The sequence below is a fragment of the Myripristis murdjan genome, chromosome 22 (assembly GCF_902150065.1).
Source record: "Myripristis murdjan chromosome 22, fMyrMur1.1, whole genome shotgun sequence".
Lineage (NCBI taxonomy): Eukaryota > Metazoa > Chordata > Actinopteri > Holocentriformes > Holocentridae > Myripristis > Myripristis murdjan.
The window spans coordinates 10206934-10351112 of record NC_044001.1 but is presented as its reverse complement, the minus strand read 5'-3'; the positions used below and the strand labels follow the sequence as shown (position 1 = coordinate 10351112).

Here is a 144179-nt window from a genome sequence, read left to right as displayed (position 1 = left end):
AGTATCAACGTTTACTATTCCCTCTCAGTTCAATAATTCCATCAGTTGAGCCCCGTTGCGCACTTTGAAAGAATGGAGATTTCACATCATCATAGGTTTTATATGGGAAAGTTCATTGTGGGGAAAAAAAAAACTGCCCTAAAACTTTCAACCAATCAGATACTTACAGACAAAAAAGAAAATATGCAGCCCCCCACTTTCATAGCCTGTCCAAAAAGCTGGTGCGCACTGCCCCTCTCTTGAGACAGGTGATATGATATGTAATATTAGAAAGTCTGAGTGGCTGGACTGTTTTTGGAGTTGACAAGTTTTAAAGAAATGTGCTGCCATCTACTGGCCGCATTGTATTTCCTCACTGTCTCCTTTACAGTAAATGTACTGAGACCAAATATCTGAGCCAGTGCAGTTTTGGATCAATGTATCTAAGTGCATGTACATCTAAATGCATCTGAGCTGTGTGCAGACACTGAAAAACTGTCTCATCATACCTCTGATACAGCACATGGCAACTTTTTCCAGCAATGGCGGTCCTGCTCCAATGGAATATGAATGGAACCTTTAAATCCCGATTTAAGTAAGTAAGTAAGTAAGTAAGTAAGTAAGTAAGAAAATAAATAAATAAATACATACTATTACTGCATTAAAATGTCAATCCTGTATTCTAGAGAGCTGCATGTCACCCAGGTCAGATTCCTGTGCAGTCATAGCACTTGCAATTTAAAGTGATTAATAGCAGGGCTTGCCAATCTTTTTCACATCAGAGCCTCCTAAATAGATACGCAATAGACCACAGACCCCCGCTGAATAAAACTGTATCCAAAGGAGCCCCTTTAATAGGCTATTTATTGTTAATTATGATTGAGTATATAGCTGCATAGCTGTGAGCTGAAGGTGGAGAGTGAGACACTTAAGATAAAAAACAGCTATACATTCTCTCCTTGTGGTTATGTCTAGTTAATGGGCACCAAATGTGAAATTAAGCTGTTTAACGGTTGTCTTTTGCATCCACTTTTCTATAAGGTTTCCAGATGACCAACAGGGGGTGACACAGCACAGCTTTGACTTGAAGTGCCACAGTTTGCCATTCAACAATTGTAGGGCATATCCTTGCTCTTGTCCTTGCTGGATGGTGTTAAGTAAGCCCCCTATCACTCACATCAGTCCGGTGACGTGGCAGCAGCATAGCAATCAGTCTAAGAGGAAGACAGAGAGAGAATGACACACTTTTGATTCCTCCACAAGGTCACAGACTGTAATGGTGCGTTTGGCCCAGTTCTTCTCACGTTTTGTCCATTGCTCTTATGTGTCCTGCTGCTTGTCTGCTCATGTCTAAGTCCCATGGCAAGACGCTGCCGGTGCATGTGTGTCAGCTCCGGTGTTGAAACAGCAAGACACAAACACATTATAGATCACTAGGGTAAGTGGTGGGCGCCAGCCAGCCATGTAAACAGACACCGTTATGCTCCATGTCCCCCACTGTTACTCTTTATCTCCTTCACATCGCTCTCCCCCTCTCTCTCTCTCTCTCTCTCTCTCTGCAGCATCTCTCACTCTCTCCTTTAATGAGGTTGTCTGTTCTGTTCTGGTTTGTTAGCATAGATAGCAAGATAGATACATACATACAAAGATACATACTGTAGATAGAGCATGAAAGAAGCCGATGATGATGGAGTGAACAAAAGGAGGAGAGCAAACGTGCTCAGAAGTCAAAAGACAACATGAAACTGACTTGTGAGGGATCAAGGAAAGGGAATCAAAAAGACAATCAGATCAGAGAGAAAGAGCGAGAGCCTGTGTGTGTGTGTGCACGACTGAGGATCACATAGAAGAAGTGGAGTGAGAGTGAGCGAGACATATCCCCTATAATTCCCAGAGCAGTTCGTCTGATACAGGACGAGTGAGGTGGCAAGGGAATGGGAATATTATGCTAATGGCGTTAGGATCGCAACGGCACGGCTGACAGAGAGGCATGATGGGATTTCTTCCCTCCTGGGGAGGGAAGGAGGGTTGAGCGAACATCGTGATGATGTGTGTCTGAAAGTGCGGGTGAGTGGATGGGGCAACTGAGCACAGGGGGAACTTTAAATCAGGATGGTGAAGTAGACGAGAGAGGAAGCGTGGCAGAGTAACTCTTCTCCTACCCTTCATGGTGTCAGAGCTGTCAGTCAGCAGGCTGGAGGAGATGAGGAGGAATGGCTCTTTTTTTTGTCTCTGCTACCCCAGAGGTCTGGTCCAGAGGTGAGGAGCACAGCGGTGGAGAATGAGTTATGAGTAGGGAGGTGAGGAGGAGCAATGATAGAGTGATTGGAGGAGGAAGGGCACCTTTTTAGGCCAGCCCACTGTGATGGACTGGCAGCCATATTGGATGAGTCATGCTGGCCTCAGGGAGTGATGGATACTTTGTCAAATAGTTGTCAAGTCACATTCGATGATTAACAGGCGGCAGAAGCAGAGGAGAGGTGGATCAGTTTATACTGTTGCGCATCAGTGACGTGATACTGATGAGTTGTCTGCCAAAATCCTGCACTGTGTATCCATTTTAGAAAAAAATGTATTACCTGGACATTATCACTCAGTATTTCTAAAATACTGATGATGCAGTCTGCAAAAGTGTTATCATTTTTTTTTTCAACCAAGGACTTATTTATGAATCATTTAGTAAGCAAAGATATCACATTTCTTGTTTTAAGGTTGGATATCTTACTCTGAAATAAAATTCCTCAGTTGCACCTCCAGCTGCTATTGACTGATACAGTACACTTTTGGTTCAGTGTTCTGCTTAATGTGAATCAAGAAAATCAGTTCTGGGTGATGGCACTGATCCCTTTTTTTTTTTTTTAAGACAGTGGCAGTCTCAGTTTTATCTAGAGATATTTTCTCATGCATGGACATAACACAAAATAAAACTTAGGTGGGAAAAGGTGGCAACACTAATAATAAGATAAACAAAGAACAAATACAAAAGGAATAGCATACATTCGACAAAAAAAATATTAGTGTTATTATTGATGTTGCTGCTTGTTGCCCGCCACCTGTTTGGTTTTCACATCTTTCATGATTGGATCAGTGTGTGAAATTTTATATCCATTTTAGTTGTTACTATATATATTAAATGAACATGCATTCTATTTAAACTTTAATATCAGTGTTGCAAAAAGCAACTCTGATCAAGTTTAAGTTACACTTTTTTATTATATCCATGAAATATCTGATCACTCAAGAGTCATACCAGATGTAAAAGGTGTCTGGCTTTTAATTTACTATGTGGGCATGTCATTGTGAATTTGTGCCCCCTCAAATATTTTGGTGCACCACGGCCTTGGCTGCATCTCTATGCTCTAAAGAAGATTTTTGTCTTAAAGGTCAAAGTAGAAACTTTTTTTGGTATCGTAATAACTTTTTTGGGAGCATTTTGGTATTAGACTCAGTATTACACTTTATTAGCTCCACCTGTGCAGTCTAATACAATCCACTACAACTGTTGTGCCATAAAGTTTACTTTTATGATGCCTATAATGCCCAGGTTTTCTTTGTGCCTCAGTAACAGAGGTGTTAATTCAATTATATGTTAGGCATTGAGCTCATAGTTAGTGGTGCTGTTGTGCTGGACTGCATTTTATTGAGAAACGTCTCTACTTTTCTGTCCCCCCTCTTATGTATAAATAGTGAGGACAAAAAATTAGAAACACCTCTCAGTGTAATGTAGTTCAGTACAAGACCTCTGCAAACTACAACCTCAGTGTAAACACAGAACTAAAATTACTCCACAATGTCAACAAAACTTAACATTATAAACTTTCTTAAAAGGCAGAATTGCATTAGATTGTATAGGTGGACCCAATAAAGTGGCCACTGAGTGTAAGTCCAGGTTTTGTGAAACCTTTCACTTCCACACTGGAAAACACAGTGGATATACGCTGAAAGAATGGACAGTAATACACAACTTTGATAGGTTTGGATAGATTTTTCTTATGTCTTAACAAAGTAAAAGCCCTTCTGTAGCCACTGTACACTCTATCTCTGCCCGGAGCTCCTCTGTCTCCACACAACAAAGTGTAATGTGTCCCTTGGCAGCAGCCCCAGGTACAAAACAAATTCTTTTCCTAGGAGGTCAAAAGGGAAGCATTGTTGATGGTACAAGCTCTTGGGAGCAGTTTGGTACTATATAAATTTAAGAGCAATATAGAGGCACCAAAGAGTTTTCACTTTCAAAAAAATGTTATAGATGTACAGAAAATTCCAGCACTCTTCTTTAAGCCAAAACAGGGGCTGTAGGTCCTGGCCTCAGTGTGAGTAAAGTCACATTATTTACATTAAAGTGCCAGTTCACAAGATCTGTTGTGGTATAAGTGCTTATTGTTTTGGTGTTTTCACAATATATTTCCCTGAGATCTCGTCCCAATCAGTGGTTGTGCTATTTTTGTATGCCAAATACTCTACCGGGTAGGCGGAGTTGGCAGTCTCTTTGAATGCCGAAACCTCCCGGGTGATGCACTGCTTCCCCACTTGGACAAGGCCGTGAGACCGTAGATATGTCATCGACAAGGAGCAAGTAGCACAAACAGAAAAGCACATAGCTTGCAACAACCAGGAGTAAAGGATGTTGTTATAATAAATAATAAAAAATGATACCAAAGAATGCAATGTCAGATTCAGGTTCAGATTCTTTATTGACCACACAGCCAGGCTGGAAATTGTTTTCAGAGACAGTGTAAACAGAGCATAGTTCCAAGTACATTAGCACAGACAAACTTAATATTGTCATTGTTGTTATATATAACATACAGGCACATTGTATAGCAGCATTGCCTAATGCTGCATAAGCACCAGTCAGTCCCTTACTGACTTTATACTTCAATCTGAAAAGTCAGTCAGTAAAACCCTGGATTTTCTGATGATGTAGTTTGAGTTTCTGCAGGTGGTGTACTTTTTATTTTATTTTCATTTATTTATTTGAATTTTTTTGCCTGCTCTGCCATAGTGACTATCACTCTTCATGCTAACTACTTTCCTCTTCTGTTTATTCAAAACAAATTGCTGTCTGTGCTGCCAGAAATGTGAAACACACCACTTACTGTGAAGCAGAGATTTTTCTTTTTTTCCCCCTGCAAATACCTACCTGGCACCAGATGTTTTGAAGAGCATTCGTGAACTGAATGTATAGACCACACTACAGCATCACTACACAATTATCACTACAGTGTTTCATCAATGAGGGACTGACATTTATTTATATGAAACCTTGAGACATTATTACTTTTTCATGGCTGATAATTCCAGTTTCTTTCAGCGATGAATTCTACTTGCATGCCAGCATTCCATTTTTCACTTTGCAATTTGTGGATATCACATTTTGGAACAAAGCCCCCTCATATAACTCACGTGATCATTGGCCAAAGTGCTGCTTTATGGTGCCGTACAGATCTCTTTTGTTTCAGCTGGTACTGTAGATGACAGAACAGACGGAGCATGCCGCTGCAATGGGAGCTGAGTCGCGACTTGATTTGTGTCCTCTAGTGTGTCTGTGCTGTAGCAGCCATCGCTCACTGCTAACTGTGTTAGCCATTAGTATCAATTAATCACAACAAACGTTGTTGGCCATTACGCCCAATATATCACCAAAGGCACTGCTAACTATACTGTGCAGAATAAAACAATGTTGTGCAATGTCTTCGCTCTGTGGGAGAAGATGAGAGATACATGTGTCATTCCCCATATGGCTAAGTGGGAGAGAATGAGACTTACAGCCAGAGAGAGGGAGAGGAGGAGAGGGGGAGGCAGACAGAAAGAGAGGGTGATATATTTCTCATTTGGGCCCTCCAGAACTAAGGAGCAGAGCCTCTGTCAACACAGTAAATATACTCTTGGTATTTTGTCATAATAGTTCATTAGTGCATGGATGAGATTTACGTAGGTAGCAAGGGTGAGGAGGGGGATTAGGAAGGAAGCATTTTGTTTTCCAAAAAACATGCTTCAAAAACTCTTGGAGATAAACATATTTTAAAACTCTCAAACAGTTGGCACCTAAACGCCGTAAAAAAAAAAAAAAAAAATCCCTCCATAAAGCCTTAACTTCCTCTCTCTTTCTCTTTCCCCTTCTCCCTCCAACGTTTTCAAACTGCTTAAATTAGCCTCCTCATCATCCTGCGCTTTATAATCCTCTTCCCCTCCCCCTTTCTCCTCTGTTGTCACCAGGAATAGAATAATCTATTGCTCTTTACGTGGTGGGCTGTGCATTATCTAATATAGGAGATGAGAATGCGTTGGGCAGAGAGAGAGAGAGAGAGAGAGAGAGAGAGGGAGAGATATAGAGAGAGGGAGACGTGCCATTGACTCGTACATCATCTTGATGAGGCTCTGCAGTACTGGACCGAGCTGGCGCTGGGCCATATGTGGACCATAGGATTACATTACAGCACTGAGGGAGAGAGAGAGACAGGCTGACAAACAGACAGGCGGGAAGACAGTCTCAGTATGTGACACTTACTTCTGTGCCAAGTCTTTAGGAATCAACATGATTTTAAGGAGGCAGCAATTGATGTCTCTAAGTATATGAGTGCTGACACATTAGTATATGAGTGCTGATACACTCTGGGATTGGCTTATAGATGAATTTCATTTTTTTCCCTTTAAATTAGATTAAATATAATGGATAGGGGTCAATGGCCCAAGAAGATCATTACTTCTCCACTGACTCAGGCATTGGCCCATACCTTACAATTCCTCAATTACTAGCTGACAGACAGGCACGCGGAAACAGGGTCACGTAAAAGCCTCAGCCTCCCAATATTAGGCTAAATCTCTTTCCTCTCACCCCACTACCCTTCTCTTCCTCTCCCTCTCCCTCTCCCTCTCTCTCTCTCCAGGGAATGTGTACGAGATTGAGTGCTCCATTGTTTCTGCTAATGCGGTTTAGCTGCCTGTCAAAGAGGCAGGCGGGATCTGCTCCAGTCTTAAACACCAGCTACTGCTGTCAAACCGCTGGCTGACTCTCACCGGTGCTGTGCGCGTGTTTGTGTGTGCATGTTGACGTGTGCATATATTTAACAGCACATTTGTATGCACACGTGCAGCAATTACATAGATGTGGGTGCATCTGTTTTGCAGTGCGTGCCTACAAACATGCCCTCTTAACCCGCCCTCTTATCTCTGTTTTCTCCCAGTGACTTCCTGTATGTCCTTCTACCTCCATTATCCCGCCTCTCTCCTTGAAGAGTTGAACTCATTGGTTTCTCTTTAACTTGTCTTCCCACCATGCTATATGTATGCTAAACCATAGAAATGCATTTAAATGTATTTACCCCCTATCTGCCTTTGCTCCCCGACTGCCAACCCTGCTCCCCCTCCCTTAAATAAACCAATTTAATCATGTAGGCTTCCTTGCCCTCATGCATTTGTGTGTGTGTGTGTGTGTGTGTGTGTGTGTGCTTGTTTGTGTGTGCCTGGAAGTGTGTGTTTATGTGTGTGTGTGCAAGAGATAGAGAGAGAGATCCCTACAGGCATTTGTGTGTGTGTGAGTGTGTGTGTGTGTACCCGCACAGCATCCTCTCCTCCTCTCAGCACTGGGTTCAGTGATGCCCAGCATACTCATCCAAAGTGTGTGTGACCTTGCCAGTCAGCTACTCAGTCAGCTATGGCAGGGCATCTTATACACCTGCCCGCTCCTGCTGTGTGTGTGTCTGTGTGTGTGAGAGAGAGACAGTGTGTGTGTGTACTTATATGAGCGTGCTTGTGTGCATACATTTGTGCGTGTGCATTTTTTTTTTTTTTTGTATGGCCTCTGCTGTGACAGACAAGTGTACAACAAGCAAGGCCCCGTCTTGCCCTTCAGGTTCAGCTGATTAGCATCTGATTGGGCCTTTAATCCTAATGACTTTTTCCACCCCACGCTTTAAGATCAGACTGGCTTTGTCACCCAGTTCCAGCCAATAATACCAGCAGCCAGCAGCCCCAAATATAGCTGTGCAAAAAAAAAAAAAAAAAAAAAAAAAAAAATGAATACTGCTTAATACTGTGATATTATTTTTTGCAATACTGAATCACTGTTCTGACTGTTTTGAGTCTGTTTGAGTCAGCATCACCCAGTTTATCTTATATGTCATATACTTTATGTCTATCCATGGTTACTGGGTGAAGCTGCCGTCTACAATGATCCTAGATCAGTTCTGGTGTTACCTTAACTAAACCTTTTTAGTTTCCTAACTTTAAACTTCTCCTTAACAGTCAACACCATTTTCATGTCAAAACTCATATAAACAGGGCTCAAGTGCAACATCACCCTACACCCTACCCAGCAGTCTGTATTTCAAGCTTTATTTGTACATTTTCAGGTAAATATGTAGAGTACTGTAATGTATTGTGATGCTATTTGTACTGTGACCTACGTATGTTGTGGCCTAATCGTATCTTGATGCAGTATGTGCTGCTCCTTGCCAACACACAGCACTAATCCCAATGTGACAACAAAGAGTCACGTTGTATTGCATGAAGTTACACTATTGTATTTGAAGTTGGAAGCTTGCCAGTTGAAATCACCAGACCAGCTGGAAATATCTGGGCAGGGAAAGTGAATGTGCTCTTCCTTCCCTCAACAACTATCATCAACATGCCCCAAAGCCCCTTTCTGCCCGGTGGTGCCATATGGCAACAATTAATTTCTTTCCATTTTCCTGATAGATTGTCAAACAAAACTTTTTTTTTTTTTTTTTTTTTTTTCTGACTCAGCGGCAAAAGGAGAGTTTTAAGTATCACAATACATAATGTTACATCACATGATGTTCCTCTGCAGTCTGTTTCTTTACTACTTGCACTCTCTTTTCTTTTCTTTTCTTTCCTTTTCTTTCTTTCTTTCTTTCTTTCTTCATCTATTTATTTATGTATTTTTTTTTTTACTTAAGTAATTCTTGTAAAAAGGTAAATATACAGTTTACATGGTGTGAGTTACTATTGTTAGTCAGTATACATATAGACCAAGTATCAGTATACAATGCTACTACTACTACTATGAATCCTACTACTACCATTGCTACTACTACTTTCAAAGTGCTTCACAGAAAAAATAAACTAAAATAAAAAATCAAATAATAATTAATAATAATCAAATAAATTAAAAAAAAAAAAAAGATAAAACAATGTCAGAAGTACACATTATACCTTATATACATGAAACTTAATAATAACTATGACTAAAATAGCAGTCCGAAACAATACAATAAGACACGCAGTAGAGCAGAATTTATGAAGGCCAACAGAACAGCACAGTAACATGATGTAAGAGCAAAGCATTAGGGGAACTATCTGTAAGAGAGCTAGCTTGAAGAAGTGGGTTTTTAGAAGAGACTTAAAAGACGTCACAGATTCTGTCATCCTAGTATCTACAGGAAGTGTATTCCAGAGGCTAGGGGCCCTAACAGACAAGGCACGGCCCCCCCTTTTGTCTTTAGCCTGGCCCTCGGAAGAAATATGACTTCAGACACTGATTTATGTCTATTTCTAGGGACACGTCGGCGCTACACTCATGATGCTGCTTGAGGAAGAGCGCCAAGCTTTTTCAATTTATGTTATAGCTGCATCACCGAGCCACTTTGCTGTGTCGTGTTTACCTGAAATGCTCTTCAGTTTTGAGCACCAATATTAGCAAATTAAACTTTTTGGATCTTCAGCATTAACCTCTTCCCACCCTCTTCATTTCATGTATTTTCACCAATTGTGAACTGTATTTTTTGCCACTGTTTTTCATGTGGATCCATAAAATCAAATCCCTCTATTTCTTTCTGAAAAGTTTTAAATATCACTGTGTTGTGAATAACCATTACAATATTAAAACTTGCAAATTGCACCAAAAAAAGATGCTACAATAGTTATCTGGTTGCAAAATATGATAAGTTTGTTTTCTAAGAAAGATATGAATTCATAGTATTTTCCATAATTGTGCACTGTTGCTATATGGCAACAAATTGCCATGTACCCCCTTCATTTTTCCCCCCATTAGTCCTAATTTGAAATAATTAAAACACTGTTTCCTTTTTTTAGACGCATAAGTAATCATTCATGCAATAGACGGTTACATAAGGCACTTATCCCCTATTTATTCCAATGACATTTTGCAGTAGAAATTCTAACTGTACTGGGTAACACCTAGATGTGAATATATTTAACTCTGTGAAGCACAGTGTTGCAAAAAGAGAGTGATTGCTGAGCAAACCTTCCCTGGATGAATAAAGATTTAGAAAAAAAAATGCAGTTGCCAGCCAGGTCTTATGTGAAATACACCAGGCCCGAGGCAAACAGCAAACAATTCAGCAAGCAGCCTCCGTTCTGTAATTTCAGGATAGGCTTGAGTAATTTTGCTATTGGAAATCCTGGTCTCACATCTCATCAATCATTTCTGTATGAACAACAGCACCTGTGTTGTGGTTATTTTAGCCTCCCCTTTTTTACCCTCAAGAAGTTCTGTAAACTTCCTGGATCCTGTTGGGGGGACACTGGGTTTAATTCATTCCTTTAAAAAAAAAGCAATCTGGCTCTGGGACTTTCGGTGGAAAATCCTAGCTGTGTCTCCATCATCCTAATATTAAAATGCCCGCATCCCCCCTCTGCTCCTCATCCTCTCTGGCTGGCAGGACCAGGATCATTTGTCACACAAACATCATCTCATATGAGAGCAGGTTTGACATCTGTCCACCAGGAAAGACAGATGACACAATCCACTGCACCTTTTCACAATCGTATGCCTGTCTGTCAAACCACCTTGGAGGAGAGGGATGAATAAAGACCCACCGGGTCAAGAGTAGTGGGGATGAAATGGGTATTGGTTCTGTATTCCCCAGTTTATTTTTTTCTTTCTCTTCCTTTGCTGAACTGCCAGGCTCCACTCTCTCTTCATTTTGACATCTGTGTAACGGTACATGCAGACCGAGCATTGCTACTTCACTGTGCGTTGCTTAGTTTTGAAGTTGTTGCTGGTGGACATTTCAGTGGAGGTATTGTGAGGTCAAGCGATGGAGCAAATTCTTAATTTGCTTCATAGTATTTGTATATTTAGACCTATTTTCTACATCTGAAAATGTAGTGTCGAAATTTCTTTAGCAAATTAGCAAGACAAATGGAAACAGCTACACCCAGGGTACATTTCAGCCTTAACCCTATGTCTAACCCTAATCTGGGAGACAACACTGCCTTACAGGCAACATTAGAGGCAAACAAGTACCTTGGGCATATCTACAGGGAGGGAAGACTTCATGTCATGCTGTTTGCATCCAAACCTGGCCATTCAAATGAACTAGATGAGCTGCACACTTCATATTACCCAATATAGGGCGCGACTACACCTGTTTCTTATGAAATAGACTGTTTTCTTAGTGTTCCTTGTGGTCTGGTAAAATACAATTCTGTAGCTTTTAATAAGATTTTTCCAAAACTACAAAGCGTACAAAGTCTTTCACGACTTTGGGATGTCACAACCTCAGTACACTGCAAAAAGGAGAACTGGTGGGCTTGACTTAAAAAGTTTAAACTGCATCAGTCCACCCCATTGAGCTGCAGCTCGCTGAACTCCAGCGGTGAGGAAATGGCAAATTTAGTTTGGTAAAGGTGCCCATTTTGGAAAATGAATTATGACTTTTCTTTTTTTACACACAGCCAGCAGATGGCCTAAATTGATACTTGCCCTGCTATTTGGATGAGAGAGGAAGGCTAGCTAGCAACATGATGCAAACAGGAAAATATTGTGCTATCATACACCTTCCCTTCCAAATGACATTTCTTGACAATAAATTGTATAACAAACATGATTGTGCAGAACTAAGAGCACAGTGACCAGGAGATTTTAAAAATGTTGCCCAAATACAGTGGTTCTTGTGCTGCAAGCTACAAGCTGCAGGCTACAACCTGAGACAGTCATGCTCATTTACATAATAAACTTTCACAGTGTGTACTTGTAGGATAACAGGCCTAGTTTGCATCAACAGCTATCTTGTCATGCCATGCAATTCATTTCTCACTTCTCATAGACAAGAATGAATGTCTGGTCCATTTGTGTGCTGGCTGGGATGCTGTTGTGCTCTCTTTCGTGTCTGCCTAGAGCCCAGCGCTGTTCCAGTTCAACAATGAAACTCTCCACTACTTTTTGAACAAATGCTTGGTTAAATGAGAGGCACAAGCACAGGGACATGACGGGGTCCAGAAGGGGGCATAGTCATGTGCTGCAAGGGGCAACTTGGGCTACATGAGTCCCCATCTGTGCTGGGGCAAGCCACCACTCAGAGACCCTCATCCACTCTGCCCTAGTCCCACCAAGGGATCAGTCACAAAGTTTGTTTACTCTCTATGCCTTCCCCTTTCTTCATCCACACTCATCTCCCTACACTCATACTCACCCTCCATTAAATACAATATGCTGCACAATAATAAGAAGAAGAAGAAAAAGAATTGAAAAAAAAAAAATGGGTGCAACGATAATGTGAACTGTTTGACATGATATCTGATGTATAACTGCCCTAAGTCTTTTAATTTTATGTAGTTCTTTCTTTCTTCATCCCTCCCCCCTGCAGAGTGAGGTAACTGTTGGAGGTGATTTAGTGGCAGAGGAGCCGGTGAGCATGAAAAGGAGCAGGAGCGGGGGGTTGTCTTAAGGGGGGTAATAGATGGACAGGCGGGAACCACAAGGGGACGCGGGAGGGCCGCTGAGCTGACACCGAATCGTCTGAATCAGGGTTTCTCAAGGACTTCTCTAATTCACAGTTTGATCTTGGTCTGTGGGATCTTTCCGGAAGGCGAGATGAATGGAGAGAAGGTGGGGGGGAGTGAAGGAGGGATGAGGAGGAAAGCAGGGAGGGAGCTGAATAAATTGAGGGAACAATCTGGTATTTTAGGGAGGGGAGATGGATTGGTATCTGATACAGTGGAACTACCATGATAAATAGGCCCTGTTATTTTTTGGATCCACAGAAAGCAGCTTGGGTGATGCTCAGTGCTCCTCCATTATAAAAGTGTTTGTAGAGGTGGCTACTGCTGACAATTAATGAGACCAGAGGGACGGTCCAACACGGGAGATTAATGTTGGATAGTCAAGCTAGCACTTCATAAATCAAGTCTCAAAGTGCCTGTTTGAACCGCATAAATTAATGAAGGGCAACGGAATACACCATTTGTCAGTCAAAAACAGCTCAATTGTTACTTGGCACACCTCTGTTATTAAAACACTTGTGTAAGTAGCCCATGGCAACAAGTGGACTATCATCATAGTGATTCAATAGCGTTCACGTCTAAGTGTGCTGTGGCAAATTTATTGATTGTAGAACAACAGAGCGCTAATTGTCTCTTCAATTTGCTGTGCATTTAAGCCTTGAGAGGATCGCGTCCTTATCAGCGCTGAGCCAGGCACCAGGAAACTGGGCTGCAGACACACAAAAGCGCCGCGATGAACGCATATACACATATAAACACACTCACACAAACAGAGGTTGTGTGTATGGCGTACACGCTATCAGCACATGCATGTATCTGCGTGCACACATGCATATATATATATATACACAGGCAGTAGCCACACAAAAAACCACACTGCACGCCACACACCCTGTCCACACAAACACACACACACAAACACAGCCCTACCTGCGAGTGGACCACCCCTGAGGCTGTTTCATGTGTCCAGTCATGTATGCGTGCATTTGAATACCTCAAAGCCTCGTGCCATAGCCCACCACTCCACTCGCTCTGTAGCTCTAAGCCGCGAGAGGCACAAGAAAGGGATTTGTGTGTTCACTGCCGGCTGCTGAAATGACTGCGATGGTTTGGCGAGTTCTGCTCATGTGGGATTTAAGTGGCTGAGAAATTCGAGGACAGTTTTTACTCCTCTGATTCAATCCACTGACTGATCTCTCTTTGGCAAATTTAATACATGAATGTAAGATTTAAAACCTCAGGGGCCAAAAAGCTCTCAACTACTTTCTTTTCAGCATGCTGTAATAAAGAGTGTCATGGTGAGGAAAATATTCTCCACAGCCCTACGGGTGAGATATATATTCATATATCACAAACTGTGCAAACACAGCCCAATCCACTGAGGCTCAAATCACAAATGTTTAACACTGTGTGTTTAGGAAGTGACTGTACAATACATTGTGAAATAGCAGAGTTAATCATTTATGGCTCCAGAATGTGTAGGTTATAAATTTTCACTAAATCTATACAAAGTGTCTGTTCCAGTGGTTTGCGCTTACTTATCCCTAAGCCAGGACAGGCTTATACCGATAAGCAGAGCTGGCCGAGGGTCATCAGCCGCTTATGTGCGTGTGTGTGTGTGCATGCGTGTGTGCATATGTGCTTATGTGCATTCTTGCATCTGACTGCATATTTGTGTGTGTGTGCGCGCATGTATGTGCATCTACGTTCATATTTGTGCTCACATATGCATGACCATTGTGTGTCTGCAGTGCTGATGTGGACATACTGTAGCCTACACATGCAGAGGTGGTCAGAGTGGAGTTAGGGATCTACTTTATCTCAACTTTGCCTCGGTATACTGGATCCTGGGCCACATTCAGGGGTCAGTGCTGTATACTGCACCTGCACTGGCACTGGGATGTTGTTATAGGTTTGGCAAATAACATATTTGGCTGCTCCACTCTGGTAAAATATATTGCTATGTGCTATCCTGCATGCTGATAAATTGTTTTCATGCTGCATTGTGCTGGCTTTACTTCTGCTTACTCCTCTGTATTTTACCCTACATTGCTCTCCTCTGTTGGGCTATGCTCCACTCTGCTGTGTTCCAGTCTATTTTCTCAATGAATGAATGAATGATTCAATCAACTGTCCAATCAACCGATCAGTCATGTTTTATTTAGATAGCACTTTTAATACAGATTGGATTCTGTTCTACCCCTACAGTTCCGAAACTTTTTCATGTCAAGGATGCCCAAATTACATGAACAACATACTAAGTGAGAAGATTTTGTCCAAATGAACAAGTCAGTATGACCAAACTATGATCAAACTAGAATCACTATAAATTACAATGAAAACCATCCCACAAGCCATCCTTGCACATTGCCTAGCTGTTCTAATTTCCATAAAATGCTATAAAACTTATTAAATTAAATTAAATTAAATTAATCTGTTCCTGCACTGGTGACCCCTTGCAACCTTTTCATGGACAATTGGTGGTCCCTGGACCCCGTTGGTCCCACAGTTCTTAAATCTGCAATGCCCCACTCTCTTCCACCTGGCTCTATTTTTCTCCTGTCTGTTTTGCTCAGCCACAATTTTCTGTACTGTAATGTACTTTGATCTGCTGTTTTTTTACTCAACCCCACTTTCCTTTATCTTACTCTGTTCTGCTGCAATCAACTCTGTTTTGCTCAACTGCAGTCTGCTCCATTCTATTCTATTATACTCATACTGTTATGCGCTGTTGTATATTCCATTCGACTATATTCAACTTTGTTATGCCATGTACTGCAGGGCAATACACCTGTAATGAAATCTACTTTACTCCACTGTGCTATAAAATATTGCCTATATAGTGCATTACCCCATTTACTTCTGTGCAAAGTAATTAGAAATACCTGCACCAATCTAATTAACATCCTGCGGACCATAACAGAGGAGAGGAGAGGAGAGGAGAGAGGAGAAGAGAAAAGAGAAGAGAAGAGAAGAAAGGAGAGGTGAAGAGAGGTGAAGAGAGGAGAGGAGAGGGGAGATCTCTACAATGTAATGAGGAGCAGTGAATGCAGAACATGGGAAAGAGAGGCAGTGATGGCTATGAGGAAGTTATATGGCTTTTAGATGATTTGTAGTATCCCATTTATAGTATTTCCAGGATAATCAGATCGTTGTGTAAAAGCTGTTTATGGCTTAGCCGTAAATCACATCCCTTGTATTATCAGGTTATTTAATGTGCAAATTGATCTAAGACCAAACCTGTCGTTATTCTGGGAGAAGTATTATCCGAGGCATTATGAAGTTTAAACTAAGTTCCCTCTTTGCTGATGCTCAGCTGAAACTACATCTTTCCTACTGTACATCATAACCCTAGGCATAAATTGCATGCTGTGAAGCCCCTAGGAACACAAAACACAGCAGGGTGAAGCAGTGTCAACATGGAATTTTATGGAGCGAGGAGGATCATCTGACAGGGGAGTTTAATATTGGAAATGTATATCAAAACGTAATAAACCAGCGCTCAAAATGGCTGCAACCATTTATGAACTGCAGAAATTTATCGAAGTGCAGCAAAATAGTTGAACTACTAATCAGCCAAGCAGCTACTTGATATTCTTTACAGTTGTGGAGATTTTTCCCTTTGATCTCAGATTTTCCATGTCAGGATCATTGATTCCCTTTAACTTTGACTGTGAATCTGATCCCACATGGAAGAGGCCTCTTGAATGATATATGAAGAAATATTCAGTCAGATTGTACACCTCCACACATTTATTTAAACTCCTATTCTTATTCAGGAAACTCTTTCCACATAACAAACAGCTCTTCCAGTGTTGAGCAGGATTCCCAAATTGCATCCACCAGAACAGAATCACGATTCTGATTTGATGCAACTTTTATCGATCAGGATCAATATTTGTCCCGCCTTCCTGACTGAGTGAGTTCACATCGGCGGATCAATAAAACTATGTTTATTATGTGAAACAAACACACCCAGCAGGCCATTATTCTGTCTCTCGGGATGATAGTAAAAATGCATCATAAAAATCTACTAACTGGCCAGATGCCGGGGCATTGATTATGACTTTATTGATATCCGCCGTAGGATGTCAGAGTAATGATATGAAATATATCTGAGAAAATGCTTCCATTCCCCATTAGAAATGTTAACCTTGACTTATGTGTAGACAGCACAGAGAGATGGTAAAGAAGCATACTGAGATGTAAGTACTGTCATTTTGCGGATATTTTATTCAAGTAGAAGCAAAAACTCCTGCTATAAAGATCTACTGAAGTCAAAGTATAAAGGAACTCATTTAAAGCTGGTGCAGGTTTAAAGACTCTGAACTACTTTTTACAAACGAGAAATATTATGTGTGATCTTTTCCATGCAGTTTTTAAAAGGACAAGAGTTCAAAGTTCAAGCTTGATTCGATGAACTGGAACGTTTGGAAATGGGAAAATAAAAGTGCACAAACTCAGTAATGGCAGATTGCTCTTCTCCACTATTTATCGGTTTACAATTGGCCAGTTCAGTGATGCTTGTGGAGAGCCTCCAGCTGGTGCTTTGTAATGGATATAATTTAAAATGTAGTGATGTACAATATTTCAGAATAAAATTAACTGAGTGAAAACTTTCTGTTGTCTTTCAAAAAAAAAAAAAAAAAAAAGGTTTTCGATTGAGTACAAGTCCATAAAACACTACTGAATTACATCAGCTACTGAGAAACATGAGTAAATATGATTAGTAATGTCCTCCACTGAGACTACAACACATTTGATCACAGTAAAGAAATTCATGTCATGTTTTAGCCCTCTTTTGTCTTTTATTGGCCCCTTTTCTCTGTAGTGTATTTCTAGTTCGCTGGACATCATGGTAAAGATACAAGCTAGTTTGAATAAATCAAAAACCAAACTAAAAAGAAGGCATTCAGTTGTGCATGTGTCTGCCAGCACTATTCAAATATCAACATATGCAGTTTCCACATCACACAGTTGACCAAATTAAACTTGTGTTACTTGTTACTTTTCATGCTTCTAATTAAATGTAATGAGTTTTTTTTTTTTTTTTTTTGACAAAAAATTTATCTCTTTCTTGCCCTATAACCAAACTTTCCACAAAATAAAAATTAAAACAGGTTTTTAACTTTTCCTCAGGTTTGTGGAAATTCATTTATAACTTTTACTTAACTTAAAAAACAAACATACAGACAATACTAAAGAAATGGGTGAAAACGTAACCCCTGTCCAACTCCACTGGCTGAGGTAAAAAACTATGCATATATAGACTGAGCATGTTTCTCATTGTCCTTGTAGAAATGCGTCTTGCGTCATTCAAAATTGACAGGCTTATAAGGCTCACAAATCTCTTGTTAGATAAGTAGAAAGACAAAAGCAGTAAGATTGTGGCGTAAATGCTGTCTGGAGACATACCATGGATGGAATGTGTTTTAGAATGTTCTCTCCCATAAAATCAATATTAATTACACACCAATTTACATCTCTTTCAGCCTTCAAATACAAGTTTAAATGCATGCTTGTCCGGCAGTTGGATTTTTTTTTTTTTTAACTCCTCTCTCCCTTGTTCCTATAAATGATTTTCTGTCTTTTAATCTTGTCTACCGTTGAATTTACACCACATTTGCACATGCACTCACACATACACACACATTCATTATGATTTGAGCTCTAATTTATCCGTGCTGGTGTTGTATCTTACCTTTGCTTTATTATGTATCACAGAAGTAATTTGTTGTTAATTGTTGTGTGTACAAGCCTCGCCACAAGACCAAGGCTGTCTTTCCTCTCCTCTCCATGTATTTGTCTTTCATTTCAAGTGTGTAGTCGGTTCATTTTTTAATGCAGCAAATAAACAAATTCTGGAAAATGAAAATCATTTGAACCTAATTATGAATGGTTGCACTTGAAGGTGCACTGTGCAAAATTGCCAGGAGTTGATTTACTTTGTTTTACTTTGATTAACTCGGCTGATGAAAAAAAGGGGGAACAGGCATGTAATTTATCTGAGAGTGGCGCCGATAATGACAACCACGGAGACGAAGCCATCAAATTACATGCTTGTTTCGTGTTTTTTTTTCTTCTTCTTCTTCTTCTTTTTATTGCCAGCTGAGTCTAAAGGGTCCTCAGTTAAACTGACCCTTTCACACAGTGCACCTTTAACACTGCTGTATAATTTATGGTTACCGTGGTGCAACATTGTGCTACGAGCCTGTAGCAATGGTGGTTTTTTACAATGCCATTTCTCCTCTGAGCCCTTGGCGAGTTCATAACCTGTGACCTGAACCATTTATCTGTCCTCCTCCCGCATTATTTGACTTTGCCTACTGACTGATAATCGATGCTCTAAATTGTCTTATACATAAAAAATGATGCTGTACCCCTTGCAGGTGATGCATCACGAACTGAGAGCTTGCCCCAGTCAACCCGCCTGATGTATCGAAGCTTTAATATTCATTCCTCTCAAATTTCTGCTTGGTCCACTCAACGTGCAGGAAGGGAAAAACAAAATATTTTACCTCATCCTTGTCTCGGCCAAGCATTAAGAAGGCAGACTTCTCATTTTTGAGAGGTAAACAAGTTAATGGGGTGACGTGGGACTCGCTCTCTGGGGTGCTGGTTCAATTCAGGTATGTCGTGCTTTCTCATTCCACTGCTTTAATATTTGAATCAAAACATTTCCTTTAGCCAGCGATGGGATTTCTGCTCCCGGCGCTGGTGCCACAGCTGAGGAACATCAATGTTGTTGACGGCTAATCCCGATTGTTTCATCTTTGTTGTCAGCATTATTCAACATATATGTAGCTCTTGATGTGTGTTTTGCCGTTTAGGATTGCCCCTTGAGGATTTCCGGACAGGTTTTGGATTGAATGGAGGCACGGGTCTTCAAAGAGACACCGACAGTTTGGTTTATTCCTCTGACTCAGTGAGTTATCAGTCACCATCAGTTGCCCCTCGAGCACCGAGGGGTGGAGAGGTCTTATTGGATCTGTGTGTGTCTTGGGTGTGTGTGTGCGCCTGTGCTGTTATTGACACCGGCAGAAGGGCAGAAACACCCCGCGGTTAAAATAGAGTGTAGCATGCTCTTCTGATTGATTTTTATTTCTCGACCATACCTCATAGGAAATCATACATTCTCACCCAGCACTTACTCCTGCACACCTGCACTACAAAACCCGCATATTCATTTACAGAGAGCGTCGCAAACACATACACACATTGCACAGCCACACCGAAAGCCAAGGATTAACAGCTTCTGTTTGGCCACAAATTGGATGTGTGTGCCTTTTCGTGTGTAGTGTGTGGCTGTGTGTGTGTTATTAGGCTGTACAGGCAGAGGAAAAGGAGTATGATGAGAGAGCGGGAGACTTTTTTTTTTCCTCTGTGGCAGTGTGCTCAGCAGAGAAGGTTCAAAGCTCTGGGCTTTTTTTTTTTTTTTTTTGGCCGCCTCCCTGCTTTTGCATGTGCACCACCAATGACCTCAATTAGCTTAGCGTCTGATAGACACACACACACACACACACACGCAATGTGCTCAGATCACACACACATACACTGACATGGACGAGTGCACACGCTCACACACACGCAGACACACATAAAAACACATTGAGATATAGCTCAAAGAGAGGGAGGGAGGGAGGGATGATAGTAGTGAGGATGGGATTAGAGGAGAAGACTGTTTTGGCTGTGCTGCTCAAACATGTTTGTGTACTTCTCTATTTCATCATTAGAGATAAACCACGGCTTTCCTGGTCTTGCTGCTTGTTGGCCAGAGAGAAGTAGAGAGGGAGTGTGTGTGTGCGTGTGTGTGTGTGTGTGTGTGTGTGTCACAGACTCATACAACAATGAGAAAAGAAGTAAGAGGAAGAGAGAGGGAGTAGAAGTGGGGTGCAGATCAAAGACCTACCATGGTCAAAAGGAGGAAGAGAGGGAGAGGAGAAAATAAAATAGAAGAAGAAGACAGATACAGAGTGTCACCGAGCTGGAAAGGGAGAACGAAGAAGAGGAAGAGGGAGCAGAAAGTGGTTACGGATCAAAGAAGCCAAAAAGAAAAAGGGGGCAAGAGACAGGAAAATATGACACATGAAGAAAGACAACTAAGAGGGAAGACAACAAGCAAATGAAAAGAGAAGATCAGTAAATGCAAAGAAGAGGACGAGGGAAGGAGAAAAAGAAGATGAGAGGCAAGGCTGAATGAATGAAAAGGAAATAAATGAATAGAATGGAAGAACGAACAAAGACAAAAAGAACAGAGAGAAGATTTTGCCTTGCACAGATGTAGATGGAGGAGGCAGGGATCTGTCAAACGACAGGCGCGCTGAGAAACGCCGCTCTGACCTTCACAGGACAAGCCACCACCACTGACAGGAATTTATACATGCCCTCACTTTGTATTATTGGCTTAGTGCACTGAGTGTGTGTATGTGTGCACACCCATGTGCATGCATGCAAGGATATGGGTGTTCTTTTATGTGCCTGTGTGTGTGTGTGTGTGTGTGTGTGTGTGTGTGTGTGTGAGGGAGTGTGCGTGGGCCGTGTATGGGCACCCGCCAGCCACAGCATGAATGAGGTAAAGATCCAGGGCTTTCCCCTTCATCACACACATCTTTATCCTCATTCCTCTTTCTCTCTCTCTTTTCACACTTTTTTTTCTTCCTCCCTCTCTCTGCAGCCCCATCCCTCTTTCTTCTCCTTGGGAGCTCTATTAGGCCTCACACTATATTATCTTATCCTGGAAAAACAGCCAGACCGCCTGGAGTTCAGACCAATTATTATACACCATATCTCAGGAGGTGCTGCAAATTAAACATGGCTTGGGTCATGCGCATTTAACTTCCAACAACAGCATACAAGCAAAGGTTTGTACTGTAACATCCTGTTACACCACATGTAATAATGCGAGGCATCCATGGCCGGAGGCTGCAAAGACTCCAAGGGAAACTTTCAATTCGTGATACTGTAAGGATGTCAAAAGCTTCATAAATACCTGTGGTGTGGTATGTGCCAAACAGGTGATGCCATGATGCTAATCTAGCCATAATAACTCAACAGTGCTTTGTTAAGAACAATTGGTATCGTCAAATACAAAGAAGAGGTTCATTTGGGAGGTATAAGTCTACTTAAGATAGAGACTTGTGACTGGGAGGTTGAAAATTTTCAATTAGCCGATCTAAAGTCCCGCCCCCCTTTGTTACTGTTGCCAGGTCGGTTTATGTGCGCAGCCACAGAGACGGTGAAATTCAGTGATAGGTTGCTCAATTTGTTTGTTTCCGCAATACATGCTATATGTGTGTTTTTCAGCATCCTCTGATGAGTCTAATCACGCCATGTTTGTGGCAATGCAACCTCTACTTTTTACAGTGAAGATCATCATGTCTCCTCTATACTCCACCATGTCCAAGACAGTTTTCCTGCAGAAATTAACTTTAAATGGCTCTTTCTTACTGTCTTGTTCCCCAAGTTTCAATCAGACATGTATATGTATGTATATCAAAATGTTCAACGTCTTCTGCTGAATCTAAACATGTCACGGTCCAAGCAACTGCACTTCTTCTTTTTGCGGTGAAAATCGTCGATGCCACCCAGGCAATGTCAGGTTAAATTAGCCGTCCTGCTAACCGCTTGGCTGGTAAAGAAGGGCTCCGGTCAAGTTAAGGTCACATTACATTAGCATATCCTCCAACTTTAATGCTGTAAGTCTTGGTTTGGTCATTTTATGAATCCAGCACAATAACTCACTTTCAGCGTGCCAAACACAGGAGTGCTCGTTAATCTTAATTAATGCGTGTCTGTGTGGTGGGACACACACGTAGGCTGTCGAGAGGAGAAATGTGGCTCGGTCCTGTTTTGGTTTTGTTCAGTCTCTGTGTGTCTCTGCTGCAGGGACCGCAGGCACATTTCACATTTTTTAAGGCGGAAGCATAATCACGAGGGATGCACTCGAATCCGAATCCATACTCAGCAAGTAACGAATAATAGCTTTCTGACAAACAAATTACTCTTCTGAACATTTCTCTAAAAGTTTGGCTTTAGATAATACATTGAATATCTTGGTAATCTGTTTTTTTTTTTTTGAGAAGGAAGACACTACCTTGGCTGTCTTCAAGATCCAAACTCTTACTTTGAAACAGCATAAACCCAACTGTCAGAATACAAAAATGCACAGGGGGTGCAGTTACACCAAAAGAATAGACAATAAGAGTCACAGTACACAAATAATACAAAACCATCCTTAAACTTAATAACATAACACAAAGACCGCATGATAAATAATATACATACAAACTAAATAAATAAATAGAGAACATGAGCCAAACAACAACTGAACGCCTGAACTGGGCTAAAAGCATGCTGGGAAACGCCAATGACTGGAGCTCACACAGCTCTATTTATTTTGATTTGCAGAATGGATCTGAATCCAAGTTATTTTGCCCCAAATCAAACACAAATACAACTAGTGGTGACTCCGCACACCTCTTATGAAACACCTAAATACTGAAAACATTGGGCATTGCAGGGTGGGTAATTTACTGTGGTGATCTTGGGAATTGAACAGTGTGGCGGGTCCATGAGATGTGTGAAGTTGGAAAAGTGGGTTTGGCAAATTGTGTTAAACTGTATGTTTTATGGTAATAAAACAACAGCCTCAAGGAACTGGTTGGAGTCACATTACTGCACGAAGGAAAGTTGATATTCTGTCGGCTATTCCCTGTGCCATCCCAACTGTGGTTTGGACACATTGACCAGGAAAGCTGTGAAAAGCAATAACATTTACTAGGCTACGATTGCCTGGTTTGCGTTTGGGATCTGGGACTTCAGATCGGTCAATGCCAAGACCGGCTGGAAGAATGTGGGTGAGTAGCAAGAATACTGAAAACCTCATTAAGCTGTCAGTAAAGAAATAAGAGGTGCACTGTCCACCATCAAATTAATAAAGCATTGGTGCTTTGTTCGCTCTCAAGGTCGTGAAAGGGGAAATTATCATCTTCCTTTTTGTTTAACAAATACCGCTGAGGTGCCCGTGAGCAGGGCAGCTTTGTTAGTGGAGCTGCTCTGTGGCGCGCTGTCGATTGCAGCGGCTGTCAGCCTCTAGGTGTGAATGTGTAAATATAAATGTAGAACAAGATCATGCTAAAAGAGAGCATGGGTACTCACCAAAATAATTTAAACTGACGGATTAAGGAAAGCATCAGGGATTACTTCTTTCAACAAGAACAAGTGGCTCACAGCGGTTCACTCACATAACATTCAAGCCCAAATACAAAGTGGTGTGTGTGATATGTGTATAGCATTTTGCATATCATACTGTGCAGTATTTGATTTTTTTTTTTTTTTTTTTTTTTTTGTCTTAAAGTGCTGTGTTGCAGTGAAGTGGATTCAGTCTTGTTTATTAAGCATATTTGACAAATGTTTGCAGTGAGTTTTGATGTGCATGGGCAGTTACTTTACAGCTCAAGCCATGACATAACTGAAATAAATGCAGCCCCTTGGGACGAATACAGATGCAGTCGCCAGGGAAGGCACACATTTTAGAGGCTTTCTGCACCGCTGCTGTACTTAGGGGAATTACTGTAACCAAAACAAATTGCTGCCTTGTAGCCATCCTGCAGCATTAATGCAGGATAGCTGCATGGAAGGCGGGACTCTTACAATAGCCACCACTGCAGGTTCATTTTCCAGGAATTTAATAAATATCTGCTGTACAGCTCAAAATGTCAGGGAGCTTTAATAAATGTACACCATGGGAGCAAAAAGTCAGTATGCAGACTCTGCTTTTTTTTTTTTTTTTTTTTTTTTTTTTTGCTGTTGAATCCCTCTCCAGTATCTTTTCAAACGTGAGGTGTTGTGCACCTGTCTGAATCCCTGCATATTTGTGTCTGCTGTATGTCAGTATGTGTGTGTGTGTGTGTGTGTGTGTCACTGTTAAGAGGAGAAGAGGGAAGCCGCACAACCATAACTCCAGTGCTATAGTATTTAATTTAATAGAAATCAATGTTTCAGCATATATTACCTGAAGCAATGTACATAAATGAATATATAACAATAAGTGAATGAACAAACAAATAAAATATAAATATTATTATATCAAAGTTGCATTGTGGCTTCCCTCTTTTCTTCCACTGCGTAAGCTAACATCAATATCAAGCTAACAATAACATCACCAATTCAGATGTCTGTCCTTCCTCGTTCCTTCATTGTTAATTCAGTCCAGAAAAACTGGGACTAAAATATTCATCAAACAAGCCTTTTTTTCAAGCAAACAAGAATGAAGAAGACAGACTAGAACAACTTGGAAAAAAAAAAAAAAACGATTCCTAAAAGCAAAACCAAATTTATTGTAATGAAGGCTGACAATGATAATGAAACAAAAACATCAGTCACCGAGTCAAGTTGGTTTTCTCTATTATCTCGGCCTGATTGTATTCATGCACAATAAATAAAAGTTCATGTCCAGAAATTCTGATGCTGCCATTGACTAGATTAGCTTTCCCAGTGATTGTCTTTTGCATGCGACAATGGAATTAATTTCCTCAAATTGCAGCACCAAATGTTGGCACACCTATTGGCATGCTTATTATTGTTAAATGGTGTTTGCAGATTATCATCCTCAATACCAGGAAGCAATAAAGTGTTAGGCTTATACATAAAATGACTGAATCATGAGTAAATTAAAATGACACGGAGTAGACAATCAGAGATGTAGCCGACTTAACAGCAACTAGACTAAATCAAAACGAAATAACTAAAATGTGACAAGAATTGTTAGTCGCACCATGACAAAAGACTAGGACTAGACTAAATCCAAAAGTATGAGTGTGAGGATATACGCAGGTATATTTGTGTGGGGTGATGACAGGACGGCAGGAGGGTGGGGCATATGGTTTAGAGTTTGATTCCACATCTTGATAACAGGACACTCTCCCTGGCAAGCCGGCCACCCGAGAAGCATCTGCATCTCTGACAGCAATATCCCACCTGTTGTGGAAGCCAACATTGCAGGAGGCTTGGAGCGAAGGGGGTAATTATCCCAAACACAGTCTGATAGCTTCTGATGCCGGGCCATGAAGCCAGTTGGAGATTTATGGCCACACCCCAACACGAGATTAGAAAACTAGTGGACAGAACTTTCATCATCCCCTCTGCGGCACGGGAACAGACACAGACACAGTGCATGCCTGCTGCACATACATACAGTAATACCTGTGAAGACACACATGTACAAAAATGTATGCACGCTGCTAAAAATCTCCACACAGACTTGCACACATTCACACAAATACAGACAACACTCAGGCTAGAGGCTGTTTTCTGACATGTGATTAGCAATGGCTCCTGGAAGTTAAACTGCCCTCTGGCCGTGCATACACACGCGCACACACACACACTCCGCACACAGACAGTCGGGTAAGTTAAAGAGGTTTTTCGCCCTGTGGTTGTCCTTGGGCAATATCATCAGAGAGAGAATCAATAGAGCCATCGCTCAGAGTGAATGGAAAGAAGGAGAGACAGAGAGACAGTGAGAAAGAGATAGGAGGAGATGGGGGGGTGGAGAGGTGGAAGGAGGGAGAATAACAGAGAGAAGGTGTGTACGGGGAAGACGGGAGGGTGGTCGGCGTGAGGAGGAGGAAGGGAAAGTGAAAAGACAGAAGAGAGTAAAAGGAGCGAAATAGAGCTTGGGTGTATCATTAAGGGGAGTGAGAGTAGGAGAGTATCAAAGCGGGATGAAAGGAGACATGGGGTAAGGAGCTGGCAGGACCTTTAAAGGTAAGGGAGTACAAAAGGAAGAAAGAAAAGGGGAGACAAAGACATGGAGGAAGGGAGCAAGGTGGAGAGAGAGAAGGAAAAAAAAGGGAACTCATGGAGGGAGTGGGACGGGGGAGGGAGGGAGGGATGAAGGGGGAAGAAGGGAGTGAAGGAAGAAAGACGGGAAAGAAGGAGGGAGAGGAAGACTGTTGGCGGGAGGTAAGGAAGGAAGAAGTAGAATGATGAGAGTAAAGGTGGAGTAGTGAGGAATTAATGGAGGAGGAAACGGTGAGAAGGAAGGAACTGGTGTATTGCAGGAATGGTGCAGGGAAAGTGAGTGAGTGAGTGAGTGAGTGAGTGAGTGAGTGAGGGAGATGGGAGCCGGGGGGGAAGGAGGGAGAGAGGGAGTTGTGGATGTGGATCCAGTGCCACATAATTACATCAGACTCGTCGCGGCCAAGAAGGCAGGCTGGCTGTCGTCAACTTCATTAGCAAGTCCCATGTTGCTATAATGACAAATGGCCTACATGGGAGGGAGGCTGATTAGATCAGGATAGATCATAGAAGACGCAGATTAGCTTATATTAGCCCCATACAGCACCTCTCATTATTACGGCTGGCCTGTGCTCCTGATCTGAGGTGAGTCCTGCTCCTCACCCCCTTCCTCCTCACTCTCCTCCTTTGCACATTGCAAAGTGCTGCAAGCGCTTGGGGAAACCATTGTGGCCTATATTAATGTAATCCCTTGCACCTAGCACTGCCAGCTCAGCACAACACAGCCTCCCCAATGACAATGGGAGTAATGGACACAGCGCTTGCCTATTATCACAGCTCACTGTTAGCCGGGGGAACATTAACCTGTGGAACTCAACATGTACATCTTCCTCATACTCATATTTTTTTTTTTTTTTTTTTTTTTTTTTTTTTTTTTTGTATGGCACAGCATTGAGTAACTACCTCATATTTAATGTATGCCGCTTCCATACCGCTCTTCTTATGGCATCTCTGCTTCTCAGAGAGTATTGGGTACATCTATTTTTCCACCTCTTGAAAATTGCAGTGGAAAAACGGTGGCAAGGTTTTGCTAATCTTTTTACCCTGTAATTTATCAAAAAATGTAATTAACCCACACATCCCAGAGGCATAAAATGAAAACATACACATTCAAATAGCGTTCTCACCCATCATACTGATCAAGGACAGTTTGTTCTGCATTTGTTTACATAACAAATTCTCTCCTGAAGATAGACAAATTCTCTACTAAAGCTGTCCTGAAGCTAAACTTTTAGCTTAATAACTCTGCAAAGAGTATATAGTGATTTTTTTTTTCTTTTAGGGATATGGGCACATTTTCTGGATCAAAGGCTTGAACATGCTGATGAAATTAAGAACATTTTATGGTAAAAAGCTTCTTGAAAAGCATAAAGCAAGAACTCAAATCACCCTATCTTTCTTTGTAAGTGTCTCAGCTTCAGAAATTGCATAAAAACTGGTAACTCCTACAAGGATTAATAGAACAAAATTAAAACAAGTGATCCTAATTTTTAATTGATAAGTCTTATCCTTGGTTGATATAATGATCAATACTTACAGAGTGCATACTATACTGTGTATTTTATGCATTTTGCATTAGGACATTGAAGGTGCTCTGTGTAGCATTTTCATGCATCTGCATCTGCATTTCATTGTCATACTAACAGTGAGACCCTGGTATCATAAACAACAAATGAGACCACTGTGGAAATGTTTTGTTGCATCTTTCTCAAAGTAAAGGTATTGTCAGTGCCCATGTTCATCAAAATTAAGATCACATTTCCCATAAACCCAGCCAGTCCCTGTCTCAAGGAGGATGTTGCCATTCCCTCCTTACTCGCACTACCTTGCATGCATTTTATCACTTTTGCTTTACTGAGGAGGATAAACATTTTGGCAGTGATTTTTATGCTTTTCACTTGTTCCATCATAACTCTGAAAGCTCCTGTTTGCAGTCCTCTTCCAGTTTTATTCTGTAAAGCCGCCCAGCAGATTTTGCATAATATCTGACCCAGAGGCATCATGTCAAATGTGGCATGGAGTTTGTTTTGTTGTAATTATGCTGTGCATGCCTAAAAGTCATGTTCAAGTGTTTTATTGAGGTCGAAGTCCTCAACATAGTACAAGTAAAACCCTGTTTATACCCTAACATTAAGCACATGTAGACATACACAGGATGGCCACTGCATGTATCCTGAGTTTGTTTAGTCTGTACTAGCTACCGCATACTTAAGGCGCACATACGCAAAGTGCAGTACCACCAGAAATCGGCGGGGGCAGTGTACCACTAGCGACGTCCTGGGAGACAGGAATGGCAAACAGTGAAAAATAAGGTTAACGGCAGGGCTCCAAATTTTGAAGAGGTTGCATATATATGATGTGACATCGCCACTTCACCGGAACAAACACGGCAGAACAGCTGGGAGTAAATTGGCAGCGTTTTGAATATAAGTTGGCAGGAATGTAAAGACAAATGGAGGTCCATATGCAATCATTTTGTCAGAGCACATAATATGGAAAAACAGAGTGGGGATGCAGCTGATTATGTTGAGTTGATATGAGTTGTCCTCCAATTCTCCAACACCTGGGGGGGTTAAAAGGATACATTTATCACTGGTCTACCCAATCTGCTTCCGCTAACCTGCTTTCTAGTGCATACTGTGTTTAAACCTCAATTTAGGCATAACGTATGCAGTGAAATATGTGAGCAATGCCACTTAGTGTACGAGCGTATGTTTGTCGAGTCCTTAACATGATGACTACGTTTTTGAAAAATGGACATACACAAAATAAAGACAACAAAGAACACAACAGCAACCTCTATGCCTAGAAAAGCTGATGGTATTTCAGCATCAAACCATCATACCTTCTATATGGCCTAACAATCTTGGAAGTGAACATACTCGGATCCAGGAATGATGAATAATAGGTCAAAAACAAACAAACAAAAAAATAAATAAATAAACAGAGTAATGATAAAGAAATTAGGAGGGTTTAATAAAAAATAAAATAATAAAAAAGAATCACTGTGAAAAACAGCAGTGTGTTCACATTTGACTACAACTTTCTTTCAGTGTTTGTGTGTTTTGGTCAGATGTCCATTTGAAGGGAGAGTCCATCCTGTTCTTAACACATTGTGACAGTCAAGAGGACAGGGGGAAGAGCCTGAAGAAGAGAAGCGCAGCACAAAAGCCCACAGCTGCAGGCTATAGCTTCAAACCACCACCTTTAGAAAGTTTAAATGATTAACAAGCTGAGAGTGTAACCCCTCCTTTATCCTGCTGCTGCCTCCTCTGCTCATTATGCATTATGTCCTTCTATTGGACCTTATCATTTTCTATAATTGCCCCCATTGGCCCGAGTCCTATCTGGCCTATTTTGTCCCATTCTGCTGAGAAATTGAGGCATTCCTCTGGCGACCCTGACCTGTCCCAGGCCTTGTCGTTTGACTGACAGCCCATTAGCGGGCCATTGATTGGTTGAATCTGGGAATGTGTGAGCCAACCTAATTAGGGCCGAGTCCCTCCTCTCTGAATGTCAATTGAGACCCTTGGAGGAAACAAAAGTACAGGCAAATTAGCCCTATCTAATCCCCTGGAAGGAGACTGTTGCTGTTACAAAGCAAGATCAGTATAATGTACAGTACAAACTAGACTTCAAGTGTGTTCACATTTGTTCAGCTCGCTTGCAAGCAAATGCAATTCACACAAACACACATACACACACACACACAAGATCCTGGAGAGGGGTCACAAATATATATGCACATACTAAATTGCTAACATCCAAGAGTGCAAATATGCAGATGCACACTCACTTGAGAATTGATTCCCCTCGTCTTTCACACATGCATGTGCACGTGCACGTGCACACACAAACACACTATTCATTGCCAGAGGTCCTAAATTACACTCTGTCACCTGAACAAACCTTCTGCGTCTCACAGGGAGGTGATAGAGAGGACAAGAGAAACTTCTTTATTAGCAAACACACCCACACCCACCCACACACACACACACACACACACATACACACATGCACAAGAACATACAAGCCAACACACTCAATCTTAATGGGTTGCAGGCACACACACTCACACTTAAAACACTCATTTGTATTCACATAAATGCTTTTCTGTGTTTAAACACACACACATACATGCTAAGACAGATATTTACACACACATGCACACACACACTCACACACACATGCACGCATGCATTCACCCGCTGTAATGGGTGTGTGTAAATGCCATTGTTTCTCAGTGAGTTGGGGAACATTTTGGAGACTATTTGGGGCAATCAATGCAGCTCTTCAGCACCACAGATGGTCCTTGACTGAATCTAACTTCTATTCAGCCATTAGTCATCATCCCTTTTTCTTTTTATTGATGAGAAAGAAGAATGTATTCCTCTGAAAATTTACCTTGACAGTTGGGTTTTTAATGGGTTTGTGAATTCGGTCATTAAAAATGGCATCGATGCGTCATCGCAAGGAGAAATCAAGATTATTTTTTACTGCGGGGGAAATGCTAATGAGACAGTGGTGGTTGTTGTTGTTATTGTTGTGGAGGCACGTTTGGTGCCGATGTGGATGACAGTTTCTCAGACTGGCTGCTAAGGTTAGACTATTTGGAATTGGAACGTTGCCCATTTCAATGAGCTTTTAATTTCTTTGGATATTTTGTTTTATGCCATCTGATCTTTTTTTTTTTTTTTTTTGTGGAAAATAATGTTGTGTCTGGGGGCCAGACCAAATCTTTAACATGGAAATTGCCACTGAATATGAGCACTGCCAACTTTGGTTGTCGTACCATCTAAAAGAATTCCTTTACTTTCAATGGTAAGTTTTAATCCTTCGGCCCAAATGTTTTTTCACAGGTTTTTCCATCCTGAGAATATAAATCTGAGGTAAAAACTGAATTCTTTGGCTTAAAAATGGCCATTGAATATCAGCCTAAAATATAACCTATTAGCAACTTCACACACACAAATATATATATATATAATTCAAAAACCCTTATCGGCTGAGCCCTACTAACCAATTTTACCTGGGCGTTATCTGAGCAGTGGCTGAAAAACAAACAAAAACCAATAAGTCTTGGCTCAGAATGAAGCAAAAGTAAATCCACACACGCTCATACAGTAGGCCTACACATGTACACACACAGAGAGACACCACGCATACTTAGACTCAACACACACACACATGTATTCAAAAACACACGCGGTGCGCTGCTGTTGCTTCCAGATAAGTCTCTCTCCAAAGGCCAGTGTCTTTGTACATCAGGGAGAGCTGGGTGGGGGGGGGTGGAATGAACAGAGTTGAATGAACTCATGTCGTTAATTTGTTTCAACTCTCAATACACAGCGCAGCACACGCCAACCACCGAATCTTCCCTAAACATTCCCGCTTCTCCACACTTCTGTACCTTCTCCTACAGCCATGCCAGTTTTTATTTAGTCACTACTCTGTCTTTCTTTTTTTCTTTCTCTTTCTTTCTTTCTCTCTCACTCTCTTTCTTTCCTCTACAACCGCCCTGTCTCTCTCTCTCTCTCTCTCTTTCTCATTACTTGTTAACAAGCATTGTGCTAAAAGGTGATATTTGTGTCTTTAGCGCTGTGCCAGGAATACTAACTCACTGCTCCTTGGCATTTCAACATCCTCTTTCCTACCTGGATCTGCACTGCCAGATTACTCAGGATTACGCTGTTGGGTTTACGCACGTGCATGCGCGCACGCACACACACACACACACACACGTACACAGACGCACACACCATTGTCTCACAGAAGAGCACTCACCCATTCTCAAATTGGCAGTTGTTGGCTCGCCCCTTAGCTGAACCACTGTGTTCTCCAGCAGTCTTTTAGCAGTGTAATTGCAGAGTCAGTGTGAGAATAAATCATTGATGTGGTTTAATGGCGTGGGCTGTGTGTTTGGGGGGCAAATAACATATTTTCTCTCAAGCTCAAAGAGATAGAGACAAAATATGAAAGGGAAAAAGGTGGTAAGGTGGGGAAAAAAAGATGAGAGGAAAAGAGATGAAGGTGAAGGGAGAGGTTTAGGGAGAAGAGGGCGGACTTGTGTAGATAAACAACAGGGAGGAGAGTGAAGGGAAGAGAGGATGTGTACACATTTGTGATGCAAAGAAAGAGGGCAGGTAGAAGGAGGAAAGGAACAAACGGAGGGCAGGAGGTGATGAGAGAATGGAGGGAGGGAATGCGCTCAGATAAAGAGAGACATGGTCCATGCTAACGGAGATCAAGGGCTACTTTAATTGGGTTTCTGATGCCTGCCTAATCCTATTCTTTATATTAATCCCTGACTATGTACATAATCAAAACAAATACCCCCCCAGGGGAAAAGAGAGGGCAGCTATTACAGATAGGGGATGTATTTGGGGCAGCTCCTATATACAAACATGGGCTTTGGGGACAAAGTAAGGGCATATCCCAGCATGGATAGGGTCCAAAAGAGGCTTGCTATCATGCTGGGAACCCCTAATTAATGTTCATTCATGCACTGTGGTGGAAAAAATTTGTTTACCATGATTCTATTTTGAAATGGGACTTGATTCACATAAAAAAAAAAAAAAAAAAAAGCAACAAGTGGATACAAGCCACTGTGACCAAAAATAAAGTTCCATCTGGGTGTGACTTTTTTTATTTATTTTTTGTTTGTTCCTGCTGCTAAAAAAAAAAAAAAAAGTCTGCCAACTTTCTTTCCCCCCAACGCTTCAATTCTTCAGAGTGTCACTTTCAAGCCTGAGGAAATGCATCTGTATTCAACAGTGCTCATAATTTATGGCACACTTTTCATTCTTTCACTTTCACTATACAACTATGAAGTAGTACATTGGCTCACCTTCTCTATACCTGCAATCCTTACTGTATTGTAAAGCTCCTTTAATGAAAGGCAGTGATTAATCAGAATCACAATCAGAAATAATTTATTGATTCCTGAGGGGAAATTGGGTATGAGATTGGGATCATGCTCTTTGTTTGTGTGCTAGTATGTACTCTGATACCTATAAGCTGTCAAAATGATTCTCTAAAAAGGCAAATTCCTACACATTAAATGCACTTTAAAACTGATTCTAATGCAAATCAAATGCATGCTGTGATATACGAGCATCAACGAAAAGTAGCTTTGGCTCTTCGTCTTCTTTGTACTGATTTACAGTCAAATGAATAAGACTTGGGATAGTGAGATTTTTTTTTTTTTTTTGTCATGTGCATGTGACATCAAATGATATAAGATATTAAGATGTGACATCAAAAGATGATTATCAAAAAGCTGACAGTTTGTCAGAGTTTGATAATCAGCGTTTGATCATTTTGTGATCCGTCTTGAATCATGTTGGAAAAAAAGACACCCCAGTTAAAAAGAGCAGCTTCCTAATGCATCCACACACACACACACACACACACACACGCATGCACACATACAGATATTTATTCATGTTCTGAATTCATGTTCTGCTGCTTTGCAAAATACTGTGTGATGAACTTGACTTGACCCAGTAATCATTCCTTTGCAGTGTATAAACAAAAAGAAATACATTTGGAGGAGCTCAGTCCTGGCTTCAACAGGTACATGAGGGGGTGAGTGTGTGAAAAGCCATACAAGTTTAATGCTGTTGGTTTCTGCAGCAGAACAAAGGCGAGAGTGTTGGTTTTCGACTTATCTCTGTGCAATGCAAGTGAAGCATGAGGAGAAGAAGAAGAAAGGCAAGAAAACACTTTCTGGTAAACTATCTCAGATTTGTCAGAAAACCTCACTGTAACGTAACAGGTCACCCAGCAGGATGTGAAATGACTTTCTGATCCTGTTGCAATGTGTACGTGTGTGAGACAGAGAGGTCATGAGTCCTCTATCCACAGGTGCAGATGAAACGCTTGCTTGTCACATTTCAGAGGCTCCATGCCTCTCCAATATGCCACCCCCTGCACAGAATTTAAGATTAGAGAATGACAGAAAGACAAACAGAGATAAAAAAAAAAAAAAAAAAAATGGGAACAGATAAAGACATCTGAGGTGTTACTGGGTGTCTGGCAAACAAGGAATTATCAGGAAAAAGAAAGTGTGGCCACCCAGAGCCAGAAGACACTGCCAGATCTCTTCTCATGGACACAGAGATTTACGTTCTGGTAAGAAAATGGCAAATTAGATCAAGGGAAATGGAAGAGAGTGTGCTACAGAGTGGATGAGTGACTTGAATGAGCGCTGTCCCATCCATGAAGCCAAATTAGTATGCGCAGTAGATCTCTTTTATAGCATCGGTGCTGTCCGTGGTGCTGAAAAGATGTGGTTACACAATGGATGATGTTCTCAGTCGGACTGCAGGGATAAATCTCAACGGGTAATTGAGATTTCGGCAAGCAATTAGTTCTGTGTTCCTCAGACTGGTCGGATAGTTAACAGTGATAGTCCGTGCTGTAGTAATAAAACAAAAATATGGGTAAAACTATGCCCCCCGGGCAGTGAACCAGCGCCATTATTAACAAAAAGCAAGCGTATTTTCGGATAGGATACCAGCTTTCTCTCCTCAAAACTCTCAATCCTTATAAAACTTTCACCATTTTAATACTACTCATTGATATTACGTAATTATGAATTCATGCCAAAAAGATTTTTGTCAGCCAGAAACATTGTTAAAGTACTCAGCAAGAAAATAAATTACTTTACTTTCCCATAGTGCAGATAAATGAGCGCCTAAATGTTGGACTAGAAAAAGCAAATTAACATTTTCATGGGATGCTTTATCTTAACATTAGATTCGTTGACTTTAATAATAATTAATTTGAATAGAACATCTTAGATGGCTTGTAGTCTCGATTTTGAATGAAAACACTAAGTACAAATTCACTCTGTAACCGGGAGAAACGGAAGGAAATGGTACCCAACGAAATTTCATTAAAATTCAACAAGAGGCAGGCTTCGTGAGAGGTTAGATTATTGGCGGGCAAGGCACATGGACACACACACACACACACACACACACACACACACACACACACACACACACACACACACACACACACTTCACAGCTGGTGTGCCTTCCTCCAGCAGAGACTGACAGAAGCGGGGCGACCGCTCTAAGCTGTGAGCGCTCAGCTGTCCTCTCCTCTCCTCTCGTCTCCTCTCCTCTCCTCTCCACCGCGCGTCTTTTTCTGTTGACACACAAACTTTGAAGAGGTGAGAGTCGAAACGTCAAAACGCCGACAAACTGCCGTCGACAGCCCACATCAAGAAAGACGAGGGGAAAGAAAAGAACCATCAAGTCCGAGATAAACGGGGGAGCCGGGAGAAAGAGGGAGCTATGCCATCTCCTGCCGAGCGGAGCCCAGTCCTCCTCTGTTGTGTGTCGGAGCTGCAGCATGGTGTCTCTCTCTGGACCCTGGACCTACTGCCTCGCCCCCGGGAGACCTCATCTCCTCTTTCTCTCCGCCAGACCGATCCTGCTGCTTCTCCTTCTGGCCGTCCTCTCCTCTTCCCCGGAGCCCTGTTTCCCGCACCCGCAGCCTTGCCACATCCTTGCCCGGATAGGACACACCGTGCGCCTCGGTGCGCTCTTACCGACCCGTCAGCCGGCTCGGATACAAAACGCGCTCAACCGCGCCCTGGCCAGTCTCCGGCACCAGAGCGGAGCGGCAGACTCCTCCACGACGACCTCCCAGACGCCTCCTCTGCTGCCCTACAACCTCACCCTGGAGATGGTGGCGCGGTCGCCCGCTGGAGGCGACCCGGAGTCGCTGTCCCGTAGCGCCTGCCAGGACCTGGTGGTGAGGGGGGTGTCAGCCGTGCTCGCCTTCCCTCGCTCCAGGGAGGAGCTGATCCAGGTGGAGTTCCTGTCCTCCTTCCTGGAGATTCCCTTCATCTCCATCCTGGAGGACACAGAGCCGCTTCGGACCAAGGTATAGTGGGACTGTGTGTGTGTGTGTGTGTGTGTGTGTGTGTGTGTGTGTGTGTGTGTGTGTGTGTGTGTGTGTGTGCGTGCGTGCGTGCGTGTGTGTATGTGTGTGTGTGTGTGTGTGTGTGTGTGTGTGTGTGTGTGTGTGTGTGTGTGTGTGTGTGTGTGTGCGCGAGCGCGTGTGTGTGCGCGCGCTCGACACACAGGCGCCTTTGGTTGCGCACGCTTGAGTCTATATTTGTGCGTGTCTGTGCGCTGTGGTTTTGCACCTGTAGCGGCATCTTGAAACGACAAGGGAAGCAAAATGGATCTAATTTGATGAAAATTCATTGTTTTGTGATACGCTCTGTGGTTTGCTCTTCAAAGAGCATCAATCCATGTCAAACCAATTTTTCAAAAACTATGGACCTGGCACTGCCGGATGAACCTTAGACTAACCCAGTAAGCCATGGCAAGGATTTTATGTCCGGGCTGAGGTTAAGGGCTAAAGGCAATACTGTAGTAATGGTAGTAATGGTAATAGTAACATCAACACTAACAGTAAGAGTTCTGATAATTATAGGAATAGCAATAATATCATGATTACAAGAGTGCAATTAGTAATAAGGGTAGGCTTCCAATAATATGACAAGGCCTGATAGCTGGTGCCAAAAATCCTAAAATTCTGCCACAAAAGCCCTTTTTCCACTGCATAAAAGTCTCTGTAGATCAGGTTGATCTGCTGAGCTTGGCTGGTTAAGCTGCAGGCCCTTCACATGCATGTTTAATAAGTAGCCCCGCAACCCCTCGAACCCTGCAGCAGCAAAGGTAGAGGTTTATAATGCATTTTTTCAAGCTATATGTGTGTGTGTGTGTGTGTGTGTGTGAGAGAGAGAGAGAGTGAGAGAGAGAGAGAACTGTCAGCAAGTGTGTGCATATCTGTGTATGATTTGTTTGTGCCTGAGTGTGTGTGTGTGTGTGTGTGTGTGTGTGTGCATGTATGTTTGAAGACAGTTTTGTCTTGGCACCTTTCAGAATGAATCATTCAAATACTGGAGAAAGTGATAAGTGGATGTAGTGCAGAGGATGTGGCACCCAGCTGGGGGTTATTTGTGTGTACATGCAGATATCACACCTATATGAGTGTGTTTGTGTGTATGTGTGTGTGTGTGTGTGTGTGTGTGTGTGTCCCTGTGCTTTTTTACGGTTAGGCAATGATCTTGCAAGTGTATCTGTCTGTGTGTGTTTGTGTGTGTCTGTGTGCACGTTTGTTAGAAGGCAATAAACAAGTGTGTGTGTGTGTGTGTGTGTGTGTTTGAGAGAGAGCGCGCGCCTGCTCATGTTAGTATTCCCAGCAGCAGTCTAAGCTGTTTGCCAGTCAGTCAATCCCGCTCCAGTCATATCCGCCTCTATCCAACTGAGCAGCCAACTGCATCCTTCTCTCTCTCTCTCTCTCTCTCTCTCTCTCTCTCTCTCTCTCTCTCTCTCTCTCTCTCTCTCTCCCTCTCTCTCTCCCTCTCTCTCTCTCTCTGCACACACTCTGGCACCGAAGCTCAAATAAGATACCACACACGAGCACACACATGGACACTCTTTCAACTTTCACACCGTTTCAACTAAGACACGCATAAGTGGACACACACACACACACATACACACACACACACACACACACACACACACGTAGGCTCAACTCAAAGGGACGGCATGAGGGAGGGAGAAGTCAAAGAAAGAGAGGACAGAGGACAGAGCCATAGTTTAAGTCTGCAATCGTTGTCCCGTCACGTCTCTTTGTCAACAAAGGATTGCTCATGCGATTTCAATAAAGCTTGCATGAATGAGAAGTCACAGCACTTGAGGAATGTGTGGCCAACGCGAGGCGATAAGGAGAGAGACAGCGAGCGAGAGAGAGGGAGAGGAAAAGGAGACAGAAAGAGAAAGAGGAGGGATGTGGGGAGAAGGAGAGACGACGGGGAATTTGGTGGAGCTGTAGGAGGCCTTTCAGCTCTACAGAACTGTGCCAAGCAGTTACTGGGCAAAAAAGAAACAGCCATCCCTCTCTCTCTCTCTCTCTTTCTCTCTCTCTCTCTCTCTCTCTCTCTCTCTCTCTGTTTCTCCCTCTCTCTCAGCTGTGCAATATTTTTCCATTAAAGCAATAATCTGTGACATTTTCATATAAATGAATGCCCATTGTGCTACTCTCTATTGCCGATTAATGTAACACAGAAGTGATTCAACCCATTATACCCAATCCATGAAAGCTGTCGCATTTTTTTTCCCAGTGTTGGGTGGTCTGTCCCACGAAATATCATCTGGCGCAGAGGAAGTGGTGCATTAATTTCTTCTTCTTCTTCTTCTTCTTCTTCTTCTTCTTCTTCTTCTTCTTCTTCTTCTTCTTCCTCTTTTTCGTCTTCTTGTTCTAAGTAGAAGAAGATCTGGGTACTTAGGATGAGCAGCAACACAATGAAAAGAGCGCCACCTACAGAAACTCAAACTTTATTCACAGAAAATCCAAGGAAAAAGACGCCACATACTGAGCACAGTGTTTGACTGACAGTTGATCTCTGTGAAGTTCAGTGAAAGAAAGCTGCAACAATGACTGCTTCGCACCAAAGATGCCATCAAAGTGAAAAAAAAAAAAAAGATTATGCCACTTACATTTAATAGAGAGGGAGCAAGGTGACGGATAAAAAGAGGTGGGTGGAGGAGGAACAGGTTTTTAAACACACACAGGGGCAGTGAGGGTTGGTGTGCATCAGACAAGGAGGCAAATTATTAACCTGTACAAACAAGGAAATTTCCTTTGTTCCCCTGCAGATAGCAAAATACACAACTAGAAGATATCATTTTAATTAAAAATGCTATTTGTGAGCAGGCACGAGGGGAGAGTAGGGGGTCCCGAGGAGGAGGAGGAGGTAGAGGAGCGGAAGGGGGAGGAGGAGAGAGTTGGGGAGGGTGGCTGAAAAACAAAGCAAACGCCTGTGCCAAAAAATTAACAGAATCCGTCACAGATTGATCCAACTGCTGTGTTTTCTTTTTTCTTTTTTCTTTTTTTTTTTTTTTTACTTGGAAGAAGTCACTTTTCCCCTAAGTTTGTGAAATAGGGGAGATTTTCTGCGGGGCACTGGGAATTGAGCCGATGTTTTTCTGGTGAACAGATCCCTCCTCTGGACATCTGAGAGAGGCAGGTAGTTAAACACACACACACACACACACACACACACACACATACTCATACAGAAGGAGAGGGAGAGAGTAGAGATTGGCCATAAAACATGACTTAAGTGTCTTCCAGTGAATAAATAGGCTTCCTGAGGGTCTAAGAGCGCATTGCACAAAAAAACAGGAGAGAGACTTTCAAAAATTAATTAGTATTTGGCAAATTGTTGTATTATTGTTGTTGTTGTGGTTTTTTTTTTTTTTTTACTGTCAGTTAATTTTGGCTGAATTTCATGCTTTCACCCAAAGACAAAAACAAAGAAATGAACTTGGCAATACTCTAATGCACCGCCTAATGACTATACCACCATGATGGCCGCCATATACATGGGAGCGACAGTGTGTGACATTTCTGGGAGGTTGTTTTGGGGAATGATTTTTCCAGTTCTAAAGCATTTCAGGGTTTTGCAAAGCCACTGTGCAATGAAACAGAACCATTCGTCTGGCCGAGCGTGCTGAGCTTACCTTTTTATTTATTTGACAAATGGATTTTCAGCATTATTATTTATCACATAATTTCTTCACTGGCAAAAAAAAAAAAAAATCATGTTTTTGCAATACTGAGAAAAGTTTGGTATTTGCAATCATCGCTTGTAATTCAAAACATCTGAAAAGAACAGACAGAGAAAGAAAGACGCAGATAAGTCCAGGGACACGGACAGAAAAGGGGAGAGGGATTGAGTCTGTCTACATTCTCCTCTCTCTGCTTAGTCAGACAGAGTTGTGGGACTTGGCGATGCGTCTCGGTGGGGAAGTGCTTATTCCTCCCAATCTACTTAAGCTAATTAGAACCACTGCATGACCCCCGACAGTAAATCTCTCCCGTCCATCTAACCCGAGATGGGAGGATAGGAGGAGGAGAGGAGAGAGGAAGAGGGGTGGGCGAAGGAAGATGGGGAAGAGAAAGGAAATGGGATTCTAATTCCCATCAGGGCCATTATGGGCATTTTTGGAGGTGATTTGACCAGTCTTTCATGAAATGAGCGTAAGAAATGAGGCTGAGGATATGTCATGTTCAAGTTGAGGAATATCACGTATTAGCCTTGATGCTTAAAAAAAAAAAAAAAATTAATGAAAACCGATTTTTACAATTGGTATTGAAGTGAGTTAATCATAGCAAGGTAGACATAGTAGGACAAAGTCATTTTGTTGTGCAATTCGCAACAGATTTAATTGAAAATGAACATCTTTGCAGGCTCAGTCCATTTTAAATGCCCCTGGCCTTAATAAAGTGCAGTCTGACCAAACAATTCTAGATTTGCTGATAATATCACAGAAATTATTTTGTGGATCATGATTTCTATTTCGGAAATGTATTAACAGGGGGAGCTGCAGGAAATGGTTTTGCTGATTCCTAAATGTGATTAGGTGAGAGGGGTGGTGTAGTGGGAATTTATTATTTGTCAGTCTTCACAGTGGAAGCTGTGTTCCTGCTGCTCAGCTACCGTCACGTTACCCCCAGCTGCACTCAGTGCAATTGAAATATACCCTGAAATTCAGCCATAAGGCATAATTTATATAGTTCAGAGTCGAATTTTGAATGCCATTCATCATTTTGTCTTTGTAGCTCATTTCCTGCCATTATTCCCACTTTAAATATTCTCTAAAATACACTTGCATTGCATTTTACTCATATATTTCACAGAGTCTAAATCTGACTGAGGAAAGTCGGACTTGTTTCATAACAGGAACTCCTCTAATATGCATGCATATTCTTGGGACACGGGCAAATTTGCTTCTTCTGTTGTCTGGCACCTTCTGTTTTGATGCTTAAACTCATTACTTTCATTTTCTTGTATGGCTGGAAAATCAGAAATTTAGCTTATTTTGCTGCTGTACCGAATGAAAGTTATTCCAAACAAGGCCATTACTTAAATGCCTAAATTAGAGACGTAAATGTGAGAGTAAACGGGTGTCATCTATACTTTTCGTAATGTCTTAAAGCCGAAATATGCACTCACTGCAATCATGTCTCATTCATATATTTCACTGGCCATGACTCTAAATGGCAGTTATTGTTTGGAGGGCACATCTTTCCCCTCTGCAATCTATCCATCCTGCATTCTTTCATTAACTCACTTCGTTTTTTTAACACCATACCTCATTCTGCTTAGTAAAATGAAGATTAGTACATTAAAAAACCCAATTTGCCACTTTGAATGAAATTACATTTTAATCCAGAGACCCTGCTGAATAGGACGCATTGTGGCTCTGAGCTAGCCTTGCTCTCGAAGGACACACTCCTACGTGCACGCATATTCAAACTCACACACACACAAAGGCATGCACACAGACACCTACACGCACACAGCACACACACAAATACCTGCATTCATATATGTGGCTCACACTCTCTCTCTCTTTCTCTCTCTCTCTCTCTCTTTCTCTCTCTTTCCCAAACACACACACACACACACCTCTGGTCTGTGCTCACTGAAGGTTATTAAGCCTAATGAGGCTTTACAAGGCCACGCTTTAGTGTTTTCTTTGAGATGATGGGGGGATTTGTGCTCAGGCCACAGAGGAATAAACGAGTCAAAAGACGGGGACAAAACTTGCGTGGAGCAAGAGCCGTAGGCAAACTGACAGCCCGGGACAAGTGGGTCACTTAATGCAAACAGCTCAAAGCATTTTCTTTACGAGTGTTATGATGACAGTTCACTGTGGTCTTGACTGAGCCAGATTAATTGAGCCGAGCAGAAACAGCAGTGGGTGCATCGCTGAAAAGACTGTGGGCTTGTGCTGCTGCTCCGTGCAGTGCTTGAGTTAGTGTCTGAATGTTTGGCTTGTGTTTGGCCTGTGTTTTCGCCTCTGGTTAAAAAAAAATGTCTGCAGTGACTACTCACATCACTACTGCAATTCTCTGAAGGAGTAAAAAATAAATAAATAAAGCAGACCAGTGATGGATAGAGGTTGGGAGAAGAAGAAGGGCTGCATCTGTCACTCGGAGGAGAGGGAGACAGGGAGCGAAGGAGAGGCAGTTACCACTGAAGGGAGGTAATTGAGGGACAGAGGGAGGGGAGGAGGGGTCAAGGCAGGGAGGGAGGATTCAGAGGTGGTGGGGCAAGAGGGAGGGAGGGAGGGAGGAATGGGAGTAATTGAAGAATGCAGGGACGGATGGCAGGGGGCCTGGGTCGTGTGCTTCCTCTTCCATACAGGAGTTTGATGGAGGCAGTTTTATCTAAACTGTGCCGCTTCATTAGAGGATTAGTGAGTGATAACGCACAGCTATCTGTGATTGAAAAGCACGCACACATACACACACACACACACACACACACACACACACACACACAACCAGTCCACTGCATACATGTACTGTGCACAGGCAGAGCATGTAATGAATGATGTACAGCCGGTTGGTCGTCATTGGAAAATAAACCCAGTCAGAGTGAAACCAATTCCTGATCAGCTTGTCGGGCTGTTTTTTTTTTTTTTTTTTGCGATAATGAGCATTATCCTGCTTATTACCCAGCTACTTACGACAGACAGCACAAAATATTAAATCTGAAATGATTTCATTAGCCATCAAGACTAAAACAAGAAGTCCATATATTCAATTTGCATCTGTTAATGGGACACATTCATTACATTTCAGCGACACTAGGCTACTATGTGGTATAGGCAGTTGTATTTTACCTTATCATAGTGTACTTAAGGGGTTTTGGAACTGTTTCATGTTCTGGACCATGTTCTGAGTTGACCTTCACTTTAAGCTGTGGACCTCCATTTGAAGTGATTTTGCCCCAGGGACCCTGATATAAAAAGACAGTTTGGTATGTGTTCAGCATTAAATTGTTCAGATGTTATAACACCAGTTAAAAAAATGGAAAAATAATAAATAAAAAAAAAATGTAAAAATAACCACTCCTCCATTGTTGTGCATTATAGCTATTACTAGGATATTAAACTAAAGTGAAATTTAAGTGATCGTTTTTTAGCTGAGGACCCACAGGAGGTTCCACACAGACCCTTTTGGGTCCCCAAACCTCATTTTGAAACTTGAAAACCATTGCTCTGCTCTACATTACTATAATGTGTTTTCTCCTAGCTTGATTAACTGTAGTAAATGGACCAGACTTTCTTCGCAGAGTGATACATCAGCCCTGCTTGAAGTGACCATCCATAGCAACAGTCAGCCATTTGTAACGACAGTCATTATTCAGAAATATTGGACTACAGAATGCCTTCATTGACCAATCAGGTTTGGATATTTGGAGTTTATTACAAGGCCACTGCCTTGTAATAAATTTGTAAACTGACTCAGAAACCACCAAGGCACACAGACACATTCAAGCACACACACACTTCCACACCTCCCACATCCTCCTAAACCTAGTTTCGATGTTCCCATATGAATAGAGCTGATGCTGCTGATTGAATAGTAATTATTTGTGTGTGTATGTGTGTGTGTGTCTGTGTGTGCGTGTGTGTGTGTAGCAAGTGCATTATTGTGTTACAGTTGGTAGTAACTGAGGCAGAAAACCAGAAAAGTAGGCCAGGTGGGCCTCAGTGATAAGGATAGGCTGGGAGACAAACGCATTGAGCCCTGAAGATGCCTCCATACTGTAGGTCAGAGGTGAAAGACAGGCAGACAGGTGCCCAGAGAGGTGAGAAAGAAACAGCAAGACAGGTGAGAGAGGGTTAGAGAGACAGGCGCTGATGTAAGATTACACAGATGCTGACAGATGGCTGTGGGTCACAGCTGAGAGAGCGTCAAAGCGACAGGTTAGCCAAACACCCAAGGGTGAAAATGAGAAAGTCTGGGAAATGTCCAGAAGGCGAAAGAGGGAGGGAGGGAGAGAGAGAGAGAGAGAGAGAGAGAGAGAGAGAGAGAGAGAGAGAGAGAGAGAGACAGGCAGAAAGACATGCAGGGACAGAAATAACAGACTGAGAGAATTCAGGTAACAGGCTGAGGAAGAGAAACAGATATAGAGAGAAACAGGCTGAGACAGCAAGTGTGAATGATTAAGACAGGGAGGGAGAGAGAGAGAGAGAAACAGAGATCAGAACAGCAAGAGTGAACGGGTAAGTAAAAGATAGATCGAGAGAGCAGGAGAAAGGGGACAGTGGGTTATAGAGAGAATGTGACAGAAGGAAAAGCAGTCAGAGATGAAGTTATTTGTGGCACAGACAGGGAATAGAGGGATGGTGAACTCCACAGTAACTTCTGTGTTCCTTCTGGGATATTTATGTTGGGAGCTGCCAAGAAAACAGGGATGATTTAGAGCCCATCTGGATGGGCTTCAACACCACCTGCCTACAGAGGAAGAGCTGTCTGTAAGAGGACACACACAGGTAGCTCGTCACACACTCACACTCACTCACACACACACACACTCTCACACACACACACAGACACACAGAGTGAGTTCCGTTCCAAAATGAGATGTCCATAATTTTTTTAAAAAAGATGACACCCACTCACCCATATTGACTGCTGGCATGAAACTTAAGCACATCACGGATTAGTGCTGTATACAGGACTCATCTTAAGACATTTTCTCATAGGCATCAGTTATATTTTTCAAATACTGCTTGAAAAAAAAAAATAAGGTGGCAGTTTTTTTTTTTTCCACAATGGATTTATAGTGCTTTAAAATGAAACCTTTCACACATCACAGAAACACACCTACAACTTGTCATACAAAAAGTCACAGCCCTGTCCACACACTGTTCCTGCTTAGGTTCATCCATTATCTATTTAGGTTGATCAAAGATGACTTCAACTTCTGTGCACTGATGACTACAGAGTCCAATCTGGGAACCACAGATTTTACTGCGTGTGCAGCAGATGTTTGCAGTTTTGGTCGAGGCGGCCACAGATGTGTGTCCTTTCGAGTTGCCTCTGCTGTCTCTTGGCGGACCGCTCGCGCTCCGGCTTCTGCACCCCGTTATGACAGAGCTGCCACCTGGTTTTGAGGTGAGCGCTGCTGTTTTCAGATGGTCCTCAAGCTGTGGCCACACACATCTTTCCCTGCATGGATGGAGATTTGCTGGCGAGTCCATCCATGTGTGGTGGAATTTCTTTTACGTTTACAGCGGCAGAATCAGGACAGAAGTGATATGAAAAGCACAAAAAAAAAAAATGTCAGCAACAGTGAACAATCCTCATTGAAAAACAGTCATAAACAGATGCTGACAGACAGATCAGCGTGGTGGATCAGTGTGGCCAATTCCTTTTCTGTCCTCTTACAGAAGATAAGTCGTGGTGTCGCTGACTGCACAGGATCATGCGGGGCAGTCCCGTCAACATGCCCCGGCCAGTGTCGATGATCTTGCAGTTGATCTTGGCGCGTATTTTAGCACGAGGCACAAGATCCTGCCAGATAATTGAAAGAGAGCACCGCACACACCCTATAAGGAACCCTTCAAGTGCTTTGATGTGACGGCTATAGATGATCCCTGCTCCTGGATTTGCAGCTGTTGAGATTTCTTGGTTGACAGCTACTTTGGTGTGGAGGTGGAGAGCTTTTGTTTGTGAAGACTCTAGGTCTGAGCAGCTGCAGCTTGCTTGATCCAGTTTTTCAGAGAGGATACTGTGCAGCAGGCAAATACAGAAAATGATCAAATGATAAAATTTTGACCAAAAACCTCAACAACAATATTGTCACGATACTGTGCTGAAGAGGTGGTTGTGCTTCAGCAGTAGGACTCACAGTGGCGGGCTACACCCAAAACCGAGCAAGCATATTAAAAAATAAATGTGAAATGAAATGGTACATCCCAAATTTCTAAGTCAAAGAGGACAAAACAGTCTGTTTATTTGTCTCTCTTCAAAACTGAAAAATGCTTTGACAGTGCTTTCATCAGAGCATTTTTGTGATGGTATCGTAGGGATGAGTATTGTTGCTTTCACAAAATATTTACACATAGAGACTTTTGAAAAACAATCATTAGTAATGTGAGTATAATGACCAAGCAGGTAGAGGAAAAGTAAAAGAACGGCTGGAACAGTATAATAACCTCAGAAAACTGCCTCCCCTTTCTGTAATGCAGCCTTTAAAAAAAGGAAAAGACAACATTTATGTCAGGGTCTTGATATTATGGTATCCAAAATCCTATGTCACATCAATATTAAATCAATATATTACCCAGCCCTACTGCGCAGGTATTTGAAAGACAGAACTATTGTCAGCAGGTTGTGTTTGATGGTGAAGATATGCGTTGTGGGCGGAGGTCTGGTTCCCCACCTCTGTTTTTGGAGATTGTTGACACAAAATCCCAGCCTGCTGTAAGCTCTGACTGCTTCACCATGAATGGATTGAAAGTTTCTAACAGCCACAAGAACGCATTCATGTGCATGCTGCAGCGACAGAATCTGCTTGCTCGAGGGCTTCTTGGCAGTTTCCTGGAATCCCTTGATGTTAAAAAAAAAAAAAAAAAAAAAAAAGGTTCTATCCAGCCTGAAGTGCACCGCCACACCACTTCTGTCCTCAAGTTCATTGTGGAGAAACTAGACAGAGAGGAAGAGGGTGTTAAAGAGCACACACCCCTGCCGGCATCAGCACACACCCCTGACGCATTCACTATATAATCTGAATGTTTGAGTAGGACACCTTATAAAGGCTCCTTTCTCACAATCAGGGATGGAGAAAAAAGTGGACTTTGACCCAAACCGCCCTCTACATGTGTGCACCATGCAGACTCTCCAACATAACCACTGTCACACACAAGTATATTCTTTTGTTTTTGAAGATGTTTCTCTAGAAGTCTGTATCATTTGAGGGCAAAAGCTGTGGTACTGTATCGAATTCCTATGGTTTACGGGAAAACCACTCTCCACTGCATTCAGGGCTTAGAGTATACAAAATCTCTATTAATGATTTTAATTAATAAGAGGCAACTACTTCACTGGCTTGCCAACCTCTGTTGCCTGCTGTCTGACTAACAGTGGCTGTTCGCTAAACTAACTTTCTCTCATCTATTGAGATGTCTCACAAACTTCGGCTGCACAAACTTTAAGGCAGCTTGTGGCAGGGGCAGGGCCGCTGTGCCGAGGCGGGTCAGAAACTGAACCTGTGCTGGCCCGGTGCTTTAATCTTGTCCACAGCCTCTTCCGCAGGAAAATTGTGGCAGTAGAGATAGCTTCTCCAAAATTAGCTCTTGCAATGACACTGCTGACTTCTCCAATCCCTCTCTTGTCTCACATGCATCTAAGTGAACAGGGGAGGGGCCGTCTGGGCCGCACTGACTGACAGATAGACCAAAGACCAGCGCAAGGAAGTGTTTGGCAATTATGATTGGGTGTGTGGTCCTACTTTGATTTTAATTACGTGAAGGACATAGACGAGGATCATGCCCCAAACTTCCTGAGTACATCAACATTTGATTTGAGGTCCTCGTTGCTCGTGGCACTTTTTGGGGCATTGCTGTGCCAAGAATACCGTCTTCACTGCGCTGAAGTTGCACTGTGTCTCTGGCAGCATTTGCCGTGTATTAGCCGGTGCAGCATCACCTTGGCCAAGACCTTACCGGCAATAGCCAGAGGAGATATCCCTCTGCTGTTGCCGCAGGTGGAGTTGTCAGCTTTGTTCTTATACACACTGACTTACCTAAATCTTTTCATTGTTCAGGGACAGTCTTCCAATCCCACCGCTCCCTGACACGCTGGTGAAACACTCTGTTCGAGAGATAACTTCCCCCCCGTGAGTGGTGTGAGAGTGACAATGTATCGAAATTCAATATGAAAAAAAAAAATGAAATGTGTTAGTTAGATTAGTTTCTATTGTGGTAATCACAAATGAGACAGCTCATCCATGATAATTTCACAAGCTCTCCTTCGAAAAGCATATTATTTACACACTATAATGACAACACTTTTAGAGTGTTTATGCTCAACAAAGCGAGCAAGCCAATGCCATTGTTAGAGCAAAATAGGTTCAGAAGTAAACATAATTCTGCTCTGTCGTTCTTTGTTGCCATTGAGCTTTTAATTGCAGCGTAGCGCAGTTGTATCTATTTCTGAATCCTGTATCAAGTCATATTGTGAAATGTGCATATCGTTCCATTGCTCGTTGAGTAGCTTTGCAGGATTTTTTTTTTTCAATGCCAGAAGATTTTTTTGAAGAGCGGACAGCCAGCAGGAAGGTTGGTGGATAGCTGAGGTTTTGTATGGATGATTGCTCAGGCAGCTCTAGGACAGTGTGATCTGCTGGGGACTGCTGGTTGAGGAGACCTTCAAAATGGTCAGCCATTCTCCACAGATTCTTTTGATCTTTCAAGAGTGTCAGACCATCGGCTGACACTCCCAAGCCACACACACGCACACAGATACACACACCAGTGCCACATTTCTTGTCACATACACAGCCCCACCACACACGCATGGGCACACATACACACTCAGATTGTATCCGGGAGCATCCATCATACACACAAGCAGTTGTCAGTTGTTGGAAGAGCCCGGTCTCAGTTCTCTCGCTCTCTCTCAGTGTGTATTGACCTCTGTGTTTGAGCTGCCTCCATAAAGCAAAGCAGAGCAGAACGACAGATAAATCCTGAGTGATAGCCCAGGCCGACTGCCGGTGCAGGGAAAACGTCAAGACGATCCGATATTCATATGCACAACATCTTGCACATAAATACTATTTATGTGGTGGAAGCAAACATGGAGTTATGGTACAAGAGATACAGGAAAGAGGGTGAAGATAGCCGGGAAAGAGACGCAGAGAGAGTAATATGCGAAATGGAGAGAATAGTCGCCATTGAATTAGGAAGTGAGACAAAGAGTAAGTAAGGGGGGGAATGAGACCAAAAAGAATAAATGGAGAGACAGACAAAACAAAGAAAGGAGAGCTATAGATCAGACAAGGGTGTTGTGATCAATTTTTATTCTTCCTCATTGCCCTTCACAGCAGAGGACAGGCTGTCCTCCAGCTAGCACTAAAGCACAATCTCTGGCGCACTTATCTCATGCCAAGTCATGCTACGGAGCAGAGCAATATTTCAGTCTAATTCAGGTCAGTAGCATGCATATATCTCGCATCCATCCAGCATTTGTACTGAGGGAGCCGCAGCCCCTTTAAAGCCGCTACTAAAGCTGAATATTGCAACACTTGAAGAGATTTATTCCACAAATTACCATCTAAACTACTATTGCATGTTTTTAAAATATAGTGCGGTACCTTAAGTTCTTCGTTGGCAATATGATAATACTTTTAGAGACTGGGTTGTTTATACTTGAGAAGTGTTGGATAAGAAAATAATGACTCCCACCCCCCTCTCTCGCTCTCTCTCTCTCTAAAATAATGGGTGCCTGGTGCTTGCTATAAAGTAAAGATGCTGTAAAGGAGCAAGCAAGCAGTAAGAAGTGGTACCTCTGAAGTATCAGCTTGTGAATTAGTGGAATAGAATAGAATAGAATAGAATAGAATAGAATAGAACAGAAATATTGGGTTCCAAAGAAAAAACTCAGTTAGGAAAAGTAGAACAGTAGTTGTGCTTACACAGAAAAACTTAAGTGGACAAGTATAGTATAGAGATATTTCTGGTAGAATAGCTAGGTAGCAATGTACTTTTTCCATTTATGGACAGCTGAGTGGACTCGCATACAGATATGTTGGGCGGAGGTGGGCTGTCTTTTTCAGTCATGATGCAAGAGTGAACCAGCATTGAGATTTGTCAGGTGGAAGGGTTTTATAGAAATATCCTTTTTCAGACAGGCCAGTCAGGTAGACGGGTTGGGGAGGGTTGTGTTTTTCAAGCAGCGCAGTGAGGCTGACAAGTGTAGAGATATGTCAAAGTGAAAACCATTAGAATAGGAGAGAGATGTCTCATTTTTTTTTGTCAGGACAGAGGAGTGGACTCTCATTAAAATCAATATTGTAAGACAACGGTTTGTAGGTAGCCATCCACATCTGCATACTGCCTTCATTCATTTGGCCTCTGTTGAAAGTTCTTTTTAAAATGAGATATTTTGTCTACATATCAACAATATCCAGCACCACTATTTCAGCAGATGCTTTAAAATGTTTCGCCTCCTTTTATAATTCTGGGCTTTGAGAAGAAAAAAAAAAAATGAAACAAAACATTTTAAGCCCAACAACAGGCTCAACAGATGCCTCTGAGGCTTGGAGTTGGTAAAATATTTAAATCATTTCAAAGCCGTGTAGCTGGTGCCACGGCTATGTAATGTGTTATAAATTTAAAAACTGGCAATACCTACAGCAGCTCAAATGTTCAATATTCACCCCACAGCTATATTTCTCAAGTTTTCTGGCAATGTTTAAAAAAAAGAAAAAAAGTTCTGGAAACATTTTCCATGATTCATGTGGCATGAAATTTAAACCAGCAATTTTTCATGCTATTAACTAATTAAAATAACAGATTTTATATTCAAATCACAAGGCAATCGCGAGATTTCATCACAATCCAGCCATAGGGGTGTGCGTCATCTATTCTTAACTTGAAAGCAGATATATGTATTTTCTAGTTTTGTAGCAGAGACCCCAAAAGTGATGAGTAATCCTGGTAAAGCAATAAATTTCTTGAACATCCCAGAGCTATTTTTTCATGCCTCCACACCAGCAACAGCCATGGCCAAAGGCATTATGTTTTTGGGTCGTCCATCTGTCCATCCCTCCCATTCCTGTGAACATGATAAATCAGGAATTTCTTCAAACGTCCACTTGGGCTCGATTATGAAATGATTCGATTTTGGTGGTCAAAGGTCAAAGGTCAAGGTCACTGTGATCTCATAAAGCATGTTTTTGGCCATAACTCAAGAATTCATTCGCTAATTATGACAAGTTTCACACAGATGTCCAACAGGATGAAATGATGAAGTGATGACATTTTATAATCCAAAAGGTCAAAAATCAGCCTCATTGTGGCATCATAAAAAACATTTTTCTCTGGCCATTATTCAACTCAGGAACAGAAGGGGAGATTGTGACCATATTTCACAATTTGGTAGGGTCATTAGTGTTGTGAGTGAAGTCCAGTTTTTTATTAGTTTGGACTCCAAGGAACCTGTATGAGTCTTCTGTGAGTCGATGAGGTGATCATCGTTGCTCCATGCGACAAAGCTCTCTATCAGTCGTCTGCACACATCTGTAAAAATACTCAATACAATACAATATAATATAACTTCCATTTCACAAAAAATACACCAAATACCCTTTATTAAATTCCTTCAAAGTCTTCACTACAAATATAAATTGCAACTTCACTAGCTGACGGAGGCATTCAACAGTGAAACGATATTACTAGTTTTCAAAATGACATTGAATTATTATAACCAAATTCACTGGCAGCCGTCTTGGTTCTAGCAAAAGATGTCTGATGCACCAGGATGTGCCAAGTCTATCCACTCCAGTCCTCTGTCTATCCCAGAGATCCATGCTATGGCAGTCTCAATCAGACCATCCTGACTGGAGCGGAGCTGGGCTGCAAGTCGCCTGCCAAGGCTTTCCCAGCAGCGACAATACCCTGCCAATGTTATTAGTGTTGACTGTGTGTGGGTGTATGTGTGTGTGCATGTATTATTTTCTATTTTTGTCAGAGTGTGTTGTTTGCAAGAAACTCAAGGATTGGTGGTGGTGGTGGTGTTCATGCTGTGCTTGTGTGCACACATGCAGTTATTATCATATGTGGGTGCATAACTCATTTCAAAAAGTAATCGCATTACTTTACCAATTAACACAACATGAAAATTAATTAGTCACATTACTAGTTCCATTACTTTACATTTTCACGCTGACCTAAAATGTCTCAGCTCTGGGGTCCTCAGTAAAATGAAATTGTTTCATTTCACCATGATTTAATTCACCAGAATTTGTTATTCTATCTCTCCACTTTAAATCTGTGTGTCTGTGTTGAAATATGACATCTAAACAAATTTATAATTAACACATACCAAGAGATCTTTTCATAACAGGGTCCCTTGGGCAGTTTCACTTCAAATGCAGACTTAATGAATGTCAACTTGGGGAGCCAGAGCTTGAAAAAGTTTGAAAACCCCTCATCTGGCCAGTCGTATTAGCCTGGTTTTATGTAGCCCGAGTGGGTAACGTCGCTTCTACAACATATCCAGCCACAAGCTTTGTAGTACATTTTCATTTACTGGCTCTCAATCAGTGCATCCTGCTCTAAAATGCAGCACATCCATCGTTAGCAGAAGTCAATGTCTCTTTGAGATTCACATTGCTGTGTTGCTTTGCTAAACGCTTTGATAAATTGGGGGAGTTTTTCACAGTGGAAACTGTTTTGTTGCCCACACAAAGTTTACAACAGACAATAAAAAAAATTTTGCCTCCTTGACTGAGATAAATTCAAAGTAAGTGCGATACTTTCAGCAGCTGACGATAAGCGCATCATCCGTATCCGCCATCTTTTGTTTTGCTTTAGAGCTAAGTATATAAGTTATGTAACCTGCTCATATTGAACCAAACAGGGATCAGGAAAAAAATGAAAGGAGAGAGAAGGAAAGGTTGCGGTGGTGTAACAGGTACTGCAGTATAACAGTATACTGATGTTTTACAGGGTATCATAAGTGTAATGTAGTTACTGATTTTGAAATTGTAATTTGTTACACTACGTTTTACACTACTTTTATAATCATATCACTGCTGTGCATGTATGTACATGTGTGCATCACATGCATGAGTGTATATAGGTCAAATAAGGGGTTCAGGGAGGGTTATGAGGAGTGCACAAATGCCTCAGTTGTAATTCTTTACTGGCACTTAATGGATGAGATATTGATCCCTGCACACACACACCTTGTTTTCCTGCTTTACGTAAATCAGTTTGTGATTGAAAGGTCACAGGCCTGGAGCTGTCCACCCCATCGACTGCTGATTTCATCAGCGTCCCGCTCCACCGATGAATGGGTTAACTGTACTTTCAAATCAGCATCAGCTGCTACCCTAATGGTATTTATTAACAGCATCTATTTTCCTAAGGCTAATAATATTGTTGGTTTTCTCTGAATGGCATGCTTGAGATTGGAGCCTCCTAAGTGATTAGTTTGGTGGTTCGCGAAAGATTGTCAGTGGAGAGTGCTGCAGCTCCTGAAGACGAGAGCGTTCAGTCCTCTAGCTATTTAATTATGAAGGCGGCAGACCCCTGGGTCCATGGCTTCATTCTCCTATAACAGTGGCTCACTAACAAAGTCTGTTGAGTGCTTTGATTGATCTGAAGCCATTTGAGGTGACTGTGAAAAGGCAAAGGCAGTGACAGAAGGAGGGAACGAGGGAGGAGAGAGGAGGAAGGGAAGGGTAAGGACAGAGTGAGGGATTTCAGAAGGGAGGGAAGGGAGGAAGAGGGAATGAGAGATGAAGGGGAATGGGGGGGGTGGATAGATGGCCACAGGGATGGGCAGAGAGAGAGAGAGAGAGAGAGAGAGAGAGAGAGAGAAAGAGAGAGCGAGGGCGGGGGCTGGTGTCTTTCCTGGCACAGCACTTTCCCACACACACACTCACAAACACACACAACATCCACAACATCCATCCCGGCACGTACATTGACTCAGAAACACACATATGCCAAACACCCACCGATCCCAGAGGTGCACAGGCACTCGCACTGAGCCAAGTGCACACACACTTAGAAACACACACAGACAATCAACACACAAACACAGTTTGTCAAAGTGTTGTTATGGCTTCCATAGAGCCAGGGGAACAGAGGCTGGATATTTGCATAAGTGGGTATTATACTCTGGGCCAGTGGACAGCAGCGATGGCTAAAGTAGATAAGACAAAGCTTTCTTTCTTTCTTTCAGTTTAGTCTCTCACTCTTTTTCTCAGCTTTCTTTCCATCTCTCCCGCCCGATTGCCACACACAAACACTCACAAGTTATTTCTCACTCGGTTTATTTCGCGTTCTCTCTCTCCCTCTCTCGTGACAGAAACCCACTCTGTCCATTTCTTACCTCTTACCACAAACACAATCACCCACAGAGCACATTCATCCTATATATTTGTTGTGCAACCAGCGTTTTCGCCTCTCCCCAAAACTTCTGCCCTTATCTGCTTTACTTAACTCCCAGTGTGAGAACTTTTTCAATTATCCCCCTCCCCTCCACCTTTGAGGGTTAGGGATGAAGCCACTGTTTTGGCAGGATAAAGAGTCCGCAGAGGAGAGGAGGAGAGGAAAAAGAGAGGGGAAGACAGAGAGGGAATAGTGCAAGAGAGACGGAGGGAGGGAGGGAGGGATGAGAGGTTGAGGGAGAGAATCCGCAGTGACTCCGTTCCAACAAGTCATCTTTCATTTTTATGACTCCAATCAAATGTCCTTGAAGCCCAAATATACTCAGATCATGCACTCTTATCCTGGCTAGAAGTGCAGTAGTACCTTTAAGGACAATACAGGTGCTTCCCCCGCCAACACCCCCCACCCCACCCCCCACAGTCAGCACACATTTTAATGAATGTCACTCTAATGCTGTCTGTTAGCAAACACTGTCCTGTCCCCTTTTCCCCTTTGGCACGGCTACAAAAAAACATACAAGCCTCCTCGCTTTATCTGTCTGTCATTCTCTCTCTCTCTCTCTCTCTCTCTCTCACACACACACACACACACACACATTCCCTCCCACACCCCTCCATTCATTATCCCCTCCCTCTCCCCTCTCTCTCTCTATCTCCCTCTCTCTACCTATCTATCTATCTCTCTCTTGGCAGGGGCCAACTGCAGTTTGTCACACACTGTGCAATATGGTAGGTACAGACGGGAACCATTGGAGGAGTTTTTCTGTTTCTTTTCTTTCTGTGCATGTGTGTGTGGAGGTGATTGCAGGTGTGTGCGCACATGCATGTGACTGTGTGTGTGTGTGTGTGTGTATGTGTGTGTGTGCATGTGTGTGTGTGAGTGTGTGCAGGAAAGTGCTGAGGAGGTAACCTTGCCCAAAGAACTCTCACCTCTGAAAGTCAACTGTCGCCTTTGTGTGTGTTCCAGGACAGTTACAGAGTTATAGGAGTGTGTAATTCCATCTGTCAGAGCCTACCTCACTGGGATGCACCGTGTGTGTGTGTGTGTGTGTGTGTGTGTGTGTGTGTGAGAGAGAGTGTGTGCCCACCCACCAGTGCGCACAGCAGGATTGCCTCCTGTTCCTACAATCTTCCCGATTCCTCGTCCCATTCCCATCCTTCACTTTCCTATTAACGCTTGCCTCCTCCTTTCTGCCTTTCCTTGTCTCCCTCTTGTCCCTCTCTCCTTGTCTCCCTCTCTCCATCCCTCTTCCTCCAACTTTTCTCCTCAGTCTCTCCTCCATTCATCTTTTCCTGTCTAACTCACTCTGCCTCCCTCTCTCCTCCATCTCCATCTCTACATTCAATCATTTGCATTTCTCCTTCTCACCTTCACTCTCTTCATTTCCTTCCCTCCCCCTCTCCCTCTCTCTTTCTCTCTCCACATCCTCCAGCCCTATCTCCTTTATACTTTTTCTTTCTCTCTTTTACACTTTTTTTTTTCCCCCGTCTCATTTCCGACCTTGCTGTTCAGGGCTATAGAGCCCAGAGCTTGTAATACCCTGGCCAGAGTTACTTAGCCATGCTACGACAGGTAGGGAAATGAAATCACCACTTGGCTGTGTGTTTTTCCCCTCTATCTATTCTTTTCCTTTATTGTTTCTCCTTCTCGTTTACGAGACCCGCTGCAGGGCTATTTTTAGTCCACTGTCACCTTCTCACTGGCTTGTAAAACCCCTCTGACAGACATTCATTTGGGCAGAAATTCTCATCATTGCTGGATAGATGAATGATATTCTTATCTGTAGTTATGTTCTGGTGCAACTATTAAAAACCAACATTCCTTGTCTCTCTCTGTCTTTCACTTTGCCTTTTCACTTGGTCTCTCATTCTTATGAATATTTTGGATGAAGACTAAACCCTCTAGATGGTCCTTTATTTCAATCTGGGAGTCATTTTTGGCTCAATGTAACGCCTGGCAGGTAGAGCACATTTAAAACTCTAATGATTCTTTGGGGGTTTGAGGTGATAGATATCATTTCAAGCTGTCTAGCTGTGGAACGAGGCTGATTAATTGACTGATTCAGACTTTATTTTGCCCGACCTTTGAGGGCCTAATCATTTTCAAAACTCTTCCTGAGGAAGCTCATCTCACAAAGTGACATATGATTATCTGGTTCATCAGTAATCATTATTACTCCCATTTTATCAGGTAAACTAATGATTTTCTTGTGATATGTGTTTGGAATGACAGGAAAAGTGTGGTTACACTTGTTGCACAGGTCAGTCTTATTTGCATTAAGTCACTGGTGGAGATGATCATACTTTGCTGAACTGTTTAAGGAAGAGTTTTGAAAGTGATTGAGTGGACTGAGGCTGACAATCAGATCGCTTTGTGTTGCCTCATGCCACATGCTGAATATTGTCCATTAAACACACTGCGCAGACAACAGGTAAAGACCTCTGCACCTGAAAGAGAGGACACAACTCTCCATGCAGGAAGTTAGCAGTAATTGTTTTTGTAATTTGAAGGAGCAAACTGGAGGGTCGCAGAGAGATACTATAGATCCAAACAAGCGGAAGGCCATCTTTCTCAGACCATCCTAAATAGACTGAAATAGTTTCACTATATCTATAACAAAGAAGATACAGCAGCAGTGAAGAGGTGTAACTAATGCCAGGCTCAGACTACAAGAGTCCAGAAATCCCCAAATCGCTGTTCTGCTCATAACAATCTATATTTTATATCTCTTCATCATTGTGCTGCACGCTAACTACACAAATCAGACAAGGTGCACTAATTACATAAATCTGTCTCCTTGGAGGACAGGGCAGAAATCTGAAATTTCTACACACGAAACCTCATGCAAGAAGTTGAGATGCAAGAAGTGACTGCTCTTTTTGCTGCTGATGAAAATAGATGCTAGGAGCGGGGAGCAGCTTGCCACTCTTATCACTTGTCCTCGATTTTCTGCCAAAAAAAACAACGACAAAAAAAGGGGTAAAGCCTTTACTACTTAGAAAAAACATGGATGACTTTTATTCTATTTGTTGTGCTTCTTGGTGATTTTGACAACAAAAGAAGTTCCAAAAGAAAAAATAAAGATTGAATATTGCTATCTGTCTATAGATAGAAAAATTTCTGACCACCTGTCCTGTCAAAAAATGAGCTTGTGTTTTATATTTCAAAAAGGACAAATGCACTAAAATCTCACCGGAAGCACTCAACTGGTTCTAACACACAAGAAAAAAATAAAGGCATTTTAATAAAAAAAAATAATTGAGTGTGATATCTTACGGCTCAAGAACATTGCTTGCATAAAATGTCAAAATTTAGTTTTCAGGCATATTTTGCACCTGCTATTTCAAATTCACAAAGTCCAATCCCCAAACATGTGACATGATTATAAAGCTTAGGTTTACCTCTTGAAGGCCCATCAGGAATTTTAATGATCGTGTGCAGTCTGGAAGACACGGCTCCAAATGAATAATGTCCACTACAGAACGGGCTGGGTTTCAGGGGGATATGGCAGAGAGAATGGCTGGGAAGATGCCGACTGTGAGGATTACCTATTTTGCAGAACTGGAGGTAAATAAAGTCCTTAACCTTTGCATCAGCCTCTCACGCTCTCACTGGGTGTCGCTCAGTGCTGTTCCAGAGGCTTGTTGTACGCCGATCTGAGAGCTCTCAAACTATAAGAGCACTCTAATTTCGTGGCAACAGTTTTCAAACATGTTTGAAAAGTGTCGCAGCTTAAGACGGCTCCCAGACTGGTCTGGAACGCGTCGCTGAACAGCTCAGACAACAGGAGCATCAGTGATGGGCACAAGCAGCAATTTGTCTCCGAAGATTTTTTTTTCCCAATCTCAAAAGTTTGTCTGTGACTGGAAAAACATAGCTAAAGCCAAAATGAACAAGAGGTCATGAACAAGCCAGCTGCTACCAACTGGGGATCTCACGAATGAAGATAATGATTCATACTGTGGACGTAATTCTGTTACTTTACATAAATTAAATTAGCCAAAATGTTACATGCATATTGTGTATCGTGATTAGGAAAAGCAAATGCATCCTTTTCATGCATGACACCGAAGACTGCTTTGAAACTTTTACTAGCTCTGCCTTTTAAATAACCATAAGCCTACATCTTCAAATCACACCCAGAAGACTTTGGAAATGTATTTTTTAAAAAGAGGGTGTACACAATGTCTGAATTAAACAATATGCTGAGGTCAGAGTTCCTCAAACAAATAAGCGTCATGTACTTATATCGTTAGAGGAAAAAAATATGCCCTGCCCAATTAAGCGTCGGCTCTGAGGTGTGCTTGTTTTTCCAGAAATGATGACACAAGCAGCCAGTGAGTGAACTTTCCCTGCTCCTTATCATCCCTGCGGAGAAGCTGCAGCTCACGTTGTCCACCTGAAGGTCTTTTTACTTGCAGATGGAGTTTGTTTTTTTTTTTTGTTTTTTTTCCCTCCACAAGTAGCTCTCTCTGGCTACCTACCTGGTTAGCGCAGTAACAACACAACACAGTCTCCATTTTTTTCTTCTCATGTCCTGATTCACGTAGGATCATCAGTCAATCAGGATGTTTTCTCCAGCCGACAGCTTGTGCCGTGTATTCAAGATGCTGGATCGGCCGCCAGTCGCCGACAAGGGCTAACATGTGCTGACAGCAGCCAACGTTGAGGGACACAACACACACAGAATGCACATTTATATAATACTCCAACCAAAGGAATTTGGGTTATATATATGAATTCCTGGAGTTGGATTCATGTTATTTTTGCTTTCGGGATCAGCACCAGTCATTCGTCACTGGGATGAGTGCTGCTCCTGTTTCTTTATTAGCATGTTGGCATAAGTTTCCTCCCACAGTTCAAACACAAGAGGTTATAGAAGCAGGCTTGTGACAGGAAGGTTGCTGGTTTGAATCCCTAAACTGGCTGGGAAAAGGTTTGTGGAGAAAGTGAATAAGTGAATACTCTTTCCTCCCTCAGTCTCCACTGTCTGTGTGCTTTTTGAGCAAAGTACTCAACCTCCATTGGAGCTACTCAGCAACCAATAGGCCGATGTGGTTGTGCATGTGCATACCTGTGTCAACTTTACCTGGATACATAAAAGTTCATTCATTCATCATTCATCTTCTAAACCGCTTATCCTCACAAGGGTCGCAGGGGGTTGCTGGAGCCTAGCGCTCATTGGGCGGAAGGCAACATAAAAGTTTAAAAACTAAATAAATGAATAAGTAAAATAAATAAAATGGTTCTTTTCAGCACCAAAAATTGTTTATAAGTCATGTTTAAATGTTATGTAAACCAAACTCTGGTACTATGTCAAGGCTTTTCATTTGGAGAACACCGCTTTCATCCATAGCAAGATGCTTTTGGGCTCTGGGGCCCAGGTGAGGAGGCAGATCGGCCCCAACAAGGGCGGAGGGGGGAGGGGGGGGGGGATCTGTCTGATACGAAGCACTGAGGACGTGTGAAGTTCTGATCCATAAATGTCATTGCATCTCTTGGCTCAGTCTCAAAACATCATGCTCTCCGTCTCTCTGAAGAGTTTCATTTTTTTCCCCCTTTCCCCGTCTCACTCTCTCTCTCTGCCCGTCTCTCTCTCTCCATCTTTTGTCTTTCAGATGCTTAATCTGATATTAAACTATCCCCAAAATGCTACACTACCCTTCAGAGCTCTCATTTACCTCTGAGACACACGCATACTTGTCAATGACACTCCCTTCTCTCCCTCTCCCTCTCTCTCTTAAATACTAATACCCACCTGCCAACAACATCGCTCTCTTTCCCTCCTCCTCGCACGCTCGCTCACAGCTGCCGCCGGTGCCACAAAGCACCTTTCCGCTTTGAGCAACCTCCCTACAAATGTCAGCAGGGGTTGAGGCGGGGAGGGCGGAGGGAGGAAGAGGGAGGACGGGCGTCGCAGGGGGAGGATTGGGCAAGAGATGCACACATCACACACGAGCAGGATTTCACTTTTGCGTGAAATCATGTTATCAGACTGGTACAGGGTATGCCAGCCGGGAGAGGGAAGCGGAGGAGGAGGGGCTGAGAGACAGAAGAGAAAAAAAAAAAAAAAAAAAAAAACATCTGCAGACTCTGTAGGCTGTCATGTCCCGGCCTGGAAATTAAACATATCAGGAGGGAAGCAGAGATCTTACATTGATGATTTACTACTACAATATTTTGTAGCGTGTCCCGGCCCTGTTTAAACGGTTCATTTGGATGTGGATGTGGTCCGGCCGGCGGGACTGAGTGTCAATTTCACGGTGACTTTGTCTTGTACACCAACGTAAGCTTCAAAGAAAAGTCTTAGATAGGAAAGAGGAGCGTATAATCGCCGACATAATATGCACTCACACATGCTCATACTTACTACACTCAGTGTTTGGCATAATCTCCTCTACTTCCCCATGTGCATGCCGACTCAAACTTGCGTGCCATCCCGCTGTATGTGCACCATATTAGTATTTGAACAGTTGCATGCAGAAACGCACACGTGCACTGGGGTACACACACACTCACAGTATGTGTACCAAAGACTTAGAGCATGTTTTCAGCAAAATTAGACACACAGTTTCTCACAAACACACCTATCCACACTCACACACAAGCTGCGTGCTATTTATTGTTGTTTTTTTTTTTATTATTATTTTTATTTTGTTTGTGCATAATATTAATTATTCATTGCTACTGACACCCTCCAAATTGCGCCCCATGAGATTAATAAAATATCTGTCACACTCCCTCACCGGCGCAGAGTCTCATGCCCCTGGTATACCTGACGCTGAATGCGCTGCCTGTTTACTATGCAGCGAAACCTCCGAGAAGCCCGGGACCCAAAGTTGAGTTAATTAAACATTAAGCATTAATCAAAATGAGATCGTTAATCTCTACACGATTATCTGTGATATTTCATAAATTATGTGGGGCAGACACACACACACACACACACACACAAAGAAATAAGCGTGGACAATTTGCTCATCCCGACAGTGTAGAACAGTGTGTGTGTGCATGTGTGTGTGCGTGTGTGTGTGTGTGTGTGTGTGTGGGCAGGCAAGCAACCTCTCATTGCTCTTTGATGCCCTTTACATGTTTCAATCAGCATCAATCAACACTTGAGATGCAGCTCTGCATATTAATTGGGACAGAAAACTGCAGGGGGAATAACATGGGTGGGAGAAAGACGGAGAGAGAGAGAAAAAGAGAGAGAAAGAAAGAATGAAAGAAAGAAGAGAGAGAGAGAGAGAGGTCATTTACAGATCAGCGAATATGGCTTTCAATTCAGTTGGAACATAAAAGGGTCAAAGGTCAGTGTAGACCACGGTAATAAGGCTGACCTATCACACACAGTCACATACACACACACACATACACACGCACACACACACAGCTGCTCCTTTTAATTGAAAGATCACACATTCCGGAGGTGTTTGCCAGCTAAGGAAATTAAGTTTGGCTCCTAAAAGTCCCGGTACTTAGGAAGATCTGACGCATGCAATCTTTTTATGAATCTAAATTGGAGGTGACTTTGTAGAGAGTTAAACTCTGAGCTGGCATTTAGAGACAGATTATAGCCCTGTTCTTTTCTTCTCTGCTCTTCAGCTTTGAGGAGCAGGCCTGTGGTTATCGCTGGGCTTTGTCAGGGAAGGGGTCTAAGTCTGCGGCTCAGAGGACAGGGTGGCTCTTATCGCCGGCTGACTTTGTTTCGGGATATGTCTGTTGCCTTTTAGCATGCACGCAAGACCAGGGCACAACACACTCGCCCATATGCAGAGGACCGTGGGCATACGCACACATGCATGCACAAACGGTCACGTTATTTCACATACAACTCACACACTGACACATGTGCATGCACGCATACACACAACATCAGAGAAGTTGTTATCTAATCCTTTTATTTTGCTGGGAAATGACAATAGCGGCCTCGCTGTGAGTGGGCCACCCTTGTGCCTTTGTTGATGATAAGACCAAGTTATTTTCCACAACTGTGATCTGCTCCAATTATATCCTCTGGCTACAGGCACTAATAGCAGATAAGTGATTAGAAACTGGTGCACAGATTGGCCCAATTTGATGCAGTTATTGATACCAGGACCGAGGTAGAGGAAAGCCTGATTAGCGACTCAGTTTGACTCCCTGCAGCCCAAAAAGAAGAGGCCAAATGCCCGGCAATGGCGGGGTGATTAAGACCTCCCATCTCTGTACCGATGTGTTGCCCTGCTGGCTTAGTACCAAATGGAGCCTGGCAAAATGTCTCTTCAGTGTTTCCCCTACTCCCAGCCTGTGTCATCAAAGAGAAAATGCTAAAGCAAGCAGTGTGCCCGCTCCAATTACACTGCAAGAAATCTATAGCTCTCATATTCTTAGTCTTAAAATCTTGTTTTTCTGAAAACATAAAAAGTGCAAAACTCAGCCAGTGGGATGGGATAATCCCACTTATTTCCAGAGCGGTTTCACTTGTTTCATTAATTTTTCTGGGAACAAGTATACATATGTTGAAACAAGGCAGAATAAGACAGATCAGCCCTCCAGCGTCGAGAAAATGACACTTGATTAAAAAAAAAAAATCTGGAGAAGTTGATTAGCATTGGAAACACATGGGATTATCTTATCACACATTTTTTTTCTTGCAAGAAAAACAGGAATTTAACACTGAATATGAAACTGAGTACCATCTTAAGATGTCTATTTTTTCAGTGCACAAAGGAAACCATACTTAAAATATGAATCACCCCTTGAAACCTAGATCACAGTGTACTCCCTGACTTGTGTATTAAATAGCCAAATGTTGAGCAAAGTTTACACTGCAAAAAAAAAAAAAAAAAAAAAAAAAAAAAATCCCTCTTAATAAGTAATTCAGTATCATATTCAATGTTAGAATATTTTCACTGAAGTCAAAATCAGTCAGTAGGTTGAGATAGCCCCACTTGTTTCCAATGCAGTTTCATTTGTTTCAGGAATTCTTCTGGAAATGGGTATAAATGTATTGGAAAAAACACAAAATAAGGCAGGTCTAGCCACTTGTATCAAGAAAATGAAATTTGATTGAAGACAATTCTGGAAACAGCTGATTAGCATTGGACTTTAAGGCTGAATATGGGAGTAAATTACTTGTTACTTGCTGTGAAAATTAAGTAGTCAAACAGACCTGTCATACCATAGTAGCTTTTTCCTCCTAGCAACGTTGTGTTTGTGCGTGTTTGTTTAATTTTGTAAATAGGAAACGATAGCATCCTTTGTCGATGTTATCTGCCAGGTTATGATTATGCCTAAAGGTGAGCGTTTCCTAGAAGTAATTATACCGTTGTTTACAGGGTGAGTCATCAAAACTTCAGGGTGCATTTTCAGAAAAAGAAGATAAAAGCAGGAATTTGGGTTGTGTTGAGTGCAAAGTTCTCAGAGCCTAACTTGTGAATTGTTTTCATTTGCATTTTCCCAGAGTACCTTAAGTACACCACTTAACTGCTGGGGGAAAAAATTGTTTACTTAATGGGTTCTTTAAGTGAGCGGACAGCTCATTAATCTGTTGCACACCGTCATTTAGCTAGTTTCACATTTTATGCATTTAGATGATGCTCTTATTCAAAGTGACTTGGATGGAGGTTCAGTGTTTTTCTCGAGACTGGAAGGATGCATAGATGCTAATGAAGGTGGACAGGTGGCTGCAGATATTGAAATTTTGATGTTTCGGCTACCTGAATACATCTATAACTAGGTGTTGGACAAAATATCTAAATACTGAAACATCAATATATTGTGATACCTTTTCTTGTGATATGTTATCGAAACAGTTGTACCACTTGTACATGTGTATTTAACTTATTTAACCTTCATTTATCCAGGAGTGTCATTAAGAACAAATTCTTGTTTGCAATTGTGGTACATTTGAGTTACTATGTGGTGTGTTTGTTCCCTGCCTTTAGGTTTTTTTATCTGGAACTTTTCAAGTTCAAGTTCAAGTTCAGGTTAATTTAGAGCCCAATATCACTGTTTACAGTCTCAAAGGTCTTTATTTGCCTGCATGCTTATAACAAACAGGAGGACACCCAGTGACTTAATCCTCATAGCAGGCAAACAACCCACACACACACATACACACACACACACACGCACACACAAAACAGTTTAGCCGGGAACATCTTGAAAGGGACCACAGAGAGAGGAGACCCCATTCCTGGCCAGACAGGTGTGCTGTCAGCATCGACCCACTGAGCAAATTACAAATATTACAGTCATAAAGTAAATCCAAGAAAACACAGACAATAGCCGACAAAATGACAACAGAAGCAGCGGGAGGCCTCGACCGAGACAGCAAACACACACAGGACGAAGATCAGCCACAGAGCAGCGACGAGGGGCATGATGATGACAAGGAGGGGCACTTGCACAAGGCATGCATACTCATGCATGTTCTGCTATGTTATATTCATGTTGCAGTCACGGTGCATATTAAAACACTGGAAAACACAAGTGATTCCTGCTTACTGGAAAGTTATTTAGCCTTTTCCAGGGTATTTCTTTCTTCTTAATTTACAGATATCGTCATGTATCATAGCTGATTATCTAACAATATATCGCGTATTTATCTTGATACCATCAATATCGTGGGCAAAATATCATGTTAGTATTGCATCGCCAGTGATTCCCACCCCTATCAGTAACCGCCGGGCCATTTTGTCAGCTTTTGTCGTTACACCTACAGCGATCTTAATGTCTGCTCTCTTACAAATTTGCAAATTAAAAAAAAAGCATTCTGCACCCAGCTGAGACATATTGTACACCTCTTTGTCCCTCAGATCACAGTAAGGTATACGTCAACTGTATTCCCTCTGAAATATCAGGCAACCTGTGAAAATAGGAGGGCTTGCAAGGGAACAGAGAATATTTTTCTCATGAGAGCCACTGTGGTTCTGAAATGTGTGTTTGTGGGATGCAAATCCTGTTGTTTATATTCTACGCGGGTTAGGAAACAATGACAAACGCAGTATGAGGTATGCATCAACACAATGCGGCAGCGTATATGACAATAGCTTAGGAGACAAGGTTTGAATCCCAAGACCAGCTAAGAAAATGTGAGCATGCAAAGTGGATCAACACTTTCCTGTCTCACATAAACTCTCGTTGTGGTGTTCGTGTGTGAGGCACTAACCTAGCCAACCCCCCACCCAGTTGCTTCTATGGAGCTGCGCAGTGGTCAAGGTTAGAGGAGTGTGGTTGCACTGCACAGCTCCACGTAAGCATGTGTGTAAATGTCAAGCCGTATGTTGCTCTAAAGGAAAATGCGTGCTCAGCATGCTCAGCAAATCATCCCTGGATAGAATAAAGGTTTAAAACAGATACTGAAAGGAGAACAATGTGCATACACTGAATATTAAAGCTCCCCCAGCAATTACTGTGCAGCAGTTCAACGGCGAGGGTCTTGGTCAGGCATAGCTATTGAAATGTTGCAAAATAAATGCTGTGGGAGATTTGGTGGGTTCGTCATTACAAATGCATTCTGCTTTGTTTAAACCCACAGCGCTTTGTTTTCAATTCTAGTGGTGATCCCGAGGTTTCCAGAGATGCTATGATAATGCATAAGACATCTACATATTTTTTATTTGATGCAATGCTGCAGCCACAAAAAACAGAGGCATCTCGGGTTTGAACATTTCACTCAGTAAAAGCATGATGCAGCTTCAACAAACTGTTGAACCAGCAGCCATAACCCCTTTGAAGCTATTTAAGGGGAAATATGATTGGGAATCCCAGTTTAATGAGTTGACATTGTTCTCCTCTCCCTGACTTGTGATTGTCTCCTGTGCCTGTATACTACTTAGGTTGGATGTGCACACTGTTTTGCATCATCCACTTCAAAAACAGATGCTACCATGACAGCTGTTCTGGCAAAACTCCTGCATATATCTTTTTTTAAGATCATTTTTTTTTTTTGGCTTTGGCTTTTTTTCTGCTATATTTAACAGCGGCAGTAGGGATAGTGACAGGAAGGACAGGGAAGAAAGAGCAGATGACATGCAGTAAAGGGCCCAGGCCGGTTTTCAAACCCAGGCCGCTGCGGTAAGGCCTTGATACATGGTAGTCTATGCACTCTATGAGCTCTGAGGTGTCAGGGCGCCAGCTCCTGCATACATCCTCAGCTGGATACTGCAGTAGCCAGTGCACACAGGTCCCTTCACAATGTTATGGAGTAAAGCAGCACTGGCGCCGTTTATTTTGTTGGTGAAGCAAGGTCGTGGTGGGCCCGGATGCCCAATTTTTTTTTTTTTGTGGGCCCCCTGCCTGAGATTGAAAGCCCAGAGCCATTTTTAGTCAAGGGGAGCCAGTATTTACTCTTAAAGGGTCCCTTTGTGGTACCCAAGCACCACCGGCTCTCCCTGTTTCAATGTCCCTGTCCCTGGTAGTCTAATACAGGGCTCATGTCTCTCAAATGACTTTCACCAGGTGGGAAAGCGGAGGGAGGGAGGGAGGGAGGGTAGAGGAGCGGCACATCAGCAGCAAAAGGAAATTGTACAAGTGAAGGGTTTCATTCCATGCAAAATGGTACACATCCATTCTGGTAAACAGAGTAATTTTCTAGGTGCTGAGATGACTTATGGCTATAATAACAATAATATAACCGGGAATGTGCCTCGTGCCCATTCCTGGAATCATTTTCAAACAGTAGGTGCTTTTTTTTCCCCCCAAAGTAGTTGATATCCTCTTATGGAATGATTCTTCTATATGTATATATTCTATATGTTCTGCTAATTTCCGCACTGGCTACTACTACTGTAATTTCAGTTTTAGTACATGTTTGATAATATGGTATCACAAGTGGGCTGGGGCCAAAAAAAGGCTCATCTGTGCCCCAAATCTCCTTCCCCCAAATGGCCTCTCAATCGATTGGAACACAGTCACATTAGAGAGTCACTTCTGGTGTGAACAGGGCGCCGTTTGTCATACATATTACCCCAGATTCAGATTAGAGTCTAATAGCTTTTTTGTTCGCTCGCTCCCTCTCTTCCCTTCTCTCTTGCTCCCAAATTCTTCCCTCTTCTCTAATTAGCCCTTTTCTACTTGCTCCAGCTCTCTCAATCTTTCTCCCACTTATGTACATATTCTCTTTCTCACTTTGTCTAACTCTCATGATCCTTCACTCTCTTTCTCCCTCTCTGCTCCCCCCCGCCCTCTCTCATTTTCCCTCTCTCTCTCTCTCTCTTTTTCTTTCCCCCTCTCTCTCTCTCTCTCCTTCCTTTTCCATCTTTCCGTCATCTCCCTCTTATAGAGATGGATGAAGGGGGATATCAGGGACTCTGGGTGGAGAGCTCAGCTGATAGGCTGAATCAAGGCAGGTCATTTACTCACCGCCAGCCTATCCATCCATAACTCCACATACACACACACACACACACACACACACACACACACACACACACACGCAGGCACCTTTGATTTCACACCCACTCTCACACAACCCGCTCTTGCACAAACACACATAGGCTGCCCCAAAATGACTTCCATCTCTGTAGGTGTATTATTTCACTCCAGGGAAGTCTAGTCTGTGTTTCAGTATTCAACACAACCAGAGCAGAGGGATCTTTTCCATTATGAAGTTGTTCAGACACACACCCCGAGCATGCACATGCACATGCACAAACAAACATGAACACACACAAACACACACACACCCCGAGTCTAAGAAATATCACACATACGCAGACGCGCAACCCATGCCCAAAGCTCTAGACACCTCATTACTGGAGTCTTGTGCTTTCAGTATTAGGGTGCTGAAGTTTTTCCTGTTTGCGGCTATGCTCCCCGTGGGGCGACTACTAATGACATCACGCCACTCTGCATCCGTACTTGGGGAATGGTTGGCATCATTCTCCCAGTAACTGAATAATGTTGCCGTCTCATTGGTCCAGCTGCCTGCTGGTCAAATTACAGCCCAGCATGAGGCTATTTTCTACCCTGACAGCCTTTGCTCCAGCCCCGAAAAACCCCAAACAGCTTATTTCACCCCCACCATGATGGTATGATTACCGTAAATGCTTGACACCACCTACAGCAGGTTAGCGAGCGAGGGAGGGAGAGAGATAGTGGGTGGGTGCGGGACGATAAGGGAGAGAGAGAGAGAGAGAGAGGGAGACTTATGATCTTTGAAAAGGGGGTTGATGGAAAACGAGTGAAAGGTGTTCGAGGAAGAGTGGCTGTGTGTTCCCGCTCCGTCGTGTCTCCGCTTATTGACAGATGTGCGGCGTAATCAGAATAAAGCATGTTCGCGCCACAGTGGAAGAAATGGATGAGTCAGAGGAGGAAAATGCGATTACTGTGGCAATCATAACTCAGATTAGCCCTCTTCTGTACCTCTCTCCACTGTTCAACACGGGAATCAATCACCATCACGTTCAGCACGCCGCCTCGTATCACACGCGCGGGCCGCACCGAGAGGACAAATATTATTCTCTCTGGTGGAGAAAACAACATTGTCTATAGAGCAAGGACAACAATTCCTCTCTTTAATAAATAACGGCAGCTATTATCATCATAAATAGCGAGGGGGCTGGAGGCTGTTTTGTAGGGGGGAGGATGATACATGAATCCATTCAGCATATTCCTGCTGTGGGCTTGTATCTCTGCAACGGAGGGGATCAAAGGAGCTCCTGACAAAAGAGCAGCCGATGCAGCATGCTGAGATGACAGCCTTCACCGACGATAGGAGTGCACTCAGCACTAACATTGGCTGACTAGAGACCTGACTAACCAGTCCAGAGCAGCACATTTGGTCCCCTGCTGTGCCCTCTATCTGATTATTATTGATGACATCAGGACATGTCTTGGCCCGTGGAGCCTCATTAAGTCGGAAGTCAACTGATAAAGAAAGCCGACGCTCCACACTGGATTACTTCATTTACTCAGCATTACTTTTTTATGCTACACACTAGCAGGGAGGCATTAGCATACTTCAATATGTGCTTGCATTCTTGTTAGGACCGTTCCCTCTGGATCGTCATTTGATTAAACTAAGTGACTTAAATTCGTGTAGCTCTAAACTCCTGCATGGGTAATGTACAAAGCCCAAAGCATACAGCTGGTTTGAGAAAGTGATCACTGTGTGTGTGTGTGTGTGTGTGTGTGTGTGTGTGTATGTGTTAGCATGTGTGTGTATGTGAGCAGAGTCATTCGCTTCTCTCAATTCCACAGTAGCTCGCAGTGCTCCAGGGGGAAAAATGCTGATGTGCTCTGCTTCTTGATCATTCAAATTAATTTGGAGCCGTGCTGAGAACAATATTCCATCAAATGGTTTGTAAATCACAGACTTTCACACGAGCTAACACTCACATATACACACGCACGCACTCACTAAAACAGACATAGACACAAACTTAGGCATAAATAAAAGCACACATACTCTTTCGGAGCGGCGCTCACACTCACGGACAGACGCCGAGACTTTTGTACGCACGCACACACGCGCGCGCACGCAGACACACAAACACATCCACCTTGCTACGGTTGGTTTGATGCCGATGCACAAAATGAGCAAATCCCATTTTCTCCCTGCATTTTCTCCCATTTGGAATGATCCCCATAAAGTCAGAGCCTGGAGTAAAAGAGGAGACACGGCCTGTCAAGACTTTTATAGCTGTACCCACGATCGCTCAGCACCACAATGGTGTTTTTTACGATCCTATAACCCCCCCTCCCCAACCGAGGAAACTAACAAGGTCCTTATGTTTAATGGACTCGACTCACTTTATCTCGCATACACCTCCAGCAGCCACGAAACTGTCACAGCTACGGGTTAGCTAAGCAATGAGCGAACCATTTCACTCTAATCAAACCTAATTCAAAGTGTGCTTTACTCATTTTGTCTGCTGTTTCGCACTGGCCCCCACGGGCCACAATCTCCTATACTTTTCCGCTCGATCGCTGTATGGGAGATGTGGGTGGAATTGGATGGAGTAAGGTATTTGCATATGTAATTTAGCAGTGACAATCACAAAGACACTGCCGCATTTACATCAACTGTTAACTGTGAAATAAGATTTTGTCCCCCTTTCAATCTGTGTCCAGTCCTGTGGTGGGGCCTAATAGTGTGTATCTTACTGCTTATCACTCTGTTTCACTGAGCCAACAGGCTGTTATGCTTAGATAACCATAGTCATTTACTGGGTTAAGTGGCTGATCGCTTCACAGCTGTATTAACTCCGGGTGTGTGCATGTGCATATGTGTGTGTGAGAGAGAGTTTCTGTGTATGTGTTTGACACACTTTCATGCATGTGTAGGCACGTAAATGTAATTTGGTGTCCCTGTCTGTGTGTGTAGCGCAGTTTAGCGCATGTGTGTGCCTGTATATGTGAGTAAATGTGCCTCTTTCCCCAACTGAGCTGAGCTCCAGTCCCCAGCAGCATGGCTGAGTGAGATTAAAGTCAACCATATTACACTTAGCGCCAAGAGACGTAAGGAAAATTAAACAATGCAATTTGCATACAATTACACAACAGCATGGCAAACTGTTCAGTTAGCCGCCGTTTGGTCAGCTGAGGAGAGATGCTGCGTGTTGCTTCATTAACTATGCAAACAGTTCTGGATGGCCTTATTCAATCACTGCTCTTTAATCGGACTGTGAGAAAAACACTCAGAACAAATTATACCCATTCAACAGTTTTATTCGTGATGCATGAGCCGGTGCAAGCACGATGTTCGCCGTTTCTGTTTTATTTCTACTGACAGGAAACCAGTTCTGCACTGCAGCTCGAATCAAATTGCTGAGATTGGATTTAGATTATTTTACTCACATGCCTGCGTACGTGCAAAGCCACGTCTACAGTGACATTTTGGTCTGACATTCAGGTTACGGTATACGCTCCGGTTTTCGTCTCAGGTGTTTGAAAAAAAAAAATAAATAAATAAAAAATAAGGCTTACACCCCGCTGAGAAAATCTCTCTCTCAAACACACCACCATCCTCAACTCCCTCTCTTGTCTCCTGCTTTCTGCTGTGCACACACATTCACATGCAAACCGCTGCCTATTTTCCCCCTTCGAACAAACACACAAATATTACACCACCCATCAATCTCCTTCTCCTCTCATACATACATCCACATGCATACACCACCAGTCTCTCTCCTCTGAAATACACTGGCACCTCACCTGGTGACAGCGCTGGTGAAATATTAATGTGTTCAGTGAAGTGGTGTTGGTTGGAGCACTGCCCTGACCATGGGTTTTGTTTTTTGGGCAGGGGAGGAAGGTAGGCGGGGGTTCAGAGGCGCAGACAGAGGTCCACGCTGCTTGATGTTACAGTGAAGGCAGCTCACAGCGGGCCGCCATGCTCTCTTGACTGATGCAAATGTTTCATGACTGAAATGTCAAGTCCAACTGGGGCTACTGGGGGGGGTTTTGCAACGGGTCAAGTTGCGGTGAGTTATTGAGATCCCCCTCGCCTGAAGCTGCATAGGATGAAGTAATAGAAAAGATGCCTGGTTTGCAACTTATGTATTAGGCCTCAACGAACACACACATACAAGCACACATCCTGTTTTTAACCGACTGAAAGTGCAGCTATTGCTGTTTTGTGTGTGTGTGTGCCCTTTTCTCATGCAAGGAAATCTTTTGTTCTCGCTTTTTGGGGCCATGTATTTGCTCGTGCGTCTTCCAAGTGCTGATGCTTTTCCTAAGGAAGCCTAAATAAGGAATGAGCTTAGCAAACTCTCTCCTTGTTCTGATTCTACACAGTCAAGTCTATTTGCTTACTCCACATTGCCCAGAGATCCCTCTGGATTTGTGTTGGACTGCTCAAAACTACAGTGTGTGTGTGTGTGCGTGTGTGTGTGTGGATGTGCAGATCTGTTTGTGTGTCTTTGTGTGTTTGTATGTGTGGTTCCATGTGTGTTTAATTGTGTGTGCCTGTGTAAGCCTGTCTCTCTGCCTCTGCTTTTGTGTTTTGTGTTCAACTACTCAAAACTGTGTGTGTGTGTGTGTGTGTGTGTATCTGTGTGTATGCCTTTGCTGATGTGTGTTTCATTGTCTGTATACATGTCTTTGTATAGCTGTGACTGTGTGTTTGTGTGCCTTTATTTGTTTCTTACATGTGTCTCTGTGCATCTGCGGTGCGTGTGTATGCACGTTTCTTTCTGTGTGTGTGTGTGTGTGTGTGTGTGTGTGTGTGTGTGAAGGCAAGTGAACGTGTGCATGTGTTCGAACAGCTGAAAATTGACAGGCCTGAGCATCAAGTATCAGCCTGCGTTTGTTTACTAGGAGCAGAGGTTCAGTTCAAGGCTCCTCATTTGCAGATGTGTGAGCAGAGGTATGGATTTTATACAGGAATAATGCTGACATTTCCTTTAGCTGGCGTTTATCTTATTCCCTTAGATGCAAGCCCTCCTATCCACATGCTTACCGATAGAGCTTTTACCTAGGAACAGAAATAAGATAAGAGCATACACACACAGACACGCACACACACACACACAAGCACACACACACACACACACATCATAGGCCTTTACAGGTCCAAAAATATCTACCTGCCATGAAAAACTTCCATTACATTTCTATCCAAACCTGAAAAAGACAGCTTTACTGGGCCTGAGCAAACCTGGGAACCATTAGACCTGGACCCTGAAAGCACTACAACTGGCCAGATTGAACCTGACTCATTCCTGCACACCTGAGAATAAAAAATATATATATATTTAAAAAAAAAAAAAAAAAAAAAAAAAGCCTGCCTTGCCTTTATGTTTAAGAAAAAACTGCCAATAAGCTGTACAGCTTCCAGCTAGACAATACAGCATCCTTTCATTTTGTCTAGACTATGGCATCATAAAAATTATTGCCTGCATTACTCTAGAGATCAAAACTGTACCCAAGCCCTGTCAGGACCAATAAAAAATGACATTTTAAATTCAAATGTCTGATAACTGCAGCAACAAAGTTGGACCCGGCCCAAGGCAAAAGGCACTGAACCTCCAAAATACACAATATCACGGATACAGCCCTGCTGGACGGGCGGTGCCTTTTATGTGCTAAGTCACACACACGGGCCATAAGAAAGGCATAGGCAACACACACACACAAACACGCATACATTAAATGTGCCACGGGAGGAGGCAGCCGGTTTATTTTGGATGTGGAATTATGGCTCAGCTGGAGTGATGAAAGACTGGCAGGGATTTCATTGTTCTTGATACACTGCACTGATTCATGATGCTACGTGTAGGATTTTCTCATTATTGCATAACAGGTAGTTTCAGCCAACCAATCTGTTCGTCAAAGACAGACTCCAACAGCTCTGATATAGCTGTTATGCCCATGGTAACCAGGGAGCTATTGGGCAATCTCTCTTGTGTTATGCTGTTTTTATTCTTATTATTAATGTACACTACGGTGAACAAAACTTTTCAGACAGTACATCGCCGCTGCCGCATGAGCGTAGCAGAGAATGCCCTCCTGGGTGTTATTGCTGTAATATATCACTGGAATTAATTGTGCTGAAACATTCAAATGCGGGCAAAACATGACTGCTCTTGTTACAGGCAATAACCCCAGTGATGTGCTTTTGTTTTTTAGGTTTCACTGGGTCCACTTTGGTGGTTCCCAGATTTGATTGCCTGTAGAATTAAAAAAAAAAAAAAAAAAAAAAAAAAAAAAAAAAAAACCTTCCTCTTCCATTCAAAACACGGAGAGTCCCTTCCCATTTTGCTATATGAGCTGAATCTAATCTCTTTAAGAAATACCTCATATCACCCCCCTCTCTAGGGAATTACATCCCCTGTCCCCTATCTGCCTCTCCCGCTTCCTCGAATTTGCTTTCATCAATAACAACAACAACAATAACCCTGCAATTGCACTGGTGAGCTCTTATTATAATTTTCTTTTCCTAGCACTTTAAGTAATTCTACTGTTGCGCCTACTCTATGTCAGTCTGGGCAAAAGCATCAGCTGCATGAAATGTAAAAAAAAAAAAAAAAAAAATGTAAAGAAACATTCCCAATCATCAACAAGGAAGCCAATCATCGCTGCAGGAGAAATAATGAAATAACGCTGTTAGAAAGCAGCTGACACAGCTGCAGGATGTTCCACAAATGATCTCTGTAACAATTAATTTGACAGTGGCATATTTAGCAAAAATCATTCTGTGGTTATCTCCCAAACTATTTTCTCTGGAGGCATAATTTAGAACTGATTTTTTTTTTTTTTTTTTAACATGACCCACCCTCATTTTGGCGGCTAATGTTGTAACATTTAGCTTGTTCTCGTAGCCTCAACCTTCATTTAGTATTCATGTGTATTTCATCCAGCTTGGCATACTTGGGGGGGACTTGCATAATCCTCAGCGACATAAAATGGCCATATATTTACATCTACATTTGGGGCACACATTTAGCTAAGGCTCATATCCACAGCAACCAAAAATGACAGCAGTTATAGATTTACACACTAATTCCTTCAACCGCCTGAAGGCCCTGTTTTAATCTTCTGTCTCCCAACTTTGATTCCTTTAAGGCCCAGCCTTTGACAAACGATACGGGATACTGACACTCGCACTGAAGCCATGTACATCCTCTGTTTAATTTCTGACACTAATATGCTGAACATTTACTCCACTCACCCATATAGTAGGCACATCCTCTCTATCGCTGTTTCTCTGCTCCGCTCCCTGCCGTATCCCCAGTGAATCCCCTTGTGCCCCCCCCATTGAGTTCAAACGAAGAAACCTATCTCCGCTTGCCCCCCCCACCCCCAGCTCCCAAACACACCTACCTGCCCCTCAGAAGATAAATATATATATCCTGCATTAATTCATCCATGTCCCTGCAGACTTCAGTTAGGTTCTTTTCCTTCCCTAAAAGGAACTAAAGGACTTCCAGCATAGGGTCGCTCTGTTTACTTTGTACTCCCGGGTGGGACATTTCCATTTGAATGGAGTCTGCGTGAGTGAGTTGCAGTTGGGTGATCATTGTGTGCATCTGGATATCTCATCTCCATCAGTATGAGAGTGAGTGCCGGAGTGTGTGTGTGTGTGTGTGTATGTGTTTGGATGTCACAAGCTTGTCCGTGTGTACGTATCTACATGCGTGTGTATGTGCAGGTGATAGGGAATATGCATGTGTTTACAAAGGTGCGTGCACTCACGCATTTCTGCATGTGTTGAAGAGCGTGCAAGAGGGTGTGTACTGTGAATACACAGTCTATATTGTTTGTTTTCTGTATGAGCTGATTTGGTGGCAAATGAGTTTTCCCACCGGGGATTAATAAACCTTTCTAATCTAATCTAATTTAATCTGTTTGAGTATACAGTGTGTAGCAAATGCCTATCATCTCGGATCAGCGCGTTGAGCCAACCCAAAGTAAATCTTGAGTCATGTTAAGCTAAACTTTGGACTGTCAATTCTAAAACAATACCCCCCTCAACCTTGCCTGGAGCGCTGATGGGATGAAAAATGGAGAGAAGCCCCTTAGGAAAGGAAGGAAAGTCCATCTGTGAGCTGCATTCAAGGACAACAGTGTTATCCACTTTGGAACAGTATGAAACAAGCCAGTGTTTTCAGCGGGGTTTGGAAATGCTCGCTTCTGGATGAACTGTGGATGCCACTGTTCACTTGCCAGACCTACTGTGATGTTGCAGATTAGATCTGAATCATTGACTCCTTGTTTGTTTGTGTCAGTGTAACTCCACATTCTGAGCGGGAGATAATGAATAAATATGAGTGATTGATTCTGATCAGTGTTTGTGTAAATTACTGCAGCACCGGGGACTGTTTTACGGTAGTATGGCACTCATAAAAGGTGTTTTTTTAATGCAAGTTTAGGTGCATTATTCAGCGTGAGGTGTTGGGGTTTGGCCATATCTATTAATCTTTGTTTTGTTTTCCTCTCCTCTTTTCTCCCCTCCCTTTCTTCCCCTCTGGCTTTTTTGTTTTCTCCTCCTTCATTTCCCTTTTTTTGTTCTCTCCTCCCTCATTTCCTTATCTGTCCGTCTTCTCTTTGCTCCCTTCCCCTCCCCTCCTTCCCCTCTGTTTCTCTCTTTGCTCTGCCTAAATTTGCCACTTTACCCCTCCTCTTCCCCTCCATCCACTTCCCACCTTCTCCCCCCTTGTCCTTGACAGAACCGTTTCCATCTCCAGATGTCGGCCCGTGTGCCCCCATCGGCCCTGGGCAGCCTGTTGCTGTCCGTCCTGCAGGGGGGAGAAGGGGAGAGGGACAGGGGAAGCCGGGAAGAGGGGAACTGGGGAGGAGCGGCTGTGATCTGTCCTGGATGGGAGGAGGGGGGTGAGGGATTGCTGTCCCACCTGCAGGCAAACAGCGGTCCTGCGTGGCATCTGTGGGACATCATCAACCTCACGCGCTCTATAGGGGAAGGCGATAGAAGGGGGGAGGCAAGCGAGGAGAGGAGGGAGGATCAGAGGGAGGAGGAGGCCCTGAATATCCTCTCCACCCGTTTCCTGCGCTCCCCCTCTCCCATCTCCTCCGTTCTCCTCTTGGGCTCGGACCCTGAGTGTCTCTCCTCTGTCCTGCGTGCCGCCCAGCGCCTTGCTCCCTCACTACCTGCGCTTCAGTGGATCATGGGATACCCATTATCTCCAGACTCGCTACACACTCTGGGAGGACCTCTCGGCCTGTTGGCCTACGGGGAGGTTGGCCGCAAGCCAATCAGCTTCTACATCCGGGATGCCTTGCAGCTGATAGGCCGAGCAGTCACCGCAGCAACGATGGTGAGGCCGGACTTAGCACTGATCCAGAACATGGTGAACTGTTACGACAAACCAAACCGTCATGAGCTACCCTCTTCGGGACAGTATCTGGCCAGGTAGACACACGCACAGGCTAACATTATTATATGGATGCACACACACACACACATACACACACACCAATTAAGGGTGAATTATGAGGCACCACCTTGACATTTGTCTGTGTTGCTTGTCCAAGTTGGAGAAATCGGGTTAAAGATGCAGCATAAATTGCCAGACGGGTGACATAATTGGCCAATCAGAGCACAGAGGGGTAAATTTCTTACAATAAAGCCAAAAATGAACCGCAAGGACACATTTAAGAGACACAGATCGTCCTTGACAGCTACAGTGCTACAGCATTCCCATGGTAGTTACATTACTATCCCTGAAATAGTGGAAGACTGCTTGCTATCTAGGCTACTGTTAACTTGATTAATAATGTTGACACTGCGACCACACTGACCCATCATGTTAATTTGTGTCATTTATGATGAGCGGTAGAGTACAGAGAGGCTGAACTTTTTGATACTGACAGAAACATCAATTTCTATTTCCCTATTGGACATTGTGTTGGACATTCCTACCATAAACATGTAAATCCAAACTGCTTGGATGACTGAAACGTGACATGTGGAAAATTTGTATGCTGACTAAATCCAACACCGTGTGAAAGCAAGGTCAGTTACAGAGAAGTGTTACCGCAGCTAGTAGAGATGAAGTGTTTTCCACGGGGATACTTAACAGGGGGGTGCCGAAAAGTGGGGCTTAAACCTCTTACCAAAGTGACATATCACTTTAAGGGCACATAGGATTAGCAGAGGTCTGCTCAGGGCTGGGCTTTAAATACTGTTTCCTCACCACTACAGCCACCAGACCACCCCGCTGACTTCTGGGCAGACAAGGTCACAGAAGTGGCCGTGACACTTGTAAATATATGCAAGACAGTGACGAGCTGCAGTCAGCTCCTATGGTCATATCATTGAATGTCTGTAAGCTTGTTAGATATCTCTAGATAGCTCTGGTTGCTGCCCTTGTCTGTCCTCTGCACTCTGGGGGGGGGGGGTTTCTCCTGCATAGCACTGTCATACTGGGGGTAGGGAGGAGGTCTTTATGGCATACAGATTCACAGACTGCCACCAGAGAGTTTTGTCTGCTTCTGTTTGCTGCTGGCGCTGCTGCTTCAATCCCTGCAGATTTTAAAAGGGCCGCTGACAGCTTTCACACGCACTGCCAAGGTGTGGTCTGTGATAACACATACACACAGACAGCACGCACACACACACACATAAGTGCACATTGAAACAGATATTAAACCATAAAAATCCTTACTTAAAACAGGTAAAAGCTCAAATCCTCACTTTTATACACAGCAAAAAAACTCACACACACACACACGTACCCCTCTTGAGCTGTTATGTGGCTGATACTGGATGAGATATACTAGGCCGTCGCTGTAAACTCGCTGAAAAGTTGAAATACCTCCTCTTTGCCAGATGACATGCATACTTTTCAAATAGCGGAATGGATAAAACAGTGTGTATCCTACTTTTGTGGTCATGTGGTACTGGTGAGTGAGGGATTTGTGGTTTGAGCTCGGCCCACAGCAAATATTGAACACACAGTGCCTGCCAGCTACACCCACACAATCACAAGCTGGATTCTCACATGCCTTCCGTCTTTCTGCAATGTAGTTGATAATAGAGTGCGTGGTCAGTGGCAGAGCAGCCAAAATCCACTTCCTAGGCCAGAACCTGCAAAGTTGGGCCTCAAATGAAAAATAAATAACACGATTGCAAATTGATTTTTAGAGGTTAAACACAGGTCCTGGGGTTTATATGATTAAAATGCCCATTAAGGCAAAGAAACAAAAATTTATCTCCTTTAGAAGTTTTTGGGACACTGTGGGAAGCCAGTGTGTCTGTGGCAGGTCAATTAGGCTCCTGGGGCTCACTGTGGACTGCCATAGTCTATATTATCAGCATAGACAGTTTATAATAGAGTCCTCCACAATATAGTGTCAGTGACCTTTATTCATAGTCTGTTAGAGACTGATAAAAAGGGTTGCACTCTTTAAATCGGTCCAGCTAGACTTCTTGCCCTCCAGTTTGGTTCCTGATTCTTATCCCTGCAACAGCCAGCCATGCCACCGCTGCTGAGAGCCCAACAAAGCTGAAGGAAGTGAGAGACTTCCACATGGAAAAGGCAATTAACAGCTCAATGCCCAAGGGGGGGAGGGAGGAAAGTAGGGAGGGAGAGAGGATGTCTAGAGATGTTAGAGGGACAGGAAAGTGGGAAGGAGGATTAGAGCAAAACATGTACCATATTACCATTTCATATACAAAGCAGCAGAGCAGTGAAGAGCCTAGCGGAATCAAAGCTAGCATACAAATATGAGTAACCAACCGGTGCTGATGATAGCGCTTCTGAAGGTCCATAATCATAAATCCCTGGGCTTTCCCCATGAAGGCAAGAGATAGAAAGGGGTGAAAGAGTCAGAGAGAGAGAGATGGAGAGATGAAAGACAGAGTGAGTGGGAAACAACTAAAGGAAAATAAGAATAGAGTCAAAGAATATGAAGAGGAGCTCCGTGCGGAGAAGGGTGTGATGGAGGAGGAAAGGAAGCGAGAGCGAGGGGGTGAGATAGATGGAGAGTTGTTGTTATCGGAGTGAGATCTGCCAGTCAGTGCCATCTCACAGACACAGCTGCCAAGCCGATTCCATCTCGCCCCAGGAGATTAAAACCTCTCAAACAAGCAAGCCTCGCATCATCCTGGGCCGATAGACAAAGACAGAGGGAGTAAACTTTCCTCCAAACTAAAGGAGATGCAGTGATAAGGAAGTGAGACACATGCCCGGCACTTTGTTATGGAGTCATCATTCACCGGCCACTCCACTGACATTTATTCCGAGTGTGTAAACCGGGTCCAGGTGTGAGTGAGAGGAGGCCATCCCTCTGCGACATCAGCACCTGACACCGTTGGCTGCCTTATCAATGTGGGTTTTTTTTGTTTTTTTTTGACATCCACAACCTTTCCTTAAGTGCAGCCACTGGATTGATGCAGCACAACAGCCCACAGAGCCCGCTTCTAAATGGTGGAGCTGCTTAAAAGTTTTTCGGACTTTTCTAGACTCCCCAAAAAGTTTTTTTTTTATCTCCGGGCATGAACCCAAAAAATGCCACAAACTGGGGAAAAGTGGGATTTTTGTTCTCTGGTAATCCCTCTTAGTTGCGATAAAAGATGTGAAGTGAAGCCTGTGGTTAATTTTTGTGGGCAGCAGCAGCCAGTGGTATATGACTCTGGAGTGGTCGGCTTGATGAATCTGCTGTCTTTGGGATATGATGATTCAGCTGTGCTATTAGCATGAGTGATTTCAGCTCAAGGCAAGGCTAGCAGTTCCGCTTTATAGCCGCTGAGACAGAAAGAGAGAGGGAGAGAGAGAGAGCTGATGAAGAAACATAAGTTAACGTGGGATGGGATGAGAATGCTTGACTTTCAAATCAGGAGCAATTTTAATCAGAGCCTCGAAAATTATGGTGGAAGGAAGGAATCTGCAAATTGATATCATGAGGTTGCTTTAGGTAAATCACGATAAGAAGAAAGTTCTCACAGAGACACAGATATGAATTCACACAGATACACAGCGGACAGCAAATTTAAAAAAAAAAAAGAGAAAAACATAAGCATTCATTCACAAGGCAAACACATACACACATGTAAATACACATTCCACATTCGTATTCAGCATGATGTGCAGGCATGCTTTAGCTGAGCCCATGCCTGGAGGTGAGCTTAATGACCCTCACGATCAATTTAGCCTTTTCATTTTCCTAACCATATCCCGTATTTAATGGAGGAAGTTCACCAGCAGCGGTCACACTCTCTGCTCATCCATTCACACATATATAACCTGGAGAAGATAGATGGAAAAAGAGAGAGAGAGGGAGAGAGAGAGAGAGAAGAAAGCAAAGAAATAAGAAGAAGAAAGAACAAGACAAAGAGACAGAGAAATGCCCCATGTGTTTGTCTTCTCTGAGGCTCTGTGGTTTTGCCAACCTTTTCTAACAGCAGGAGGGAAACCTTGCCATTTCTAGCCTTGACCCAGACATAATCAACAGTCTCTGCACGGTTCAATGCCCGTACCAAATGCAGTGATCCCTGCATACTTTAACATTTAAACAACCACCCTTACGATTTCTAATGACCTCCCGACAATCCCCCACTAATCAAGACATGATCAAACAGTCCTTGTATGAGTTCACATTGAGACATCACCCGACAATCTTCACTCGATCAAATGCTTAGACATCAGCCAACAATCCCTGCATGGTTCAAGAGGCCGGGGCAGATTTATGTGCGAGCGGGGATTGCTCTTCTTAATGTATTCCGCCGTAAAGACCTGCGCGGGCCACCAAGAGTGTGAGACGAATAGCAATGACTGTCTGTACGGACAGGCAGATAGCAGGAGACCCTCACTGCACTGCATTAACTTTTAATTATGAGTTCCTGGAAGATGCAATTATTACATCCACCCATCTGAGAGAGTGGAATCGCACAAGCTCCACAACCAGACTGTCCCTGTCTGCAGCATCTTTTGTTGCTTTTCCTTGCTTTCTCCGAGTTTTTCCTTTTCCTTCTCTCCTCTGGCTCTAAGCATATGGTGCTGCGCATTATTACATGCTACATTTCACAACTGCAAGATGGAAGATGAAAGTGTCTCACTAACTTTAGACAGTCTTATACTGCTTTTTCTCAGTTTTCTATCTCTCTCTCACTGCCTCTCTGTCCTTCTCTCTCTCTCCCTTGAGGTTCCTCTCCAACACCTCCTTCACAGGGGCCACAGGCCTGATCCAGGTGGACCCCGGCCTCTCCCGTGTCCTTTCATCCCAGCTCTTCCATGTGTGGAGCCTGAAGAGAGGTGCCCTGGGCCAGCCGGCATGGGTGACTGTAGGCCAGTGGACTCGGGGCAGGTTGGAGCTGGAGGGTGGGGCTCTGGGGCTGGGGGGGGGACTAGGATTCGGTGGCAGCCCAGGACAGGGCCTTGGGGCTGGGGTGAGGGGAGGCGATGGCCAGGGGGATGGTAGCTTTGGAGGACGATGGAGGCCAGGTCTTTCAGTAGAGGGACACCGCCTAAGGGTGGTGACGTTGGTGGAACACCCGTTTGTCTTCACTCGGGAGGTGGATGAGGATGGATTGTGTCCAGCTGGCCAGCTCTGTCTGGACCCCAGAACCAACCGGTCTGACATAATCCAGATGCTCTTCCACCAGCTACACAATCCAAACGCTACAGCTACAGACTGGGACGGCAATGGTAAGTCTGATTTAGGCACATTACCGAACAATGTACACAGATGATTTATTGGCATGCTGAAAGATTTGCAAATTATTTTCACAGAATGATATTTTTACTTGTTGGAGGACATGGATGTCAGCATGGACATGGAGCTCTACTTTATATACCTATCTCTACATCACCCTTTCATGACTGAAGGGGACTTTAGAGGTGAAATCAATAAGGAATTATGGCTGGTCATTCCATTTGAAAAAAAAGAAAGAAAGAAAGAAAGAAAGAAAGAAAGGTGCTGTGTAACAGGCAGCATCTCTATATCTACAGCTCCCTGTCATGACTGAAGAGGATAAAGAGGTTAAATCAATAAAGGATCATGACTGCTGAGTCTAGTCCAGCTGCTACAGTATGTCACTGGCACAGTGGAGGCCATTGCTTAATTGTGTTTACAGCCTCCAGTATATACTGCATGAACAGAATAGATAAAAAAAAATAAATTACTGCAGTATGCCACATATGGTAAGACATGCTACCTTTCTCCAACATGCAATTAACAGATTGATGTAAATGCATATCATATTTTGGCTTTTGTTGTTATAATTTTTGACAGTGTCATCAACCAAATATGGTGTCAACCAATAAATGGTACACTATGATAGAGAAAATTAAGCTATAATCATGAAAGAAACCACCCACCCCCGAAAATTCTAATTTTATTCAGTGTACAGTAAGTAATTAATGAATGGATTGTGTAATTAAAATTTAGAGAAAATGCCTTTCAAATTTCCCTGAAGCTATTCCAGGCTTTTGCTTCAAGTTATGGTCTCATGACCTTGTCTAAACACAGTCATTAGCATTTTAAGCCAATAAATGTTCTCCTCTCTGGCAGTGCTTAGCCCTTGGCTACGGTAATCATCACAACAGGTTCTGTTCACAATTAAAGTGGCAACTGGCATGCTTTACATGAAAGGGGCACATCTGTTACACTCCTTGCACTTCTGTCAGTGCTGGGAGCAATCAAGTGCACATAAACCAATGTCATTCTAACTTTAATGTGTGGTTTCACTGTGACTCAGTGATCTTATGTTAAATCTGGATAGGCAGGCAGAGCTGATGATAGGTCAAGGGTTGTTAAGATTTCCTAGCCTGAATTTGCTCATACTGACTAAATTTAGTCCCACTCTGGCACCCAGGGTCATTGAAAAATACTGATTCACTTGCCCTGTGAGCATCTCCCTGACACAAGCCTGCAACATTTTCCATGGCCTGTACTCAACAGCTGTGGACAAATTCCCATTAGTGCAACTCAGGCGCTTTTAAAAGAATGGATATGAATATCCCAATGAGTTAGGTCATTTTGACAACATCATCGCTTTTTTTTCCTCCCAGACCTACCAGAGGACCTGAGGAAGTGCTGCTATGGGTACTGCATAGACCTGCTGGAGAAGCTGGCAGAGGACATGGGCTTCTCCTTTGACCTCTACATCGTAGGAGATGGGAAGTATGGGGCGATGAGCGGGAGCGGACGCTGGACCGGGCTGGTTGGGGACCTGCTGGGCGGAACCGCTGACATGGCTGTCACCTCCTTCTCCATCAACTCCGCCAGGAGCAGAGTCATCGATTTCACATCACCTTTCTACTCCACCAGCCTGGGCATTCTGGTAAAGAGTGGGGAGATCGCTTGGAGTCATCATTAGTTTGCTGTAGTTTTGAGTTTGCATTTTAATGATCTTAGGAGACACCGGGGCACGTCCTGAAAATGCACTGCATTGTGAGTAATGCAGTCAGAAGCTGCAGAGCAGTCTGAAGTATTACTTTGATTTGTCAGTCTCTCTCTCTTTGTGCCGACACTATTTCAATATGATCTGACAATACAGCCTGACACTGTTTCATTTTGTCCTTCTACTCCACTCGCCTGGGTCTTCTAGTGAAGAACAAGGGATCGTTGCATAGTCAATAGTTAGTTTACTCAGTTTTGAAGGAGCATGTTAATTATGAAAGTGCAAATGAAAGGCAGTACAAGAGTTTATAATTGGTACGATACACATTTTTAGAGGACTTCTAGCAGTGTCCTGAAATGTACTGGAGTTTCTCTTTGATTTGATAACCTCTCCCTCTGCAGCTGATACACAGTAATATATAATGCGATCTGACAATATGTAGTTCCATTCCAAAATGAGAACTCCACAATTTGATAAAGTGACTGTTGCCCTCACAAAATGATTGGTTATACAAGATGAGAACACACTACTCTATTTTTTAAAGGCGGAGAGTAAAAAAGCTATGCCCTTGATTGAATAGTTTTACTGAGCATCCTGCAGACTAAAAACAGAAATGTAATTTGTGCAGAGGCCAATCACCTGCATCAGCACAAATTTGTGCACATTTATCGTATTCCTCTCTGATCCTAGTGCGTGTGTCCTGCCAGGTACGCAGCCGAGACACAGCAGCGCCCATCGGAGCCTTCATGTGGCCCCTCCACTGGTCCATGTGGGTGGGCATCTTCGTCACGTTGCACCTCACCGCGCTCTTCCTCACCCTGTACGAGTGGAACAGCCCCTTTGGCATGACGCCCCACGGCAGGAACAGGCTTCGCGTGTTCTCCTACTCCTCTGCCCTCAATCTCTGCTACGCCATACTGTTTGGACGCACCGTCGCCACCAAGGTAAAGTAGCTCTCCGCTCACTGATAAATAGGTGTCACTCAGGGTGGGGCAGGGAGAGGAGATAGGACAGTACTGTACATTAAGGTGAATAAGGCTACAAAAACAAGGAGGGTGAGTGGAGAGAGGGAGTAAAAGGGGAGAGAATTATGGAGAGAGATGACAGAGATGACCACAGATAGAAAAAGATGGATATGGGAGAGGTTAAGTAGGTAGGCAGTGATGAAGTGGTGAGCCACAGAGTGAACAGGGAGGATAATACACATACAGAGAGACAGAGGGGAAAGGGTAAGTGGGCCGACAGAGATTGAAGGACTTACGGTGGGGATGATAGGGATGGATGAAGGGGAAAATGCAAGGGGGCGGGGGGGGGGGGGGGGGGGGGGGGGGGGGGGGGGGGGGGGATTGAAGAGAGGTTAACCACCCTTGGTAGTGAGACAGAAAGTTTGAAACAAGCAGGGACCAATGGGGAGGGAAAGGGGAGAGGGCAAATGGGTAGGGAGAGAGGGAATGGGTTTTTGAAAGAGGGTGATACGGAGGTTGACAGAAAGATTGTTAGAGGGTTTAAAGGGTAAGTGTGTGCGCATAAAAAGACAGAGTAACAGAATGAGGGTGACATGGAGGTTGGTAGACAGAAAATGATGGAAAGGGGAAAAGGTGAGAGGGCGGGCCACGTCGGAGAATCGGTGGGTTGAAGGTTGGTACCGAGGGAGAGAGGCAACATGAGAGCAACAGCGGAGTGTAAATATGGCTGGATGATAGTTGCTGTCCAAGGTGCTGAAGACAAATGGAGGTCTAATCCTGAGTCTTACACAAATCCATCCATTAATGAATACACAACAAGATGAAAAACAATCTCATTCCTCTCAAAGACAAAAAAAAAATTCATCTCTCATTTCCTCTTTTCTCCATGTCATATCTGTTTTAATATCTATATGTATGCACTTGCAGTAGCAGAACTCTTCAGAAACCTGTCATGTACAGTATGACTGATTGAGTCATGCTCACAGTCATGCTGCCACACATACATCCGCTGATGAAAAACAGCTCTGTTCTCTGTACCCCTTGTTTTTTAATTAGCAACATACTGTGCCAAAATCCATCATTAGCAAAACTTGTGCTCGCTCTTGAAATTTTCATGTATCACATCCAGATGAATATCTGAAACATCATTTGCTTAAAATATTCCTCTCTTTCCTGCCCATGTGAGTATCCAGCCGGACAGAGTATTTATTTTGACTCGTAATATTTTTACACTGTCCCTAAAGGGAGCTTAGCAGTTGACCTGTGGAAGGGTAAGTGATTAGAGAGACCTTCCCGTGATTGAAAGGTCATCAGTTTCATCCTTGCAAGAGGCAACATGTTCATCAGCAGCCTTGTGAGACCTGTCAAAGTGTCCTTGAGTATGACGCAGAAACTCAGTGAGCTGAATCAGAATATCTGCAAATTGCCTAAAATGCAAATAATATATGTCATCAACAGGCACTGGGGAAACAAAGCTGCCCATGATAGCTCACTCCCCACAAGTCGCCTTATTGTTGAGTTCAGTTTTTATTTTGGTCGCTATAGCTTTTAACAAAACAAACTAGGCCAAATGAAAACCTCCCTTTTTTCCACATGTCAGTCTTATGTGTCAGCAGATTTGTTAATACCCTCGCATTTCCTCTTAAATACTCTGCGAGGGCGATGTGTTTACGTAAGACCTTTTGAGGAAAAGACTAAATTTGGCACCCGCATGGTAGAACTAAATGAAAGTATTGTTTACCACACACCTTCACAATTTTGCCTCAGAATAGTCCTATAGTTAAAATGATCTTTAAATCTCCTCTGGACCCAGTTTCTCCCAAAAGTATTAGGAATTTGTGCCTGCATAATGTGGATAACATCCATCCTTCCTCAGTTTGTCACTCATGCTGAGTACAAGTACAAAACATTTGGAACATCTTCCTAAATACTGGTTTATGAACTTGTTTGTATAATTCATGTCTCATTTATCTCAAGCCCTAAAAATCCCTCCACAGCTTGTCATCTCCCTTTCATTTACATATTCTGTTTTGTGTAAAGTGGATTTACTGGGAGAAAAAAAAATAAATGATCACACATTTTAGCAGGATTCCTTCACCTGGGCAGGCAATTTCACGCAAAGATATTCCTAATGTGTCTCACTGACACGCTTACAGCTTCTGTTTGATTTTGTCCTGTGTATTAGCCCTTCGTCTGGTCTATTTTAATTAACTTGAATTCCCTTGCTTTTCATTTATGCGTTTTTTTCACAAGTTCAGGTTTCTCCACGTTCAGGTTTGTTGTCATTTAGTTGCTATTAATCATCTCAGTTTCAGTTTTTCCTGGCATCTTGACACTTTTCTGTTTTGAAATAAGATATTTTTAGAAGCCCCCCGTTCATCTCAGCAATCTGCTAAATTTTTTTTTTTTTTTTTTCATTTTGTTCCATTTAATCATTTTCACATGCAAATAAATAGACGGAGAAAAGCAAAAACAAGACTCTTCTCACTTGGCATACATCTTGTCTCTGCAGACTCCTAAGTGTTGGACAGGGCGTTTCCTGATGAACCTGTGGGCTATCTTCTGCCTGCTGGTGCTGTCCAGCTACACCGCCAATCTAGCAGCCGTTATGGTGGGAGAAAAGACCTTCGAGCAGGTCTCAGGAATTCACGACGACAAGGTTAGACCACGCACAAGGACACAAACTTGCAAACGCACGCATGCCAACGCCCACGCACACGGGCTCGCAGGCACACCCAGGCACATGCACACACACACACACAAACCAATCTTGCACAAGGACAGGCTAATGAGTAAAGAGTGGAATTATTTATCAAGGATTACCGCCTTTAATATCCGTAAACCCTGCAGGGAGTTCATGGCTACAGTGAATTTGATATAAGCGCCATCATGATATCAGCTCTCTCTCTCTTTCCTTCTCGTCGTTTTTTTTTGCACCATTACCACCGTCTCTACCATGTCTTCCACCCACGGCTGCACGCATCGATGCTCCAGCTGCACCACCCCTCCCTGGGCTTCCGGTTTGGGACAGTGAGGGAGAGCAGCGCTGAGGATTACATGAAGAAGAGCTTCCCGGAGATGCATGACTACATGAGGCGCTTCAACCAGCCCACCACTCCCGAGGGCGTGCATATGTTAAAGTAAGACACACACACACACAGGACTGCACCAAGTCCAATCTAGTCTATAAGACCTCATTTACACCTGGCTTCAAAATGCAAAAATTTGCATCTGGATATGCCATCTGGGCAATGAACAGTCCGATCACGTCCTTGCATTTACATCTGCTATTTATATGTGTTCTGGTTGTCTGCATTTTGTCTGCATTGTTATCATTATGCAAAGCAACATAAACAAGCATGGCAGGTGCAGGGTCATCAGAGGCAATGATACTTCAGAGCCTGTAATTCTTTACTCTTTGCCGCAGAGTGGATCATCCACTCCGACTCTGTACTAAGATGTGTGAGCATAATATTTCTACGCACAGCGGTGATTTTTCTTTGCCATGGTTGGATGCTTTCTCTCTAAAGTGAACACACTGTACGGACTGACTTTACACTTGGGATGGAACGCTTCGTTTTTTTAGGCTGATGTGCGAAATTTTCCCACACTACAGCTGATGCTGATGCTGATCCTGATATTATTTTTTGTAAGAGCTATAATTAAAATTGCCTTTTTTTATTATTATTTTTAACTTCTTTTATATTGTCTTATGATAATTGAGTGTTTTGTAAAGAAAGAGCCGGATAGTTTTAGTCTATTTCTACTCTGACAGTTGTACTAATGACAAACTGCTGGGGAAAAAATGCCAAATGATCAGCAGCAAAAATAAACAGATACCAATATTATATTTTTTGCAATTGATGTCATCTGATACTGATAGTCTGCTAATAAATCAGTCAATCACTACTGTACACCTTGCTGACATCAAAGCATATACAGATCACTCTTCATGCTGTGTGCATTAAATTAACATGTGGTTTTCCTTATACAAATGCAAACTGCATTTTAATACAGGTGTACGTTGAATAAAAGTGTACAATCTTATATACTTGACACATTCAAAATGTGGTTACCCTAGCAAGGCATAAGTGCAGGGAAAGATAATGCAGTGCATACTTATATAGAAATTTACATCTATAGCTTCAAAAGCTCATCAGACACAAAATTCATACTCTAGAGCACCAGTAAAGATGCTGAGATAGTGTATGTGCTGACTTTGTGATACGAGGGAGAAGATACAAAGCACTTGTTCAGAGGGAGCGGGTGAGAACAGGGAAGATGAAGGCAGCGTTTGTTTGTGTTTGAGGCGAAGCAGAAGTGGAAGTCGCAGCAGTGCAGAGAACAGGAGCGAGGCAGTAAAATACTGCGCTGGCAGAACCACTGACCCCAATACTGCTCTCAAATCTCAGAGAGAAAAAAGGGGGAAAAAAGTCACAAGCCTGCTCCTGGAGAGACACAGTGCTGAAGGCTGTACATGTGAATCGCACACATACACGAGCATATACTCAAATTCGTGGGCTTGCAAGACTGAATGCACAATGCAAGCTCAAACAGGCGTCTACAATCACGCCGACATTCTTACACAAACCTTCTCTCTCTCTTTGACAAACACACACACACAGGCAACACACAAACCTATTCCAAGGCCAAATACCGGTCAACTTACAAACCTCTTTAGTCCCAAAAGAAGTCTCTATCCTCTCCTCTCCCCTGCTCATCATATTTGACAGGTCTAGCATAGACAGAGAAAAACAGACTTTCTGCTTTGCTAGCACAGCAAAGACTTTGTAAAGTCACCCTTTTGTTTTGCAGTATATGCCCTGAATAACAAGAAGTTTCAGGTAATTTGATCAGTCTGGCCTAATATGATATGAGACGTCTTCTCGTTTGTCTGCCTCTGAGTGTATTTGTGTATGTTTGAGTGTATGTGTGTGTGTGTGTGTGTGTGTCTCTGTGTGTTTGTGTGTGTGTGCGTGCACGTATCCCAGTGCATGAACAAGCACTTTTTATCTCTGTAATATTCAAATGGCGTATATGGATGCGTGTAACTATGTGCTGATTTGCAATTTTGTTTGCATTTCAGGGTATGTCCATGCATGCACGCGTGCTTCTTTATCAGTGTTTTGTGTGTTTGCATACTACTCCAATTCAGCGTGTTGTGCCTGGTATCCTGAAATTCATCTCCTGGCAGCCATGGTCAGCAGTCGAGGCCGCAGGCAAGGGAACAGTCTATAATTAGGGGTCAATCAGGGTCAATTGGATCGATATTGCCGGAGTAGGGGACTGTTCAGCGGTGTGTATAATGCCTTATCAGTCCGCCACAGAGGCTGTTGGTTTAGATAATGCTGTATGTGTTTACACTGTGTATTAGAATGCAGTTAAGCTCGTCCCCTGTATAAATGACAAAGTGGCGGAATGGCACCCAAACAGGGTTACTGCACAGGTCTGACGAGCCTGAAAAAAGGTCAAGAATCTGAGCCTTTCCATATCTTTTTATTAACTAACAAATTCATTCATTTGATTTAACATGTATTTGATAGGTAACGATATGAAACCGTAGAAAATTTTACATGCTGCTTATCATTTATAGCAATATGCCAATTCACAATGCTTGTCTGAAGATGGGCCTATGAGAAAATTACATTAGAGATAAGGATAAATATTTAATTACCTTAAAAGAGAGGAAAAATGCAACATGATAAAAATACTAAATTTCAATGACTGAGCCAATCATCCTTTTATCATCCTGAAAAGATTAAATTAATGCAATGATTAACTTTAGAAATTGCTTTCATTTGAAAAGGAAGTGTGTTTCGGTAGAAGTGCGGGTTATCATGCGAGCTTTCCAGGCGGAGCTGAGAGCGCCGTGTTGGTTCCACCACCACTGAAACACTATGTTCATCAGTGTCACTTCAGTCTAACCAGACCAATCAACATTGTCAGAATCTAATAGGGCAGGACTTACAACACATCAGCAACATCTGCGGCACCTTGAGTTAAAGTTGACAAGCTATTTGTCACCTCGAAACCAGATGGAGCAACATGCTGCGCCTGTTGAAATTGGCTGTCCAAGCGCATCGTTACGCTTTGCCACTTGCGCTTTCATAATTGCAATGTGATTGCCACCTAACACCTTGCACTGAAAAGGCTGTTAAATGTCAAATGATGTTTTGCAGTCGGAAACCTTACAGCTCCCTGCAGCAGCACCCGTAGTGCCAAACGCCTGAAGACGTTTCACCATGTCATCTCTAGAAAAGTTTGAGGTTATACAAAAATAAAGTTGTCTCCAAAGCTTCTCTCTCACTCTTGTGATGTCTGTGTGTTTGTGTGCATGTGTGTGTGTGTGTGTGTGTGTGTTTGTGCTGAAGGACAGATCCTCCTGCCCTAGATGCATTCATCATGGATAAAGCCCTGTTGGACTTTGAGGTATCCATCGACGCAGACTGCAAACTGCTCACAGTTGGGAAACCTTTTGCCATAGAAGGTACACACACACATGCACACACACACATGCACATGTACATACATACTTGCATACATGTAATCTGCATCTGGATATATATATACATATACACACACACAAAAAAAAAAAAAAAAACATATACAGAGACCAACACACATTCTGAATGAATAAAGGCACATGGAAACATACGACAAGGGCTGTTTTTATACTTTAAGTCTCTCTCGCTCTCTCTCTCTCTCTCTCTCTCTCTCTCTCTCTCGCTCGCTCTGTCTCTGTCAAACGAAGACAGAAACAAATGAGCGTACAAGCACAAACGCACGGGTTTGAAAGCATGCGCCCACTCAGAAAAAAAAGCGTACAAACCTGTGTGTACTAGCCATAGAAACTGAATGGGCTCATTCAATTTCTGTGGTACTAAACACAAACACTCCAACACGCAAATGCATACACTCATGTACCGCGTATGAAGAGATGAGGGCACAGGCTCACAGACACATTCAGTGCGGAGATCAAATAGTTATTGCCATGACTGACAGAATAACACAATGATTCACTGGGTGAACTTAAAATGCTGCAGGGCAAAAATACTCAGTCATCTATTATTAACGATGATGCCAAGTCAGAGTACTTTGGACTTTAAGCTTGCGGGTAGGACTACTGTAGCTGCAAGACAGTGCTGAGGCATATAGAAAATTCCACAGCCCGTCAGAAAGCAGATGACCCACACAAAGGGGTTATTGAGTTTACACACGTGTATCTGTATTTGTGTGCATTCCTTTACCTATATGCTCGTGAGAGACAGTTTGGCTTTTAGACTTTCAGAGAGAGGATGATTTTTACAAAGTATGGTCATTTTAGATGGCCCTGGCTTCTTCTATCTGATAATGTGATGCTACTAGGATGCCACAGCAAACTTCAACCTTCAGAACAAAATGGCACTGAGATGCTTTGCTGAGTTACTTCATTGCTACCCTTGACTTGGACAGCTTTGCAACTTTTGCACAGCGATTGTGTAGAACCAACAAAGACAGATGGGTGTACATCTAAAGCGGTGGCCACATTGATCCATCACTGTATGGACAGATATCTAAGAGACCATCTGTCCATCAGTTTGCTTTGGAGTTCCTTTGAAGTGGTGCGAAGTAGAATCACAACGCACCAAGATGGATGACACCGGGAGAACTTTTAGCCATTATAGCTAAACGGATGATGACGTCTCCGTCAGTTCTAAGAAGTTCAGCCTCTTCGTACTTTTCTGTCCATCAAAACCGACACAGATCCAACAGAGACGGGCGCATCATCATCAAACAGACACTCTTCATTGAAAAGCTATTTTAAAAAAAGACACTGACTGACAGACACGATGGATCATCGTGGCCACATCTTTCATCGGCTCTGAAATGCTTCCATATTTGGCTCCTGTCAATAGTTTATGGGGATTTTGATTCGGTTTTTGATGTTGCTTGTTGCTCTTGCCATGTTTTTCAGCTGTTTGACACAGTTCTTGTTAAGCTTCCAGTAAAGGCCCAGTCTCAAATACTGCTTACAGTAGAGCTTGAACAATAGCAGTGTTGTATGTACGTATGTGGCTAGTGTTTTTACCTGACCCAGTAATGGTCAGGTAAAAATATTCTGCAGGAGTCTAAATCCATGCAATATTCATAGCCTAAAATATCAGTAAATTTAAAACATATCATGTAGTGGAGGACATTGTTTATCCTGACAGGTTTATCTTGTTACCATGGGTACAAGGTAGTAGCCTAACGTGAAAGCCTTGAAATCGAGAGGGAAAACATATCTCCACTGCTTGGATTAGAGCTTGTTTTGACTCATTTTCATGGCTTTGGCAGTTGTTGATTCATTCTGCTTTGATGTATTGATGTTTTATTTACAAGACTGACCAGTGTTTTCTGTTAGCATACTGGCATGCTACCAATAACAAATCCTATACCGCTGATAAAATATTTAATTGTTTTACATGATAATTTAAGCCAGATATTTATTTTTATAATTAGTAGCACTAGTAGTAACACTAGGCTCTGATTTTGGGCCGGAAAGGGCTATTGTACTGTTTAAAAGTGAGTTTGATTATTATTTTTTTAATAGCATAGCTGTGAATTCTAGCACTTTTGTGTATATTGGGTCCTCTGGACCTGCCAACAGAAATAATGACCTGTGTCTAATAATAGCCTGCCTCTAATAAAGGCTCGGTGCTCCCTTTCATTGAGGTAAATAAAGGCCCAAGCCATTATTAGAGGCTATGTGGTATTCCACTCACGTGCTATTGCACATAATTTATATGCCTTTTGGAGGTGACACTGAAATTGAATTTCAACTTGCAGAGCACGTTTAGTGAAAGTATCAAACATTTGTAAAATCCAATATTGAATTCAATCTTTCGGCAATAGTGCTGAAGTATGATTGAAATAAGAAACATCAGTCGGGGTTAAGATCAGGTTTGAGTTTGGACTTAGGGGATAAATTTAGAATTAGGTTTAGGCCAGGCTTAAGGTTAAGACTCAGGTTAAGGTTCAACATGCAGGGGGGAGGGTTAAGATTAGGGTTTAGGGTTAGGGAATGAAGGTATTCAGTGGATGGTCTTCACAAGTATAGTACAACAAAGTTTGTGGGCATTCATGTGTGTGTGCCTGCATGCCCACTGATGAGTATGTTTATGAGTATGTGCACACACATGCGTGGTCCCATGTGTGAGTAAACATACATAATGCATAATGGGTCTATATGCACGGTTTGTTTATGTAAGAGTTGCGCCAAATTTTTCTTCTCCCATCTTCAAGACAAGCACACACAGACAGATAATAGATAGTAGTAATGGCGCCAGGCTCCAATACCATTACTCTGTCAATTAAAGCCTCAGCAAGACCCCTCCCCTAAGTTCCCTACATCTCCTCTCACTTGAGATCATGCATTACTTTTTGAACAGCACAAGACACAATAGCAAAGGAATATCACTGTGGCATTACTTATGATTGTGGGGACGATAAAGCAGGTCTCATTGGTATGTAGAGTGGGTTGATTCGAAGACCAGTTGATCCATTGTCTACATAAAAAGGCAGGCGATGAATCCACACTGCCTTTGAGAGGTATTCATTCCGCAGTCTGCTGTCTGAGGAAGAATGGGATGGAAGTGGACTCAATAGGCCTGAAAGGTAGATGAAGAGAGAGCGGGAAATGGGCCAGAGGAGAGGGGAGAAGAGGAAAAAAAGGGTGAGAGGAAATGTGGAATGAAAAGAGGGAGAGGAAACGAGACAAAAAGTTGAGGAGACGAGACGAGGGGAGAGGAGATGGGTTAAGGAGGAGAAGGTTTGCGAGACAGAGTGTGGGATACAATGAGTAAAAGAAAGAGCAACAGCAGAAAAGAGGGGACGAGCCAGTGAGGGAGGGAGGTGGGGGGAGGTTGAGTTGTGTATACAGAGGAGATAGAGGGTTTTCATTTGCCCACTGCCAGTTTGCGCCTTTCTGCACAGCAAGTGATAAAAGAGCCAGCCAACAGAGTCTCCTAATCAAGACAAACCTTCACCCCAACCAGACGGGGGCGAGGGAGGGGGGGGATAAAGAAGGACAGCGAGAGAAAGGGTGATGGCAAGAAAGAGAGGAAGCGCTGTTTGGTCTGTATGAGTAGTAAGGCCGGATTTACACAGAGTGGTGTGTGGACTTTGGAGACGGGAGATACGGAGAGACAAAGAGGAACTGGGACTCCCGGCTCGCTGCAGGCGGCGTGTGAGCCAAAGTCTTGTGGCTACTTAAGTCGAAAGAGAGGCAGGGGTGTTGCTGTGCATCTGCGTTTTCGTTGAGTGCTGTTGGGAGATGTTTACGACAGCCTAGACACACCCCATTAATAATATTGCCACTGAACACACAGCCACTGACTGCTTGTTTGCGCCGGTGTGTGTAAGTGTGTGTGTGTGTGTGTCCGTGTGCATGAATGGTCTACACAAGCTCAGTCAAGCAGGACGGAGTGCATCTCAAGATCAAAACAAGGCGGGTGGAGGGTTTTGTTGCCGGGGTGAGACTGTTGTCAGAGGGGCAGCGCACATCTGCTTGAGTGACGTGTGTGTGTCTCCGCCTGTGTTCATAAATGTGTGTATGGTGGTATGCTTACGCGCACGTGGGCGCCTGCGTGTAAAACGTGGTTGTATATGCGAAGAGTCGACAAGGTCCGCCTCCAGAGGTGACTGCTGTGTTTTATTCCGGTCTGTCAAATTCGGAAAGGCAGCCTTCTTCTATGTTAAAGCATCGCACTTGTGGAACAATCTAGCAACGAGTGTGAGGGAATGCAGCACTCTTCCAAGGTTCAAAACAAGCCCAAAACACCGGTTATATAAAGAAATATATATTCTGTGCACATTTAGCCTTGACAAAGCCCCCCTATTTCCTTGAATGTCCGATTATACTGGATTTCTTGGCTTTCCACTTCTGCACGGCTACCCTTCTTCCTCAAGGAAAGCAAAAAATGAGCAGCTGGCAAAACATGAAGCTCTCAGAGGCAGTAATCAATCACACTAATGATGATGCTTACGCCAAAACACAGATACCTTTTAACTATTGTGCTTTCCCGGTCAAATTCAGGGGGCGACACTCGAGAGCGCTGAGAGGACGGTGGCTGGGCAGCTCCCTCCATTTTCCACAATAATCAGTACCTTCTTCCGGGCTTTTCTATTCAGGAGAAAGCCCGGGAACAAGGTTAGTGCACATTAGACATGCAGAGAGCTGCTCAGCGAGCCATGCAATTTGGTTATATGGTCAGTCTTCTGAATAAAATACTGTGAGATTTTATTTTATACTACACTGATTGTTTATCCATCCATCCATTTTCTTCCACTGCTCATTCCTGCCCAGGGTCTATCCCAGCATGCAGGGGGCAGGGAAACAACCTGGGATTGTCAGACACTCAAACACACCTTCACACTCATGAGCAATTTAGAGTCTCCATTTCACCTGATCTGCATGTCTTTGGACGGTGGGAGGAAACCCGCCCCAAACAGGAAGAACCAGAGATTTTTACTGGGAGCTGACAGTGTTAACCACTGAGACTTGATTGTTTCAATTTTAACATATTTTAGTGTGTTGTATCAATCTTTTCACTCTAGAGGTTAAACAGTGTGTTAGCAATATCCTATAGTGCTTTAATTATTGTGCTTTCTACTACTGCATTCATTGTTCCTTGTATTATTGTATTTTAATGTGCCGGTGGCTCCTGCCCAGAAACTACACATGCAAATTAGTCTCTGGCATTTGTCTGGTGCAGAATGTTACATTGTGCACTGTCCTTGTTAAATAAACAATGCCAGGTGAGTACATTTTTATTACAAAAAGAGATGTATGCCATTTAAAAGAAGATGCTTACTCCTATACAATCAGCACTAATATTCAAAATATATAAAAGGTTACATAATAGTAATAACGCCAAACGTTTTCATACAAATATAACTCTTTTTCTACACTCTATCACTGACTGATATAATACAATAGTGATCCAACTAATGCCAAGTTCAAGGAAGCTTTTGCAGGCACCACATTTGCTGTTGTAAACACCTGATAACAAGTAAGCCTTGCCAAAGGAAAATCCTCAGGTGCACAGGAAATTGTGTTTTATGTTGGCTGGCAGCAGCAAAGGCAGTTTGTTTGGAATTAACAGAAGAAGAAAATGAGAAGCAGCAGCCGCCACAGCTGAACAGACAAAGTAGAAAGCGCCACCTACAGAAACTCAACCTCCATCAACAGAAAATCCAAGGAAAAAAATCATCAAACCAAGGATGTTTGATGATTACCACTTAAGTTATGAGACAGTTAGAAACACTTATGTTTTTGGGGATGGTGGGATGATACCATCTGTGTTTTGGAATGCTGACTGGTGAATTTAAAGGATCATTTTTATAAAACCTATATAGCGTTTTGAAGAAGAACTTCTTGCTCATGTGTGGGTGTGTGTCTCTGTGTGTCAGTAGGTGTGCGGGGGTTTGAGTGACAGCTTTGGCACTTGAAGCTCTGTGATGGAGTATGCAGATGTCTGGGGAGAAGAATCAAACAAATGACAAGTGGCTGCCCACTTTTATTTCACTATTTGACTGAGTGCTCCAAAGAAATGCGCATGGAGATGGGCTGATGGAAGAAAAATGCTGTCTGTCTGCCGGAAAAGAGGGAGGAGGGAGACACGCAGAGACAAAGCGATGGACTCGGGAGAGGAGGCGAGAGATAAAGAGAAGAATGGAGTGAATCAGAAATTAAACGAAAGCGAAGGGATAAGAGAGATAGGGAGGGAAAGAGGCAAGAATAGACTGGAGGAAATGATGAGAAAGAAACGACCCCGGACAGACAAAAATTAGAGCAACAAGAGAGAGAGAGAAGAACAGACGAGAGGAGAGGAGATTGAGAGTGGGAAAAGAGTGTAAGAGAGTGACAAGGGAGGCTCAGACAGACTTTTGTCATGTAGGAAGCAGAGTGTGACAGTTTTGTGAACCTCCGCTATTCTCTCTGTTTCCATCCACAGCCCCATCAGCCACACACACCTTGACAGGTCCAGCACACACCCAAACGGCAGCTAGGTCCAAATCACACACACAAACACACACATGCACACACAAAGACACTGCTGACAGGTGCGTCTCTTGGACTGCATTACAAATGAAATGAAACAAACAAGCCCAGGAGGTCTTGTATGGCAATAAATCTCCGAGAGGCTCTTTTGATGCTAAGCTGAGGGACACATTTCTTTGCCTCTTTCATTTTGTACCTGCAGAAATATGGGATGTAATGCAAAACAGATGGAGCAGTAATGTTTGGGCAGGGCAAAGCAATATGTCTCTGGAGCTGAGTAATGATACACCTTGATCTATTATTTTGCTGCTGAGATAATTAAAGCATGCATGTGAATGAGAGCGGAACTTTAATTTCAACTTTTAGGGTGCATGTGCAGGTGAGAGGATACATTAGTGCATTCTGCTTGTATGAGCAAAACATATCCTCCCACACACGCATGCACACAAACACAGAAAAACTTTATTTTCAGTGCTGTAAAGTCTATCACCAAACATGATGACACACAACATTACATCTCATAGCTGAATTTGTTACACATTTATGAGGATGGATCTGTTTCCAGTTTTGCTACAAAACCATGATAAAATATCCAGCGGTTAATTACACCGGGACAAATTTCAGCTACGGCGTTTCCGATTTGCGTGTTCTTAAAAAGTCTCACGTTTTTGCAGGAAATATTGTCCAGCATCAACCAGTTAAATTTCCATATTTGCCAAGACAACAAGACAAGATGCATAAGGTGCTTCTCTGGCTTGTGGCACTAATCCTCCATATTGCATATGATGTGCTTATGCAGTGTATTTCATATGCTAGCATGTGGCATTGGTTGTGTTATTAATGCAAACCATTCATAGTGCTGAAAATTTCAATATGAAGGAGGGCGAAATGAATTCAGTGCGAATTATTAATAATTCAACATTTTCAGCACATTTTAGCAATACAGCAATAACATTGAAACCCATCACAGTTTTGGTCAGGATAATCATGTTTTTTAATTATCATATTGTCCCATCTCTGTTACACATTGGTATGTCAATCAGCTGTGAAACTAGGAATGACTCGTTTAGTTTATTGCACTCAGTAGGAGGGTTTTGTCACAGCCAGCCAAAAATTAAAATAAAAAAAAAATAAAAATGTCAGTCATTCACCTTATCAAGAAACGGTTACAACAGCCAGCTGCAATAAATGGCAACAGTGCAACAGTGCAACAGTAATTACAGAGGATCACTATCATCAGAGGATCAACAAAGAATGTAATCTATAAATGTTATCAAGCTCCAGTCCAGAAGGGCTGCGTGTTGAGAGCATTTATGGCAGACGAAACAAAGCTTTTCTTGAACTTGGCCTCACTACAAAAGCACGGCCGGTGTCTTTAACTGGGGGGGACGAGCATGAAGAGGATGAAGTGGATGATCTGAGTCATGGGCTGCGATAAGTGCTTTGCAGCAGACGGCTTTGGTGATGAGGTCAGGTACTCTAGGTGAGGAGAACGGAGGCCAATTATTTTTTGATGCAGCATGGGCGATTTTTGTTCCTGCTTGTGACTGAGAGCGTGGTGTTCAAAACAGATGGTGCAAACGGCACTCAGAATGTCAATGTCATCAAATGTTCAACACATCCCCCTCCCCAAGTCAAGATTTACGAAATCATAAGACATTTTATTTATTCATCCATCCCCTTTCCATAGCCCTTTTACTCCTATTCAAGGTCATGGGCGGCTGAAGACCGTCCCAGCACACACTGGACGGGTCAAGGCAGCTCATGAAAATGAAATAAAAACTAAATATTACATATTTAGTCACTTGAAAGTGGAAATGACTAAATTCATCTGAGATCATCACAGCCTGCCAAACCTGCATCTGTGTGCTATGTGAGGTGAAGCAGCCTTGCATCAGCTCTTTACACATGGGACTCACTGCAGTGACTTACAACTCGAAAATCTGATTTCTTTTGCAAAATTTAAGACTTTTATTACAGAACTAGACTCCAATTCAGTTCAACGGATATAGATTCAATCAGTTTCCAGTCTAACATTTATGTACGCATTGCCATTAGTTTTGCTCAATTTCTTGTTGTTCCTAGCTTCTTAAATTCCCTTTTTCACCATATATCATTTCATGTTGTGATGAATGCAACTTTTATGTACTGGACATGTACATGGCCGCTGATTCCTCACTGGCATGGTGCATGTTGGGAGAATGAGGTTTGTACGTTTTGGCCTGAGGGAGGCATCAGAGGAAAGGCGATGATGTCACCAAAATTAACACGGTTCATCCTCGGGGGAGCATGGCTCTCCAAATGTCATGGCAATCTGCCCGGTAGGTTTTTAGATAGCAAGTTTGACATTTTGGCCTCAAGGTGGCGCTAGAGGAAAAGTGATGGTGACACCAAAACTGATAAGGTTCATTTACTGTGAAGCAAGAGTACACACAGCAAATTACTTGGTAATACTTCCGCTGCATTTAGAAATGAAGAGCTCATTTGCAAAAACAGATATCTCCATTTGAATTTATTAAACCTTTTTAAACTTTTTTGAATTGTATTAAAATTTACTTTATATTTATTTCTAGTTTTTATATGTTTATTTCGCCTGGCATAATTTTTATTATCCTAAATCATGCTTTGTGTGTGTGTGTGTGTGTGTGTGTGTGTGTGTGTGTATGTGTGTGTACTCCAAGCAGTATCAGTGAAAAAGGTGTATTCATTTTAAGAATGGCTTTTATCTGTTTTTGCAAATGAACTCTTCAAATATACTGTGCACAAGTAAACGATATTTGTCTGAAGGTGGCAGAAGAGGTCACAAGAAATGTCAAGGTTCATTCTGTGAGGAGCATGAATGTGCTGACCAAAATTCATAGGAATCTCTCAGATCGGTTTCAAAATCTATCGCCTTGGACAAAAGTGTTGAACAGGCAGACTGACTGACACGGCCGCCCTTGCCACCTGCCAGCGGGGCAAAAAGTCTCTGCCTCTGATTCCAGCCGAAGCCTCAGACACCAACATATCTCCTTTGACCAGAGGGCATTTGCCCTTTGGCTAACTGGAACTGACTGACTTTGGATTTCGATCCAGGAGCCCCCAAGTTTGACATTTAGACTCGTACTCGGGTCACTCTCTCAGCTCTGATACCTGCACAACTCTTTCAGGTGTGTGTCTAGTGTGTGTTTATGTGTGTGTTTACATGTGTGTCTCCTCTTCCAGGATACGGTATAGGCCTGCCCCAGGGCTCTCCTTTAACCCGTAATGTGTCGGAGTTCGTGAGCCGCTACAAGTCTGATGGCTTCATGGACATGTTGCATGACAAATGGTATAAAGTTGTGCCCTGCGGGAAGCGAGTGTTTGCGGTCACTGAGGTAAGTCTTTGAAGGGTGAGTGTGTTTGTGTATTGTGTACGTGTATTGTGTGTTAAGGGAAACTTTGCCTCTCTGCTGTTGTACTCCTATAAATGAGTCTCCCATTGGGACACAGACCGGACTCGCTGCCAGCTACTCACATATACACTCGCAGGCACATACACCGATTCACCCACACACACACACACATACGCAGACAAAGACATACATCACGTAAACGCAGGCCTATTTACTGAGCTTAACCGGAGCTAGAGGCACGTCCCATCTCTGTGTCGATATTTATTTGTGTCTGTGCTGAGGCAGAGGACTCGTAGTTCCTCCCCTCCTGTCTCTTCTCCCTCCTTTTAAAGAACTGGGAATCTCCAGGCAGAGTACACTGTCTATATCTATATCTCTTGTTTGTGAATAGAGAGACTATTCAGTTCCCCTCGGCCGTGCTTTTTCAAATCCCACCACTTCAAAGTTAAATGGTTTTAAAGCAACAAACGCAATTACACAGTCGCAGGTTTCGCCAATGAAATGAAAACCTCTGCCTCACCCCCGCATTGCAAAGTCATTACTATTTCTCCCAATGGAAACTCATAGAGAGAGAGAGAGTGCTTTTCTCAACATGTGTGAGTGCGAGTGCGATCTTGCCCTCTGCTGGATTGGGAGCAAAGGGAGGTCGATGTTGCCCCTGGTAGATTTGTTGAATCAGCATGGGGCTAATTGCCATCAGAGGCTGTGGAGGAATGAACTCGTTGGAGGAGACATGATCGAGGACGAGTGGGAAACTGGGGACCGACTCGTCTTCCTCTGGGCACATCAAAGCCTCATAAGAGAAAGATGTTATGTCAGAGGAGACGTGGGCTTACCAAACGGGGACGAACCTTCTTCAATTGCAGTTTCTTTTTAACATTTCCCTGCTAACTGGTGTTTCTTTCTATTGTCATTTTTCTTTTTCTTCATCCCTGTGGTCTTTATGCCTGTTATCCCCATGCCTGACTTCTCTGTACCTATTTCTTCTCAGCACGTCCCTTTCCTTCCGTCACCCTCCCACGTTTGCTTCGCTCTGACTCTTTTTCACTCTCCTCTCCCAATTTGAATTTCTATCCTTGGTGTCTTATGGGCTTACACAGCCAAACTAGATATACAACAGCTGAATATCAATTACACTTTCACAAATAGTAGCTTAAATGAAAAATATGTAAATGCAAATTATCAATCTATTCCTTTCTCTTTCTCTCCTTCCATGGTCTCTCTACCATTCTCTGACTCCCACTCCCTGTCTCTCTCTCTCTCTCTCTTTCTCTCACTCTCTCACTCTCTCTCTCTCTCCCTCCCTCCAGACTCTACAGATGGGGATCCAGCATTTTTCTGGCCTGTTTGTACTGCTGTGCATGGGGGTGGGTGGAGCCTTGCTGACCTTGGCAGGTGAACACACCTTCTATCACCTGGTCATCCCCCGCCTACGCCGCACACACACACTGCAGTACTGGCTGCATACCAGCCAGGTGAGTGAACACACACACACACACACACACACACACACGCCAGGAATCAAGCACACACACACACACACACACAAACATATGCAAGTTTTCACACACATACAAGATGCATTCACAAACACATGCTAAAATAAGAAACACACACTCACTAAGTGCACACACGTGTATATGCAAACACACACAAATACACACAGAGAGTCATGGGCTGCTACTGGTGACACAGCCTCAGATTGGGAAACAGTGGTTCTGTGCAGGCACACTGCGCCCTCTGCTGTTGAAAAATGAAATAGCAGTACATAATGACACCATTGTAGGAATCAACAGTGGTGAATTATAAAGGTGGGAAGCTATTTCTGATGAGAAACTACATGTAGAATTTATAAAGGTCTTTTATAAACAATTAACGATACAGGGCTGAAGACTACGCAATTACTTGTTTTTCTCTAACCAAGATGGGTTTTAAATGACCCGGGGGGGGCGGATGTTATATTTATGCCAAATTTGTGAATTTTATTTTATTCATGAGTTTTATTTTGAAGAGACCCTGGAGGTTTTCATTAGCATTGTTTCATAAAACAGATCAGGAACAAACATTTTGTATGCTCATAGCCCGAAGTCTTGTTTTTGTTTTTATGATTCTTCGCTTTGAAGAGAGAAAATGTTATAAACCCTGTGCACAGATTATTATTGATTGTATCTCTTCTTTCAATTATTCTTGTCACTGTCATTTTGGCACTGCTTTTATCATTGTGCATTCTGCTCTGCCACTTTGTAAAATGGATTAAAAACAAAGGTTTATGCAGCGTGGTATGACAATATTGCAGGCTATGTATTTGGCAACAGTAAATTTTCTTTTTATCGATCTGTAAATGTTGAGAATTTTTATTTAAACTGAAATACACCAAGAAAACCACAGATTGGGGCTGTAAAGGTCACATTTTGATTTTGAGAAGATCTAGCCATACCCAAATGAGGTGCCTGTGGCCATATTTTTGAGTGAATAGTGAAACGAGTGCTGTGAATATCAAGACTGTTCACATTTTGTTTGGTACATTCCTCTGAAAGGGCAAGCACTCCCGGGCACCCTCTAGTATTTATCACACACCCGGCTCAGCTCTTTGAGCGAGTGACCTCCGATGGGTTAGACCCTCAAGACAATCCATCTAATGTGAAATTGTTTTGTGGATTTGTCTGTAACTGCAGGGAGGAGGGGGGATTCAAGACCACAAAAACTGCAATTGGTTCACTGAGCCAATTCGCATCTTATAGTTGCTTACCGACACAGAACTAAAAAAAAAATCTCCACTTCACTTGGATGCAGAACTAGATTTATTACTGCTCCCCAGGTGTACCCTTTAGGTTAAATTAAAGCACAGACATACTCTTCAAATTGAAAGTTTGGTTGTCCCCATTTTTCTATTTCAAGTGTTTGGAAAAGTTTGCTCAGCATGCGTGGGACACTTGCATGCCACAACCAAAAAGTGCGATTTATACCTTAACTTTTCGAACAGGTTTGTTTAGTGGAATAGACCTGTCTCTCACTGAGCTGCAATCATTTGGTTCAATATTTCAAAGGCACATCAGGGAGGAGTTCGTGAGTAATAGTTGTCCCAGATGCGCTGTGCAAGTTGGTAGGAGAAAAAAAAAAAAAAAAAAACGTCTCTAAGCAAAATAACATTTCTTCTGATTCACTTCAAAACGAATGAAGTATCATACACTTTGACTTATTAATCAGCAGCTCCCTCGTATGTTTTCTTCTCTACTTGCAGAAAATCCACCGAGCCCTCCACACCACTTATGAGGATGTAGGGAAGGAGCTGACTGGCCTTGATCAAAAGTAATGAAGTCACTGACTGACTTGCATCTGTAATCCACATCTAAATGAACACTTTTTCACATACATATTAATATTTCAGAGTCACTATTGTTCCATATTACATTTAAGACTTGGCACATGTAAATGCTATATCCCACTTACAATAGCCAAGATATAACCCATTTTAAATTTTATTTTCATTTTTATTTTTATTTACACAGTACCAATTTACTGACCAGCATTGTACAACATGTATACAATTTATACCACATATATCTGTTGTCTTTGGTGTGTCCAAGTCTTGTTTCAGTATTTATAATATTTCAGTTATTTATGTACACAGCATGTTTGTTGGCAGAATATGGAAGTGCATAGATTTACTGTGAATTCATGTAAGCACTGGCATATAAACACACTCACTGATTACATGCAATGTAAGACAGTATACAGCCCATGTGACAAATGACATACGTACTATAAAACGTCTTGTAGTATTAGGTAATGCATGTCCAAAATTAATAAATTTCAGCTGACAGGGCTTTGTCAGCATTTACAGGTGAATGATAAGCCCAGTCTTTTATAGGTTATGTGGGGCCTTCAATATGTGGTATTGAAAGGTTAGGGTTAGGGTTTAATACAGCATACTGGTGACACTACTTAACCTATAAAAGGCTGGGCTTATATCACTCAGCTGTAAATGCTGACGAAGGCTGTAAGATGAAAGCTGGGCATTCATTACATAATACTAGCAGGGTTTTATTTACAGTGAGTGCAGGGCTTCCTTTAGTTTATGTATTCATTCCGCCTGGCATCCATAAGTTATACAATTTATACTTTGAGGTGAGCACATTTTCTCTGACGTTGTATATATCACTGTATAACAGCAGCTGTGGCTCTCTCTCTGTTCCCTCTGCCTCTCTGCAGCCCCTCTCCTTGTATCTCAGAGAACTGCAGCCTTCACAGGAAGCAGCACCATCCTCCTCCCCCGTCTCCTCCCTCTTCCCTCCCTGCTGCCACCACAGCTGGAGATGCAGGTAACCCCTCTTCACCGTCCCACGAGCCCAAGGAGAAACGAGTGCACTTTGACCTGGAGACGCTCCACAGCTACCGGCTGCGCACACACACCGCCTCCGTGCGCGGCAGGCCTGGCATGGTGGGCCGTCCTGGGCTGGGCATGGGAGGGCTGGGGCTGGGCAACCTGGGGAGTTTTACCTCCCCACCACAGATCAGCCTCCAAGCCAATGGGGGCCCTGTCTCGGTGCTGACTTCCCCAGGATTGGTGCTCACTCCGCTGGGGAGCAGGGCCACGCAGACTTGCCTGTGGGAGGGGGAGCTTCAGGAGCTGCAGGGGAGGATCGAGATATTTCGCACCCAGCTGAGGGAGGCTCTGGCCAGGCGAGCAGAGATCCAGACCAGCCTGGAGAGAGAGAGGAGCGGGCTGGGCCGCCGGGAGACCAGTTTGGAGAGGGAGAGGGACAGGCAGAGGATACAAACTGTTAACACGGATAAAAGTACTTCCATCCAGTCAAAACTCCCCGAGAGAGACAGGACCAGCCAATTGCAAACCCTGAATAATCAACAAACAGGGAGGCCTAACCAATCAGGCGGTCTGAACACTCTGGAGCGTGGGAGAAGCAGCCAATTAAACACTGTTAACAGTTTGGATAGAGGGAGAGCCAATCAATTACGCGCTGTTAATACTTTAATGGGAGAAAGGACTGTCCAATCACGTACTTCCACCAGTTTGGAGCGGGGAAGAGTCAGCCAACCAAGTGCAGGGAACAGCATGGAGAGAGGACGAACTGTCCAATCACGGAACACTGCAAGCCTCGACAGACAAAAAGCGAACCTAGCACGCACTCTGAGCGCTTTGGAGAGGACAAAAGCCGACCAATCAAGTGTAAGCAGTGGGACTTGATTGTCTTCCTGATGTGTGCTGCAGGAGGACAGGAGGACTCATGCGTAAGACAGTGGATACTTGCATAGCCGCGGGAAGATGTGTTCATTTAGAAGGGTTGAAATTTGGGGGATGCTTGGCAGAAAATGACAGAACATGTTGCCTAGGCTCATGAAATGACATGTAATCTGACTTAGTGGAACCTAATCGCTTCCACACTAGTTTAAAATTACAATTAAACATCCTGGCTCTGGGCAATCTTAAATTAGTAAATGTAATCTTGTCATAACAATGAACTTTTTTTGAGAGGCTATCCATCAAATTGTGCAAGGGCTAAATTAGACTAATTGTAATAAGCAATTACAATATGGGTAATCTGGGAATGTGAAAAGACAATGGTTATCTAGAAGAGCAATAGTCCATGCAAGGGACCATGCATCCAGAGCTGCTTCCTGACAAACAGTAGCCTACCGGTTTAATGAAGCAATAGCCTGATACACTGGCTGAAGAGGCTTACAAGCACATAAACATCAGCAGCAAGAGCACAGAAAAAAAAAAGTTAGCCTACTGTGAAACCACCTGAATCAACTAAGGAAACTGTTTGAATATGAATATGTATGAATATGCACATGCCACGCCTGCGTCGACTGATGCTCAGAACCAACATTTATGACTAAGAAATTATTTTTAACCTTCACATATGTAGAACACAGGTTAGTCTAAAGGGAGAACAGCAGCAGGAGTTTGAGATACAGAAAAACAACAAAAATGGTTATTTTTAAGTAACAGATTATTTCCACAAAAATGGGGTGATGAAGAATAAGGAGACAAGAGAGGGAGAGAAGAGGAAGACACACACAGATGCACACTTAAACTACATGTTAAACAGGTCACTGCAGATATTTTATTAGCCTGTTCTATACAACTGATTAGCCCAAATGCAAAAATCAATAGCCCAGAGCGCTTTCAGAGTACCTAAGGAGGTAGGTGTGTGTAATTATTAACAGTTTAATATCACCCCAGACTGTAGCTAAACAAACGTCATCAATTTGGAATGAACTTAGTCCATCATATTGAGGTAACCTAGCAACATGAGCCTGACATCAATCTTGAGCTCGATGACTGTATCGCGCATGATTTTACACCGACAGAAAGGAGAAAAAAAAAATACCTTCACAAGCTCACAGCAGATCCAGCTGAGCTCTGACATGTCAGACCTGCATCAGTTAAAACCATCTGGTTTGTTTTGGTTATTCTTTTTCAAAACGTTCATACACACGTTCATGTATGTACACTGATGCCTCTACTCAGAGAAAAGATATATTTTTTTGTTTTCTATTTTACTAAAACAAAGTGTATTGAAAGTATAATGCATCATATAAATACATGAGAATGACGTATAATTTATCGAGGCCAGACCATATTGGGGTTCTGGTCCAGTTTTTCCATCAACCACCAGGTGATGCTGCATCCCTGCTTCCCGCGGCTATGGACACTGGAGCGTTTGCGGATTGATGGATTGATTGATACACATAAGGGACTCAAAGCACCCCAAATACTTAATTTGAAAAACTGAATTTTCAACACACAACTGTGACAGGTGTAAGTTGTGTTTTATCCTGTTTTTCTTTCTTTTTTTTTTTTTCATACAGTGGCGGATCTGGGGAAATAAGGCCTTTATGAAATCACTACAGCACTATACAACACAGTGTCACCTAATATTATTGTGCTACTCAATATTGTGTGAGCCTCTCAACACTTTAACAGTTGCCGGGGATTTCACTGACCCAAAGGTCTGAGACACAGACAGAAAATCACTGAAACAAGAACTTTAGGCTGTCATGATGGTACCGATGTAAATTTAAACGTTTAAAACTTTGCTGTGGTGTGAAGTGGTTGTGTTCACTTGCCATGGTGTCTATGAGAAAAAAAAATAAATAATAAATACTTTTAGGTCTTTGTCAAGGAAGAGCTTGTGGCACCACATATTTAAACAAACAATTTTGAATTTACCCCTTATAAAGAACTGTAACAGCATACTATTGAATTTTATCATAATGATCATTCTCATGTTTTGAAATAAACATTTATATACTTATTACATCCATTAACACTTTTGGTGTTTTGAGTGCAAACATAAGAGGTGTGTTGATGATAAAGAGGAGACGATAGCCGTAATGATCGATTTGAAATGTTGAAAAAGGAAGAAGGAAGATCAAACCGAGAGGTCAGTTTGTTTAGTTGCTTGTTGGTTGTTTTTAATTGAAGTGAATGTGTGTGTGTGTGTGTTCCCTTACGCTGATTTGGAGAATTTAGGCCCCTCCAAGCTGACTCAAAATCCATTCATTTCATTCCAAAAATGGATACTCCTCAAACCAAAAAACCTTGTATTTTCTAATACAAGATAATCCAAAAGTAGACGTGGATTTCATTTTACTGAGAGGAAAGAGAGGGCGAGCTCATGTAGGGAGGTAGAAAGGAATACAGATTAGAAGAGAGAGGATAGAGAAGGTTTCATCCTGATACCAGCAGGGGGACATGTGGCTCCAATGCCAGGGTTTTTACAGGAAGGAATACACCAAGTGTTATGAGGGGAACTGACATGTCAGTAAACTTACCTGTTAAGTGATGAAAACATAAGACACCGAAATCACCCACGTTTCAAATTGTTTGTGCTGGTGCTAACACTTTAACATATGCCACGCTGAGTGACTGTGAGCAATTACTGAAATAATCTGACAAGAGAGGAAGTGAGAAAAGGAGGCCATGTAACAGGGTAAGCCAAATGGCAAGTAATTCAAAATGGCATAATTCTGGCATTTTTTTTTTTTTTTTTTAAAAAGATGCTGGTAAACTTTACCCAAAATAACATACAATTTGAAACTATATGGGACTACTTTCCCTGTTTACTTTGGAAGAAAATGCACAATATACATTTGGTGTATGAGGTGTGTAGGATGGGAGTGTATGAGCAACAATTAAAAAACACTATAAAAACAAACCTGGCTACATCAGCTAAACTAAGTCAATCATGTTCTTATTAAAGAAAAAAAAATGCCAGTCACCTACCATCACTGTCTTATGTTCTTGTCATTTAACTGCTCGGTTGACCGAGGGGTCAGTCTCCTAAAAGCGTGTGTGCTGCTTTAAGCCCTCCTCCAGTGCCATTATCAGCCCAGCCTTATTTTCGATCTATTTGAAGTCCATCTCAAAAAGTGATGTATTGTTATCTGCAGCAGACACAACCCCAGTCAAAATGAGGTTTTAGAGTGCAGCAGGGGCACCGGGGTGGGAAGCACAGCTGTCACCGTTTCATTTTGCATAAATCAGTTATTGCCCCCGTGCTGTAAACCAATTGAGAGGCTTGTCAAGGAACCATCAGACAGTTCCTGAAGCCACTGAAGGGGAAGTTGAACCGCCGCTTCACCTTTGGGCGTAATGGTATTCAGTAGCATGTCATGTAATTTCTCGTTTCAACCACATAGTGGCACTTGAACCTGTATTTAAGGCCAAGAATGTAGAGCGTGGAATGGAAGTACCAGAAATTTTACAGAGTGTGATAAGGAGACATGCAGTGATTTTTAATCACATTGTATCAAAAAAAAAAACAACATTTTGGAGCCATCTCATGATTTGTGGGGAAAAAGGGAGGTGCAATTCTTATCATCTCCACTCAGTTTGGCCCCTGGATATCAGTTAGTCACTCCCAGAGTCACCTAAGCAGTGGTGGCCTACATAACATGGCAGAGCTAATCATTTTTTTTTTCTTTTTTTTTGTGCATTTCATCATTATTGCATTTATTTGTATTTGTACACTTGAATTTACTTGGATTTCATATTACAAGAGAATGCTTTATTAATCAAAAACATATAAAGACATGAATAGGTTATTTGTTGATGGTGAAATTTGATAACCCATGTAAAATCTGACACATATAGAAGTATAGGGAGACTTAAATAAATAGCCCAAAATATAACTCTTTAATATAGATGAGAGCTAATAGTGTGTGGGATGTTTGGAAAGGATGCGAGAGAGGGATGGGAGTAGTGTGTCGGTGATTTAATGCCCGTGCATCGACTAGACTGCATAAAGTGAAGATAATCACACGGTGATAGGGCCAATCAATCACTCGCTCTCAGCACTCACACATCGCTGCATTCTCCTTGTAGTAATAAAATAAACAATAGGCTCTTTGTCAGGCATCCTCACAGCTCTCTGGATCCACTGAATGGGCAGTAAAAAAAAATCAATCAGAACTTAGTCATATAACAGAGTGCATGTGGATGGGAGGCTGAACGCACGCCTACATGCATGGCTTTACCTGACCTAGACTTGCGTGTTGCATGCACAAGTCTAAGTCAGGTTGAGCTATAAGTCTAGGCCATATATGTGGTGCATGTGTGTATGTGCATGTGCATACCTCACACTGCCTTAGTATGCATATTTGCACACATGCAGTATGTAGTATGTGTGTGTGTGTGCATATATATGAGCGCGTATATGCCTGCATACCTTTCCCTGCATTAGACATGCAAACATGCAAATGTATGTGAGTGTGTGTGTGCATGAGCCTTCATACATGTGTATGCTGATTGGAGATGGCCAGCCTTGAACTCATGCAGGGTAATTGGGTCAAATGTGTGAATAGTCGTCAAGAGGAGTTTTAATCAAACTTAAGAATCCCCAATGCACATCCCCCCGGCAATCAATTACCATCCAACTGGGGTTAACAGTAAAGAGTGCTGATAGCTCACTTACTCTCTGTTGTATAGAGAACACAGCATATGACTGTGATGATTTCTGCATCACACAGGTAACAGTGTCCATAATGACCAAACTGCTCAATGTGTGTGAAATTGGGTGGTGGGAGATAGTCAGTACGAGGAAAAGAAGAAGGGGAAGTGTTTTTCCCTGTCCTGCCCCCCTCCTCTCTTCCTCAATACGCACACCCCACCCCGCCCCACCTCACCCCATTTCCCTCTTTCCCTCCCTCTCGCCACAGCTTTGCTTTGTCTAGTAGGTAAATAGGAGCCAGGGAATGTGAGTGATGAGTTTATTAGCTCCTGCCAGCTGTGACCAGCCCTTGGGTATTATTGGCCGGGTGGTGGTCGTGGTGGTGGAGTCTGTGTGTATGTGTGTGAATGTGGTGGTGGGGTTGGTACAGACAGGAGAGCGGAGGGGAGCAGGAGGGGTGCAGAGAGGAGGGAGTACCCCTGAGAACCAGAGAAAGCTCCCTGGCAACCAGAGACAGGATCGACACTAAATGGGGCACCCCCATTCATCTACCTCTGAGCACCGACACAGAGCCAAATGACAGAGATTGAGAGAGAGAGAGAGGAGGGCGGGTGGTGTGTATTTGTGTGTGTGCAGGGTCTCTGTGAGTGCAAATATCTGAATGAGAGCGAGGCCACTGGCTTGTGGTCAGTTGCTCTTGCTCTTCACCTTCTCAAATCAGTGTGGCAGTGACCAAACGGATATTAAACAGCTGAATCTCTAAGGGGTTATTGCCACATAAGCCTTGTTATTCAGCTTCATCAGTGTGTGAACATGACAGTGAAAGGGAGAAAGAGATAGAGAGAGAGACCAATGCGTGCTTTAGTTTACTGTTATAATCCCCTATTAAGAATTCATAACCGTGGGAGCAGAGGTCCTTAAACATAACAGACCATGCAGGAAATACATCTGAGTTTGCAATCACTCTAAACATGTGCACACGCGCACTCCGCAAACACGCCGCACGCGCACGCACGCATGGAAGGCAGAGTCTTTGATGTTATAATTGCCGCAATGCCATTCATGATGAGTCACTGAATCGAAGTGATGCGTGTGTGTATGTGTGTGTGTGTGTGTGTGTGTGTGTGTGTGTGAACGTGAATCTAGAGCTATGGCTAAGTGTGCACGCCGCACCGATGGTCCGGGGGGAACCCAAATGCACCACCGTGGTCAGATGCCTGCCACACCCTTCTAGAGTAAACAAAGACGGAGAGATCAGCATCTGAAAAATCAGAAATTTGACAGAGTTATGTGCTCACAAAATAAATTGGATGGCAGCCTATTTACGGAGGCGTGAAGCGTATCTGATAGCGGATCTAATATGATCATCACATTGAAATTGGCCGCATATCTCCCCTGCTTTATAGATTTGAGGTTATCTCCAAAAAACGCCCCCTTGTTTTTACGCACACATGCGCGGGCCGCCTCCAATCCACTATACACACAAACACACATACACACACATTCCGAAATCCACCCCTTTGTCTTGGTCCCTCATGGTGATAGCCCCGCATCAGGAATTCAGCATGGAAAGGAAAAGAGCCGTGTGTGTGTGTATGTATGTGTGTAGACCAGACTGTCTCCTCCCCCCACCATAAGCACACACACTCTCCTCCCCCTGTACCCCTCCCGCCTCTGCTCACCCCCCACGCCTTTGTGTGTGTATGTGCGCGCTGTGAAGCTGACTGCATACCCGAAAACCGTGTGACGGATACCTTCCAAAAAATATATATAATCTATTTCTTATTTATCCTTTTCACATGTGCTGGGAGAGAAAGCAAAAACCAGCAGGTGCACAGAAAGGGGAGGAACAGGGTGGACACACATGAGACCGGCGTTTCCTCTCACTTATCCAAAGCCAGCAAAAGGGGGAAAAGCAACGCGTAACCAGCAAGTGTCGCAAATTGGACTTTCCACCATCAACAGCTCTCTCTCTCTCTCTCTCTCTCTCTCTCTCTCCATCCTTCATCCTCTTCCTCCTCCTATAGGTCTCCCCTCTTTCTCTCTCTCTCTCTCTCTCTGTCTCAGTCTCATCCAACCCCATTCTCCCAGTCTGCTACGGTAATCCCAGTACAGCCTAACTGGAGCCGTCTCTGCGTTAGGGGATTTGGGATTTTGGGGTGACTTGGTGTGTAAAAGAAGCAGCAGGAGATGGATTAACGGGACAGTGCGCCGCAAAACTGGAGCAACACGCACGACCACGCCGGGGGGGAAGGGGGCGACGGGACTCGGTGAATTCACGGAGCCCCCGGGACAGAGGTGAGTACAGGCTGTCCGGTATGCTGTAGTGGCTCACCCTGCATGCAACCTAGCGCCGCACCTCCTGGTGCGACCTGAGAGGCGAGCGAAGGAAAATCAGCACATGGTTTTCACGTTTCCATAATTGATGATCTCATGCGCGATCTGCACTGGTCTCTGACTTCTGTCTGTGGCGGAAAAAGCAGAAATGATTTCACAGTATTGTGTGGTTCACTATGGCGGCACCATTGATGTAGTGGCAGATAAAAAGGTGTGGAAACTATAACCTTCAGTCGGTGATTATGATAAAGCAAACGACCAGCAATATGAACAAAATATGTAATAATAATACTAATAATCATAATTGTAATTTAATAAGAAATAATAAGAAATGCTAAAATATTTAGAGAAGCATCAATTTATGATTTTTCATCCTTAAAAGACCCCATCCTGGCCTAACTTCCAGTTATAAAGGCTACTTCTCACTGATGGTGTGTGCTGTGAACGGCTGAACTCTTATTTGGGGTGGGGGAGCTGTAATCCTCAGATGAAAGGTGGCACACTGAGTTTAGGTGAGTTCCCCTCCTCTACGCCCCTGGGCAGCCGACCGTTTGGCCCTTGTGCTCCCTGTCCGCCTCTCTGCCGGTTCAGGACCCCGCAGTGGACAGCGCCATGCAGTAGCCTCCACTGTAACTTTCTGTGATGGGTGGATGAATAAATGATGAATGGAAAATGGATAAACTGTACGATCAGACTTTCTGCTGTCCTCGTTCTCTGATTTTCAAGTTCAGGTTCTGAGGCAAACCACAGATCCAGACAGAGCCTGGTTTATTTGCTCTACATTCTGATTTTAATGTCAGGAGGCATGGAGCCTGGGAGACAGAAAGCTATTAGTCCATCTTACAATACCAGTACAGTACTATTGTACACTATACTCCACTATAGGCCTCTACATTATATACTGTACTCTATACCATATTACTGTAGAGTACTGTTATATGTTATGCCATAATTCACTGTAATACATTATATTGTGCAATATAGGCTACTTTATATTGTACTATATACTATACTAAATATGCTATACCATGCAACAATATACTCAACTATAATATGCAATCCAATGTTTCAATATAAAATATTATGCTATGCAACACTACACTGTACTATATTACACTGTACTGCACTACACTGTCCTATGCTATACTGGACTGTACTATGCTATGACATACTATACTATACCATTCTATACTATACTATGGCACTGTACTTCATACTGCTCTCCACTACCATGTACTGTACCATAAAATGCTATTCTAACTGCATCATAATACATTATACTAAACAATTACTGTATTATACTGTAGAAAACTATACTATAATATGTTGACTATACTACACTTTACTATACTATACAATGTTTGACTGTGCTATGCCACACTATGCTATACTATGCTACATTTTACTATAATATGCAGCTCTATGATAGAAAGTAAATAAATGAATGAGCTATTCTCTCTCTGTGTGTCTCTCTGTCTCTGTCTCTCTGTCTTTCTCTCTCTCTCTCTCTCTCTCTCTCTCTCTCTCTCTCTCTCTCTCTCTCTCTCTCTCTGTTTCTCTCTCTGTCTCTCTCTCAGTCACTGTGATGTGTATGTTCTTTGCTGTCTGACAGACTGTGTCTGTCCACTGTAGGCTGTACAAGCTAAATCCATTCACACACACAAACACACAAACACACACAGACACACACACCATCCCATGCACATGCACTCAAACACAGGCGAATGGCTCAGACCATACACACATGCAGTCACTTACATGCACTCCACTAAACACACAACCACAAACACAAAAACAGCTCACGCTGCACACACCGACACGCACGCTCACATGCACACACTGACACATACACATACGATGTGCCCCAGAGGACGAATGCTGTAGAGTTAGATAAACAAGCCTTCTTCTTCTGTCAAAAGGCTCCTGTGTGTGCATGTGTGTGTATGTGTGTGTGTGATGTGAGCAGGGGTGAGATTTAAGTGCAGACTGGAGTAGGTTACCGAGACCAGGCAGCTGGGAGACTGAGACACAGGACCTAACATCTTCCTAAACTGCTTTTACCCATACTGAAATCCATCTGTCCACATCCCACACACATACACACACACACACACTCTCTCTCTCTCTTCTTCTTTTTTCCTTTTATCATTCTTCTTTTCTTCTGTGCTCATCTTGTTGCCTGACCTTTCCTATTCTCCTCTGTGTTCTCCTCTCCTCTCCAATACATTTGTAGTGGTCATGAAATTAGACTGTATAAGTCTTTGATTTTATGTGCCTTACACAGCCTCAGGGTCAGGCCCTCATATCTGGGAGAGATGAGAGAGGGAAAGAAAGGAAGCAGGACAGAGCGAGAAAAGAAGGGAGAGGTAGAGTGAAAGATGGAGGACGAGGCAGAGGGAGAATAGAATGGAGAGAGACTTGTAAAGCGATAAAGAGAGCGATATATAGAAAGATGGAGGGAACAGTGGGGAGATAAAAAGGTAGAGAGAGAAATAAACCGACAGTGAGTGAAGGACGTGTGAACAAAGGGAGAGGCAGACAGAGAATGATAAGCACAAAGAGAGGGAAAAGTGGAGACAGATAGACAGGACAACAGGGAGAAAAAGAGACAGAGAGAGGTAGAGAAGGGAGAACCAGACAACCGATTCCAACCGTTTTTGGAAGGCATATACTGATACCAACTTTGAAGGACTGAGGCAGCCAAACTTATATTTCATGCCGATATTCAATATTTTCAAATCTGACCATTTCCATGCCAAAAAAAAAAAAAAAAAAAAATCCCCCCCAAAATGCTAGGATTTAGATTTTCATTCTTGACAGGTTGGAAAAGCCTTTGAAAAAGCCTTTAGACCATATGGGAGAGCAAAAAGTCTCCACTGAAACCCAAACTAATGAAATTCTTTTAGGTGGATTAGCAGCTTTATAAGGCGGGGTGCAGCAGGTTTTCATCGCAGTTTTTTTGCAGACTGAGGCTGTGGAGGAAAAAATGACATCCTGGGCTTCATCACACTGGCAGTGGACAACACTAACTGGCCAACATGTGATTCTTATTGTTAGGTCAAAATCAGCCGAACTGATATATCCGCTGAACCCATTCAGAGAGAATAGACAGAGGGACGGATAAGTAGAGAGAGAGAGAAAAAGATGGATAACGTGGGACAGGTTGTCAGACAGATGGGACAAAGAGGTAGACAGAGATGAAGATAAAGTGACGACAGGCAGAAATAGGTAAGAGCAGACAGATGGAGGGTAGTGAAGAAAGTGAGTGATAAGCGGAGCGGGAAAAACAAGGAGGAAATAGGGAGAGGTGGAGTGAGTAGGATAGGGAGATAGAAGCAGAGAATTAGGTACATGTCTGAGGCCTGAAGAGATCGAAGGACAGGCGTATAGACAGAGAGGGAAACAGATAGAAGTTAGCAGGGAGAGCTGTGAATATTTAACACTGTTTAGTTTTCCATTTGGGCCCTCGGCTCTCTGCTCGTCTCTGAGGTCTGCTGATCGCCTACAGGTTACTAATGGAAGATGTCTGCTTGTGTGTACTATGTGTGTGTGCGTGTCAGTGCATGGGAGTCACATGATTAATTCAATGCACTACAAGCATTCGGAAGTGAAGTTAAAAAGCTCCCCTTTGAATTGGAATCGGATCTGTTTCCGACAGCGGAGTGACTGACTGACAACATGCACAGTGCAACACTGGGAGTGTCTCAGGATCCTTGTGTGAATGTTTTCTCGCTTTGACTGTCTGTGTGAGTGTGTGTGTGTGTCTGTGTGTGTGTGTGTGTGTATGTGTGCCAACAAGGGTTACGAATTGTGTGCATGTGCTGAGTTATACAGTGCTAGGCCTCATTATTAAGTGTGTTTTTGCGGGTGGATGTGCGCCTGTGATAACTAATACGGTGCCTCATTACTAAGCAACACAGTAACAAAACTGTGCAGAAGACATTCAAATGTGTATGTGTGTGTGTTCTCTAACACAGGGCTGTATTTATCAAATAAATGTGAAGAATGCAGTTAAAAGTCTGCAGTAAGGAACTTTTTCAGCCTTAAAGCTGCAGTAAGCAAAATGTGTTTAGGGCTGATTTTAAATGAGGACCGTTGAAGTTCAATGGTCCTCATTTTTGCCTATTGTTAAATGTGAAGTTTCACCTAATCGTTTTACATTACCTCTGTTTTTTATTTAATCCTTACTATCTTCTGCCATTCCACATTAGATTTCATTTTCCTTCTATAGAAGCCATTCACTGCCATTCATTTTCCTCTGTTATGACAAACATCTTCCACTGACTTGAAAAAGGCTGTGTCAGTGTAAACATGCCTCCTTTTGTCAAAAAAAAAAAAAAAAAGCTTTATTGCATTCAGTTACACTCGTGTAACTGAGACCTATGATTTGATTTATTAATGGCAGGATTGTTAGTGAAGAGAGCAGTTCAAATCAAGCTAGGTTCAGCAATGCATTGTTTATATTATTAAATGACCAAAGAAAAAAAAAACACCCCAAAAAACAAAGAAAATGTCTACATATGTAAGTATAAAGCACAGATTACAACAAACAAAATGATTGGAGGCAGTGTAAACTACTCACTAGTAAATAGGCAACAGTGTAAAACTCAAAATTAGACCGGCATTCTCCTTGAACCCAGACAGGCACGCAGCCTTTGAAAACTTTGAATGTATGTTTCATTCATCAAATAACCCCAGGCCTGGCAGAGCATCTAAGCTGTGATGTTTTGAAAAATGTTGATGATGAAAGCCCATGAAAGTGCATTTCACTCTGACATATCCTTTCAATCTGTTATCCCAACAGGCTGCGACTGGTCCCACCCCAAGATGACATCCCCCAAAAACAAAGCCAAGAAGAAACCACCCAAAGACAGCATGACGCTGCTGCCCTGCTTCTATTTTGTGGAGGTGCGTTTGTGTGTGTGTGTGTGTGTGTGTGTGTGTGTGTGTGTGTGTGTGTGTGTGTAAATGTGATGACACTGTAGATTGGATGGCTTGATGAATTACCTTTTCTGTAAAGCAATACTTTTCTACACGACTCACTAGATTTACTGGATCAATAAGTGGATGAATCGCTCTTCCCAGCATAACCAAACTGCAATAATCCGACTTAATTCCAATGCTAATCAACATGTTTCCAGAATTTTCTTGAATCAATTCACATTTTGTTGATATTAATGGGCTCATCTGGATTAGAGTGCCTTGTTTCAACACATGTATACGTGTTCCCAGAAAAAAAAAAAAAATCCTGAAACAAGTGTAACTGCATTGGCAACAAGTGGGATTGTTTCATCCCACTGACAGATTTTTTTTCCACTTATGTTAAGAAAAACAAGATATTTTAACGCTGAATATCTTTCTAGGATGAAGACTGTTTTCAGTATAGACCTAGTGATAACAAAAGTGTGTGTGTGTGTGTGTGTATCTGAGTGCACACCGCTGCTTATCTGAATGGTGAGGGAAGAACAATGATTTTCGCAAGCAAAAATTATGCTGTCATCACTGTTTTCTTTGTCCTTGTATGTGTGTGTGTGTGTGTGTGTGTGTGTGTGTGTGTGTGTGTGTGTGTTTGTGTGCATGTCACTGTGGTGAAAGTATAGAAAAAAATATTGGATGCATTACTCTTCCTACACACAGCACACACATATTTAATACTAGTTACTCTTTGCTTTGTCCTTGTGTTTGTGTTTGTGTTTGGTGTGTGTGTGTGTGTGTGTGTGTGTGTGTGTGTGTGTGTGTGTCTTTTTTAGCTTCCCATTGTCTTGTCCTCTCTGGTGTCCCTGTACTTCCTGGAGCTGACGGATGTGTTGTCCCCGGCAATGGTGGGTTTCCGTTGCCATGACCGCGACCTCTCCATGCCCTACGTTGAGACGGGCGATGAGCTCATCCCTCTCTTGATGCTGCTGAGTTTGGCCTTCGCGGGGCCCGCGGCTTCTGTAAGTCCGATACACACACACACACCCACATCAAGCAAATTAACAACAAAGGCAAAGGAAGGCACAGTCACGCACATCCTGCATGCACACTTTGCAAAAACTTAGGGTACGCACGGAAGCACATCATGAAAAGATACACATTCATGCATCGATGTGTATGTGCATGCAAATACAGGCATGTAGATCAGTGGCTCCCAGTAGTTGCTTCTTGGGGCCCCCAGGGGTCCTTGAGAGATATTGAAGGGGTCTCCAGCAAAATAACTATTATTTAATTCAACAGAAATTGTCCGACTTAGAAAACACAGAAAAACAGGGAAACATTGGTGATCAGTTGTACAAAATCTTTATGCTATAGAGTCAATTATTATAATCAATACAAAGCAAGAAAGACCTTTTTTCAGTGTTTGTATAAGAATTACTAGTGTAATCATAGTCACATTCTCCAATGTACAGTGTACACTTTACCACAAAAACATCAGCAAAAATGAGGTCAAAATCTTATCAGACAGGGGGGCTTTTGGCCTAATGGGAGCCTGGTCCTTCACACTTACACATACACACACACACACCCACACCACATAAAATACACTTGCATGCAGACGTATATGGCAGAAACATGCAAAACATGCATATATTCTTGAGTACTCACAAAGCAAATTCAATCTCCTCTCGGAAAGACAGATCGATGGACACATTGATAAATACACACCTGGCATACCAATACACACCATCAAACACGCCACGGGCCGTCCAATCAATACGCACACACATACACACACGCGCGAGCTCTCACTCACTGCTAATCCATCAGCAGCATGGGAACAAGAAGACCTCGCCACCGCTCATCTATCACTCTGATTGGAAGTGATCACTACTCGATAGCACCTTGCACCTCCATTCTCCGTCTTTCTGTCCCACTGTAGATCAAGATGGGGGAAAAGTGGATATCTGACATTGATAACAGTTTTTTTTTTACCTCCGCATCTCACTTTCTTGCCCTTTCTATCCCACTGTGAACATTCAATGCAACACAATATTCTTTTCCTTTCTTTCTTTCTTTCTTTCTTTCTTTCTTTCTTTCTTTCTTTCTTTCTTCTTCTTCTTTTCTTCTTCTTCTCTCACTGCCCCACAGGTTTCATGATGACAGAGAAGCAGAATGTTACAAAAAAAAAGATCCAAATTGTCAACATTTTCTCATTTTCTCTCCCTCTCGATCTATTTCACACTCTATCTCTCTCGCTCGCCGCTCTCCTCTCTATCTGTAGATCATGATGGGGGAGGGCCTGATGTATTGCATGCAGTCCAAATTGAAGACTTGCCCCAAATCGGAGACCAGCATCAACGCTGGAGGCTGCAACTTCAACTCCTTTCTGCGCAGGACCGTGCGCTTTGTCGGTACATCCAGCTGCCATATCTGTCAATAGCAGGATTGATTACAGCAGGCAGGGCGCCCCGAGCCTCTGCAACAGGAACACAACCTTGGTTTGGCAATGCATGAGCTCAGGACGTTATTGATAATGTCTTTCTGATCACTTGCCCAGCATTGTTGCAGTAGTTTCTTTTTCCTTGGAGTGGAAAAGCCGCTGAAACATCAGTGTGACCAGGATGAATTCATTTTTGCAATGATTACAAATGAAATGCTTGTGAGTGGTAGCTGTTTTAAGCAGGATATACATAGAAAGTGTTAAGAGATAGGTGTGGCAACAGAGCAGGAGCAATATTCAGACTGAGATGTTTTGCACTAGTCCCTTGGGTTTTGTGTTCACAGGCACAAATTTGAATTTTTCCCTTCTTCCAGACTTCCCCTTATCCCTGCTATCCCTCAAATTCTGTGTGTCACCACTGTCCAAATGTCTAAATTACACAAGCTCTACACAGTTGATTTAATCCACTGAAGTCACATCACTGGAAGATTAAAACAGTGTCCCCAGACTCATTTCAAGAAACTGATGATGGTTTTGGATTGGAAATGTATAATTTACTATGAGGCTAATAACTGGGTGATGCTGCTATAGCATTCAAGCAGTCCCTCCTGTCTGGAGTCAGCAGATAAAATGCTGTAGTAGACCTAGCCAGCATAATAAGATTATATTATATCAGACAAGCCTTCACCACACAAAATCAGTATGGGTCACCAACAAAGATTCCATTTAATGACAGTGGCACCACCTTTATTCCATTTTATAGAGTAGAGTAATAAGCTAATTACATGGAATAAATGAAGGGTGACTTGGAATGAAATAGGCATGATATAATGCTCTCCAGGAGATATCTTGGGGCAGAATTTGAGCCTTGAAGTGGAAAGTGTAATTAATTCACCTTACCAAATTTCACTGTTTTTTGAGGAGGCTTCATAATGTAACAAAGCGAGGGCTTGTGGTGTTAGTTAAGGTTGTTGGAGTGAATTCAAGGCTGTTTTCAGAAAACTGCAGGCATTCATAAATGAACAGCACAATTTGAAGAAGCCACCAGGGGCTTTTAGTTCATTTAGGCCCACTTTGTCTCCCCACTTTGTTTTGCTCTCATCTTCTGTCGCTCTTTCTCTCTCTCTCACTCGCTCCTGTCTCTGTCTCTCCCTCAGGTGTTCATGTGTTCGGTCTCCTGGCAACAGCCCTGGTGACAGATGTCATCCAGTTGGCCACTGGTTACCACACCCCTTTTTTCCTCACCGTCTGCCAGCCAAATTACACTGCCCCGGGAGTGTCATGTGACAACAATGCCTACATCACACAGGACATCTGCATGGGGAAAGACCAGTATGCCATTATGTCAGCTAGGTGAGACACAAACACACACACACACACATACACACAAACACTGCACCACCATACAGAATACGAAAAAAAAAATCCTCAAATTCAGACCCTGTACATTAAATTGTGCAGTGTGTGTGTAGCAATGACATGAACACATAATTTTCAGTGTATTTGACTGTGATTCAAGCGCTTCCATTCCCTGGTTTATTGGTTACAACTTAACCATTAGGAAACATTGTTTATAACAATCATCATCACCCAGCAGGGCTCACAAAAAGAAAAAACTCCATTTTAACAAGTCTCATTGTTTTTGTACAAAATAAGTGAAAAAATCTGCCAGTGGGATGAGATAATCCCACTTGTTTCCAATGTAGCTTCCAATGTTTTTTTAAAAGAATAAATAAATAAATGCTGAAACAAATGAGAATAAGGCAGATCAGCCCACTCATATCAAGAAAATGACACTTGAATGAAGAAAATTCGGGAAACAAGTTGATTACTTTTGAAAGCAAGTGGGATTAGCTCATCCCACTGGTGCATTTTTTTACTTGTTTGAAAAAAAAAACCACAAACAACCCCGGCAATAAATTCTCCCGTTGGGTGATGTCATCAACACTCATTTGCATTTGAATAGGATTATAAGAGATTATAGAAGAATGACTGTTACAAACCGCAAACACAAACTTTCATCGCGCCCAACGACAGCATCTCACTTCCAGCTGCAATCGGGGGATTTTTGCTGGTGAAGATACTGTACGTAACTAACAGACACAGGTCAGACAAAACACAAGCTCCGGCATATGGGTATCAGACAGGCATCCTGAGTGCATACAGACGGGAAAGATTACGGCTTAATGGAGTTGATACAGGGATAATCTTCGGCAGTACAAGCTCACACACATTCACACATGCACGCACACACAAAGGTTTAATCTGAAAATGTGGGAGGATGCAAGCGCAACGGAGCAGACACAAGCGGTGCCTTAATAAGGGAAGTTTAGCAAAATGATTAGAGGTTCGGTATTTTTCATTACGGGTTCAATTGAAATCTAAATGAGCATCTTTGACCCAGGCTCGCTCGCTCGTTTTCATGTTTCATGTTCCACGGTATCTATGCTATTTATGTTTATTACAGCTCACATCCAAGGGCACGCACTCTCCTTGACACGCGCGCAGTCATGCACATGGGATTTTTAATGTCAAACACACACATGAAATAACAGCCACCAGGACAAGGCATGACAGAGCTATTCAGGTTCAAAGCGGCGATACAGAAAACATGCTCGTCCACCAAACGACACGCTCGGCTCCGTTCACATCAGCACAGCGCTCGGATAAAAAAACATAAATCTCTCTCTTTTCTCTTCCCTCACTCTTTCACACCTAACTCTCTATTTTTTCTCTCCCTTTCTTCCCTCAGGAAAACATTTCCATCCCAGCATGCCACGCTCTCTGGCTTCGCTGCTGTCTATATTTCCGTAAGCACCTCCTGTGTTTGTTTTGTGTGACTTATAGGATGTTTTTGGTGTGGTGCACATGTTTGCATGTGCTTGTGTGAGCGAGGTGTATTGGGTGTGTTTCTCATTTCGTGTCTCTTTAAAGTGGCAATCCATAAAATACATGTTTTTCACTTATCCAGCTACACCTTTGGCAGTAAGTGCTCAATACTATAGTGTTTTTGCATTGATCTTCCCATAGATCATGTGTCAATCACTGTGAGCTTTGTTATATTCTACGTTAAAAATTGTGGCACTCTTTTCTCTATCTGCCCAGCAAAGGTGGCTGCTATCTACCCGGTTCTTCTTTTATTTATTCCAAACAAACTGCTTTTGCTGATTCTGGAAACATAAAATGCATCACTTCCTGCATGCAGCAGGATTTTTCCCGGGAAAACCTGACCTGCCTGACTCCATGTGTTTAAAAATGTTTAGGCTTCAAGAACTTGATATAGGTTTAATCACTATTTTATAGAGAGAGTAGACTAATGCTGCTTATTTGAATGAGCATGTTGCAAACTATCACTTTAAGGGATAATTCATGTGATATTCATATTGTTCTTTTGTATTAAGGGTAGTCTAAGAATGAGCAGCAGGCAAAACCGGAATGCATAGACTCCCCTCAGGCCAAAGAGCGATCTGAATATCCCATTAAAAATGAACAGGAATTATCTTTTGAAGTTAGATTTCCTAATCATCTCAAGGGTTACATCCCATGACTGCATGTCCACTGGGTAGCTTTCTTGCTGTGTTGCAGTCGGGCGCTGACTGCAGCACTACAAGAACTGTATTGCAAAGTAGCACTGTCATCTTTTCAGGAGTTAACACCCCGCCCCACCCCCCTTCTCTCCAGTGGCTATTGCTCGCTACTGGACACATCACTGCTGCCTCGCTGAGCCTAGTGTGCGCTCATTAAGGCTCAGCAGACAGATTTCTGATGGGGTGAAGGAGGGAAAGTGTAAGTAAAAGGGAAGGAAGTGAAGAAGAAAGCAGCTGTTTGGGTTGCTGGAGTCGAGCCATGTTGTCTGAACGCTCAAGCTCTAACACACTGATGCTGTCAGATTTCTTCAGGAGCGTTCTAAAAATACCCGTCTTACCAAGTCATTTAATCTCATATTCGATTTTAAAATTGTGTTTCATGAAAAAAAACTGCAGTGAGGTGAGATAAATCCACTCCAGCATGGCTTCAGCTGTTTCAGGAATTTCCTGTGAAAGATTTGAAGCTAATACTGTCAGTCACACCGGAGAGATTGACACTTGATTCAAGAAAATACTTGACACAAGTAGAACTGCACTAGAAACAAGTCAAATCTCACCCATGTGATGGCTTTATTTCCATTTTGCTTCTAGAAATTTTTGATTTTTAGACTTAATACTGTTCAGAAAAGCTATAGGATGGGTATTTTTCAATATTTTTGCAGTGCATGCTTTTCTGTCACTCAGCTGTCCTCCACTCTCCCCCTCAGTTTATTTTGCTGAATCCTGGTGTACATACGCAGAGTGTGAATGCATCTATAAATATCTTATTTCTCGCTCGCTTGCTACCTCATTCTCTTTTACTGATATTAACTATTCATGCTGATGAGCTATTTAACCTCATATCCGGTGTCATTTTTTTCTTAATGCGGGTGAAAAGCTCCAGCAGTGTGTAGAGAATAAATCACTTCCATCCAGATTTTTTTTTTTTTTGAGTCAAACTATCTTGCAGTTTGGCAGCTCAATTCACTTCTTCCATAATTTCATTTTTTCAAATACTTTGAATAAGTTGAATTGTGTTGGAAACAACTGAAGTTATGTCACCCTACTGGCAGACATTTTTGCTTTTTAAATTTAAAGAAATTTAAGACATACAATATATTATGTTTAAATCCAAGTCATTTAGACTCATATTCAGTGCTCAAATTTTGTTTTTCTTAAAACAAGTGGAAAAATACAAATATGCTGAAACAAGGACGAACAGCCCATTAGTATAAAAAAATTACACTTGATTCAAGAAAGTTGATTAGCATTGGAAACAGGGGGGATTACCTCATCCCAGTGGCAAATTTGGGAGAAAAAAATCTTCTAAGAAAAATTTTAACGACTGTGAATATGAGAATAGATTACATGGTGAGATGGAGATTTTTTTTTTGCAGTAAACAACATATTTATTAACAAGGGACTAAAGACTGACATTTTTACATGTATATACTGCATGCATTTTATGTCTTTCTGTTGAAGAGTAACTGCAGAGTGTCATTATGTCTTTAATTACATTTAGATCGACGTGTGTGTATATATATATATATATATATATATATATATATATATATATATATATACATGTAAGGATATTCTCTCTCACTCTCTCTCTCTATCCCTCTCTCTGTGGATAATGCATGTCTCTTGCTCTTTCCATAGATGTATTTCAATGCCAGTATCAGCAGCACCACCAAGCTGCTGAAGCCCCTGTTGGTGTTTGCATTCTGCATGGCAGCTGGCCTCGCTGGGCTGACACAGATAACTCAGCACCGCAGTCACCCTATAGATGTCTACGTGGGATACCTCATTGGAGCCGGCATCGGAGTCTACCTGGTTAGTTAAACAAGCTGTGAGTGCGTGCACGTGTGTGTGTGTGTGTGTGTGTGTGTGTGTGTGTGTGTGTGACAAGCATAGCGAGAGATTTTATCTTCCATCCATATTTTCATGCTTGTTACAAAATATCTTTGATTCCAAATATATTGCTGCACTTACTCAGTTTTGCTGGGTTCAAGATTTTTCACTTGTTTCACGATAATGTAACTTGCTCCAAGACATTTACTTTGAATCGAGCGAAATTATCTTTAAACGCAATTCTTATTTCAAGATTTAGTTTCTGAAGTGTGTACACTCATACTGGCGTTGCCTGTGCTTGCGTGCACACATTTAGGGATTTGTTCAAGGTTCTGGGATTTGTTTTGTCTCCAGGGAGCAGTTCATCAGCATGCAGTGCAGTGGAAAACACAGAGTAAACACAAATTGATGTTGTTGTTTTTTTTTTTTTTTAATAACGTGGTTTAGTTGGTTTACTATGACAGAAATTTGCCAATATCTCAACAGTATCACAGCCTGTTTTAACAAATGCTTCTTTTTTGTCACCTCAGTGTGGCTTCCACACTTTCTCTCCCAACAGTGTTTTTTTTTGGCAGGCTATATATAGCCTTTTCTATTACAGAGGGAAGGGAGAGAGAATGAATAATCCGTTAAGAATTCTGTGGAACAATTTCACACTTCATTTTAAGAAAACTTGTCGTTGCCATTTTTCATGCTTCCCTCCTCCTCTCACTCTCTTTCTCTCATCTTACACTTTTGAAAAGAGAGAGTATTTCTCCTTGTCATTTAAGGATATATTCTGACAGAAGGGGGTGGTGGTGGGGGGAGTCGGGGGGCAGACTGATTCATGCTGACCTCACATTAAACAGAAGAAAGAGGGAACGATTCCTGTTCATGCACTTGAGTTTGCTCTTCACTAATAGGAAAATCAATTTTTTTTCCCCTCCCAGAGATTAAAGAAAATACATTTTCACGCTCCAGTGCTTTATTTAACATGCAGGGTACTTCTTTCCCCTCATTCATTTCTTCTTCCCACCTCCTTCCCTGTACCCCACTGTCTTCTGTCAGGCTGTGTATGCAGTGGGAAACTTCAAAGCGTCAGAGGAGGATGCTCCTCCCCCACCCCGACCAGCCTCATCCCAGCATAAGGACCAGCTGCGGGTGCTGAGCCAGCGGAGCCATGACTCCCTGTACAGGAAGACTCCCAGGACTTCGGAGAGCAGAGAGGAGCTGGGTGCCAGTCTGGGGCCGGGGGGCCGCAGTAAAGTGAGGAGGGAGAAGGCGTCCCTTGCCTCCCTCAAAAGAGCAAGTGCCGACGTGGAGCTGTTGGCACCCCGTGGTCCCATGGGCAAGGAAACCATGGTAACCTTCAGCAACACCTTGCCCCGTGTTGCCAATGGCAACAGTCCCATCTCTCCCACAGAGGAGCCAGCAGTCACACAGCGTCACATGACCTTCCACGTGCCCTTTGACCCCCAGAGGTCTCGGCAGCTGGTGTCGGAGTGGAAGCAGCGCTCGCTGGAGCTGCGTAGCCAGAGCTCCCGGGACGAGGAGGAGGGCATGGACAAAATTGACGGGAATGACGGAGGAGAGGAAGGAGGAGCTGGGGGAGGAGAGGGAGAGCAGGGGATGCCTTCCTCCCTCTATCCCACGGTGCAAGCTAACAGGGTCACTGCCACACCGACTGGGGCCAGGGTGGTAGTGGCGCCCCCCTTGGTCCACATCCCTGAGGAGGCCTCTCGGCCACCACCCGTCTCCCCCAAAAGCGCCAAAACCCGTGCCAAGTGGCTGTCGCTCACCGAGTCAGGAGGACCCAAAGAGCCAGGGCCCGGGCCCATCGCCGTGTCGACTCCTCGTGTCCCCAACACTCTGCCCAGCCAGCCGCCCGGCCAGCCCAGAGTCATGCAGGTGAGAGAGAAACGAGAATGTAAGTGCTTGCAAATCACTATAACTACGCCGCCTTCAAGCAGTAATCTCTCATATTTTGCCATTTTAATTTCATCTGGCGCGCATCCAGTTCTGAAAGCGAAAGTTTACACTGAGAAGAAATTTAACAGCTGCCAAACATTTATGCGCAGCACTTATGATTTGTTTTGAGCAAAATCAAGAGAGAACAATACTGTCAGAGGCTATTTCACTGATTAGCTTCCAAAATAAAATGCTCTTTGGAGGCCACCGGCAGTAATTGTTCTGGATACAAATCTTATTTAAATCATCCTTGACAGATCTATAATGTTACTGTAGTCACTGTGAGGACCCTGCGCTGAATTTCTCCTGGCACAGAGGAGCTGGGTAGCAATGATTTGTTGTTGCATCGTTTTTACTCTGATTTTCCCCTTAAAATGACCTTTAATTGGCTTAGCTAGATTTTTTCCCATGTTGTACCAGAATGGCACACATAGTGTCTACTTCGCAGTGCACCATTAGATCATATAGAACAAATCTAGATGTATTATGCATCATCTGATACACATTTTCCTGTAATTCAGGAGCACATATTAGGTAGGCATATGAGTATATAGGTATCTTTGGGAACCTTGGGATCTCCACTAGAATTTAAAATAAGGTTCTATGAGCCTGAGCAAACCTCAGCTGCGCTCTGTAATGATGAACCCATCAATGGGGTCAGCAGGGTTGAAGAGGATTTCATTGCATACAGGAAAAATTGCTCCAGGACTTATAAAAGAATGTGTCTCAGCGTACACTTTGATGAGAATAGATTTTCCTCTCCTGCAGGTGATAGCCATGTCCAAGCAGCAGGGTCATGGACCAGTCACGTCGTCTTCAAAGACCTCAGAGGCCGGCTCATCCTGCGGGGGTGGGTCTTCCAACAGCTCTGAGTCACCCTACTACAGGATCCCCTCTGACCGAGACAGCTGCACCGGGAGCAACCCTGGCAGTGTCACCGGCAGCGTCACCGGAAGCGGGAGCATCGTCACCATCGACGCCCACGCCCCTCACCACCCGGTGGTGCGCGTGTCCGCCAGTAACGGGAAGCCGTGGGAGTGGAGGAACACCATCAGTGGTAACATGATGAGCGGCGACGCGGTGGCCGAGAAACACCGGGGAGCGCTGCAGCGGCAGGACAATGTCAGCCAGTACCGGGATTACCGAACACTCCCGGTCAAAACGGACTCGCTGTGCTCCTCCTCGGCCAGTGGCGGTGGAAGCGAGTGTGACTCCTCGCAGCTACCTCCTCCGCCGCTCCCTTCCTCCTCACCGCTCCCTCCCCCGCCTCAGCTGTCGTCCTCCCCTCTCCCGCTGCTCCCTCACCCATCCCCCTCTCACATGCCTCCCCCTCCTCACCCGAGCTCTTCTCCTATACCTCCCCCTCCTCACCACGCTTCCTCTCAAATGCCCCTGCCTCCTCACCCATCCTCCTCTCAAATGCCCCTGCCTCCTCACCCATCTCCCTGTCAGATGCCCCCACCTCCTCATCCATCCTCTTCCCCTTTGCCTCCCCCTCCGCACCCCAGCTCCATGCCCCTGCCTCCTCACCCGTCCTGCTCCAGTATGCTCCCGCCTCCTCCCCACCCCGACTTACTGATGGACAGTCACAACCAGACACTTTCCCGTACCTCCACCCTGCCTCGCCGCCCGTCCGCCCACAGCCACGCTGAGCAGGAGCACTACTACAAGGCCATGCAGAACGAGAGGATGTTATAGTAGAGGTTTGGACAAGGGGACTCGACTGAGAGAGACAGTGAGAGAAATTGTAGGTTGTAGCAGGTGACATTACAAATTCATGACTTTTATGCGTGGTGAAAAGTGAAAAGATGACAAAGAGGGTTTTGAGCTTCACTCGGAATGGTGAAAATGGAGAGACAGCGGGGATGGAGGGCGGCGGGGAGGTCCGGCAGCTCACGCACAGCAGGGGATCTATTTTTTTCCCCCCCTCCATGGGAGTCTTGCTCTCACGCACCGCCAACAGCACTGGCTCAACGGCCCTGACTGGAAAAGAACAGACAAGGGAAGAAAGGGGAGAGGAAGAGGGCAGAGGAAGGAATAAAAAAACAGCACAGTTTGCTACTGGTTTCAGCACGCATGTCCTCGGTGTCACACCGACACACTAGATGAAGGAAGGGGAAGATACTGAGTCCGAAAGAGAGACATCACAATGAACGGCCCGGTATCTGCTCGATCGTGTTTCCCCTGAGGAGGCGAGCAAGACTGAGGAAACAAAACAACCGCAGGCAATACTAGCTCTCCTTAAACCAGTTCAGCTCTCTCAGGTTGCCAGCCATTACACACAAACACAGGATTAACTCGCTCAAAATGAACGAAAATGATACTTCAGAACACGAGAAATTCTCACTCCAAATAAACAGAAAAATGCAGTAATGCCACATAGCAACTACAGGCTTCAGTGAACGAACAAAAACACACAAAAGAATGGGAAACATTGGGACGGTGCTTTTTTTTTTTTTTTGTGTGTGTGTGTGTGTGTTTTTTTTTTTTTTTTTTAACCCTCTAAATAAACAAACCAAATGGGTAATTCTATCTTTGACGCCAAGCAAATCTGCCAGCAGCCACCAGTGAGAGCCAGCCTGGGAAACACTGCTTCTTGAGGGGATAGGAGGAGGAGGAGGAGGAGGAAGGGGAGGAGGAGGAGGAGGGGGAGGATCACGCACAGTTGGGCACCCCTGCGCCGACGTCACTGAACGGATTACTGTTGTAAACATCAGAGCCGGTGGAATGGAAAGAGAATTGTTTGGAAAGTGAGGGTTGAAGTTGGTTCGCACGGCGCAGCCAGCCATCCGGTCTGTCTCCGCTATGTGCAAAACCTGCCACGGAGACCGAAGCAGCACTAAGGAGATTAGCATTTGTTTATCAAACTGCACTAGCGCACTCTTCCCTCCTTATCCCCTCACACTTGGCCCACTGGCCAATCACAATGCAGATTGAGACTTGCATGCAGCCAGTCAGATCACTTCTGCATCCAATAGACTGAGAGGCAGAGGATGACAAGGGAATGTTAATGGAAAGCTGCCTAGCCAGTAGTGCTTGCCCACTCTCACCTCCACCAAACACACGGCCCCCTCCAGGTGCTTGTGGGGTGCAGCAAAACTGGCTTGTGTCGCTACCAGTCTCTTTGTACTTATTAGCATTACAAAGATTTTTTTTTGTACTTCTTCCAATTTTGCTATGGAAAAATCCTTAAAAAGGACAGTGTGAGCAGCCTAACATGAAAAAACTAACATGACTAACAGTGACAGGCTAGAAAAAAAAAAAAAAAAAAAAAAGATGCTTAAATTTGGTTCACTGAATATCTAAAAATACAGTTTGAATAGAAATTTATGGGTGAGTAAGAAGTGTGTACTCTGGTAATGTTTTTCCTGCTCAACCTCTCGGTGTGTATCTATGCGACGTTGTACAAAGTCATCATCTGGTAACTATCATTCCATATGTCAAAAGGCTTTTTTTAAAAAAACAAACAAACAAACAAACAAACAAAACTTTCCATTTCTACAGTTTGAACTATATTCCTCTCGATGAAAAGCGCTTTATTTTATATCCTATTTTAATGACAGAAACCTCAACACAAAGGACTTTACAGGTTCACACATGGAGTCGATTTTCACCCATATGCCACATCATCTGAAGGATATATGAACTGATTATGTAAAGTTGTGCTGGGACGGGGAACGTTAGATGGAACGAGTTGTATTTTGTAGTGGAGCTCCTGTTTTGATGAGGAGCGGTTAGATAATGTTGCTCGTCAGTTTGTGCTGCATGTGTGTACGGGCGTGATTTATTTTATTATTTTTTTTATTATTATTTTTCCTATGTATTTCAACAGTTCTGCGCGATTACCTTTGACAGACAGAGATGCTGCATTTTTCAGTGCTGGTGATTATCGTACTACTTTTCCTCCATGTTTGACTGTAAAAATACTTGATATTACCTAATATTATTAATATTATTCTGTGGTCCTTTTTATGGGCTATTGTTTTCTATCTGTGGTGATGTGTAACAATAATAATAACCTTATTGAATAAAAAAAAAAAAAAAAGCAAGCGTTCTTAACACAGGTTTGGTCTTGTTCCTGCTAAGATTAGACAGCCAAGTGGGAAGCACAAGGCAAGGCTGGAAATAGAGAGAGGGTCAATGTCAGAGCAAAGACTACAGCTTTTACCGCTACACTAATGAAAAGGATCTTCCCCATTGATTCCTGGGATATGAGCACTCTCATACTCAGTCATGCACACACACACACACACACACACACTCACACACACACATTGACATATACACTCAGAAACGCATGGATACACTATGACAGACATGCACTTTGGCAGTGTAACATTTGCTCCTTTCCTGTGGACTAGTGTCAGGTTTCCATAATGAATTCTACTGCTGTGTTGGCCATTCCCAAATGATTTGCACTGCCTCAGCAACCATTGGCTGAACCGTGTGTGTGTGTGTGTGTGTGTGTGTGTGTGTGCATATGTGTGTGTGTGCGTGCGTGAGTGTTTGTGTATGTGTGAAAGGAATTGTATAAATCTGTGTCTTCCTCTACAGAATATGCCTCTCTGTGTGGTGAGATATGTGCGTTTCCATCTGTGCACAGGATGCATTTTCTGTAAAATACTAAATGTGTGCCCTCGTTTAGGCAACCTTGTGTGTTCGTGTATGCGTGTGTGTGTGTGTGTGTGAGAGAGAGAGAGAGAGAGAGAGAGAGAGAGAGAGAGAGAGAGGCTGCTCGTTTTTACTTAAATGCATGAAAAAATACTACAAATAATTGTTCAGTAAATGTTCATGCAGAATTACAGGACTTATTATTATTATTATTATGTCAGACTTATATTTTAAATCAGAGACCAAACCCGACAGGATCAGTTCAGGCTTGAATCTCAGCATTTTTATTTATTTATTTTTCATTTTTCATTGCTTCATTATTATGATTAATAATATTAATATTATTTTTGAAATTAAGCTCTAAACTACAAAATGTGGCCTATACAACCATATAGCACTATCATAATATTAAAATATTTTTATTTGGAGATTAGTAATAGAAATATCCGATTACAGTAGATGTTCACCACCTATTCAACTGGTTAATTAGCAGCCAATTGTATCTCTGTTTTTTTGTTTTTGTTTTTGTTTTTTTTCTTGACATGAGCAAAGAAAATGTATATGCAGGCCCAATAAGAACTTCAGTTTGTGTGTGTACAGAATATTTATCTATAAGTACAAAGTATAAAGAATGATTCTGTGCATATAGGATGTGTTCATGCAGACCTAAATGCATGTCTGTGTCATAGCATGATTCACATGTAGCCTATTGAGATGGATGTTTAGGCAGATATGCATTAGTTTGTGTGTGTATGTGTGTGTGTGTGTGTGTGTGTGTGTGTGTAGGTGAAAAGCAAAGCATGATTCACATGTATTGAGGCATGTGTTCATGCAGATACATGCCAGTTTGTGGGTGTATGGGTGGCTGCGTATGCGTGTCTTTCTTTGTATGTTTATTCATGTGAGTGCTTGAGTCTGCATGTATGTATATATTTGAGTGTGTGTGTGTGTGTGTGTGTGTGTGTGTGTGTGTCCGTGCCCGGTGCTAAGGAGCATTGAGCTGTGTGATGAGGCCGTGGAGGGAGTGGGGGTGCAGATGGCGTGCTGAGGCCTGAGGACAGTCAGCTTGTCCATGACTCACATTCAGCAAGCCGGCAGCCCTCTTTCCCTCTCTCTCTCTCTGTCTTTTTTTTATTCTGTTTTTCATTCTTTCTTTTTGGCTCTCTCCCCATCTCATTTTTGTGCTCCCTTTCCCTGTTCCCCCCCACCCACTCCTTCTCTGTCTGTTTGTCTCGCTCTCTCTCCCTCCTTGGCGCACAAAGCATAAGTGAGTGTGAGAGTGTTTGTGTGCGCCTGTGTTAGTGTGTTTGTGTGTGTGTGTGTGTAAATTTGTGTGAGTGTATGTGTGTGTGTGGTATGGGGTGACTGCAGGAGACCACAGAAAGTGGGCTGTCCGTATGCATGCTTCTATTTTTGTGACACTGTCTCTGTGTATATGAATGTGTGTGTGTGTGTGTGTGTGTGTGTGTGTGTGTGTGTGTGTGTGCGTGCTAGGTGGCGAGTGGAGGTGTACAGTAAGGAGGACTGCAGGACGCAACAGAAAATGCGGATCAAGCTGTCTATATACAAGTGTCTATTCCTGAGACTATGCGTGCATGGGCACTAGTGTGTGTGTGTGTGTGTGTATGTGTGTGTGTGTGTGTGTGTGTGTGTGTGCGTGCTAGGTGGCGAGTGGAGGTGTACAGTAAGGAGGACTGCAGGACGCAACAGAAAATGCGGATCAAGCTGTCTATATACAAGTGTCTATTCCTGAGACTATGCGTGCATGGGCACTAGTGTGTGTGTGTGTGTGTATGTGTGTGTGCGTGTGCGCATGTGAGAGAGAGAGACAGTGAGAGAAGCTGTCCAGGAGAAGCTGCTGACATTCTTTTCAGGACTGATTTACCACTGCAGATCAGCACAAAGGCCTTATTGTCCACAGCTCGGCTTTTATCTTAGCCACTTTGTCACCATCACTCTACCTCCCGCCATCTCAGCCGTCTCCATATGAACCTTTACACATGGAGGAAGAGGATTTGGAGCTTATACTCTGCTATTTCTCCAGCGCCCGGGCTCTTGAATGAAGGATTAGAAATCAAACGGGTCATAGGGGTGGGTTCTTTTCACTTTCAGTCTGATCATGAAGTGATTTTTCCTCAGTCAAACAGTCAAACACCGAACAGATGACAAGGTTGTTGTATCCAAAATAATCGTGAGTGAATGTTCTATCATTGCCAAATAAATTACAGCTTCTTTAGACTATGGACTGACAGAATTCAAAAGGAATGCACACTGGCTCTGAAAGAGTGTTTTTTTTTTTTTTCACTTGGGGCCCATTGTTGAACTGGTTGAAGAATCCTCCGTCTCACCGCTTGTTTCTCTCCTGAAGGTCGTTACAAAAAGGAGCTCAAAGTGATGTTTTGATATTCTCGTGGAGTAATGGGTGCTGAATTTTTCAGCTTGGGATCCATAGTAAATGAAATTTAATCTCAGAGGGGCTTATTAAACTGCGTTAGAAATCCTGTCATATGAGGACCCACCAGACACAGACCTCGTAGCAACCCCTCTTGGATCCCAACCGGCGGTTTAAAAATCCAGGCTATGGAAGGGTGATGAATGTGATACTAATGTGCCAGTCATCCGTCCACAGCCATGGCTAGGGGCTAAGTCTGACATTTCTGGAAGGTTGGCTTCACTGAACTGGTAGCTACATTTCAGAAGCCTGTAGCCACTTATTTTTCACCTAGCTGGTTAAACCGTTGCAGGAGAGTGCATTTTTAAATCCGAATATCACTGTCCTTTTATATTCCAGCTGTATTTTAGAATGCAGTTTTCAAATGATCACTTACTGGCTTCCTGCCAAAGTAGTCGGTAGAGTAACTTAACATTCACAGCCAAAATTTACCAACATTTGGCTGGTGGCTCGCATTCATTCCCCACTATGGATGTGACACAGGCAGAAGAGGAAAGGCTATAGTTCCCTCTCTCTATACTCCACAGGCTATAGGGGGTGATTAATGGGCTACCAACCCACCACTTCTCATGCTAGAGTCCAGCTCAGGGCTGAACCTGACATTTTATAGGGGTTGCCTTCACTGAGCTGAGAGCTGCTTTTCAGGAGCGAGTTCTGCACTGAGCTGACTCCTTGGATATTTCTGCCGCTGTAGACAAAACATGCAAATGCAATTTTCGCCATGTTTATATTTTTACTTGAACCAGAGGTCTACAGGGACCGTAGAAGTGAGTTCCCTGACCCTCGGGCTCATGAGACTCATTCAAAAACTACGACGGAGCTTATCAAAAATGCATGGCTGTCAATTTGAAAATAAGACTGTTTCTCAAAATTCCTGAAAAGTTGACTTTGCAAAGATGCGAGGCTTTCATCTGACAGCTTAAAGATACACTCTACAAAGCAGCGCGTGCTAGTCTCTCTCTCTCCCTCTCTCTCTTTCTCTCTCCCTCTCTCTCTTTCTCTCTCTCCAATTACACCTCATGTGTCTGCTTGGCTGTCTCCTCAGTGTTTTTTTTTTTTTTCCCTTTGGGGATAAAGCACGGGTAGATGGAGACAGCAATTGGAATGGGAGCAAGGTAACAAGACATTCCTGTCCACATGCACATGCATGCACACCCACCCACAAATGCATGCACACATGGGCGCACACACACACACAAACACACACACACTTTTCCACTTGCATAAACATAGTCACCCACACATACAGAGCTGGAGATGTGTGCAGGAAAACAAACATTTCTTTCCACATGCATCACAAAGGAAAACAAACATATAAACATGCACAAATGCACACTCACACACCTATTTTTGCCCAGTGCTAGACAGAGCTCTAGAAATTCCTTCTCACATAGAAGAACCAATATGTTGTTGATATTCCGCTTCAGTGGAAGCAGAAGAACTCGCACAAAATCTACACAAGTGAATGTAAAAAGTTGCTCGTTTGAACTGTATTCAAAGTAGCAGTTTTTTTTCTTTTTTTATTCTTATTTTTCTTTTCAAAGTAGAAGTTACTGAGTTACATTTTAGATGTGCTGATGTTAGATTTGATGTTGATCATGCACTTTGAAGTACAAAATTCAAGTTTCACTCTTTTAATTTAAAAATTTGGAAATTATAAAATAAAGTGCACCGACAAAAGCCAAATTACTCTCATTGTCTGACTGACCAATCTACATTCGCCCAGCTTCGGATATTTATTAAGAGCATGCAACATTTGTATTCAGTGGGTGTGATTTAAACTATGCATGACACGTCAGCAAAAACATAATTAAATAAAAGTAAAATTCCTGACAATGGAAAATACAAAGTACACAGCTCAACTACACTAACATGAGTAAACATGACTATGTAACTAGTAAATGTAACGACTTCCACTCCTGTTTGTGCCCTTGTGCTATTGGTCTACATGTTAAAAAAAAAAAAAAAAAAAAAAAAAAAAAAAAAGGGGGGAACGAGCCGTACAATGTATTTGAGCATGAGTGGGCTGATGTGGTTCTGGCCTTACATGCATGAGTAAGGCTGTACAGTACATGACTTCCATACCCTGCAGGCCTAGCGATGGGCACTAACACACTGACACAGTTATCAGACCAGACTAATTAGGTCTGGGACTGTGTGTGCATGTGTGTATCTGTGCATTGCAAAGGACCTTTGCATGTGAGGAGCTGTGTATTCGAACATGTTTTCTTTCACACATTTGTTAAGTACACCTATATGTTACACAGATAGTTTATATAGAGAGTCTCCCTTTTTCTGCATATTCTATCTGTCTACCGCTCTCAATTATATGTGTGTGCATGTAAGAGATCATTCATAAAGCTCTGCTCTGAATATGTGTGTACAGACTGTCCATAAATGTATGAATGCATATAGAAGATCGTCATTTGCATCTGCTTGTGTGTTTGTGTCTCTGTGCATTTGTTATGACCACATATGTCCCCATGAGTGTCCCTGTCCTCCCTCTCCACTATCGTACCTCTATCAGCGAATGTCTTCTCACATGTAGAAACGTCTCCCCTGCCAGGGAAAACTGTCAGATGTGTCAGAGTTTTCTACGGCAGCTCTTGGCAGAGGATCACGCACTCATACAACCGTCTGACCCAGTTTCAGTCCTCACATCCTCACGGTTAAGATGCGGAGGGGTACGCACACGCACACACATAAATACACAGACATGCACGAATACATACATATCACCAAATCTGCAAATAGTAACACGTATGGAAAAACAGGCTCTTGCGAAATGTGTACAATTTGACATGGACTGAGACCAACACATATTTCACCAAATCTGCAAACGGTTTGACACATTTCGCCCATGCACTTTCACGTAACGCAGACACGCACGCACGCAAATGTTTCACCAAATCTGCAAATTATCCAGTATGAAATTAAAAAACGACAGTCGCATCGTTAATCCAGTCTAAATCAGTCAGTCTGGGCACACCAATTTAATGGGTAAATTAGAGTGCTGCAGTGCTGTGCTCATCTATGCCCAAGCCTGTTATCCATCCTACTTAACTACAAGCAGGAGACCGGAGACTTTATCTGAATGTATATGAGTCTATATGAATTTATCTGACTTTGAATGCATCTGACTATCTCAGTGAATGTGACTCTATCTGAGTTACAGTATCTTCTACCCTGGTAATCCTCCTCCGTCTCCTCACTTGGAAATAGATAGTAGATAATGTACAGAGTAGACAAAAAAGATGGAAGAGGACAGATAGAGAGAGGAAAGAGTGGAATGAAGAAATGATAAAACAGGGAAAATGGAGGAATGAAATGGGGAAGGAGGGAAGGAAGGAAGGAAGGAATGATTGATTGAAGGAAGGAAGGAAGGAAGGAAGGAAGGAAGGAAGGAAGGAAGGAAGGAAGGCAGAAAATAAAAGACATAAGAGACCAACCAAAGGGAAGACAGAGGGAAGAATGGAATGAAGAGAGAATAGAGGAGGGAGAAGGTAGGAATGGAATGAATGAGGAGGGGGGGAAAGGAGATAGGAAGGAAGGAAGGAAGGAAGGAAGCCACCAACCAACCAACAAAGGGGAGAAAGAGGAAAGACTGGAATGAAGAGGGAATACAGGAGGTACGATGGAGGAATGAAAGGAATGAGGAGGAGAGAAAGGAGATAGGAAGGAAGGAAGAAAGGAAGACACCAACCAACCAACAAAGGGGAGAAAGAGGAAAGACTGGAATGAAGAGGGAATACAGGAGGTACGATGGAGGAATGAAAGGAATGAGGAGGAGAGAAAGGAGATAGGAAGGAAGGAAGGAAAGAAGGAAGGAAGGAAGGAAGACACCAACCAACCAACAAAGGTGAGAAAGAGGAAAGACTGGAATGAAGAGGGAATACAGGAGGTAGGATGGAGGAATGAAAGGAATGAGGAAGAGAGAAAGGAGATAGGAAGGAAGGAACGAACAAAGGACGGAAGGAAGGACAGAAGGAAGGACAGAAGGAAGGAAGGACAGAAAGGAAAAACAGAGGAAACTGAGAGGAGAGAATGGAATGAAGAGAATACAGATCAGGGACAACTGAGGACTGAAAGGAATAGGGAGGGGAGAGCAGAGGGAAGGAATTAGGAAGGGAGTGACAAAAAGACAGAAAAAAGGTTTGAATGGATGCAGGATGGAAAAGAGTTCCCTGTTGGGTGTCAAGTGACTTCAGTGCTGAAAGACAGAAAGAAATAAAAGAGCTGTCACTCCACCGTGGCTCCCAGTAGTAAAGACTATGAATGGATCATTGACTCCATGCCCATATTCGCTGACCTGCATAACAGCCACCGATTAACACATTGTCACATCTGATGCCAACTTTATCAGGCACCAAGGGGGGAGGAATTGTGGGGATAGGATGCAGGAGAGAGACAGAAGGAGACACAGACAGAGCCAGAGAAGAAACAGGGCTCCAATAATGCCATGAGCCAAAAATGATATGAGAGAGTGTGTGTGGGTGGATGCATTGACGGGACAGTGACAGTAGGTGTGTAACTAATGATGCTGTCTTATAATGAGGCCGCTGCCTCCATTCGCACACACTCACACACTTCCATTACGTGACCCTCATTATGCTCCTGCGGATTTATCCCACAGACGTGGCGACATACTGTGTTGTTGTGTGTGTAATGTCTGTGTGGGTGGGTGTATGCATGTGTAGCGTATTTGCGTGCATTTCCACAGCCAACGGACAGCCGGAATGCGGAGAGCAGTATTAAAAAAGATTCGGATGGAGACAAAACACTCGCTTTACATTATTCATGTCTTGTTTGGTGACGCTATGAGGAGAATCCATTCCGCTGGCAGGTAGAGAGAGAAGACAGGAAGGCAGGGAAACGCAGAGAGGTAGACTTCGGGTTAGACTGAGTTGAGGTAAAAATAAAAAAAATAGAAGCTGTGCAGAGATAGAAGGAAAGAGAGAGTGAGGAAGAGAGGCATTGTTTTGATGTACTTCAGTGAAACAGCTCATTAGAAAACACAGGCAAAAATGAGAACTAACCAGGCTGAAAATTCTCCAGCTCCCACACCCACCCACCCACATTCACAGCAACAACAACAATATAACTGAGGACACAAAAAATCAACAGTGCCAGTTTGGCCACAGAAAAGCAATGGATACCTTAAAACGCAGATATACAGAGATGGGGACAGGTAAAGACAAAGAGCGAAATGGTGGGAAAGCAAAGGAGAGTAAATAGAAGCGTTTTGGCATTTTCGCTCCTGTGCACCGCAGGTTTCCGGGATGGAGGCAACTCTTTATACTTGTTCTCCCTCAGGCCTCAATCTGCCTTTCAACTGCCTTCCTCAATGCTTACTCTCTCTCTCTCTCTCTCTCCCTTATCCATTCACTCGCTCACCACCCCTCCCCTCCTGTGGATTTGCACCCGCCCCCTCCTCCAAATTTCACTCAGTTATTTTCATTTTGGGTAATTTTATTCTGGCGATGTTTATTCATGACCAAGGTTCTGAGAGGGAGATAAGAAGCCAAGTGCTGAGCTGGCCCCGAGGGCTGTGAGGGCTCCAAGTCAGTCTGCGCACATAAACACACACACGCACACATGCACAAACACACACAAGTGCACAAACCCATCCTCACAAACTCTTCACGCATACCACATACCCACAGGCGCATACACAAGCACTTGTTTGCACACACATTCACATACACACACAGTCACACACACACAGACATGCCCACCCTCCAACAAACAAACATGCAAACAAACAAAACCACATTTTTCAGTTTCTCCTCACGTACAAACTGAGGTGTTTTGCCCATGAATGCTACTATCATTATCAGATTGAGACAGAGCTGGCTGCCTCCCTTCACCGCTTCTGTTTTTTGAAGGAGAAAATAATTTTTCAGCTTTTCTTTTTTTTTACGATACAAAAACAGGCCTGAACCTCATCTGTCAGCAGTGTTTATAATGAAGTCATGATAGACAGACACGCAGGGGAGGCTGTGCTTTGTTTCCAAAGTCCTCATCCTACGCGTAGGTGTGTTTATAAATCGCCTACTTGGCGCTGCTGTCTGTGTGTATGTGTGTGAGTGTGTGAGAGAGAGAGAGACAGGGGGATCCACATTTGATACATAGACGAGAACCTGTGTGCATAGCAAGATCAAGAAATACAGTCACATAGGTACTAGTTAAGGGCAAGAGGGAGAGAAAGTGATACAAAGAAGTGTGAGCAAGAGAAAGAGCTAGAGAGAAGCAGAGAGAGAGAGAGAGGGAGAGAGAAAATGAGGGCTTTGTCTCTCAGAGTAGGTTAAAATCCTTCTTTATTCTCCCTCACTTCCCAAATCTGCTCAGCAGCTGCAGCTTCCTGTTTGTCTGCCTCTCTCTTAAGTCCCCTTACAACACACACCAACCCGATCTGCTTTAGTGGCTCTCTTCCCCACCTATCCCACTTTTCAAACCCTGTCCAGCAGCCAGAGGCACAGCATGTGTTAGGTGGAGGGGGTTCACTCACAACAGCAGAACTTTCTTCCCAAATCCCCTTCATGTCGTGCAAGAAGCAGCCATGCAGCTACCCATTATCAGTCTCTCCTTGGTTCTTCACAGGTTGCAGTGTCGCAGAGTGTGTAGGAAGTGTTTGGGAAACTGGCCAGCTGGTTGACTTAGGTGTTATGTATTGAGAACACAAACACCACAATGATCCATATGTCCCTGGTATATCATGTAGTTTGGTGCTCCATATCAACACTTTAACTCTCTGAATGTTGCTGGTGATAGTATCCCACTGGCATTAAGTGAGCGCATGACAGCTAGGGCTGCAACTAATGATCATTTTCAGTCGTGTTGGCTTCAATTTCAGTTCATTGAATTCTTTCAGAATTAAAAAAAAAAAAAAAAAAAAAACAAAAAACAAAGAGCTTGTCCAAAACAGTATAATTAAGAAACATTTTATGTGTTTATCATTCAGTGCAAAGATGAATTCATCAAATCTATAAAAGCTCTTTCGTTTTTGTTAACAAAGAACATTACTATATTTTAAAACATGGCATAATTTGCTCTAAAATCAATCATTTTGTTAGAGTAGGCATTAGTGAAAGGCAATATTTACCATTCAAATGGTAAATATCACATTTTGAAACAGAACACTTTCTTTTGAGAAATAATTGACGATGAAGGCACTTGTATTGGTATGTCGGCTGTGCTTTATTTTTTATATTTTGAACTGAGTGAATGTAGAGTGGAGTCATCACAGAGCACTCGTCTGTAGAAATTAAATAAGGTAGCAGTGGTGAGGGGGATGACAACAGAAACTAGCAAAACCATTCTAGTATTGATTAAGATAGAACAGAATGTAATGCAATTAGAACATTTGTAGTATCTACTTCTTAAATTCAACCAACTTTTTTGCATGTAGTACACTCCTAGGATAAAACTTTTGTTCCTAATGCAATAATAAGGGCAAAAATTATGCATACACATTACCAGAAGAGGCATTATGCAATCATAAACCCAAGACTAAATTGAAGACCTTAGATTGTGACCTCTTATTTGTTATTTCAAGGTTCAGTGACCACAAATAAATGAATAAACAGATGTTTTGGTGCTGGTTTTTGCTCCCCATGAGAAACATGCAATAGGGAAATTGACATTTGTCAAGAACTGCAGCACCACCTGCTGGATTTTCGCTGCAGGTGCAAAATACATTATCTGAGAAAGCAGATTTGAAAGACTAGTCAGGGCCAAAACAAGGTTATTCTGATAGTAGGTGACTTAAAAATATTCACCGCTATATATAAAAAAGCTATGTAAATATAATTTGCTACTGTGATCCACCCATTTTGATAAACTGTGATAAAAAAAAAAAAAAAAATAGGCTACAGAGGAGCTCTCTACTCACGCGTGAAGCTCAATTCGACCAAAAACGCTGCTTAAGGCTAAAGCAATTCAGCGACATAGCCTAAGGTTATTTACAGCTGCTGGAAAAAACAGGATTAACAATCCCTGCCTGCTGATGTCAAGGCTTTCCACCACTAGATGGAGAAGTGGGACAGCAGATGTGAGGGGTCCTTTCCCCCTCTGTGTTCAGAGAACTGGATTTGATCCCATCTCAGGCTGCACGCCATTCTTTTTAACAAGCCCGTTCGGTGTTTCGGCACACCGCCTTATTTCTTGGATGTCATATGATCAGGCTGGAGGAGAGCCAGCAGGGCCCCAGTTTGGAGAGGAGGCCCCATATCTCTGTCAACACGCGGAGGGCCCCCTTTATCTCCATCAGGGAGGGAGGCGTATCCTTTTCCCTCTCCCACTCCCTTTACATACCACTCTGGCTCTCACACCCCTACGTAAAATAGCCCACAACAACCTGCTTCACACGACGCCCCTCACGCTGATCAGCACAGAGCGGGCGGGGATCCAAGCCGCGTCCGCCGTGCGTCTTTTTCGCTCGAGAGGAAATCATTGGGGTCCTATTATCGTCGGGCTGAGCGCACGAGCTGCCCGCGGCATCACCTCAGAAATAACAG

The 144179-nt window shown here is 43.0% G+C and overlaps 4 protein-coding genes across 4 annotated transcripts in view; 3 read left to right on the top strand and 1 right to left on the bottom strand.

Moving 5' to 3' along the window:
* The window catches only part of cldn11a (claudin 11a), a 6859-nt gene extending 6804 nt beyond the window's left edge, over window positions 1-55 (bottom strand). Inside the window, exon 1 of the mRNA XM_030081747.1 lies at window positions 1-55. This exon is cut by the window's left edge and continues 405 nt beyond it. The gene's annotated coding sequence lies outside the window, so the exon portion shown is untranslated.
* Window positions 56-35851: 35796 nt separating this feature from the next.
* Window positions 35852-106822, top strand: LOC115354336 (glutamate receptor ionotropic, NMDA 3B-like). Its single transcript, XM_030044689.1, has 12 exons — window positions 35852-36388; window positions 76620-77320; window positions 82054-82556; window positions 83922-84193; window positions 84961-85197; window positions 87731-87877; window positions 88213-88358; window positions 91590-91705; window positions 101447-101598; window positions 102927-103091; window positions 104858-104925; window positions 105829-106822. The coding sequence occupies exons 1-12, from the start codon at window positions 35852-35854 to the stop codon at window positions 106820-106822; spliced, it is 4038 nt and encodes a 1345-aa protein (XP_029900549.1).
* An 11859-nt stretch (window positions 106823-118681) lies between these two features.
* On the top strand, window positions 118682-130298 carry LOC115354415 (phospholipid phosphatase-related protein type 3-like). Its single transcript, XM_030044809.1, has 8 exons — window positions 118682-118781; window positions 119624-119809; window positions 121075-121204; window positions 122391-122586; window positions 123986-124043; window positions 126462-126635; window positions 127701-128540; window positions 129369-130298. Exons 1-8 carry the CDS (start codon window positions 118701-118703, stop codon window positions 130296-130298), a joined length of 2595 nt encoding a protein of 864 aa, XP_029900669.1. The 5' UTR covers window positions 118682-118700.
* Window positions 130299-144020: 13722 nt separating this feature from the next.
* palm1b (paralemmin 1b) overlaps window positions 144021-144179 on the top strand; it is a 29121-nt gene continuing 28962 nt past the window's right edge. Inside the window, exon 1 of the mRNA XM_030081809.1 lies at window positions 144021-144179. This exon is cut by the window's right edge and continues 174 nt beyond it. The gene's annotated coding sequence lies outside the window, so the exon portion shown is untranslated.

What these genes read in the sequence shown, in the direction of transcription:
- LOC115354336 (XM_030044689.1), top strand. Translation starts at nt 35,852, where the DNA reads ATGGTGTCTCTCTCTGGACCCTGGACCTACTGCCTCGCCCCCGGGAGA. An exon ending in CAGAGCCGCTTCGGACCAAG is followed by an intron (nt 36,389 to 76,619) that starts GTATAGTGGGAC and finishes TGTCCTTGACAG; the next exon opens with AACCGTTTCCATCTCCAGAT. An exon ending in ACTGGCTGCATACCAGCCAG is followed by an intron (nt 103,092 to 104,857) that starts GTGAGTGAACAC and finishes CTCTACTTGCAG; the next exon opens with AAAATCCACCGAGCCCTCCA.
- LOC115354415 (XM_030044809.1), top strand. Translation starts at nt 118,701, where the DNA reads ATGACATCCCCCAAAAACAAAGCCAAGAAGAAACCACCCAAAGACAGC. An exon ending in CCTGCTTCTATTTTGTGGAG is followed by an intron (nt 118,782 to 119,623) that starts GTGCGTTTGTGT and finishes TGTCTTTTTTAG; the next exon opens with CTTCCCATTGTCTTGTCCTC. An exon ending in TATGCCATTATGTCAGCTAG is followed by an intron (nt 122,587 to 123,985) that starts GTGAGACACAAA and finishes TTCTTCCCTCAG; the next exon opens with GAAAACATTTCCATCCCAGC.